At 39.6% G+C, this 144,179-nt stretch overlaps 1 protein-coding gene across 3 annotated transcripts; it reads left to right on the top strand.

Moving 5' to 3' along the window:
- Positions 1–6,364: 6,364 nt before the first annotated feature.
- Positions 6,365–117,646, top strand: LOC103723626 (vacuolar protein sorting-associated protein, putative (DUF1162)). Of its 3 annotated transcripts, none has more exons than XM_088705439.2 (47): positions 6,365–6,704; positions 7,064–7,141; positions 8,642–8,754; positions 8,887–8,980; positions 12,213–12,256; positions 12,395–12,463; positions 21,376–21,449; positions 22,556–22,763; positions 22,946–23,011; positions 23,134–23,213; positions 26,550–26,699; positions 31,016–31,079; positions 32,580–32,681; positions 38,169–38,366; positions 38,435–38,562; positions 40,249–40,399; positions 40,504–40,602; positions 40,727–40,828; positions 43,710–43,768; positions 43,870–43,972; positions 45,107–45,280; positions 45,374–45,487; positions 50,358–50,626; positions 50,722–52,250; positions 52,342–53,546; positions 67,865–67,990; positions 68,059–68,214; positions 68,636–69,256; positions 69,332–69,403; positions 69,730–70,194; positions 70,302–70,491; positions 70,571–71,321; positions 76,969–77,085; positions 94,927–95,209; positions 105,163–105,276; positions 105,361–105,444; positions 105,811–105,861; positions 105,947–106,126; positions 106,252–106,577; positions 106,663–106,995; positions 107,190–107,274; positions 110,416–110,562; positions 111,457–111,561; positions 111,628–111,759; positions 111,840–111,944; positions 116,432–116,501; positions 116,602–117,646. In XM_088705439.2, the coding sequence occupies exons 1-47, from the start codon at positions 6,608–6,610 to the stop codon at positions 117,264–117,266; spliced, it is 10,548 nt and encodes a 3,515-aa protein (XP_088561565.2). In that variant the 5' UTR covers positions 6,365–6,607; the 3' UTR covers positions 117,267–117,646. The 3 variants fall into 3 exon arrangements, with proteins under 3 accessions (XP_088561565.2, XP_038973380.3, XP_008812811.5); XM_039117452.3 differs by having other exon boundaries at positions 111,649–111,759; XM_008814589.6 differs by having other exon boundaries at positions 94,936–95,209; positions 111,649–111,759.
- Positions 117,647–144,179: the final 26,533 nt, after the last annotated feature.

Consider the following 144,179-nt stretch of genomic DNA (forward strand, 5'->3'; position numbering starts at 1 on the left):
CTCTCAGAGCCCGAAAACTGATCCTCTGTCTTTGGAGTTGAACTGCCTCGGAGTCGACTCGGACTTTGCGGGAGTCGACTCGGCTCTCAGTGTCCGAAATTGTCTCTCTGACTTTTTGCCTTGCTTTTCTCTGGGAGTCGACTCTTGCACAATTAGGAGTCGACTCGCCTGACTTCGGAGTCGACTCGTGGTCCTCTGGAGTCGGCTCGGTTGCAGGGTCTAAAATTCTTTGTTCTGTCTTTCCTCTATTACTCTTTTGAGTCGACTCGGAAACGTTGGGAGTCGACTCGGAATTTTCGAGGAGTCGACTCGAATTTTCGAGGAGTCGACTCGAGAACTATTCTTTTGAATTTTTCTTTAGAATTTGCTCCTCCAACTTGAATACTTTAAACTTGAAACTTGGGCCAATAAATTGTAGCTTTCTTCCAACTTTTCTTGAGAGCTTTGGAGGCCTTCTTGTATTCTTCCAACTTGCTATGTTCCCTGCAAAATAAATATCTTTCTCCTTGCAACACAAACATTAGTATTTATACTTCAAGGTTTTGTGATCATCAAAATCAATCTTTAAATCAATCTTTGGGTCATCAGGGCTGCATGCAGGTTTGGTACGATCTTCGTCCTCCCATATTATATTCCTACATAATTCAAATGTTTAAGCAACTTTCAATGCGATAATTGTGAAAAACGGTAAGTTAATATAATTAACTTACCCAAACTCATGTTCTTCAAGGAAGAATTTAATAGCTTCTTCATAGTAAATAGGGAGTATACCTATCCCCTTCCCATGATAGCTACGTTTCAGTGCCACTCTCTCAAGATCGTTAACTTTAATGGACGACACTATATGCTAAGTTGAATAAATGGTGAAGACAAAAATTTTGGTTAGGAAACTTAACTATATAGACTTAGCAAATTTAATATGGATACATAAACACATATGGACGAGACAATATTTCTATACTCCGGGGGGGAGGTTTCCTCCCATGTTGGAGCAGATTTTTGGAGCTCCATTAATGAACTTGTCGGTGGGTTGAATATGTTGGTTGACCGAGCGGGCGAATCCTCAGTTTCAATAGTAATTCCCATACAAACCTCACCTATTTGGGCAACTTTGACCTTTTTTTAGCCCTTTTATAAGTCTTTAGCTGCTGTGATATGGCCTTCGCTTTCTCCGATGGCTTGCGCTTGTGTGCTCCCAGCTTCACATGCTTGCATAAGGAGAACACATATGAGCTCGGAGCTCCAGCTTTCTTCTTAGCTTCAGCATCAGTGGACCAAATAACCTGATAAGAAAATGCATTTGAAGACGATTTATACTACCATTCTAAAAACTGTGAATACTACGTACCAAAAAATTACATACTTCCACCGAATCAGCACTATACTGCATATGATCTTTCTGAAGAGCATCGTCGTGAATAGGTGGAGCAACTGTAGTATGCTCCTTCACGTAACTAAGGAAGATCATATTCAAATCAAGCAAGTCGATTCATACTAGAATTGATAGTTAATTTGTCAGACCTTATGCAGAGGAAGCATGCTTACCTCATCGGGAACTGTAGCCCGCTCCCCAGGTTTGTCATCAACCAGAAGGCCCTTATCTCGTAGGACCTTCTCTATTGTCGACATCCTCTTATCGAGCTGTTCTATGCGGGTATTCTCGACATCCCCAATAGGATGAGGGTCTGGTAAACTAAAGTCATGTTGTAGCAAACATGTCTCAAGCACTGTGATACATGTGTGAAGGCCCCGCAGTGGATGTCGATTACTTTGGCTGGATGACGGAATCTAAAACCACACAATAATGAATGTGGTGTATGAATTGAACAAACTGTAAGCATACAACCATGTGTGCATACTTGAACTATGTGCCGGCAAGTGAAAAGTGCATGCCAAATCAAAAGTGCTTTTAACTGTGTTCGAAAATGCTATGTCACAGTAAGCTGGTAATACCTGAGTTCCGATATGCACGGATTGTTGCTGTTCTAAGTCCGTACGCCTCTCTCTCAACAGGCCGTAGTAATTATGGCCTTCCTTGCGAGAGAAGGTGCTGTTGGGAATTGTGTCCTAAAACCAATCATTCGATGATTGTAATTGTAAATGAATCAATAAAATTAATAAATGTTATTTGGTATTTATTCATTACCAGTACATCTTCTTGAACTCCTGATGTGATGAAGTTCTTAGGACTGCTTTGTGTAATGAAATATGATTTTGTCACACAAGTCCTTAAATGTTCATGACCGTATGATATACTATTAACAGGACGATAGTATACCAGGCGTAGGTCATTGTGTATCATATTTGTTGGTTGTCTTCCAAACCAAAGAGTATAGAGATACTAGTATGGTATACAGGTGAATGGTAGTGTACGTTCACTGAACATGACCAATTGACGGACTCTCTCTTATCAAGAGTTGTTCCGAGTGGATATGGATATATGTATCCTTTAGACCTGAGATTGCAACTGGTGGTTTGCAAGCAACTCACTGTATTTTGGTGCTGGACTACTTGGATTTCTAATCCAGCGACGGAAGGTTTCTGGGTCCAGTCAAGTACTTGTGGTAGTCAGTTGCATATCAAGATGGGATTGACCTCCCTTAGAAATAAGCATGAATGCCTTGTGTTTTCAAATAAGTAGTACCCTGGTCAGGAAAAGTCAAATCACTATCACTTGACTTATTGAATTGAAACACATTTCTGGATGGATAGTTTTAGAGTTGATAGACTCTTAACCCGTCTTGGGCATTTGTGGTCAAGAGGAGGAATTATACGATAACCATTGTCCAAAAGGTTCTAGAATGTTGCTTTGCATCTATTTGGCTTATCCGGTCATCGGGTCCCATTGCTAGATGGTTACTTCGATTAGCGCAGGAAGTGTTCTTGTACTACCGGCTTAGGTTCGAACCTGTGAGGTCACACGCTTAGAAGTTTCTGAATTGATCAAATGGCTGATTGACGATTGAGAATCGTCTAGAGGTAAAATAGTCAATGTGATTGACTGATTGCCCTAAGCAATTGTTGCTTGGAGAAGTTAATTGGTGATTGGATCACTGATTAGACTCAATTTGATTGAGTAATAGAGATTGGGTTGACCAAATTCAAATATGATTTGAAATAGGTAAAACTGTAATTAACACCAAAATTGGTTTAGTGAAAATGTCTAATATGCCCCAACCAAATCAGATTTGGCTTGAGTCAAATTGGATTGAAATCAATTATGATCCTAGTATGACTAGGACTCCCTTTCCTTTGTGGGACCCACATACTGTATGTGGGACCCACGTCCTGCTTAGGTGGGACCTCATACTGTATGTGGGACCCACGTCCTGCATTTATGGGACCCAATACTGTATGTGGGACCCACATCCCGACCGTGAATATGCTTGCATGTGTGATATGTGGCGGGCCTGGACACCTCACACTCCTCCTGATGTCATCCATGACCTCATCTGCCTCATGAGGTCATCCATGACATCGCCCTCCAGGCCACCTCACCCCCTTTGCATGTAAGCCATTTTTTTCATTGCACGACACCTCGCCCCTTGCATGTGTGACATGTGTCCTGGCAGGACACCTCATGGGACACCTTTTCTCTCTCCTTGGCCTATAAATAGGCCACCCCTCTTGCTTATGAAGGATAATAAATCCAATCTAAATTCTAGAGAGAGAAGCTCTGAAGGTGAAAGCCCAAGAAGGAGTTCTTGAGCTATGAAGGTCCATCTTCTTCCTTCTTCTCCCTTACAGCAATCCTTCTGCTTTCCTGCGAGCTAGCACTCCCCGGGAAGCTGATTATTCCGGAACCTCGCGTGGACGAGTCATCGAGGCCGGATGCTTGTGCGGCTGCGAAGCATCCTTGAAGGAACCCCCTTCTAAAGGTAAGAGATCTGATCTCTTTTACGGTTGAGATATGATCTCAATCTTCAAATCACAAGAAGTTGTGATTTATGCATATTTATTTGAATCACACAATCCTCGGGATCTGAGGGCTTTGTGATATTTGGTGTCAAAGCAAAGGATTAGTGGAGACTATCCGATTTCCGGAAACTCTCACGCGTGATCGTGTGACGAAGCATGGCTCTCCACCCGGGGGCTCATGTGATGAGTGCTTTGATAGGCACACGCGGGTATCACCCTATGTATTGGGACTGAGCCCGCGGCCACATGTGATGTGCAGTTGAAGACTGTTTTCGACTGGTACCAGAGTCAAAATATCTAAAATATCAAGCATGTTTTGGGTTAAAATTTTAACCCGTTTTGTCCGCATAAAATTTTCTGAAATTCATGCTTAGCCCTCTGCACGCACACCATCAGGTGCAACTCCTCCTCTCTTGGTTCTAGCTTCTCAATAACCTAAAGTGAGGGAACAGTTAATTTTACGTAAAAGTTAAAATATTTCCAATGTAAGAATTCAACATTCAAACCTCAAATAGTTTTAAATTTTTCATAACATCCGCAATCACGTCCATCTTGCGGGGGAATGGGGTGTTGTTCCAGCATACGAGACGTGGATACATGAATGGTGGCCGGTGCCTTCCGACAATGCTGTTAGCATGCTCAACAGCACATACCTGCCAAAAATGCATTGTAAACATCAAATTACATCTAAATATATATATCGTAACAATGAAATTTAAAAAAAAAACATCTTCTGATGCTTACCACCAGGGCGACCGTGCAGCCATCCATGTATCTACCATATCCTTGGCCTGTGTTGTTCTAGTCTTCACACTATCGGCTAGACTAGGTATTTGCTGCCGAAGAAAAGAGAAAACGGCAAGACCCCAACTATACGAACCTAAGCGGTCTAAATCATCAACATATGAACATAATGTCTTAGGGACATAGTAGCGTACGGTTGGGAAGAGGATAGTCCCAAAAAGATAAATAACTCATAATTTTGTAAAATCCTTCACATCTTGTCGACTGCTCTTACCGACAAGGATTTGTAATCTATTTTTAATTGTATCTCTACTGGCTTTCTGGTGGTCACCATCAAAAATCGAGTTATGAGGTCAGACGTAACCCCCCCTTCCTATGCAGTTGCACCTCATCACCCGTAGCACTCAAACCAAGGATTAGTGCGAAATCAGTCCCTACAAAAGGCACTATAACCTTACCAAACCAAAAACCCTCCTCAACATTATCCCAAAGGGAGAGCAATGTGTCTAAGACAGGCCTACTCTATTTTATATATGGTAGACCTAGCATGTGCCCAAATGAAGTGCCACGTATTCTATCCTTCTGTTCATCAGACATGCACGGGATTAGGGTGATCATAAAATTTACAAAGTGGGTGAAATAACACCTTCCATTAACCATATTACTCGGGCCAACATAGGATTTTTTGCCGGTACTCTGCTTTGGGGCCATCTTAGATTTCTGCATCACAAATATAGTTACAAATTATATTTTAATAATATCAACGGAAAATAAATCATCCTAAAACTAAAACAAATAACACAATTAGCACGGAATAGAAAAATTTTTCCACAACAAATATCTCAAATGTGCTACCACAACCTCTTTGTTCATTAAATATGTGAAATCCTAACCATTCCAACAACTATCTGGAATGCCGTACAATACTACATATCACGTTCGTGTTCAAATAAATTATTCGAGAAAATATGTGGTGACAAACCTGTTGAAGGAATGCAGAGACGTCTCGGGAAAGGTTGTAGAGACCAATGTCCACCTAAGCTTCTGCTACAAACGAACAGGGCGAAGTCGGTTCGAAGGTCAACTCCGAGGCCGGACAGAAAATAGCTCCTTGCTCCTCAGAATCGGGTCGGAAAGGTTCTACTTTTCCAAAAGGCGAACGGCTTAACAGGGGAAAAGAGGAAGATCGAGTACCGTTGGGAAGTGGTTTGCAGTTCTAGGGTTTGAAACCGGGGTGTAAAATCAAGCGGAATCGGGCGATATTTTTATGGAATTTTTTCCATCCGAAGAGAGGATTAGGATACGAACATTGGGGACGAAACGAGGGCTGGAATCGGTGAAGTTTGAATAGGGTTCGTTCAAATGAACACAGAAGCATAGGAGGAACAACGGAAAAGAAAAAAGGTCAGAAATATTTTGGTCATCTTATGACATTTTAAATATTGATGGATGTTTATTAATAGAATAGTCAATAGCGACTATTCATTATAACGAGTCTAACTTTGGACCGCTAAGCAACTACCAAAAAAAAAATTTAACAGAACGTAGGGGTAACACTTTCGTGAGCGCAAGACCATTTGATCGCACTCCCCGCTTCCCTTTGAGAGGCGTGCGGATGGACTCGGTAGACCGGCGGTTCCCGTCGTTTCGACCCCATCCGGACCTTCAATAAAATTAGAACCGGAGCCCCTCTCTCTCTTCCGCGGTTTCTTGGCCCACTGCCGTCTCTCCTCTCCGCTGTTCCGCCGAAGGGATAAAAATCCTTTTGTGGGGCTCCTCACGGCCCTTCGAGGCGCTTCGTAAATAACCGGAAGCCAAAACCTAACTGGGAACGGCAGAGCACTACCCTCTCTCTCGCTCTCTCAAACTCTGCCATGTTAATCTTGTTCTGAAGACCTCTATAGCGAGAGAGGGGCTAGGGTTATACCCTCTTCTTCAGCCAGCCATGTTCGAAGGAGTTGTCAGCCAGGTGCTCGCCGGCTATCTCGGCCGCTACGTGAAAGGCATCCAAAAAGATCAGCTCAAAATCGGCATCTGGAACGGTGAAATCCTTTCTTCCTAGTCTACTACTCTTTCCGACTTTTACAATCTTCTCCTTTTCCGCTCGCTTTGCATCTCCTCCTTCGTTTTAGACTGAATCGTCCAAGTTCTACCACCGTATTGCTCTCGAATCGTCCTTACTTCCTCTCTTCCTCGATGAACAGTCTTGGTGGGACATTATGTACATTGGATTGGTTGTTGTTCCAATAACGATCTTGACAACTTCACAAGATTATCCATCGTATGATTTAAATTTATCCTCTCACAGAATACGACTTTCGGTGACAGTATCAGGATCAGCTCTGATGATTTTTCTGTTTCTTCCTATTGATAAACTTACATTATTTGGGTCATTTTGCAGAACAAATATTATTGGAGAAAGTAGAGCTAATACTTGAAGCCTTTGACTATCTGCAGCTGCCTTTTGCGCTGAAGAATGGTACTATTATCAAGCTGTTTAACTTTGTTAGCTTCTCATACTTGATGATCAGATTAGATATTTGTTAATCGGCCATATTTCTTTTTCTTGTTCTTGTTCTTGCTCTTGTTACATTTGTGTCACTATCCATATTTGTATATTTAGTACCACTACTCATATACATGCTAATCATAATCCAGTCAATCGTTCATTTGTTAACGTTATACAAATTATTCTTATTTTTACAAATTCTTATTTTATTCTATTATGATATGCTTGCATTTATCTGCAATGTTTGATGTACTTCCAAATCCCTCAATTTGCTACTCTATTAAAATTGCCCCTTGTTATACTTCTTTCAATATTAACATTGTGTGCTAGTTCTTAGAGAACCATTGTCTTATCTCATTCTTTGGAAAAAAGGTTTTTAGTGCCATGCTATATTAGTTCTTCCCAGGCATTGGCACATGTTAACACACCTGAACTATCACATGGCTTTCCTTTGTACTAGTAAGGCATTGGGTTATGTGTGTATTCATGCCATCTTACACTGGCAACACTTCAATCCTTGATTAAAAAAGGGTTTTTTTGAAGCTTAGTCCCTTTGGTCCCTTGAAGCAATGCTTCAAGGAAATGGTTAATGCACTGGAGAATGGTTAATGCACTGGAGAGGTTGTTTCTACTTTCTAGTGGGAGGCACATATCTTACACTGAAGTTGCTCATGCAGAAATAACCAATGCCATGCCATTTGAAACATATATTTAGATCTTGCCTACAAGATTACATCATCTAATCATAGGAATGAACAGATAAGCTCAACATGGTATGAGTTTTTTTTTTTTAAATTTTAGAAAAATAAATATGAGCAGACAAAAGAATGGTCAGTGAGTACTTTTCTAATAATTCATGCATGACAAATGTAAGAGCAATTCATGTTTCTGACTTTATCTAAGCCTTGTAGCTTGTGGACCCCTGTATGGTTTGAACAAAAAGTGATCCACCTAGCTAGTCCAACACCATCAGGTACTTTGACTCTGTGTTTCCAGCAGCATTTTCATGTGGCATACTGGAATTCACGGTTTATACATCAATGGAATAAGGGCTCGAATATTAATCCTTTTTCTAGAGATGGCTCGTGTTTATCTTTCTTCCCTTTCTGTCATTCTCTCTATGTACTTTGGAGGGAGTAAGAGTGGTGGCATTCTCTCTTTCTTCCCTTTTTGCCTCCATCTTCGGAACCATGCTAAGTCCCTATTATTGTTTTCGTTTCTGGCATAATTCACTTGCTCATGAAGTATGGAATTACCTTGCTTTGAAAGTCTTATTATTTTTTCTTTAAAACATGAACTAGTGCACCGATCTAGTTCAGATATTGAATACTATTTATTTTTTGGACTTTCAAGATTCCAAAAGTATGGATAAGCTCTTTCATGTACTTTATTTTTTATTTTTTCTCCTAGTTCTTGATAAACTGATACCTATTTTTAAAAGTAGCTAAGTTTCTTTTCCAATTATGACAGGACAAATCGGGAAGTTGAGCATCAAAATTCCTTGGAAAAAGCTGGGATGGGACCCTATTATAGTTGTGTTGGAAGATGTCTACATATGTGCCTGCCAGCGAGATGATAATGAGGTATATTTATGGCATGTACATTATCTATATAATGATCAGATTTTTGTTTATGTGATCTGAAATATTTAAACTGATAACCAAATGATGATTTTGCTTGATTATGATAAGGATTTTTATTACTTTCCCATATAGTGGACTTCAGATTCAGTGGGAAAAAGGGAGTTAGCTGGCAAAATGGCAAAACTTAATGCAGTAGAATTGGGAAAATTTTCAAAGCGAGTATGCGGTGAGTTTATCCAGTCATTTGATTTGTGATTTCTGCTGGTAGTAGAAATGGTGTTATCAAGTTGCAGTATTTGGAAAATGAAATTTTATACTTATTGGATGATACTATTCCATCTTATTTCCCTCCTTGTTTCAATGATTATTATGCAGGTTTGTATTTTAGCACCATTGATTGTTTATCGGTTAAACTTCTTGATTTCTTTGAATAAGTTAAGCAGAGCTATTCTGCAGCCTCAAAATTTCAATTCCAAGTGAAATTTTATACTTATTGGATGATACTATTCCATCTTATTTCCCTCCTTGTTTCAATGATTAGTGTGTAGGTTTTGTATTTTAGCACCATTGATTGTTTATCGGTTAAACTTCTTGATTTCTTTGAATAAGTTAAGCAGAACTATTCTGCAGCCTCAAAATTTCAATTCCAAGCGAGATAAACCCATTAGTAATGGTAAAGAAATATCTGATAATTAGGTGGAAAAAGTGATCTATATGTATGGTTATCACATCATCAAATATTTTTTCTGATGTCTTTCTAAAGTAGACCTCTTATAGTTTGTTTAAGCTTTTAGTTTTTTACCTCTACATATCTATTCTTATGATGTTAGGAGCAACTCTTTTCAGGCATATTGGGTAAAGTAGTTTAGGTCCTAGATGCAAGGGTTGCCGAACCGAGCTGTATCAGCCGGTTCAGCCCGAACCGAGCCGACCCGCTCTTTGACCGGGTCAGTTCTCCAATGGAAAATGGCTCTGGCCTAGGGCCGGAACCTGATTGGATGTGGCCGGAGCTGGCTGGAATCGGTTAGAACCGAACGGTTATGTCCGTTTTGACTCGGATTCGGTGCGAAACGACCGGTTCACATTGGATCTGGGGCCCCACTATGGGGCTGTGGCAGTCATTGCCATAGCGGGTGCTATGGCGTGGCGTTGGCTTTAAAAGCCAAACGCCCTTGAAGGGGAAGGCCCGAGAAGGCCTTCCCAACGACCAGGAGTAGATTCAGGACCTTCTTTTTTTCTTTCCAAAAAATCTACAACACTGATTTAGGCTATCGGAAGGAAGATTCAAGGATAAATAAGGTGTGCTTCTTTTTCGCTATCTTCTTCCTTCCTTTTTTTTGTAGGATCTTGAAAATATAGCTCAAAAATTGCAAAAATAAGAGGAGATCATGCCAAATTTTTCAATTTGGGCTAGAGTTTTTTATATATTGTAGATCTATGGACTATGTATATGTTGACATAAAAAGTTTTAATTTTTGGATTATAGATATTTTTTAGAAACTATAAATATGTTTTCTGTTAAAAAAGATAATTTTTTGAAAAATAAAAACATCTTAAATTAGAAATGTATTTAGGGCTATGCAAGCTACTTTATATAAAAATTTGGTGTCCATTCATTCAAGTTTTGATGCGATTATGCACATAGTAGCATAGGCCTAAATTTGAAAAAAATAAAAAATAAAAACTTTTTATGCATGTTCGAGAGCCTAGAAAAATATATATAGCATTCATTATTGTGTTCTACTTGGGTTTGAGTTGAAATTAATTTTTTAAATTATTAATATTTAGAAATTAGTTTTAAATATAAAAAATAATTTAAAATATATAATTATTATCAAGAAGTATGAAAAATAGTAGTATGTATTACATAATTCAGAAGTAATTTCTGAGGTAGAAATCTTTTTTTTTTCGAATTTATCATATATAAACATTTTTTTAAAATAGAAAATATTAAAAATATAAAAATAAATAAAAGATAAAAAATATAATTATGTATTAGATAAATCAGATGTATTTTTTTGAGGTAATAAAAAATTATCGTCCTCGTATTAATATTTTGTTAATTTTAAATAATTAATAAACTGGTGTACTTGATCGATCCGGAGCCATTAAGAAAAAAGGATCTAGAGTGTGATATTGGCTGGGAGCATGCTACACAGCTCGAGGGCCGGTACCAGTGGTAGTGCACTGGTGCAAAACAGAGTTAAGAGGAGGAGGGATAATCAGGTTGAAGCAACATTTAGCTGGTGGTTACCGCGATGTATCTATATGCCGCCAATGCCGATTGGAGGTTTGGCTGTTGATGGAGAAGCACCTCGCTGATTTCAAAGTAGCGAAGGAGAGAGCTGTCAAGAAGAAAGCGGAGGTGGAACACCTCTAGGGAGTCAGAGGAGGTGTATGCTCCAGATGACGAGGGGGCACAGCATAGGGCTCGATTTGGGCCTTCGTTCTACGAGTCGGGCTCTGATTTTGCGAGCAATAGGGCAGATCTAGAGTTCACGAGGACCTCCTTAGTCAGGAAGGGCGTCAGCAGAGGTGGTGGCCGGATTGCATCTATGCTAGGTGCATTAGGTAGCAAAAATAAGTCATCCAGAGAGATTCTACCAGGAGCAGCAATCCATGATTTAGATTTGCATGCCATTTTCGGCAGAGATTAAAAGCAGCAGAGGGTTGACTCAATGCTGAAGAAGGATATGTGGCGAGCTATTGGATGCTGGTTTCATTTCAGCAACATCCCAGCGAATGTGGCAGACAATACGTACTACAAGTCTGCTATTTCCTCCATACAGGCTGTTGGTTCCGATGTAGACTCTCCAGGCCCAAAAGACATCTACGGTGAGCTTCTTGACAGCAAGGGACCGAAACTGAGTTTTAAAACCCTGCTGCTAGTCCTTTCATATATATATATATATTGCTTATATTTTGTAACAAAAGAAAGTTTTATTGCAGTAGAAGCTTGTACTCATCATAGAAGCTTCATTGTTGTTAGTGGCATGTAATTTGCAGTGAGGGACAAAAGGACCCAAAATCTCAACTTAGATGAATTAGTAAGTAGCACAATCAAAATAGCTGGACATGTCCTTCCTGATGTCTTGTACTTTTCATCTCTGGTATGTATATCCATGAGCATGGCTGCATGTGCATACTTACCATCTTGTACAGAACCTTAACAGAACCTTACGCTTACTTGCTGTATTTGTGTTTTATTCCCATTATTAATCATTGTAATCATGTGTTGATGTCTACTCTTTCTATGTTATTTCGTGGTATACTTCTGTGCCTTTAATAAATTTTGCATTTTTAGATGTTATAGTAGGATGAATGGTTTGTGTAATCTAATGTGGTTGCAGGTGCATCCTTAAATATATTTAAAGTTCTTTATCGAAATAGTGTTCTCTATGTTTTGTGAGTTTTTATTATTTTCTGGCAAACTGTTGACTTGTCATTTTTCTTTCCAGACAATCAGGCTGGCCAGTCATTTATTTCGTATATTTCTGCAAAGGTGCATAAGTTTGACTAGCTAAGTCTCTAAGATTAGCAAATTCTGAATTATGATAAATTAAGTACTTGGTGAAACAAGTTCTGGATTATGATCAAGTAGTTGTAGAAATGCTGCTCTGATTGACATATTTGCATACAGATTCTTGACAGCATCCAAGTTTCAATACAGAATGTTCATATTGTATACATTGATTCTCATAATAATCAGGTACTGATTCTACACTTTCTTATGCAGCTCTTGCATTTGTAATATGTATCTTTTCTCTCCAGGGAATTTTTTCATTGATTCCTTTCTTTTATTCCTATAGTTATTTTTTTGTAACTATGCTCATATATATCTCCTAGAACTTCCAATTGTCAACCTAAGTCTTCTTGTGTGATCGGCAGTATTTCATTCCTTTCAAAAGCTTGGAAATAGAATATGTTATTGATTTCTTAAATCTGCAATATGTATGCTTTTCAGAATACATCCTTTCATAATTCATTGTCAGCTACGATTTAACCCAAGGACATGTCTGCCTTTCTTCCGTTCCCTGTTCTGTGGCCAAGCTGTGAAACAAGTATCTGACATCCTGAGAATTGTGACAACCATAAGCTGAAATTTGCTAAAATTATGTGGAATAGAGTTAAGAAAATCAAAAGGATTCAGATCAAATGTTTACTTTCACATTGGATTAAATGAGATAAATCAGTAGGTGTTAGATAATTCCATTGCCCATTAGCTTGTAATGATGCTGGTCACATCTTCTCAATTATATCTGTTCTCCTTGCTGAAAATTTTGCATTCTTTTATTTGACTGCTATTTATACTAATCTATATGTTAGAAATTCATCCACCATATATTTGCATTTATGAGTTTTATCGTATTTTAGTATTTCTTGGATATATTTCATGGTTTTGTAAGTAGAAAAATATGATTGCAAATAGTGGTTTGGGTCTTTGTGAAACTGAAATTGTAGTCTCAGATGTTCTCAAGTTCTAATTTTAGAAAATTATACTTTGAGTAAATTTCAAATTTACAAAATTAAGAATCTTGTTCTAATCTGGGGGATATGCGAAGGAGACCCAGTTGGCAGGCTAGTTAAACAGGCAGGTCAAATGGAAGAGCTATGCCTATTTCATCACCAATTAAAGACCTTGTTGCCCAGAGGTGCAGCCCAAGAGGGGGGGTGAATTGGGTCTTTTAAAAAATAATGAACTAAATGACTTATGAAACCACTAAAATACTTTGGCAAACTCAGAGATCTAGCAGCGGAATTAAAACAGCACAAATAATGCAGTATGTAAGGTGAGGAAAATAGTTAGAAGAATGCGGTAGAGAGAGAGACAAGCCACACACAAACACAGAGATTTATATTGGTTCGGTGCACTCCAAGCACATACATCCACTCTCCAAGCCAAGCTTGAGACTTCACTATAATCTAGCAGATTACAACCTGAATGTTTTTCGGGCTCACAATCAGAACCCAGTTGGTTTTCCCAGGCAACCAATCGATAATCTATCACCGTTTGTTTTTCGGGCTCACAAACAATTCAGTTGGTTTTTCCAGGCAACCAACCAAGAATCTTTACGCTGTTTTTCGGGCTCACAAACAACCTAGTTGATTTTCAGATAAACCAACCAAAAATTTTTTCTTTGCTGAATTCTCCTGATTCAGCAACTTCCAATTAAGGCTTGGAAGTGCTTTTACAAGTTTTAGATGATGAAACTGTTACAGCAACAAGTAATCCAAATAAATGATTGCTGTAACCAGAAAACTAAAGCTTCAGAAAATATAGAATGAATCAATAGAAGCAATGCTGAAGCCGATGAAGAGGTTGGCTGTTGATGAGAATCCCAATGCTGAGCACTAACTCTTCTTGACGCAATAGATGAGAAGCTTTGACTGATTTTCTCACAGAAGCAAGTTTTTGAAGAATGCCGGTGAGGATGATGAACTTTTTGCTTTTTCCTTCTCTTTTTGATTCTTCTTCTTGTGGAATCTTCTTTGCTTAATTGAATGTATCTCTCCCTTATTCTCTTTCCTTTCTGAGGTTCCCTTGAATTTATAGACAAGTTCTTCAGAGGGATTCAAATTCCTTTCTTGCCGTTCTGATAGGAATCTTTTCTGTTACAGAAAAGGACAAAATTTGTTACAAGGTTTCCACTGTGGTGCCAGCTGTACAGGGGTCGACTCATGTTTATCTTGGGTCGGCACTTCAATATATTGAGACGGCTCTTGCTGCTGTAACTTCAAAGGGTCGACTCTTTAAACTTAAGGGTCGACTCATCTTCTTCATGGGTCGCCTCTTCAAATACAAGGGTCGACTCATCAAATAATCTTTCTGACCAACGTTGGGGTCGACTCTTCAAACATAAGGGTTGACTCATCAACGTTGGGGTCGACTCTTCAAACATAAGGGTTGACTCATCAACGTTGGGGGTCGACTCATTAGAAGCAAGGGAAAGAGTCGACTCATCAATGTCGGGGGTCGACTCATTAGAAGCAAGGATCGACTCATTTAAACAATCATTCTGACCAACGCTGGGACTGAGCTGGGGTCGACTCTTCAAACATAAGAGTCGACTCTTCAATGTTTGGAGTCGACTCATTAGAGGCAAGGGTCAACTCATTAAATCTTGTCTCAGGCGGTAAAAGTTCTCTGTTTAATTTGAACCATGCAAGAGTCAACTCACGTCTTGCGGGGGTCGACTCATTGACTGTGCCACTTGAAGAAAACGTGCCAGAGTTGACTCAAACTTGTCCTTTTTGCTTAGGGGTCGACTCAAGTGTCCCATATAGAGTTCTTTAGACTTTTTCTTTGATCTTCATGGATTAGATTAAGGTCATTTTCCTTTTAGAATATATCCAATAAAGTGTTTTTGAAGGGTTAAGGATAAAAATTTTGTAGTGCTTCATTTCTTCTGATTTTTCTTGACTTATAGATCTTCACAATCAAGCCAACATCATTAGTACGCAACATTAACTCAAGTATGGTCTGCCATACCGGGCCGGTACGTACCGGTCCGGTCTGGGACCGGTACTGGATCAGCGTGGAATCCGGTACCGGTTATTGTTGGAGAACCGGTACGGGACCGGTTCGGGCCGCCACCGGTACGCCGATCGGTACCGGTACGGCGGACCTTGAACTCAAGTGTTTTATAATCATCAAAATTCATCCTTTAGGGTTGACAAACCTTTAAATTCCCTCTTTTGAGTCTAAAAAATTTGATATTATGTTAGAACCAAGACCTAGAAGCAAGCCCACTGACCTTTAAATCAGCTCACTTTCGAAGTTTGTTGGAAAACTCTTACAATTTGCCCAATGCTGTTAGTTGGAAACCTTTATTGGATGTGATGAATATACTTAAGATGATCTAATCAAACAACTGCATCTTTAATTGATTTTTGAGTGGCACACAATTGGAGAAGGTACCAACGTTGCTGATGTTTTCGCTTTCCCCTTAGTTTTTAATGACAAACTAATTACGTATCCCCATGTTGAACTTCAAGGTCAGAGCTACAAATTTATCCTTAGCAGGCCAAAGGAACTGATTTATGAAATAATAATGAATAGGTCATTACCTAGTTATGGTCCTGACAGTCCGAGGTCTTGGGAGAGGTCAACTGGGGAGAGACCATTTTTTTTTACAAAGTGGCTGCCCGAGGACTCGATCTCGTGCCATCGCCCTTGTCAGCCCAAGCCTTTTATTGTTGCACCAAACAATGGCCTCTATTAAAAAAATCTCTGTAGCATTTTATTTTGAAGAAAAAAATGACAATATTTGATAAAAAATATATTTGTTGTACCAGACCGAACTGGTAAATTTTATTCGATTGATTTATTATCATAAAATAATATGCAACAATAGTTTTTCTTTATTATTAAGTCTAAAAGAAATGCACAATTAGGAGCTGCATAAACCAAGGAAAAAAGTATTAATTTTGTAAAGTTAAAACACCTATTTTGAAAAAAGAATGCTAATATTAGTCTATATTTTTCTTATTTCTCACAACATGAACTACTGGTATGGAAACCATATGTCAATGAGCAAAAGTGCATGCTAGCGAGAGGGAGTTGGTGTAAGAAAGACAGAAAAGTATTGATGGAGGCACAATAATACGAAGGAGATGATTTTGGTATGCCATATGTATTTAGATTTTCTTTAGTCATCCGTAATCATATTTCTTTTTTATGTTAATGATTTCCATTTAAAGATATGAAGAAGCGCTTTACTAAACATCCATAATGAATTGTTTCCTTATGGGAATTACAATTAAAAAAGCTTGTAAATGGGAATGGTGTGGGGAAAATGATTAGCAATAGTTTAAAAGAGTGCGGACTTTATTGTTTACATTCACATAGATATCAAAATGGAAGAGAAGGGTTTGGGTTGGGGGGGGGGGTGGAGTTCTTGACAGAGTGACAGATCTTTTGTGCCTCATATTTGCATTTAAGGGTAGATTTAGAATGTTGGGAGGTGAGAGGGGGTTAATGGCTGCTTAGCACCCTATATAGATTTCAAACCTTGGTTTGCCCTAGAGTTTAGAGGATAGGTTTGGTTCTTGAGAAATTGTTCATAAGGTTCATGAGAATGTTTTCATAGAGTTTTGCTGATTAAAGAGAAGATTTGTTGAGGAGAAAAGGGCAAAAGCAAAGGAAATAGAGAGAAGAAGAGAGCAAAAGCAAAGGAAATAGACAGAAGAAGAAAGCAATATTAAGGGGGATGTAGAGAGAGAGAGAGGAGACAAGGCAATGTATATGAAGCCAGCTCCGGCCAAAGAAAACACTTTCTCAGTTAAATGTCATAGAGCTTACTACTTAAGACTATTATGTTGTCTCATATTCAATATATAGTCTACCCCAAGTTACGCTGAATCGGTACCGATAGGCCTACCGGTCCGGTACGAACTGGTCTCCTGCCCCCCCTTTTTTCGGTTCACATCCGCGCGCGGACGCGGTTAGATAAAAGGCCACAAAATGGCATGTCCACGCGCGGACGCGGTTAGATAAAAGGCCAGAGAATGGCATTAAATGCCACTCTATGACATTTATGACCCGCGTGGGGTAGCGTGCGGGCGCGCTGCCCTGCGCGGATGAACTGGCCTGCCCCCCGCGCGGATGAACTGGCCCGCGCCCGCGTGGGGCGGTTCCCAGCATGGGGAATCGCGCTTGCGCGTGGTGGAATCGCGCGCGCCCGTGCGGGGCGCTCTGCCCCGAGGGCGGGCCACGCGCTTTGACACCACAGCGCGCATGCTGTGGTTTAAAATCCACAGCACACGCGCTATGATTAAAAAAAAATTGGTACTGGTACAAACCGGCCGGTTCGCATCGGTACGGGCTAGAACGAGATCGGTATGCAGCCGGTATGCATGCGTACCAATCGGTACTAGCTCGAAAACAGCTAAAACCAGTTTTCACGTTGTCCGGGTATCGGTTCTAGGCCGGATCGGTCCGTCCCGGGCCGAATCGGTTGGTACGGTCCGGATTGGCAGATCATGGTCTACCCTAATTAAAATGATGGGTAGCCAAATAATTTGGTGACCAAGTAATTTATGGATCGAGAAACTTGACGTTTAAGCAACTTAAGACTAACTTAGTGGCCAATTAGCTTATAGCCCATGTTATGTGAGGATCGGGTAAGCTAGTGAAGCTCCAACAAAATTACTAGAGAAATATAACTTAATGCTTAATTCAATATAGATTGTCAAATAGATTTGAAGCCTTTGATGCTCCAAGAGCTCCATTGGCGCTCCTAGTAGGTGGTGGAAGGCTTGAATCATTATGATATAAATTGAGGTCCGCCAAACTGGTACCAGGACACATGGTATGAAATGGCATGCCGGTTCCGAACTAGCATGCCAATTTTTTTTCCAATATTTTTAAAGTTTGAATTATTAGTAATCATTTTTTTTTAATTTTTCAATGGTTGTAAGTACAATTTGATGTTTTTTGATGTTTTTTGATGTTTCTATGATTTTGATACATCCTAAATGATGCCTCTTGATGTTTTAGAGTGATGCAAAACATAAAATGATTAGTGAGATGTTGCATGCTAGAAGAAGTAATATAAAATATCTAAAATCAATTAGTAAAATATAAAATATAAAATGCTATAATCAATTACATATATTTAAAGTACAACATACATACTAATATTTAAAATCTCGTTGAGTGGCGATGTCTCTCATAGATATTAGGTGGTATATCAGCCCATCCCTTTAACCAAGCGGCGGCGTAGTCTTGTATGCTCATCCTATAAGGAGTGTTCTCTGGGTTATAACGAGTTTTGGATCTCTCACTAAAGTTCTGGCTCTAGCTACTTGTTTTAGTGGTTATTGGATCAGAGTTGTCATGTCAATTGTTCAACTTTGTAACTCAACAATAGAATGAAAAACTCATTCATGTTTTAACACTTTCATATTCATTAAATGTGTAATTATTATTGAATATTTTTGAATTGGATGACATGCTTTACGTAAATCATTGGTGAAAACTCTGGAATTCGAAAATCAATGTTAGGGCATCAAAATCGAATATCCACACACTGATCATAATTTTCACTTGGAAAAGCACATATAATTAGAAGAATATATGTTTTGGAGGTATCTGACATACGCATTATATGGATGCAAAAATGGTTGTTTGTCCCTTTACTGGTGTGCTATAATACCTGATAGAGTATTTAAATTGAAAATCCACTTTGTAAGGACTGAATATCAATTGATTTTGGTGCTTAGATCCTAGCAAAACATGGTCTCATACAAGGTCCGCCGTACCGGATCCAGTAGGCGTATCGGTTGCCTACCGGACCGGTACGGTTTTGGTTCATACCGAAATTGGGCGGTACGAACCGGAAAGCTCTTCTCCGTCGGAACCGGGGAAGAAGAGAACGAGGAAGAGCGCGGGGAAGAGAAGGAGGGAGACCACCTATAGCCGCCATCGGAGAGCCGTGGAGAGGCGGCGGAGGCCGGTGGGGGGCGGCGGAGCGTGGCGGAGGCCGGTAGGGGGCGGCGGAGTGCGGCGGAGGACGGGGGAACCTGCGGGGACACGGCGGAGGCCAAGGCCGCGGCCGCGTCCCCTGTTTCTTTCGAAATAGGGGACGCGGTTGCGGCTTTTTAATTTGGGGATTTTAAGTGAAGTCGGTAACCGACATGCTGACTTCACTTAAAACCCCCAAATTAAAAAGCCTCGGCCTCCGCCGCGCCCCCGTGGGTTCCCCCGCCCCCCGCCGGGCTCCGCCCCCCCACCAGCTGCCACCGCTCCTCCGTGGCTCTTCGATGGCGGCCACAGGTGGTCTCCCTCTCTCTCTTCCCTGCGCTCTCTCTTTTTCTCTTCATCTTCTTCGTCTCCGGCACGGAACCGGCCTGTACCGGTTTCCACGGCTCCGGCGTACCGGTAGCTGGCCGGACCGGTTCGGCATACCATGGTCTCATATCAGCAAAACCATTCACTTTGCACCCAAATTATGCATAGGTTAGAGATCAAGAAAACATGGTGGTTTCTAGGGCTTTTCATTGGTGTAGGTCATGATAAACAGTATGGATCTCCAATTTGGATGGTCTATCATTGACATTGAATCATTAACATAAAGTATGTATTTCCTCTCATTTTTTAAATTTTATTTGGTTTAGTTTTATGCTTCGCAATATGATGTTTTGACTTTGTACTTTTTGTATTTATGTTATATAATCACCCACTTTGAGATGACTCAACGAAGCCATGGATCTGCTTGAACTATTAGAAATCTAGGGTGGTAGAATTTTTGACATTTTCAAAATTGACATGAAATAATTACTTTTCCCTTCAAAATATGCCACTCTAGTCATTATTAAAGTCTCTTGCATTTTTAGGTGACAATCAGCTCATCATTCGTCACTTTCAGTTTTTTTCTTCTAGTTTTCTTGTTCCAGTGTCCTGAGAATTACTAAATATATCTTGGCTATGTCCTTGGGTCCTACCACTGTCAGCTTTCTTCTGGCCATGCTACCACAAGATCTCCCAAATGACTTGATGGCCTGCCCTAGCAGCCCCACCACATGCTGGTCTCCCTCCAATGCTCTAACTGCTTTCCTATCCACCAAATTTTCTAGTGCTTATTAGCGGACATTTTTTCCCCCAACACTATGCCCTTACTAAGGAAGCCCCATCAAGTCATTGTCCTCCATTGTTGCCATCACCAGATGTGAGGGGAAAGTGGGAGTAGTTCTCTTCACCCTCACTCCTTGGACCTTGCACCTCTGCGCCATCCCCTATCAACCTCAACTTTGCTATCAGTGTCTCCCATCACACCCTGCCTGATGGCAACTTCAGATGGTCATATTGAAGATCACGAGTATATGCATATGTATATAAGTTTGTGTGCAAGGTATGTTCCGGTCGGTTCAGCTTCAACTTGTACCGAACCGGTGCCGACGTGCACCGGTACGGTACAACGTATAAAAGCGAGTCGAAATCGGTTGGTTCCGTACTTGTACCGGTGCAAACTGGGTCAGATGCGAACCGGCCCGGTTTGCACCGGTACAAGTCGGTTCGCACCGGTGGGAACCAGGCCGGTTCGCACTGGCCCAATTACTTTTTCCTCGCGCGCTCAAGTGCGGGGAAGCGCGCCCCGCGCGCGGGGAGGAGCGCCTATGCGGGCTGGAGCCGGCGTGGGCCACTTAACGCGCGGATGCGGACACGTAGATTTTTTTTTTTGGGAATAGCGCGTGGACGCGCTAGCGGTGTGATTCCCCACGTCGGAACCGCACCCGCGGCCGATTCCCTAGCAGGGAATCGGCCGATGCCACTCTGTGGCACTTAATGCGTTCGCGATGTGTTGTTTTTTTTGTTTTTTACGTCCGCGCGCGCGCGGCTGTGGACGAGCACATCTCCGGTTCGGTACCGGTTCCGAACCGGTGCCGAACCGGTACCATACCGGTACCGGTGTTTACTGGTACGTCGGTACGGTTGGTCTGGCGAACCTTGTTTGTGTGTTTTGATGATGGCCTTGTTTGGGAATAAATAAAGATAACTCCAGCTTCTTCATTACTGTTTTCTTTTCCTTTCATTTAGTTTATTTTTTTTTTTGGCAGCTGAACATGTTACCTATTTTTTTTATCTCTATCAAGTTACTAATTTTGGTGATTCCATTCCAGGAAAATTTTATATTTGGCTTAAGATTTTCGAGTCTTACAGTAATGACAGATACATGGAAGCAGAGTTTTACTGGGTGAGTTTATAACCTTATATGGAAGAAGGATAAGACCTCCTACTTCATTTTACCATCTCCAATGTCTTTACTTGGATGTGACAGAAGTTCTATTGGTTGTCAAATTTGGCTTGACTTCCATGTATTTAGTGCTTCTTATTTTTAGTGGAAGTTTAGCGTGCAGGCGGTTTATTTACCTGTCCTATCACAATACTTAGAAACATTGGCCGTCAGGATTCATCAATTTTCCTTGAGTTAAAGGAAGGCCAACTAAAGAGTGATTGCTTCTGATGGCTGGAGGCTTTTGACTTCTACCTTTAGCTTCTAATCAGTCCGGCAGTTTATTGGTCAAGATACATATGCATCAATTTCACTTCATCATTTTCTTATGCAGCTACTCTTTTATGAACTGTACATATGTTTCTACACATCTGTTTTGATTCAGATCTTGTCTATAAAATGCTAAATCCTATCCTTTTAACTTTTCAAAATTTGAGATCTTAGCCTGATGTAACTGAATTTACTTTGTTTTACATATGGTTGGAGAAACCTATATTTTTTTTATCATGGAAATGTGGGTAGAAAGAGTTGGTAGGACTCCCATTTCTCTTGTTATTAAATGAACTTCAACTTTAAGTCAAGGATACCACTTTAATTGCTAATTTAATAATTTAGAATTTGATAGAATTGTATGGGCGTTTAGAACTAAATTTTATGACTTAATTGCTATATATGTATGTGTGTATGTATGTATTTACATGCGTTGGTATGTATATATGCATGTATGTACGTACATATGTGCATACATACCTAGAAAAGATTTAAGTCCTTTCATTCTTCATTTACTGGAAGTCTAAGAACTTATAGTTGATTGTTTAGTTCATATATAAAGCCTTAAAAGAAGTAGCACACATGCATCTAAGTTCTTGTTTGTATGTATCAATTATCAATTAATGGTTACTCTCTTATTTGTGTTATCAGATTTATGAGTTCCTCTGTAATTGCAGAAAGGATATTTTGCTTTTTCTTTGTTGGAATGCTTTGTAGACGACATGCTTAACTTTCTCCGCATACAGTTAGCTTTGGTCCTCTCTAATTTAGTTATTTATTTACTTTTTTGTTTTCAGGTCCTCAATGGGGAAATCAAGAGGCGGCCAAGTTGACAAGACTGTTGAAATATCAAATGTCATACTTTACTGTAACTTGTTAGAGGAAACCCAAAACTTGCCTGGTATTAATGATCCTACTGACCCGCAGCTATGCGGTATTTTGAAGTTTGAGTCCGAGAGATGTGATTATATAATACATCCATTTGAGGTTAAAGTTTTTCTGCAGGTATGCTAAATTATTAACATTTTGATGTTTCCTTTTTTGCCCTATTACTGTAATATTTGCTTTATCATTTGGTTAGATCTACTTTTCTTCCTTTAATTACAAATTTATAATTTCTTCTTGCATTTTTGAACTTGTCCATACAAGAAATGCTTATATTCAGTATAATGTGCTTGCCTGTATAGGCAAACAAATCTGGAAAGCTTGATGGTGTGCCTCAATATGATGTTACTGCAGAGCTATCTACCTTGGTTTGTTCCTTTTCACATTGCAATAGCCATCTGAAGATTCATCGTTGAATATGCATTTCTTTTTTATTTTTTTTAAAGATAAGTTATATTGGCTCTTCTTGTTATTCTTTTTGTTTTTTTAGGCTGTCTTGTTGAATGAGGTTCAGTTGCAACAGATTTTAAATCTCTGGGATTACTTCTCCATCTGTGCTCTCAGAAAAATGTAGGTCTATTCTATACACTGTTAGCTATTAGATTTGTTTGGTTGTTTGTTGATATGCTTGTCATTTATGAGTATGAACTTTTGCGTAGTTGTGCAAACTCATTGTACTAATTGAATATTTTCCACTGCTTACTTTGTTTGATAACATATGAATTAATAGAAAATTTTGGTGGTTATGTTGTTATCATCATTTTATTTCTGCAACAAACAGTTATCATGCTTATACTACAGTTTTTTCAAGATATATAGTCTTGTTTACTTTTGCTGCCTTCATAGATCCAAACAAAGTTATGTTTGTTTGTTTTTCTGCTATAATTTGTGGAGACATAGGCTTGGTACAGTACTCACCTGAACTATACCTTCTTTGTTAATAACCAACCATTTATGAATATGATGTTTCTGCAAGTCTTTTCTAAGAACTATATATATATATATATATTTGTGATAATTTGACCATACAAGGCTATTTATCATTTTTTTAGGGACTTAGATCTAGGCACCTGCTTTGCTGCCTAGGCATTCCACTAGGTAGTTCAAGGGGTCACCGTGTAGGACCGATAGGCATTTGTCAATCTTGCTCTCATTCTATGGTTGTTGCTCTCATCCTTTGCTTAGGCATTAGGGATAAGATGGGGCACAAGGGTTGAGTTGGTGTTAGAGGTCAGCATGGAGCTTGAGTTTTGATGGAGCATGGGAGAGGACTGTTAGTGTCTGGGACAATGGGTAGTGGATGATTAGGGCATAGATAAGAGTGTGGTGGGAGCAAAAGAAATAAGGTAGGTAATGGTTTGAGGTGGTGACAATGGTGGAGGGATGGTGATGTAAAACGAAAGGGCGGGGAGTAGAAGGGTGTCACCTTCTTGCCTTATTAGTTGGAGCAAAAGATATTTATCACTTTTTGTTGCATGCTGATATGCCTCAGAATTGACCAGGAATTATGCGAAGGGTTGGCCAACCAAAGCTTGCCATGAAGCCTATGGACCACCAATTAGAGCCCACTACATGCCATTTCCAGAAGGGCACAGTTGAATTTGAAGGCACCTTGGCCGAAATCTTGAGCGGCATCTGAGATCACGCTAGCCAAATGGGCAGGATGTGATCTGTGTGCGAAACACCCTCGCCTAATTGTCGGAACGTGCGAAGGTCTGCTAATCTTAGCCGACCCACATATTTGAATTCTAGGCCGATAGGCTCTCGTCTTTGCCTATACAATCCACTTTCTCTGGGATCTTTTAGTTAAGTTCTTAGGTGTCCTAATAGACCTTCGAGAACCTCCTCTGTTCCTGAGTGTCGCCCTAACTTAAGCATTGGAGGGTCCCTTACTGGACACATTTTGGCAAGAAGAATTCTTCGTCTTTGCCGTTTCAGGTCGGAGCACGATCGTGGACCAGGACCCCGGCTACAAGCATCCACCTCGAGGTGCAACCCTGCACAAACCGAGCAGTTGATTGTCGAGCCATCCAACATCCAACACCTCTCCCATTCGGCGCCTGGGATAGGCCGGTCCTCAATGGCAATAGATTGGCGCTAGGAGGGCCACAAATCCCATCATGGGAGGTCTCATCTACAAAAGAAAAATAATATGTAGCCATGAAGTCTTGATGGGCACAACCAGCACCTTCTAATGCCCAGTCAAGTACGTTAGAGAAGTTTGATGGCTCTTTATAGAACCTACAGGCTCCACCCCTTCAGAACCACCTTTCTATCACTTTAAGGAGTCAGAGGAGACGTTCGCTTCAAATGACGAGGAGGCACGGATCCAAATTGCCATGCAGGCGAGCCTGGATGATTAGTGACAACCGGATGAGGTGGCCAGGCATAGAACTCAATTTAGGTCCTCGTACTATGAGTTGGACTTCGGTTCTATGAGTAGCAGGGCAGATTCAGAGTTTAGGAGGACCCCCTTAGTCAAGAAGGCCATCAGTAGAGGCGGTGACGAAATAGCATCTGTGCTAGAGGCTTTTGGTAACAAAAAGAAGTCATCCAGAGAGATTTCACCGGGCGCAAAAATCCATGGTTTGATTCGCATGCCTTCTCCAGCAGAGATTCGAAGTAGCAAAGGATTGACACAATGCTGAAGAAGGATATATGGCAAGCTATTGTATCCTAGTTCCATTTCAGCTACATCCTAGTGAATGTGGCAGATTATATGTACTATAGATCTGCTATTTCCGCTATACAGGCTGCCGGTCCTGGTTTATATTTTTCAGGCCCGAAGGACATCTATGGTGAGCTTTTTGACAGTAATAAGGAGCTAAAAAAAATGGATTGCCTCCTATAAAGGCAAGTGGTCTATATATGGATTGACGGTGATGTGTGATGGTTGGATCGGTCCTGCCAGACGGAGCATTAGCTTATGATTAGGTCCGCGACGCTGCGTACATTCTCAAACTAATGAAGGAGGTGATTGATCAGGTAGAAGAAAAGAATGTCGTGCAGATCATTACTGATAATGGGCCACAATATAAGGCCGCTGCAGAGATTTTGATGAAGCAGCGGCCACATATTTTCTGGACTCTATGTGCCGCATATTGTATCGACTTCATTTAGGTTAACTCGAGATTATAGAAACATCAAAAAAATTCAAAAAATACCAAAAAAATCAAATTAGACTTAAAATTATTGAAAAGTTCAAAAAGAGTGATTACCAATTAAATATTTTTGAAAATTCTGAAAAAATGGGCATGCTGGTATGAAAATGATACGCCCTACCCGTATTGGCCTCGGTACGGTACTGAACCAAGACTAAACCATACCGGCCGCCAACTGGTACGGGTCTTGATACTGGTTTGGCGGACCTTGCTATTGTTTTTTAACATCTCTATCCAAATTGACATTTAAATACATGCAGTATACACTTTCTTACAATTAGTAAGATAAATTAGATTGCTACGGTCGTGCTTATATTGACATTGGTATACAGAACTTCATCATGGAGTTAGGCAAATGTTGGCAAAATTTTGTGAACATGTTGGTTGATTGTATCACAGATTTGGATGCATGCTACTTTTTGCTTGCCTCTGGCAAACTTTAATTACTATGCTTATGTAATGTTCTTATTGCTGTATTATAAATTTGTAATTCCTATATTATTATGCACTAGTATTGTGTGATTGATTATGTTCTGTAATAGCCACATTCTTCTTGAATTTACCATACTGCGCATCCATGGCCTTGATATTGTCTGGAAAAAAGTGATTTATTGTTTCTTTTTCAAAGTTGAAATTCCGATATTTGACCTTGCAAGATTTATCATGCTGGCATCACCCTACATTTAATAAGTTCACTATCCTATCATCCACTTTTAGTAGCTTTAGCTGGCCTTGTTTTTAACAGATATGGACGATACCGTCCCTCTCAGAGCTTGTTATCAAGGAAGCATAAAGGATGGCAGAAAATGTTGTGGCACTACGCACAAGAATCTGTTTTAGCAGATGTTCGTCAAAGATTAAGGAAGACTTCTTGGAGTTATCTTGGTAGACGAATGTGAGTACCTATTCAGAATCATGACTTCTGGTGTATGCTGTTTAATCGTGCCATCTGATGTTTGTTTCTTGATATTATCTTAGTATATTTTATGGTAAGTGTTGAGTTTGAATTTTCATTTATTGTTATTGTAAGAGGAAAAAAATATGATGTTTCTGGAGGTGCCTGGCAAAAAATATGTATCTTTATCTGGATTTTCAGCATCATTTGATCATTATGCTGGCCTTTTTCTTCCTTATCTTGAACCGGATTTCTCTTTCTGAAGTCTTTGTGAAGAAAGTACAACTTCTTGAGGTAGTTGTTTCATGTGCTATCTTTCTTTCTTTTTTTTTGGTGTTGACTAGATGGTTGCTAATGAGAAAACTAAAGATAATACTCCTATTTTCTGATAAACAATTCCTGCCTACATTTTTCAGATACATCATTCTGTTAAATTCCTATAGTGTCTTGGGAAGGCTAGCGAACAGGTCTATTTCTTAGGGAACATTTGGTTTGCAGAAATTGGGAGATAGGAGTGGGTACATGTTTCCCATCCAGCCCATCCCCATGTTTAGTAACTCTTTTACGTATAGGAATTTGGATTCCCATGGGTATTGGATTTCCACAAGCAGGGGTAAAACCATACCCAAGGTAGGGCTTGGGTATCATTTTCCCTAGTGTTGGATATGTGCCTTTGTAAAAATAAAAGGAGGTTTTCTTACATTTTATATTTACTAAAATTAATTATCAATTTAAAATATATTATAACAATATATTATCTCTTATTTGTTGTAATATTGTATATATTATTTAATATGAAATATCTTATGTTAGTATCGCAGATATTATACTCATAATTTCATATTATATATATTGATATTATGTCATCATCATATTATCAATGTTCATATTACTTTACCATATATTATATCAATAACATTTAGTATTTAGCTTGATATTATATTATTAAATTATATTATCAATGAGTTATTATCATGATAATATCATTAACCTTATTATTATAATAATTATCTATATTTATTATAATAATTATAATACATGATATAATTATTATGTTCTTATAATAATCTTATTATACCTTATATTATGTTTATTTATTTTTAAATATATAGTACAATATTATCTATTGGACAATCTAATATTATGTATTATATAGTATATAAATATTATACCTTATATTAAAATTATCATATCGTAACATGTTATTAATATCTTATTAATAATATTATTATCATATCCTAATATGTCTTGTATAAGCTATAATTACATTATTAAATTATTAATAATGTGATTGTTATAATCATTATATCATAATTGATATTATATTTTCCTGATATATAAGTATAACTATTATAAGGTGACAATTATATTATGATATCACATATTATATAATTTTCTATTGCATTAAATTTATAAGAATTATTATAATATCAACTTGGTCATGACAACTACCCAGTGTGCAGTCGCTTTATCAATTGTCCCCCATCTTACTCCGATTTAGATTATTTTTTCCATTGAGTCCAACTGAGTTGAAAAATGCTAATCAGATTGTATCTTAATGTTTTTTATACGTAGATTTTTTTGTGGCTACATATATTATAATTTCAATGCCCAAAGGTCTTTTCATTGCATGCTTTTTATTTTGCTCTTTTCATTTTTTATTGCTACATAGTACATATATTTTAATTTCAATTCTGAAAGGTCTTTTTATTGCATGCTTTTTAGTTTGCTTTTTTATTTTGTGCATCCTTTGAAGTTTGAACAATAATTGATGAGAAAATGGAGCTAATGCATTAACTGCTTTTTCCCACATTGACTTGCGCACACATATACCTATCATAAATGCTCATGTATGATATTTGTGCATAATAACTCTGCATATAAATGTGTATAGATTCACTAAACTTTGTGTGATTCAAATATTTGACTACCCCTTCAAAACTTAGCACAAATTGTAGTCTGTATTGTTTCTTAATGGATTCAGAGAGAGAAAAGTAGAATTAGCCTGTGAAGAAACTCGAGCACTTTTTATACAGTACAAGGGGAAAGGGAACAGTATGCTGGTAGAAGTAGTGGGCAAAGTGGAAACATAGTTTAATGCATTTCATTTGTATGTAAAAACATAATTTTTGGATATATTGCACCATGACCAAGTTAGAAAATGCAATATAGCCAGACAATTTGATTGTGAAATGTACATGATATCAGAGAGAGCAACACAGGAATGCTAAACCTTGCTTTTCGCCTGTCTAAGCATGAGGTATCTTTAGTGAAAATTTGAGCATTAAGATGCTTAAAACAGTTCACGGTAACTAAAGGCATGTGGTTAGGACTGCTGTTAGAACACCAAAAAGTATTTTCTCTGTGCATAACAATATTCTCCGATCATTTATTACATGTTATTTTTATCTGACTCAATATGAATTATGATGAGAAACATTGCCTCCCTAAAAATTCATTTTTCCTTTCTTCCCCAAAAAATTGATCTGTTTTTTTGTCTTTCTCTAGTAATATCCTGATTTAGCATCTTGATGGATATGCGATTTTGCCTTTCCATAATCATTCCAACTTTTCCATTGGTCCTGCCTCCTCACTCTTGATATAGCCAAGGTCAATAATTTATTTTTCCCTGAAATGGCAAATTCCTAGCTATGCATTTTCTGAATTCTGTTGACCCACTCTGTTGTACAGAAATGGCAAATTTATTGTTCCTGCCTCATTCTCGATATAGCTCAGGTCAATAGTTTCTTTTTCCCCAAAATGGTGAATTCATAGTTATACATTTTCTGAATTCGCTTGATCCACTCTATTGTGCAGACGATTGTAAGCTGATTTACCGTTGAAGAGTTTGTTGCATTCTTGTCTTGGCCAATCCTTCATACATTTTTTTCTTTTTTTTTTGTTTTAGTTTTTTAAGCTATTGCCTTTGTTAGTTCACATGCAAATATGAAGTTGCTTGCTCACTTCATTTGTATGGCACATGATCGCGGTCTCAGTACAGGACCCTGTACTACTACCACACTACTAGTGTCGGTGCACTTGGGATGGAGGTTGGTATTGAATTGAGACTCGGTTTGGGAGGGCTGTACTGAGTCTCGGTTCGGTACCAATACGGTACAACACACCTAATATAGGATAGCATGCACTGGTAGGGTGAACCATTTATCAGTAAAAATGTCTTGATATTATTAAATTAAACCTAAAATGGAGCCAACATATTTTCTGGTTATTTTTAAATTTGTGGTCTTCCCTTTTTAATAGCTTGTGTGTTATACAATAAAACCTCACTTTCTTTCTCTTATATAGTTTTAGTCCCTTCTCCACATTTCCTTTGCAACTGTAATTACTATCTGTGCAATATAAGATGATTCACATCATGGTTTGACGAACCGGCCCGTACCGGCCTGTAATCAGTCCGCCGAGCAGTAGAAACCGGTACGGGCTGAATCTAGCCGGAGTCGGAGAAGGAGATAGAGCGGGGAAGAGCGGGGAAGAGAAGAAGGGAGGAGAGGCCTCCGCCGCCTGCGGGGGGCCGGCGGAGCCGAGGGGGGTGACGGGGCCTGCGGGAGGGGGGGAGCCCGCGGGGGCATGATAGAGGCCGAGGCCGGGTCCCTGTTTCGAAAGAAACAGGGGATGTGGCTGCAGAAAAAAATTTAGGGATTTGTAAGTGAAATTTTCGAAACAGGGGACGCGGCTGTGGAAAAAAATTTAGGGATTTGTAAGTGCAATCGGCAAATTGGTTGCCGACTTCACTTAAAAATCCCCATTTTTTTAAAAAATCCTCAAATTAAAAACCACGGCCGTGTCCTCGGTCTCCACCGCGCCCCTGCGGGCTCCCCCGCCCCCCCTGCGGGCTCCGCCCCCTGGCCTCCACCACCCCCCTGCGGCCCTCCGCGTGCGGCCTCTCCTCTCCTTTCTCCCTCCCTCGCTCGCTCTCTCGTTTTCTTCTTCTTCCCCGGCTCCGGCGGAGAAAAGTGTTCCGGTTCGGTACTGGTTTAAATCGGTCCGAATCGGAACTATGCCGGTCCCGTAGGCGACCGGTATGCCTACCGGTACCGGTACGACGAACTTTGATTCACATTGTGCTGTGAAGGCTATGTGCATTTTATTTGTGTGGTTTTTTTGATTTCTCTTATGGTGCCCGATATTTCTTGACAACCATGCGAAAGATAAACAGTAAGTTGAAGAAAACTAGGATAGTTGGTCTTGTTTTCACACCTGAAGTTGCAAAGTCCTTTATCTGCAATGTATTATGCAACTCTATGACTGATTCTCTTAATTTAATCAACCTTTCTATTATTTATCATGGTTAACAGAAACTACCGCCGGAAATACGTCAATCTGTACAAAAGAAAGCTGGAATTACTCCAACAAGAGCAGGTGAACAAGGCACCATTTTATTTAATTAGCTCATCTTATCCTATTTTTATTGTTTTAAGCTCTAACTTTTGGATCTGCATACTCGACTGTTTGATGTTCTTTCATTTATTGAGACATTATTTTCATTGCTATTTTCTTTTTATTTGGTGAGTAGAAACTCTACAATTTCTAGAAACTGTATTGTCCACATAAACTGACCATGATTCATTATATACTTGCTGTTTTCCCCAATTCTATCTTTGAATGATTTAAGTTTCTGCTCCAGTCCTAAGAGCACTATGTTTGCAATTTTTGCCATCATCCTTTGGGACAACATTGCATCTGTGTTTTGATTTAATCTACTATGGTCGGTTGGTAGGAGAGAAGATTCATTGTTAGATTACCTTTGAAATTTGCTGCTGCACCTTCATATGCTAGCCAATGCTATTGGTTGATGTTCTTTAGATTCTACATTTTGTGGCAATCAGATTTGACTTGATAATCTCTTGAAGAACTTTTTTTTTGATTCTTTATGCAGGGCTTAGGATGTATCTTGACATTCTCCTCTTAGTTTGTTGTGCTCCATTTTTCTACCAAGCTTTTGATGACTTTGTTCCATTTTCTAGAGAATTCTTTTCACCATTTGAACTCTTTAAAAATTAAAGATGGCCTTCTGTCTTTGGAGTGTAAATAAAATTCTTTGTTGCGTAGTTTGCAAAATATGCTTGATGCCAATTGGAAAATCCTAGGATGTTGAGTTAGGAAGAACAAGAATATTCATTGTAGAATATGAGCCTGTGCATACATCACATTATTGTATTTTATTGTTATCTCAGATGTAAATTTTTGAATATATCATAAAATGTTCTACATTAAGGGTGTGCTTGGTTTAAAGATAAAATGGAATCAACCAGAATAAACCCACTTTTTTCTGGTTTCTACCGCTTTGTCCTGCTAAACATCCATATTAGCGCCATTGTTCCCAAGAGCAAAAAGAAATTTTAGAAAATTTTTTTAAGGCACTCTTCCTCAAAACCTGAATAAAGTTGTTCTACTAAAATGGCAGAATATTATTTTTCTACATTAAGCCACCTTATTACTATCAAGTTATTACCCATGCCCATACTGTTACAGAAAAGCTATTCCCATTACTAAACAGGGGCTAAAGTTGAATAAGGAACAGTCCTGTCATTGAACCTGATGGATTATCTAAACTTCAATAGTTCAATTATTATAAAGTGTGTGCCTGTGTGTAATTTATGTATCTATGTGTATATATGTATTTTATATTATATTATGGTAGTCCATAATAAATGATATTTGACTTGCAATACCAAATATCTAGTTGATAACAGTTAATTTTGTTAATTTACTTGCTGAGTTGTGACAACTATTATGTGCTACTCTTTGCATCTAGTTTGTTTAAGATTATTTTGTTGAATTTTTAATATTGAAGCCTCATATCAAGTGGTGTACTTGAAAGTGTTTATAAAACATCTGTACTCAAACTGGTTGGTATAGCTTGTCGGTGAAGATATTTTACAAGAGCTAGAAAAGATGGATAAAGAGTGTGATATTGATGATATCCTGAGCTACAGGTCTATGGCAGAGCAGCAATTGCAGGTATGTTTTGTATTATGATTTTGCCAGGTACCATTTTTGCTGTTGGAGGAAATTAGTGTACATTATAATTCTGAATCTATTGATTTACCTTTTTGATATTGTTCACATTCTTTTATGATTTGATCTCTTTAAAATATTGAACGAAGAATTCATTTATATATGCTTTTGGTTAAAAGGAGTAAATATCATCGTCACCTTTTTGATTACCTCTATGTGATATCTTTCATTTGATTGTCTGTCTCAATAGTTTCTTCTTCCCTCTTGCGCTCTATGATGTAGGTTTAAACTGCACTTTTGTTTTGGCTGTTGGTTGCTAGTAATTTGCTTATAGCTTATGTTTTTGCAGGTGGACATCAATTTGAAATTTAGCCTGAAATGATCCAAAACTTATACTCTTATATTTGAAAAGAATATATATGCTCGATTAAATTTAGGGCTGGAATTATGTTGGCATAGGTCAGATTTCTATGCTGCTTAGTCCCGGCCTGAAAAATTTTGGGCTTCTAGTAGGCTGAGTTTTGATTGTTTTTATTTCCAAAATTTTGGCTTGAATCTAACTTGTGCTTGAACCTGAGCTTGAAGCTCAATTCTATTGGCTTGGAGAGGGGAGAGAGATGTGGGAAAGAGGAAAGGTGGAGAGAGATCAGGGAGGGGGGATAGGGGGAGTGTCATGTCCAGAATCTAGAGCGTAACAGACACCGCATACTTGTAGGGTGGACCATATAAGCATGCAAGGCTACCGATCAAATCATAATAATTTCAAAGTAGTAATAGTAATAATTCTTCGACCTCAAAAATTAATTTAATCAAGATCCAATTAAATCATACTCATAAGCAAATATCCCAAAATAACATGAGGTATAATGTTCGAAGTACTTCAAACTATGGTACGCCATACCGTACTGAACTTAGCATTACAAGGCGTACCGTACCATACTTGTTCAATAACAGTACAAGGGTGTACCAACCTCATGCTAAGCGTATCGACATAATGACAGGGTGGCACCGGTATGGGCTCCAATATCGAGACGACATATCTTGATTCTAATTAATTATTATCATTCAAACTGAATAAAATATTCAAACTAAACTGAACTAATCTAAATTAAACTAAGCTAGAAGTCCAGATGATTCAAATATCTCCGAGCAATTTAGCGAACTCCCCTAAGTTTCGCGCAATCACGATTTCAGATTTGAAAATAGAAGAAAGAATAATGAGCCACACTAGGCCACTAAGCAACATAATATATCTAAGTGGGGTCCACGGAAGCCAAAGAAATAAATAAACAAATAGCATAATATTGACAAAAAAAATTGAATCTCGAATAATACACATATTTCTTTTCAAAAGTTATTTTTCGTAAATTGATACTAGACCTAACATCAGACTATGGTCACGTAACCTAGTGGCGTGGGTCAAATAGCAGATACAGGGTGAACAAAGTGCCAGATAACAGATACTATTCTAATCACTAGTGGCTCGGTGTCAAAACTAGTTTCTCAGATTACAAGTTGACAAGAACAACGTATAATCTCTATTAACAAAGCCCGATTATACCTGTGCTGAGAATATATATATATATATATATATATAAATTATCCAATCAAATTTTCAAAATTCATCTCACAAGAGTATTAAAATATATAACATATCTTAGAACAATTATGTTGGTAATAATAGTATGCTCGATCCATTTAATCAAACATAAAATAGAGATCATAATCAAATTTAATAAACTAATTATAATTTTCTAAAAGTTATTTAAAAAGCATACTTTGAAGCATTAGGTTACTTACCTCATTTTGTTTTAAAATTCTACTTTAGTTAGATAAGTCAACTTCACCTATTCAAAGCCATAAAAATCCAACATCAACAATTTCGAAATTCAAGATAACCGAGAATGGATTAAAATTAGGAAAAAAATGATCCAATTTAGGGCACTGCAGGATGTATGGGTTCGTACTCGAACTAAGGTAGAGAAAGGATAAGGTTGTCTAGGCGGCGATGAATGAACTCTTAGGTCGGTCTGAATAAGGTGAAGTCAACTTGTAAAGATCAGCTATGATTAGGTGATTGAACAAGGGTCATTGGTGACTGAATTCCAGAGGTATCGGACAAGGGCTGATGCCGCCCGGGTATCAAGGCATTCAAGGCCTTGTTATTGGGGTCAACTTGGATCGGAACAAAAGAAAGACAGGACATTGAACTAGGATCCCGAGGTCTGCTTAGAGAGAGAGAAGAGAGAAACAAAAGATAGAAATAGGAGGGAAGCTTTGCTGTCTCTCTTAGAATAGGAAGGGGAGGCTGACATCACCAGGGATCATGCCTGAGGGCAGAGGTGGAGGAATGTTGGCTGCGGTGACTGACCGACGAGAAATCAAAAGTGTCGAAAAATAGGAAAATTAAAGTGTTTTCAAGTTTTTGTCCATTGGCCGTTCACTGGGGGTTTGACGTCAAGAGGCAGCGGCGCATATGACTAGAAAAAGGGGAAAAGAGAGAAAAAATAGAGGAAGTGGCCATAGAGCTTTCTCGATCAATTTAAGGCCAATTATTCAGCGAAATCCGACCGACAAGAGATCCTACTACCGAGGAAAAGGAAGAGGAAGGGGAATCAGGGCTTATGTCGGGCTTCGGCGAGCTCTCCGGCTTCGACACCAGGCTAGTTGATGGGTCGGCTTCTTTGGTCCAGGCCGGCCAATGGGGCAGGTCGGGCCTCATAGGGAGGGGAGAGCGGAGAGAGTGGAGAGGGGAGAGAGAGGGTGGAGAGGAGAGAGAGTAGAGGGGAGAGAGGTCGGGTGGGAGAGATATCGGATCTGAGAGAGGAGAGGAGGGAGAGAGAAGTCAAGAGTGAGGGAGAGGAGAGAGGAGAGAAAACAAGGAGGGGAAGAGAGATCAAGTGGGAGAGAGGAGAGGGGATATAGAGATCGGGTGCGAACAATATGCTAGTTTTCTAATGATTCAACATTAACACTAATTTTTCTTTTTTATTTCCAATAACCTCGACTGACTTGGACATATTTATAGTAGTGAGTAAATGATTGAACTAGTGAACTATAGAATCGAACATCATAAATGAAAGCAAAGGTGTACGGATCATATAATAATACAAAAGTAATAAAGAATGGCGACAAAAGAAAGTGAAAATGAACATGACATAACTCATGGAACTCAACCACTCCGATTAACCAGAAGGGTCACTCCGATTATCCAGAAGGGTCATTTGCATTTGCATGAGGATGCCAAGGTTTAAAACCTCCCACATCTTCCCCTTATTGTTCACATAGTGGTATGGGGCGAGATGTTGCTTGCCCACCATATGCACTCATCGTTTGGCATATTGGCTGATAACCCAATGTTAATAAAGCATGTGATATGGGGTCCAAGTGTTATGGTATTGTTGAGATTTCATACCTTGCTGGATATAGATTTATTTTTTTCCTTTCTCTATGGTTGCTTGGGGGAGGTTTGGCAGGTGTAGATTGGGACCCTTATTTGACAAGACATTTGAAACTCAACATCAGAGGATTATTATTATCTTGTTGCTTTTGGAGAGAGAATTTGGTAAAATCCAACCAAGTATAGTTTTATCAAATTTTGTGTTGACTAATTCAAAGAAAGTAGTGATTTGATTGATTATTTAATAAAGGTTTACCGTACCAAACTATACTACCCAGTTTGGGCATGCAGTACTCAACTTCAAAGTACTGATATGGCACAAGGGCTCAATACAGTATTATACTGACATGCTACAACCACTATCTTGTCTCTACCAGTGTACTATATGTCATTAGGGGTTGTACCATACTGAACTGACCTATGCTACTAAAATGGAGTCCAATACCAAGATTGATCATCCTTGAGTTGTAATTTTTGCAGAAGTCATGGTTTTCAGTTTGAATTGGTTCATAATTTTACCCTCTCGCTCACTCTTTAAAAGTTGTTATTGTTATTCTCTTATTTGTTTTGCCATTATATGTTTGGAGTTTGGACCAATTTCATCGCCCGCCCTAAATAGGATTACTTGGCAAGGTTCTATAAAGCCAATAACATAGTCTGGAAAAGGCTGGATTATTATGGCTATGGTATGGCTATCTTTTTATTTTGTTGCCTATTGCTTGTCAATACCTGTTTGCTAGCCTTGTTTCTGTCTATGTAAAATTCTCTTGTTGTGATGTTTTGGTTTGAGCAAACGATACCGAGAGGGTTGTTGCCTCTTAAGTCTTGACCATTGTTTTTGGGGCAGCCTGTGGCTTGACCTGGTTCTGGCCTGATTAGACTTGGCCCCATCCGTATTTGAAGAGCCATGGGGTGGGTTAGGTTCAAAATTTGGACCAGTCTAATTTCCAGCTGCAATTTGCGTCTTGTACTTTTCAACTCGACTTGACTTGACCTTACTCGAAGATTATCTGGGTGTAATTTGGGTCAACACAAAAGAGGGCCCAACTATGGTATGCTGTACCGGTCGGTACCGGGCGTACCATACCCATACCGATGGATACCGGTATCGGTATGCCAGTGTCGGTACGCCTAGCGTACCGTGTACCGTACCGTACCGACATTCGGTACGCTTATGCTAGTGCGGCACCGGTACGGGATTCGGTACCAGTACGGCGAACCGCCCAACCCAATTCGAACTTGATCCGACCAACCCAATTCGAACTTGACTTGATCTTACTCGACCGGTACCGGACCGACCGGAACCGGTACGGCGATCCTTGAAAACCATTAGTGACCATTTTAGAACTTTACTATTGTTTAGTAGTACAAATTATCTGTGAAAACATTACAAATAGAATTTGAAACAATTTTCTATGTTATTTTTTACAGTTAGTGATTTAATAACAAATAAACAGGATATATAGTTTTATAAGTGTGGTATGAAAACTCCCGCTATTAATTTTGATCCAGGTCAATATGACATTCCTTATCAGTTCTAGTTGTAGTTTTAGTTATTGACATCTGAAGCTTCTTAAATATTAATATGATCCATAAAGAAAGACCAAAAATCATGAGAAAGAAATTTATCAGGAAAATATTTCCTTGATTATAATTAAGGCATCTGAGAGGTGTGGTGTCTTAATGTGTACTCACAGTTTATGAACTATCATGTAAAAAAGGTAGAGCTACTATGAGTTTTGAACAATTCACTTGAAATTTGAAATATCCTTATTTTTCTATTTTAGAAAGTAATGATGATTTTATTTGACAATGCGTGAGAATTGTCATATGTTAATTTTGGTCAATCTGTAGTTTCATTAATAACCTAGGATTGAGGAAACCCCAGCCTTTTGGTTTCACTTGTTGATCACAGTTATTGATTGAAATCTGATATATCCTTTTGTTGGTATCAGAATGGGACAAATAATTTACAGTGTTAAATTTCTTCTGCAGGCAATCTTTTTTTAGATTTTTTAATATTTTCAGCTGTTAATTTCGTTCTTAATAATAAATTTTGTTTGTGTTAAAATATTGTTATTGAATTGCAGGATTTTTTATTGAAGTCAAAGTCTCGTATTATAGCTACAGGTGATTCTAAATCTGCTGATGAGAAGTACCAAAATGGTGAACAATCTTCAAGTAGAGCATGTGGATGGTTAAATTGGTTGTCCCTTGGCATGCTTGGAGCTGGTGGAACCGCTGAGACCAGTTCATTTGCTGGCGTTGTTTCAGATGAAATTATCAAGGTGATATCGATTTTGTCATTGTCATGTGGCTGCTTATTTTCGGCTCTTATTTATCTTGTCTTATGCAGGATATTTATGAGGCAACTGAGTTTCATCCGGTGGCTGCTTCTAATGGGCATCTTCCAATTAAGAATAAATTTTGTTCATCTTCCATCAAACTCAACATTAGCCAAATTATTGCTTCAATCAGCATAAAGTACTGATTCCTTTTATGCACACCTCCAGCATTATCATTGTCCATGCTTATTATAATCACAATTGTTTCATTTGCAAAATAAAACGTAAATAATTGTCGGAAAACTGAAAATATTATTGCTGATCCTCAAATTCATACTGATGTGATTTATGATAATAAATTTTGTGGTCTATATATATATATATATATATATATTTGAGTATCAAAGTGCCTAATGAAATTTTCTCTTCGGTAACTATTGCTTGATAGTTGGTGCGTGTGGAGTGGTGACCTTCTATGAAATTATGGGCATAAAAGTAGATTATTTGTGCCACAACATATTCAACAGAATGGCTGTTTAGCTTACTTAATCTTATCGTATTATCAATGGTAAAATGATATAACTTGAGGTATAGCATGGCTCTCAGATGCTGAGGAAAGTTAGATCTTCAAAATATATTTTTAATTTTGATAAGGTAAGATTGTTTTTGAAGAAAATTAGGCACATCATGTGAAACCTTGAAAAGGTATTAGAGGTTCCTCATCCTCTTGTTTCTATAGTAGAGAGAGATGCAGGATAAACTAGGGGAACAAGTTCTTACAAAATTGGTGCAGGAAAGGAAGTATGGGTTTCTGGAATTATCTGAAACTTGAGTTTAAGTGTACTATAATGCCGAGCTTCTAAGGAGACCTACAGAGTTATTTAGAAATATGTGTCTACAAGTTTATAAAATTATTAGAGCATAAATACTAGAGCTGTTACCACCTTGTAAGGCCTATGCTTGTTAGTTAGGTTGATAAATTCTCATTTTGAACCTTGCGACTGCATCCAAGGAGAAGAAGATGCAAGCACTCTCTAGTTGATTGAAATTCCAATATGGTTTTTTAGTGGACTAACTATAATAGGCCTGCCATGTTGTATGGTCAGAGTGTTGGGCAATAAAGAAAATTGATGAAAACAAGTTGAATATAGCAGAAGCAAGAATATTAAGATGCATGCATGGTAAAAGTCGAAAAGAAAAATATGAAATGAATATATTAGAGGAGTTGCACGGGTTGCACAAATTAAGGATTTATCCAATAGAGATGGTTATGGATATATCCAATAGAGATTTGAGGAGGCTTCAGTAAGGAGAGGTATTTTGGTTTGTATTGAAGGTGGTAAGAAAAAGAGGGGAAGACCTAAAGTAACATGGACGGAAGTTGTGAGGAAGGATAGGAGAAATTTGGAATAACATCAAAGATGACCTTAAATCGGAATGCTTGTTGAATAAGGATCCATAAAGCCAAGCCCAAATTATCAGGAAAAGACTAGATGGTTATGGTTATGGTAACTATAATAGGCTGTTAGTGGGCTTGAAACTTTACCCACAAAGGAAATTCTATATTATCCTTCTAAAGCAACAAGGGCTTGCAAATGAAGGATATAATTGATTTTCCAAGTACATATGTAATACTCATTTCTATTTTATCGTGTTTTTTCATGGCTGTACTTAATTGACGGTCATACTGCAATGCTGTTTAAAATGTTAATAAGAGACTGATGCAAGTCAAAACTTTTCATTCTTCATTGTGTTAGAAAATGCGAAAACTTCCATTTTAATGCCATCGTCAGTTCTTTCATGATTGCGGTTGATATTAATTTGGCATTTCATTTTTCGTCTTCCTATGACTTGTTTATTTCTCACTGCGAATGTAATGTTTCAGGGCATATGATAGGAATATTGTTAAAGCAATATTCAGTGGAACCAGTGTTGATTGTGAATTTTGGGAAGAATCAGCTGCCATTCTTGCATCGATAAATTCTTTAGAGATTGTTAACCCATGCAACGAGGAGATCCTGCTAATGGCTAAAAAGGTTTCTTTTCTTTGTATATATTCTTTGTATTTAATTACTTACACCTATAAGTTGGTAATCTCTTTCATGCAATGGCATCTTTTAATAATTCTTCTGTTTTGTAGACTATCCTTCCAGAGATATCAACAGAGCACACACTGCCCTTTGTTAATGTGCAAATTAACATGCCACATTCCAACCAAAACTTTGCAGTTTCAATAAAGGTGCTTCAAGTTATTCTAATAATTGTGCTCGTAGTGTAAACTGTGAAATCTACACCTGTTATAACTTTTACAAGCTTTTGCATTCATATCTAAATTGTGATCCGTTGACTTGTTGTATGGTTAGGCTGTGATCCAACCGTTTGAAGCTACTTACGAATCAGAATTCTTTCTTTACCTGGTGCATTTTTATCATGTTATAACTTCCTTTGACTTCCAGCACAATAGGGTAATATTCAGTTGAAACTTTGATCTTCTTTATTGTCTAAAATTTTATTGATATATCTATGTCGGATAAGATCCTGTTTTCTCCAATTGTTGCAATGAAAGTCTTTTATACTGCATGCTGCTATGTCTAAAGTTTCCATTTTGAGACTACATTTTATTATAGCCATTTTGAGACTACATCTTATTATAGATTAATTTTATGTTACTTCTATCTGGAAGTTGCATAGTGTCTTTCATGCATTTAGTTTTAGCCTTTTAGGTATGCTATCACCTTAACGTGTTTCGGGCCTTCAGGCACTCAGCCTTTTAGGCGTGCACACACATTCACTATTCCCTGCAGTTTGGTGGATATTAGATGCTTATAATAAATATATGGAACCATGAGGAACTAGTGTAGCCAAGGTCCGCAATCTCGGTATCAAGTACCGTATCGGTACCTTATATATATGGTACGGTACACCCTTGTACCGAAATAAATTTCTAACAATTTTTTTAAATTTTTATTTCGATACGTCTCGATACATGTCAGTATGCCTCGGTACACCTAGATACGCCGAGTATGGGGTGCTACGGGGCTTGAATCGACTTGAAGTTTTGTACTCGTTTTCTCTTGGTACGGTACGGTATGCACGATATCGGATGGTACAGGGCGGTACGACAGACTATGAGTGCAACACTAGTATAACAATTTAGGCCATGGTTTGCCGTACCGTCCCGTATCGTCCAGTACGGACCGTATCGTACCGTACTGGTTGGAAACCGGTATGAAATTTAATTTCGAGTTTGTATAAGTGATACCGGGCGTATCGTACTATATCGGTAGAAAATTAATATGAAACTCAACTCTAAGTCGGTACAAGCCCCGTACTGTCCTGTACCGGGGCATGCCGCCCCATACCGAGATGCAAACTGACCTGTATCGAGGCGTAGGGAGAAAATTGAGCAAAATGGTTAGAAAGCTATTTTGGTATAGAGTGCATTTTGTACCGTACTGCACTGTACCGAATCGATAAGGTACTGATACGGTACCCAATATTGAAATTAAGGACCTTGATTTAGGCATTTATCTAATGTATATTTTATTTTATTTCACACTGTAGTGATTTTTATTGGAGGTAGTACAGTGTTATGACTCTCTTGTGATTTAACTTTTCTCTTTCTTGATGATAGCGTGAAAAAATTGTGCAGTTCCTTTTCCTCTGAAGCATCAATTGTCTATTATATTCCAATTTGTGCATCATTTTTATGTATATATTGATTTGAAGTTGATATATATATTTGGAGTTTGCCTACCTTTGGCTAAGCTGCATGTCAATGCAACAGTGGTAATCTAATATGCATATCTATCAGCCTAGACTTACTGTCTTTCATGTATTGTCTCCCACAGTGGGAAGGTGAATAGATGTTTGGAGGGTTAATTGGAATCTTTAGATCCCACAATCCCAACAATTTTGAGATATTGTAGATCAACTTTTTAGGACTTTCTTATTCTAGGAAGTAGGAACCTTGGTGTATTACTTCTGGTTCTGTTCACTCCATTATTTACCAACTCTCCCCTGCATGGGAGGTACCCCAAAATGGGCTCCTTATATCAGCTGATCTAAGTTTGAATTGTGGCTAGATGGAAACTCTGTGAGAAATAATCATGCTCAGTAAGGAATGCAGAACCACCCCAAATTGCCCGGTTCGGGGTGTACCGAATTGTATCGTTGGTGGAGTAGGATAGTTCTGGCAACGAAATTGCGAAACCGGTGAGGGAGGGGGAGAGGGTATTAAATCACATATATCTAAATATAGGTGCACAAGTCTAGGGTTCATGTATGAGATACAAAACATAAATAGACACAAATCACATATATCTACATTGGTTGAACACTTGGACTACAAGTTCCCACTAAATCATTGACGATGGAGTTAATACTACTCTGGCCATTGATGCGTCAGTATTGGTGACGTTTAGGTGGTATGATGTTTGCAGAGGGGCAGGCTACAAACCATGAAGTTGTTGGCCAATGCAGGCATGATTTGTCATGCAAATTTATGGTGAAAATTTTTAACTACTCTATCAAACTTTTGTTTCATGACAAGAATTGTATAGTATGACTCTCCCACTTTATCCAGAAAGTTTTGGAACTGTTATAATTTCTTAGGACTGTTTAATAGCCTTTGAAGATCCTTCTGTTCTACATTTTTGTACTCATAAACTGCTGCATGAAGTTTATCCATGGATTGTTGGTTTGTTGTCTTGGGCTTTATGTGCTATTTTATGCTGTTGTATTCTACTATATCTAATACTGTTATTCTATATATATTGAGTATTGTGTTTCAAGTGTCTCCGGCATACGACTTTGCTTAAAAAATGTATGTGGCTATCTGTGTAGACCTTTCTTTCCTCTTATTTTTGGCGTTTTCTTTTCTGGAAAAAACTTTATCAAGGTCCAGATGAAGGTGAAAGAAAGTTTTCTAACTTTCCTATTAGATGTTTAAGGTTTCATGGTCGGAACCTCTCTAGCCTCAAGTTTCCATATCTAGGTATTTGAAAGAAACTGAGGGTCAAGGACAAGTGAAGAACTGGTTAAACACCATTCTTAAAGTCTTAAAATATCACACACTAATCCATGAGGCTGACCTCATATAAATTTAAGCGGCTTATTGATTAAGGAATCATGGATGAACAAGAATATTGTCTTCGAACTTACATGTTTTGTAGGTACGGTGTATTCTTTGCCCTTGTGTGAATATCGTGCATTTGTTATGGTGCATTATGTATAAATTATGGATGACAAGCCTTATTCTTAATTCTTAATCAATTATTTAAAACAGTGTTCATGATATATTAGTTTTAAGTTTAATGTCTCTTATTCAATTTCTCTTAATAACAGGTATTGTCTTCTCTTAATGGCTTCAAAAATTTTAAGGCTAGATTGCTGTCAAAAGCTAAGTAAGTTCGGCATTGGTGAAATGCTTCCCCGGGCTCTCTTAAACTAGTATATAGTTTTTTTAGTTAATAGTATATCCTTATGTTTCTGCTTCAAATTGCAGCTACTCTGCTTATAACCAGAAGAAGTTGTTCTGGGATGTTACTTTCCACAACATTATCCTAAAATTTCCATTGAAGAATGAAGATTTAGAATTCCTTGTTATGGTAAGATTTGGTATCTGATGACTATATATCATGTTCATAGTTTTTCCCCATAATTTTTTTTTTGTTTTATGTTAAGATACTATTCCTTTTTTGTGGGTGTTATCATAATTCTTGTTTTGGCCTATTTATATCTGTGTATGTATGTAAGTTCTATCACAAAGAGTAAACTGTGGCATAATGTAAGCTCTGTTAAGATTATATACTGTTTTATCGTTTCCTTATCATTGTCTTAGCATATAAGCTTTGACATCCACATCCAAAGTGGGCAAAAAGACAATTTTTTTTCTTTATGTGCTCTGCTGATTGTTAGTTGGAGACTTGGAGGTCTTGCATTTATAACATTAAATTGACTCTGCATATTAAATCTGTGTTTGACTGATCTCACAGTTCACTTTTTCTTCACCGCTACTCTTGCTTACATTCTTCGATACAGTAGTCTTATTGGCTTACTTCCTTTAATCATAGTATTTTTTCTTTGTTTTTCTAATTATTTGTGTCATGCTGGTTGAAATCGATAACATATACATCTGTGTAAGTCCTGGTCTTCATCTTCCTCCATTTATTTGTGTCAAAGAAGAGCAAAAAGCAAGTAATCTAGTATGACAAAATGAGAAAATCCCTAACTTTGGCACCCATTTCTTACCTAAATTAGGGTTAACAAAAGGAAACAAACAAAACAATGATTTATTCAATCAGTCCTAAGATTCCTGTGAAAGCTTCCAAATTATCTTCTGAAGAGTCATCCAGACTAGCAAATACTCTTGTTGGACGTAGGATCAAAGATCCGTAATATGATTTGTTCCTGATGCTGATATTCCTGTTTAATTAAGCATCCTCCTAGCCGAGCTCATCCTGCTTGATCATTTGCTGGTTCTCCAAAGCTTGTGATGTTTTTTTTGGAAGTATTTGCATTATTCCTTAATTCCGAACTTAGGCCTTGGAGGCTTTTCATCTATAAAAATTGCATCAGATATCATATAACATATAGTTACATAATGCATCCTGCTATATAAGATAAATTTATTTGAACCTTGATGATTCATTTATGTTATATTTTTTCTTTTATTTGTGATTTCTTGTTTATTATAAATTGGTATATGTGCTCTGAAACATATTGAAGGTCACATGTGGCAGGTTTGGGAATTAGATGCATTATTCTTTAGATCCAGGTTGCAGACTGATAATGGTTCTTCATTATTGGATTATATGTCGAAATTCTGTGTGGTAGAATTTGCAGATGATACGCCACGAAACTTTCAAGTTGAAGACTTCTATGATAGTTTTGAGTTTGGACTGACTGGTTTTGAGGTCAGATTTCACATCAAGTCATTCTTGTTATCTTTTAATTTGCATGCACTGACATTTGTAACTTTTCACTTCATCTTAAATGGAATCCTGCAGATCTACGAGTTGATGCCTAATATTTCCAAAGTTTCTATTATTGAAAAATTTAATGCTTCTGTTATATTGTGGCTTTGCATTTTCTCAGATGAACCATTGCTGAAACAGTTTGAGGTAATTCAAATTTTGTGGATTCGATTGTTATTTGTTCAAGAGCTGAATTCCTTTTTTCTTTTTTTGGCATTCCATTGCTTAGTAGTGAACAAGTTATTAATACAACCACTTCTGCTTTTTATATGCTCCTTGACTGTAAGACACATGTTTTGCGTACTGATCAGTGTTTTGCATTTTATTCATTGTTAATTTGGATGAGAAATATCTGCTTATTCCTTATCTATCCACCTACAAGACATTCCATCATCAAAGTATTTGATGTTGTAGAATGTCTTCTTCTTTCGTTAACTTCTATTTGGATAATGTATTATTCTAAATATCTAATATTATTTGGTTGATTTGGTTGGGTGGCCATGGTACACCAAAATTTGGAGGCTGTAGGTGTGTGCCCAGAGGTCAAGCGCTGGGAGAAAAATGACAAAGTTGAGACTATATAAATTTAAGTTCATGGTTTTGAGTTCCAGATGGCACATATGATGGGTTGCTAGTAGTTGCACCCAGCATTAGGTCAGCATTGCACCTAACCTTTTCATATATATATATATATATTTTAAATTAAGAAAGAACTCATAGTCCTTTGTTTTTTTTTCTTTTTTCTAAGCATAGCATGGCATGCTTCATGCTTGTGGAAATTCAAATTGTTGCCTTGAAAATTAAATAATTGAATAAATGTATTAAATGCCATAAGTCAGCATGTTGTACGAATATTTCAACATCCGTCTTTTAATTATAAGTTTGTTATCATATATCAATTGATCAAAATTATTGCTTCTTTTACAATGCTGAGTGACATAGACTAGTCAGATCAGTAAAATCTTATTTTTCTTCTTTGGTATCCAATAAAGTTCAATAAATCAAAATGCAACTGTATCCGAAATATCAAAGTTGTATTATGTGGTTTGTTAGCACTTCACACTTTGAAACATTAAACATTATGCTAACTAAAATCGACCAACAAATTAATGACATCTAATATCATTTTAATATGATTTTTTTTTTCCTGTTTTGCCGCCTTCTCATTACTCTTTTCCCAACTCAACTACACATGTTACCCAATACACATGAGACTCTTCTCCACACTCTGAAATTTTGAGTACCTATGTCACCGCATAACTCTTAAATCTTCTACAAACTATTTCACCTTACCCACTTTTTTAATATTATCGCAAGTTAAATTTGCAAAATGAAAACAACTCTTCCTTTAACCGCTTAACAAGCAGCATTTGTCATCCTTTTGACAAAAGAAAAGTATCTCTTTGAAACACGCATGGTTGGAATCCAACCTTATGTTGGTTCAAGTAGTTGGTGATATTCGGTGTCAGGCTAAACCAGTTTTGATGAACCAATCTGTATCTGGTTTGCATAAGGGTTGGGTCCAGGTCAGCATATATCGAACCTGGATATGTTTAGCGTCGTTTTATGCCTGGTGGACAAGTTCAAGTCAAGTAGACAATATTACAGGGTTAGGTTGGGGAAACCGGAACTAAATGCCAGTGTGGTCCATTTTCATTTTTATGTTCAGTTTCAGTGGCTTGCGCTCTTTGTTGTTGAAGTTAATGTTAATACGATCATAGCTCGTCTAATGTTTGGTTGTGTGAAAATGTTGGGGTTGCATCAGCCTTGAAGTCATGGAGATAGTCTTAGCCATTTGACAATAATCTACAATTGGCCAGTCTAAGTTGACTACGTATATGTTGCAGCTAAATAGAATGTATTCGGACAACCTTTGTGTTGTACATTGGTAGCCAAAATGGACCATAGTTGACAAAATCAAATTACACTAGTAATTTTTGATTTTCTATGGACATTTTAACAGTACTGAATCTTTTTTTTTTCTTGGCTAACAAAGTTAAAGCGCAAGTAACCAAATGAGCAAACAGAATAGAGCTACAATCCTGTCTAGATAAAACTAACAGTGGACAAGCAAAGTTAGAAAGTCCACTGAAAGGTCCTATCAAGAGTCTTTAGAGATCAGTCAGTAGGCTGGTTGGACTCTTGGTACAATCAGTATACACAGTATCAAAATTTCAAAGAAGGATAGCAATTTATTGTAGCAGGGGATCATCAAGTTCAGTCCTTGAACCACTGGTATATCTTCAACCAGTCAATTACAACCTTGGAGTCGCATTCCACATATCTCTTGTTGCGAATCATGTTTAACCATATTCAACTTATAGATAATGCCAAAGCCTGTTGCTAATCATGTTTAACCATATTCAACTTATAGATAATGCCAAAGCCTGTAGCTCGTTCAGCTGTGGTTAAGCAAGTAGCATAATACTTGTTAGGTACATGCATTGCATGGATTAAGTGCCAGCCAGCACTGTCGAGATGGCATAGTAACTACTGTGTTCTGACTTATGATTTACTGGCATGGTACCAAGGCATTTTAGTGCTTCATGTTCTGTGGTTCCAATGCCTGCAAAGCATTAGCACAGTATGACATGGCACATCATGTGATAATTTATGATCCGTGTGCAGCCAAGTTTGCTCAATGACCTGGTGAATCATGCCTTTTTTGTTTTAAGCAGGTATAGTACACACACGATACCATTTTATGTTTGACACTTGGCATACATGTGTCTAGAGAAGATAGTGAGACTGCTGACATATATGAAGCTGACTGATCCAGATAATTTAGAATCTTTTTTTTTCTTCTCATGAGCTCTTTTTATTTGCTTTTTCGGGGAAGCAACTTGTTAATAAAGACTCTTTCTTATAGGAATTTAAACAGAATAACATGTAAAATAAGCTCAAAGTTTGTATACTTTTCTAAGAAATACAAGAAACTGTGCCACCATTCACTAAATCTCTAAAATAAAGATTCAATCCTTGGGCTGAGGGAAAGATAGGATGTTCATTTTGCAAAAAAAAACATAGGCTGTAATAAATCTGAAACTAAAATAGAAGCATTGCCAAAGATTCCTTCCACCATTCCTATACCATGTCCTTCACTCAAAAGAATATTCCCAAAAATGACACAGAAAGGTGAATGGGTGGGTTAGATTGGAAAGAAAAAAAAGTAGAGGTGAGGGGGAGAGATTGAATGCAGTTCAGAGATCAGTGGTTCTCTTCCGAAAAATTTTAGAGATCAGTGGAGGAGGGGGGTAAAGGGAAAACAAATTGAAAAAGTGAGGGTGGAAGAGAGGTATAGAGAGACATCTGTTACTATACTGGGATGAGAAAGGAATTCTCAAGACAAACTGGCCAGAAGACCTTCCCATCGGTCACTTATAATAAAGGAATGGGCGACCGAGGTGAGGCAGATAAGAAAGCGAGAAGGAAGCAGATGGCAAAGGTTTCAAGACAAGGAAGAAAGGCCGAGAAGGATAAGGATACATATCAAATGTGTATATAGGATCGGTTGAGGGTGTTTTTGGCATCTGATAAATAATGGGCAATGGGGTTAGCTATTAAATGGACTGAAAATACGTCTTTTTCTAGTCTGCCAAATTAGATGATTTGAGTTTTATTTTTTATGAAAAAAGGGGACTATCTTGGATTCTTGGTATTCCACTCGAAATAATGGATTATCATGCCAAAATCTCTTTGTAAAAAGGTGCATGCATATAGCTTGATATGCAACAGTACAGGTTGGCACAGATGGATGAGGTACACACCATTGTGTTCTTCGACTGAGATGATACTTAAACTAGATTCTTTCTAAATTTAGTACAATTACTTAAAATGGTAAACACTTCGGTTATTGCTGTTGTTGTCAAATGTGGCCAAGCCTTCTAAAGAATACAACACCGTAGCATGAACACATCATGCAGCATCAACTTCTAGAAAGCATAGATTGCTGAGAGAGGGGTTGGACCAAACTGCAACTCTGTTTGGTCTTGAACAGTGAACAACCAGTCAGTAAGCCACTTGGTTCTTTCTTTCGATACCTATGCAACATGCTGTAATTTCGTGTCTGTATGTACACATGCAAACATATATTGCTTCTAGGTGCAAATATAAATTGCAGTTCACTTATCAAAGTTCTCATAGCACCCATATAGTTTACTTTGTTGTCCGTACAGCTTATTACAATTGCTCTTTTCTGCACTATCCAGCTCCACCTTAAAAAAATACCCATACGAGGATACTGTGGGCATCAAGGACTCAAATCTTGGCGTGACGTCCCACGGGACACCATGGTGGGGTACCATCCTAAGTATCTGGACACGACCATCTCGCCATTGTCCCAGCTTCCTGATCGGCGTGTCTTGGGACATCCGTTGTCCCAAGTGTTAGGGCGGGGAAGAATGGAGGCGCATGCCTGGGAAAATTGGGACGCCTCTGTCCCACAATATTTAAAATCTTGATGGGCAAACCAACATTTGGTCAGAATTAAACCTACTAATGTTTGTCAATTGATGAACAGATCTTTTTAGTCCTATTTTTTCTTGTTTGCGCATGGCACATCCTGTGTATAGCTTAACACGCTCCATGCCAAAAGCACATCTGTTCACACGATAAACATGAGGATGATAACCTATTCTAGCACAAACAAATTGCAGCATATTAATTGACTTATATGGTTATTAGTTACAGCTTGTTCACCTTTTGTGGGTTTGAAACTTAATGGGCTGTCTGACTCGAAATTCCAATTGTTCATCTTGATCCAAAAATCATGATTTTAGGGATGTAATATATGTACATTAAGTTGTTACAGAATTCATAACTTTTCAATTACATCAAATTATTAATGCTTAACCATGTGCTGGAAGTGTTCATTCAATTTCATCTCAGTCCAGTTTTGTTTCTTGATGCCTATATCCTATTGAATGTTTTGGATTATCCATTTAATTTCATGTGTTTATAATCCTTGGGGTAGAAATAATCCTTTTATTTATTTTCTCCCGGCCTCTTTGCTTTCTAGGCTGAATGCACCATACCATCAATTGGTATGCACTTCTCCCAGGCAATTTATAGTACTCTTGTTGGAGCAAATGAATTGCTCTTAGAAAGAAAATTTACAGTGGCAAGGGATGTTCCACATACTGCTGAGATTGATAATCCAGATGATCCCTATTTTCTTCAGTTCTCTGTGACTGTCAAGTTGGACAAGTTGAATTTCCATGTTGACCTTGAAGATGATGCAGGCAGTAGTTCGATTGTCTCGATTATTGGAGGTGATATAGACATCAGGTATGTTATTTAACCATACATTCACATATGACATTTAATTAACTACTTTATTTAACATTTTAAAATGTGTGTAACATTGTTTATTCTAATGGCAGGTTTGCTCTACAAGAGTCTATCGAATTTTGGATCCTTATGAAGATGTTGAAAGCTGATACCTTTAACATAAAGAATGAATCTGACACAAATGCATTATTTTCTTCAAGAAATGTTTCTGGTAGCAAACTGCCAGGAGATGCATGGAGTGACACTTCTGCAAAGGGTTGCTTGCAGTTGCATTATCAAACTAGACGAGATGAATGCATAGTTCACCATGAATGCAGTCTGTGTGTCAATGATATAGATCTTCATATCAGTCCTAGAATTACTGGTTTGTTGCACAAGTTTTTTGAAAGACTTAATTTGCAATCTTCTTCTGCTAGTGATATTGAGAGATCCTTTAGACAGAACCAAAAACATAACAATATTAACATGGTCGAAGTTGAGCTTTCTAAGTTTGGCTTCTCTAACTATTATGATACTGAACGATCTGCTGGCATTCCTATGGACCAATTTCCTTTTGTATCTCTCAGAAGTTCAAGCTTCCTAAACAGCATTGAAGGATCACTCATGCATGATATATCTGAGTTGAGGTGTTTGTATGTGAAGGAAAGAGAATCTCCCAGAGGACTAAAATTAAATGTCAGGAAGAGGTCAATCATGAAAGTAAGAAGTAGTAACACTGCTATTTCTTCTGAGAATTGTCACTATGATAATTTAATTATTCTGGATTGGAGTCTAAATGGAGTTCGAGCACACTTTCATGATTCTTCCTGCATCTTAGGAACAGTTACCGTGCCTGCATCTGTATCTTCCTTAACATTTCAAGGCACTGACTACTGGGAGTTACTAGTTTCTATTCAGGGGTTAATACTTTCATCATCTTGGTCTTCCATTAGCAACCATGAGCTACTTTGGGGGCCATCTTCGCCAAGTAGTACTCCTGTACTGAATATTCGAGCAAGAAGAGAAAAAAGGGACATATTGCTTCCCTCGATTGAAATTAGTTTTGGTATTCAGCATGTTTGCTGCGTATTACCATCTGAATTTCTGGCTTTAGTGATTGGTTACTTTTCTTTGCCTGAATGGACTGCTAAAGGAAATGAGCATTGCACTACTGGAAGTGAGGACTTAGAAAATGCTCAAAGTGCACATACCAATCTCATATACAAATTTGAGATACTTGATTCCACTCTGATCTTACCTTTGGAAAGCCATAGTGATTACTGTCTACAACTTGGATTTCCACAGTTAATCAGCAGTTTCATTCCGATGAGGAATTCAGCAGATGCTGCTCGGGACATTCCTTTTGATTGCATGATTCTGGATTGTACAGTTGTTGACAAAACTGATGTCATCAATATATTTGGAAGAAGTGCATATTTATCTCTGGTATTGCTCGAGAATCATACAAATTTCCCATTAAAGATTGATGAATATACATCCAAGAGAAATATCCCTCTTATTGCACAGTTGGATGCTGATATGTGGATTTGGATGCCTTGTAAAACAAAGTATTCTTCCCAAAAATTTGCTTTGCCCACTCTGATCATGATGAGAGCAGGCCTTTGTAAGTTGATTGCTGAAGGTATGATGAAATCATGAATGCTTCTTACCAAGAATCTTCTTGAACTAGACATGATTCTGAACTGTCTTTGACATAATTCTGTCTTATGCAGATGACAACTTTTTATGTGGACTTAAAGCAGCCACTGGTGTTTTTGATCAGTTTTCATCCGTTGGCAAAGAATCTGAAATGTACAATTTTGATGTCTTGCAGTTTTTGAAACTCAAGAAATCTCTTAAAGAGGATGATGCTGTTTTTCTTGACATTTCAAATGAATCAATTGTTAACATGAAATTTTGTGTTAAGGCACTGTCAGTATTGTTCTCGTGCTTGAAGATAGAAGATCCTAGTTCCTCAGAGATCATTGCAAAAACAGACATGCAACTTAATTTATCTGCCATATTTAGAAATGACATTCCACATTGTATTGATGTTGATATCCCATGTCTAGTTCTTCATTCTGTCCGCAGCTATGTTCCATTAGTATCATTTGTCTCTGACAGTTCTAATTCTTCGAATCTTTGCATCAGTTTCTCTAGTTCTGGCGGGGGAGAAGCGGCACTTGTGGTTGCTGTACCTTCTCTTGATATTTGGTTAGATTTGTCAGATTGGAGTACTATCATTGATCTTTTCTGTTCTTATACAAGGCACTCTGGCAGTACATCATGGTCATCTGATGCAAATAGGCAATCTGAATCTCATATACTTCCAGACCCTTTTGTTTCACCTGGCTCTGCATCTAAACGAAGCATGCAAGAGGATGTTAATTTGACTATCAGGTCTGAGAATATTACAATTGCACTGTATTTACCTATCTGGGACAACGAGGAAGACTTTGTAAAATCTGAAAGGAATCGAGTACAGGGACTTTGTTTTCGGGAGTTCTCATGCCATAAATTGGCAGAGAGTGTACTGTCGTCTAAATCAAACCACTGCAAGCATGTAAAACTTACATTTCAGAGTAAAAATTCTGAATTGGCCTTAGGTAAGAGCTATGTGATGTTGACATGTAATTTGGAAAAGGTGAAGGTGATGCTGGAGATAGTTCAAAACCATAAAGCTATTTCCATTCCATTTATACATATACCCCAGGTTAAAGTTGGGGCTAGTTTATCTGGAAAGCATAAAGAATCACTGCAGACCTTTATTGAAGTTCAAGTTGAATCCTTAGATGTGGGATTTTCACATCAAATTTTCAATTTCTGGAGTTGCAGTCATTTTAAAATTCCTGAAACAACATCTTCCCGTATTTCGCACCATTATGTTGCTTTTAAACTATGCTTATGGAAGGGCTCTCTGCTGTTAAGTGATGGAAGGGTATGTCATCTAACTAAAAAACTACTTGGATATGCTGCTTTTCGTAGAGTTTCAAAGTAGATGTTATATGAAATTTCACACCTGTAACATGAAATTCTTATATTTTCTTGATATTGTGATCTATATTCTTTATATGCACTTATTGTGATATGATCATTTTTGACCGAGGCTGTAATTTTGGGGATGTTGTCCAGATTAACTGTAGCTGACAGCAGTCCAACAAGTCAACATGAATGATTTAATTATGTAATTTGTTTTGAACTCAAGATAAGAAATATGATTCATTTGTCATATATTATTCTTCAGTTGAAAAGACTAAAATATACTTCATCTGCATAATTGATGAGCAGCTCAGATCATTTTCAGCTCTATCTTGGGCTAAGGTAATTTTAGCACATTATTGAAAATGGCATGCCTTAAAAGACTGCATTAGGCATCCAAAATATCAAATCCACTTATTGGGTGTTTGTATAAGTCAATGTAATTTAATTCAATGACCTTATTTATAAATTGTAATCCATGGATTTTGTTTTTTATGGTTTTCTTAATAGAATACAATAAAAGAAAGGTTAAAACCATGTCAGCTCAAGTTTCTTTTGATTCCGTTCAACCCCCTTCTTTCTATTGATTCACATTGTGTCTCTAATTTCTAGTTTATTTAATGATAGCATCGCACTATATGGCATGTTTTACATTTATTACTTTGGAAGGTATCCTCACTGCCCTCTCCATCTTGTTATTAAGTAAGTACCAATGCAAGCAAAAGTAAATATACTGTTGCCCAAGGTGACAAGCCAAGAGGGGGGGTGAATTGGTTTTTCTTGATTTTCGATTTCTTAATTATGTTAATTGATGAGTGAGTGATTTAGTTAATATAGATTAAGTGCAAGTAGTAAAGTTAGAACAATACACAATACAAACAATAAGAAGTATAGTGGTTCAGTGCTCTCCTATGCACCTACGTCCACTCCTCAAGCGACCCCTTAGGAATTTACTATAATCCCGCGGATTATAGTTGTATTGTTTTTCGGGCTCACAATCCAAAAACGTTCACACTTTGGTTTTTCCGGGATCACCAAAAACCTATGTTGGTTTTACGGGCTTACCAACAAACCTTCACCGTTGGTTTTACGGGTTCATTAACAAACCTACACCGTTGGTTTTACGGGCTCACCAACAAACCTTACAAGATTGTTAAGAATAAGAAGGTTGAAACTCCTAGATGAGCAGATATAACAAATATAAGTTACAAAGAACAGTTAGAATATAGTTATCGCTTTGATAAGGCTCTTCTCTTCTTTGTCAAGGAATGCTTCACTCTTCAAGGATTGGTGGAGCTCTTAATGCCTCTTTTGATCTGCTCAACCACTTCCTTTTGACTCTTGAATGAAGCACCTCGATGAAGAATACTAGGGCTTTGTTTTTCTTGAGTAAGCTTTGATTTTCATGCAAAGGATTACTTGTTCTGATGAATAGTGTCATTATAAATACTTTTCCACATGTTTAGGTTACTCCTCATTGGTTAGATTTGAAAAACTATCCGTTATTAACCGTTGGAAGGTCAAAAAGTACTTCTGCAGCACTAACCGTTATGCTTCTGCCCGTGCTGGGGTCGACCCAAACTTTCCTGGGGTCGACTCAAACCACTGTTCATCATACTTGGGATCAACTCAACTTCCACTGGGGTCGACCCAACTTTCACTGGGGTCGACTCCTGCTACAGCGGGGTCGGCCCTCTCAGGAATCACAGAACCTTGTATTTCAGCTGTTTTTCACTGGGGTCGACTCAACTCTTTTTGGGGTCGACTCAAGCTATATTCAGGGATTCCAGAAAGACAGTTTTGAACGACATAGCCTTGGGGTTGACTCATGTTCAGTTGGGGTCGACTCCATTGGGGTCGACTCAGGCATTCCTGGGGTCGGCTCTATCTGGGGTCGGCTCAAGGAAAGTTGGGGTTGCCCTCTCAGTAAATTCCAGAGACTTGTTTTCTTGAGGCTTGAAGCTGGGGTCGACTCAAGGTTCTTTGGGGTTGGCTCCGCTCCTGGGGTCGACTCTACTACTGTTCATCCGTGCCATTTTCGCAGAGGTGTGCCTGATGGCTCCATGATGTGCCAGGGTCGACTCCACCTATGTTGGGATCGACTCATTCCACACTTTACTGCATCTTAAGGTTAGATTCATCCATACAATCAATGAAATATATTTCAAGCAATTTTGAATGTATGCCATGGTAGTGCCACATACTCTTAGCAATGAAAATTACTATTTTGCCCTTAAGAGTACATTTCACTTGAAACTTTGCTGAATTAGAATTTAGAATTCTCTATCCCTTTTCTATTACAAATTTTCTCATTATTAATCATTGAAAGACATCTTGATCTCATTCTTCTAATGTATCGAGAGTGTCGAACTTAGTAGTGATGTATCACGTTAATTTGTAGTACTTAATTAGATATTTCCTCAATGGTTGTGTTAATCATCAAAATAACACTATCATTCTCAATCTTCCTCTTTTTGATGATTACAAAATATTGAGTATGAGCAGATTGATACTTATCATAAAATTAGAAGATTTGTTTTAGAAGAACTCAGGTCGCTGAATTTCAGCTTTTCAAATTTGAAAGTGATGACTCCCCCTCTTTCATCCAAATATTGTCAATTAGAACTTTTGATTTTCTCCCCCTTTCTTTTGTATTTGGTTAAGGATGAAACTTCAAAAATTTGAGATAAAGCAAGAGTTTCAGATTATGTATCGAGGCAAGAGAAGTATGTGCCAAATTCAGAAATTTCATTGTTACATATTACTCCCCCCTAAATAAATATTATCTTATTTTCAAACTTATTTGTCCCTTTATGTTGCAACTTCTTTCTTTTCTTACTTCTCCCCTTTTTTGTTATCATCAAACAAGTGTATAGCAATAGATAAGTAGAAGCAGTAAATAATAAACATTCAAATTTCATTGATCAAAATGGAACATTGTAGTACATTAATACAATGTTCTTCAATCAAAGTGCAAAGTACATCAATAAAGCAAAATATATATGAGAGCTAGATAAATCCTAGGCACTAATCATTATGCTAACATCAGCCTAGGGGGTATCTAAGGGTTGTGATCTAGTCCTCATCCTCTTAGCATAAGTGGCGAGGGGAGGTCGAGCCTGATAGGACCGAGTCTAGCGTGGACCTCGCTGAGCTGGATGACTCTGTGCCGAAACCTCCGACTCAGCTGCTCGGGGCACAGATGGACCATGAGCCTCTCTCTCTCTGTAATGCTCCCACCTGCTCTCTGAGGTCTCTAATCTCAGCAGTCATAATGTCCATCCTGCTCGTCAATCCGTCAGAGAGAGTCCTCACCTGAGCTGACACAAGCTCAGTCATCCTACTCCAAAACTCCTCTGTGCACCCCATAGGTACGGATGACGACGGTCCAGCCTCTGAAGGTGCCGTAGGATGATCCTCAGGTACCTCAGCCTCAGGGATGGGGTCTCCAACCTCTGGTGCATCACCCTCCGGTGCATGTATCCCTGCTCCTCCATGCACCCACTGCCCGTTCACCTTCTCATAACCCATGCGAATTAGGGATCGTGCAGTATAAGTGTCAGTGAATAATAGATGCCTGGAGATCTCTCCCTCCACAGATATGTCATGCTGTCGGAAGGCCAGGATGAGTATCATACCATAGGGCAGGGAAACTCTCGATTTGCATATAGCCTCTCTTATCTGCCTGATCATCATAGCTTGAAGGTTCAGGGGAATGCCCTGAATGACGTGCTCCATAATGACCAAATCTCGCTCAGATATGTGATCAAATCTTCTACTCTTCGGAAATAAAAATCCGACCTATGAAGTTGTGCAACAACCTCATCTCAGCTGATAGAGAGCTAGCTATCACATTTTCGGAGTAGTCAAAATCATCTCTCTCAAAGATCAACTGTAGAGCTCTCAACTTGCTTTCCGGTCTTTCTGGAGTTGCACCTTCGCAGGGGAGATGAAGCAACTTACTCAAACTTTCTTTTGAGACCCTAACCCTTACTCCTCGGACCTCAGACACAAGCCCTCCCGGTCCAACTTTTAGGAAGGCGTAGAACTCACGAACCAAGGCCGGGTAGGTCACCAAATCTAGGGAGCAAAGATACTCCCATCCTTGCCTTTGGATCCAATTCCCCAAAAGAACCCTTCTTGATCCAAAAATTCGGAGTGGATCCTTCTCCCCGTGGTAACCGGTCTCCCCGCATATTTTGCAAGTTGAGCTGAAGGGGAGGGAGGAGGAGGCTCTACACGTGTCTCACCTTGTGGGGGCACTGTAGAAGAATCTCTAGCATGTCTATCTACAAGGGTTGGCCGTGAAACTCTTCCGGATCTCTTAGCAACGGCTCGCTTGGGTCCCATTTTCACCAAATGCTTCCTTAGGTCTTGATCCAATGGCTTAGGGAAGCAATCTTCTACTGTTTGGAGATGATTGGAAGAGATTGGAGAGTGGAAAATAGGATTTTAGGAAGAGGACAAGATGAAACAGTGCCCTAGAATAGCTCACGTGTCTCCTTTTAAAAGTGGGGTCCCGTCGTTGGGTCGACCCCAGTTTCAGCTAGGGTCGACTCAATGTGGGGTCGACCCCATTCTGGCTCGGGTCGGCCCCAGTTCAGCCCAAATTTTTTTTTTTTTAATTCTTCCTTTCTTCCAATCCTTGCTAATCTTTGTGGGACATTGATATGTGAGTAAGGAATCTATAAATGAATAATTTTACTCATGTTTCATGGGATTTTTAAAATAAGAGAGGAGTATCATAAGGCAACTTGTTCCTTCCATTTCCTTTCAATCAAAGGGATCACATATGCTTAATTCTCTCCTAAGCATGCAAAATATATCTTCACTTAAAGGTTTCGTGAATATGTCAGCTAATTGTTTCTCGGTACATACATGCTCAATACATATGTTCCCATTTTGCACATGATCTCTAATGAAATGATACCTTATTTCAATGTGCTTGGCTTTAGAGTGTTGAACTGGATTTTTGGTAAGGTTAATGGCACTAGTGTTATCACACTTTATAGGAATGTTGTCTAATTTAATTCCATAGTTCTCTCGTTGTTGCTTGAGGCATAGTACTTGAGCACAGCAACTCCCGGCAGCTATATACTGGGCCTCAGCCGTTGACAATGCTACTGAATTCTGCTTTTTGCTAAACCATGATACTAAGTTATTTCCTAAGAATTGACATGTTCCACTAGTGCTCTTCCTATCTAATTTGCATACAGCAAAATCTGCATCAGAATATGCAAGCAAATCAATACAGGAGTCTCTAGAGTACCATAATTCTATGTTTGTGGTTCCTCTCAAATATCTAAGGATTCTTTTGACAGCACTTAAATGTGATTTCTTAGGATTTGATTGGTATCTAGCATATATTCCCACACTAAATACTATGTTTGGCCTACTGGTAGTTAGGTAAAGCAAAGATCCAATTAATCCTCTATAGAGCTTCATATCTATACTTTTTCTTTTTCATCTTTGTCTAGTTTACTAGTGGGGTTCATAGGAGTGCCTATCCCCTTGTGATTTTCATTTCCAAACTTTTTTAGTATTTCCTTTGTGTACTTAGTTTGATGAATAAAGATGCCTTCCTTAGTTTGCTTGATTTGTAATCCAAGAAAGAAATTTAGTTCTTCCATCATACTCATCTCGAATTCTCCTTGCATTAATTTAGCAAACTCTTTGCAAAGATTATCATTAGTGGCACCAAAGATTATGTCATCTACATATATTTGTACTACTAGCAAATTTTTGTTTTTTCTTTTGAGAAAAAGTGTTTTATCTACATTTTCTCTACTGAAATTATTATTTAGCAGAAATTTACTTAATCGATCATACCAAGCCCTAGGTGCTTGTTTCAATCCATATAATGCCTTATGTAATCTAAACACATGATTTGGTAATTCATGATTCTCAAAACCAGGAGGTTGCTCTACATATACTTCTTCCTCTATATAACCATTTAAAAAGGCACTTTTTACATCCATTTGATACAATTTGAAATCTATGAAGCATGCAAAAGCTAGAAGTATTCTAATAGCTTCTAATCTGGCTACAGGAGCAAATATTTTCTCAAAATCTATCCATTCTTCTTGATTGTATCCTTTAGCTATAAGTCTAGCTTTATTTATTATAACTACCCCATTTTCATCTAATTTATTTCTAAAGATCCATTTTGTTCCAATTACAGAATTATGCTTTGGTTTCTCAGTTAATGTCCATATATTGCTTCTTTTGAATTGATTTAATTCTTCTTGCATAGCATTTATCCAATTTATGTCTTTTTCAGCTTCTTCATAATTCTTAGGTTCTATTTGTGAAACAAAAGCAAGATAGTCATTTATATTTCTAAGAGAGGATCGAGTTCTTACCTCTTGAGATGGATCACCAATGATTAAGTCTTTTGGATGCCCATGTGCGTACCTCCATCCCTTTTGCAAGTCTTGAGATTGTGGTGGCACATGATGATCTTCCTTTTCTTGATTTGGTACGTCATTAAGATTCAATTTTTCGAACTCAAAAATTCCTGCATCATCATCAGAAGTATTTTCTCTCCTAGGAGACTCACTATCAAACTCATCAAAAATGATATTAATTGACTCTTCAACTATAAGAGTTCTTTTGTTGAATACTCTGTATACCCTGCTAGATGTAGAGTATCCTAAAAAGATACCTTCATCTGACTTGGCATCAAATTTACTTAGATCCTCCTTGCCATTGTTTAAAATGAAACATCTACATCCAAATACTCTAAGATATTTAGCAGTTGGCTTCCTATTCTTCCAAAGTTCATAAGGAGTTTTTTTGGTTATAGGTCATATTAAAACACGATTTAAAATATGGCAAGCAGTACTTACAGTTTCAGCCCAAAAGTACTTTAGAAGATTTGACTCACACAACATCGTGCGTGCCATCTCTGCCAAGGTCCTATTTTTTCTTTCAACAACCTCATTTTGTTGAGGCGTTCTAGGTGCTGAAAATTGATGCGAGATACCATTTTCATTATAAAATTCTTCAAAGTGTTGATTTTCAAATTTAGTTCCATGATCACTTCGAATTGCAATTAAGGTGAGCTTCTTTTCAGTTATGATTTTTTAAATAATATTTCAAGAATGCTGAAAATGCTTCATTCTTATGTGCAAGAAATGAAACCCATGTATATCTTGAGAAATCATCTCCTATGACTAGTCCATACTTTTTTCCTCCTAGACTTGCAATTCTAGTAGGCCTAAATAGATCCATGTGTATGAGTTCAAAGGGCCTAGTGGTTGATACTATATTCTTTGATTTGAAGGATGATTTTGTTTGCTTTCCCAATGAGCATGGTCCACAGGTTTTGTCTTTTTCAAAGATTAATTTTGGCACATCTTTTATCAGATTCTTCTTGACTAGTTTTGATATTAAGTCCATACTAGCATGTCCTAGTCTACGGTGCCAAAGCCAACTTGTTTCACTTTTCCTTTCTTCATTAGTAATTAAGCATAATTCATTTTTCTTGCCTAAATCATGAAGATCTACTATATAAATATTTCCATGCCTATGTCCCATAAGTACAATGCTATTATCTTTTGGATTTGTAATTACGCATACTGAAGCTTCAAATGTGACTTTAAGACCTTTATCACAAAATTGACTTATGCTAAGCAAGTTATGTTTCAGACCATTAACTAATAAAACATTTTCTATAAATGTGGATGGAGTAATATAGATTTTACCCTTTCCAATGATAAGTCTTTTTCCATTGTCTCCATAGGTTACCACTCCACCCTCCTTAAATTTCAAGGTGACAAATTGTTCTATGTCACCTGTCATGTGTCTTGAACAGCCGCTATCTAGATACTATCGTTTATCTCTCTTATTAGCTGTAAGACACTCCTGAAATCAAAGTCAAGAATGTGCTTTAGGTACCCAAACCATGTTGGGTCTTTTAAGGTTAGTACTTGATGTTCCTTTTGGAACCCAAATTTTCTTGGACTTTAGCTTACTCTTATCACTCAATTTGTTATAGCTAGGCTTTCTAAAATTGCATTCATATGCTTTGTGTCCTACTTTATTGCAGCAATGACAAGTTATATTTTCAGTTTTGGCTTTCATAAATATATTCTTTAAGTATTTTTGCTTCCTATTTATTTTATATCACAAACCAGCCTTATCATATATAGCTTTTTGACTATCAAGAATCATATTTAATTTAGTTGAACTAAGTGTAAACTTGTCCATTAAGGATTTGTATTTTTCTGCATCTTCTTTTAGCTTGACATTTTCAGCAATTAGATTTTTGGTTTCATTTGTGAACCTCCTACTTAATGTTTCATAGTCATTAGATAGTTTCAGCTTATCTTTGATAAGAGATTGATTTTCATCTTTTAGAACTTTATTTTTATTGATTAGCTTCTTGTGTTCTTCCATCAGTTCTAAAAATGCATCATGTAACTCTTCTAGTGAAAAATCACATTCAAGTTCAGAATCTACCTCATCGTCATTGGCCATGTAGCAGATTTGGGTTGTCTCTTGTTGATTTTCCTCTTCCGAACTTGACTCCTCACTTTCACTCCATTCAGCCATGAGGTTCCTTTTTTTTAAGTTTTCTTACCATCCATTTCAATTCCGGGCAATCTATCTTGAAGTGCTCGGGCTTGTTACACTCATAGCATATTGGCACTTCTTTTTTTTTTTTTTCTTTTTCCTTTTCCCGGCTTGAACTACCTCTTACGAAAGGTTTTCTTTTATGGAATTTCTTTTTACCTTTCATGAATTTTTTGAATTTTCTTGCAAGTATTGCCATTTCTTCTTCATCATATTCCTCCTCATCATCGGACTCCTCTGATTCAGTTTCCTGCTTTGAAGTTGTAGACTTCAAGTCAATGGTCTTCCTTTTTTTAACCTCCTCTTCTGAGTTTTGTTTCATGGTCAGCTCATAGGTCATGAGTGATCCTAGAAGTTCTTCCAATTGCAGTGTATTGAGATCCTTTGCTTCTTGAATTGTAGTTATTTTGGCCTCCTAAACTCTTGGTAGAGATCTGAGAATTTTTCGCACTAGTTTAGAGTTAGCATAAGACTTTCCTAAACTCTTTAGTCCATTTATGATTTCAGTGAATCGAGTGAACATTTCAGTTATGGACTCAGTGGATTCCATTTTAAATAATTCATACTTATGTACTAATATATTTATTTTTGACTCTTTGACTTGATTAGTTCCTTCATGTGTGACCTCTAGTTTATCCAAAATTTCTTTCGCGGAGATGCATATGGATATTCTATTAAATTCACTTACATCTAGTGAGCAGTAAAGTACATTAACTGCTTTAGCATTTAATTGTGCAAGTCTTCTATCACTCTCATTCCAATCCATTTCAGGCTTAGGAATGATTGTGCCCTCTATACTAACTGTGGGTGTGTGTGGCCCCCTAGTTATGATGTTCCACAAGTCATAGTCTCGTGCTTGAATGAATATCCTCATCCTAGCTTTCCAATAAGTATAATTAGTGCCATTAAACAAGGGTGGTTTATTTGTGGATTGTCCCTCGCTAATAGAACATCTTACTTGGGTTGTCATGATCTTTGACTCTTGATCGTAAGATCAACAAATACTATGAGAACACCTTGCTCTGATACCACTCGTTGCCCAAGGTGACAAGCCAAGAGGGGGGGGGGGTGAATTGGTTTTTTTTGATTTTCGATTCCTTAATTATGTTAATTGATGAGTGAGTGATTTAGTTAATATAGATTAAGTGCAAGTAGTGAAATTAGAACAATACACAATACAAACCATAAGAAGTATAATGGTTCGGTGTTCTACTATGCACCTACGTCCACTCCTCAAGCGATCCCTTGGGAGTTCACTATAATCCCGCGGATTACAGTTGGATTGTTTCCGGGCTCACAATCCAAAAACCTTTACACTTTGGTTTTCCCGGGATCACCAAAAACCTATGTTGGTTTTATGGGCTTACTAACAAACCTTCACCGTTGGTTTTACGGGTTCACCAACAAACTTACACCGTTGGTTTTACGGGCTCATCAACAAACCTTACAAGATTGTTAAGAATAAGAAGGTTGAAACTCCTAGATGAGCAGATATAACAATTATAAGCTACAAAGAAGAGTTAGAATATAGTTATCGCTTTGATAAGGCTCTTCTCTTCTTTGTCAAGGAATGCTTCACTCTTCAAGGGTTGGTGGAGCTCTTAATGCCTCTTTTGATCTGCTCAACCACTTTCTTTTGACTCTTGAATGAAGCACCTCGATGAAGAATACTAGGGCTTTGTCTTTCTTGAGTAAGCTTTGATTTTCATGCAAAGGATTACTTATTCTGATGAATAGTATCATTATAAATACTTTCCTACATGTTTAGGTTACTCCCCATTGGTTAGATTTGAAAAACTATCCGTTACTAGCCGTTGGAAGGTCAAAAAGTACTTCTGCAGAACTAGTCGTTATGCTTCTGCCCTTGCTGGGTCAACCCAAACTTTCCTAGGGTCGACTCAAACCACTGTTCATCATACTTGGAGTCGACTCAACTTCCACTGGGGTCGACCCAACTTTCACTAGGGTCGACTCCTGCTACAGCGGGGTCGGCCTTCTCAGGAATCACAGAACCTTTTATTTCAGCTGTTTTTCACTGGGGTCGACTCAATTCTTTTTGGGGTCGACTCAAGCTACAGTGGGGTCGACTCAAGTTCCATTGGGGTCGACCCTCTCAGGGATTTCAGAGACACAGTTTTGAACGACATAGCCTTGAGGTCGACTCATGTTCAGTTGGGGTCGACTCAGGCATTCCTGGGGTCGGCTCTATTTGGGGTTGGCTCAAGAAAAGTTGGGGTCGGCCCTCTCAGTAAATTTCAGAGACTTATTTTCTTGAGGCTTGAAGCTAGGGTCGACTCAAGGTTCTTTGGGGTCGGCTCCGCTCCTGGGGTCGCCTCAAGCATACTTGGGGTCGACTCCACTACTGTTCATCCGTGCCATTTTCGCAGAGGTGTGCCTGATGGTTCCATGATGTGCCAGGGTCGACTCCACCTATGTTGGGGTCGACTTTTTCCACACTTTGCTGCATCTTAAGGTTAGATTCATCCATACAATCAATGAAATATATTTCAAGCAATTTTGAATGTATGCCATGGTAGTGCTACATACTCTTAACAATGAAAATTACTATTTTACCCTTAAGTGTACATTTCACTTGAAATTTTGCAGAATTAGAATTTAGAATTCTCTATCCCTTTTCTATTACAAATTTTATCTCATTATTAATCATTGAAAGACATCTTGATCTCATTCTTCTAATGTATCGAGAGTGTCGAACTTAGTAGTGATGTATCACGTTAACTTGTAATACTTAATTAGATATTTCCTCAATGGTTGTGTTAATCATCAAAATAACACTATCATCCTCATATACATATTAAAGCTTTATTATTGATTGGTAGGCAATTAGTTGCCCTATGTGAAAAAAGTCATCTTTGACATCAATTCAATTCTTAATCACCTATATATCCTCGATTGAAAATACCATATATTAATATGAAGTGTTCATGCTGTATATAATACAAACATCCTTGCATGGTTCAGCTTTTGCATGTGAGGCTGGGAGACATACTTTGATTGATACATATTCCTTTTTACCCTCACCCTGGATATGTAATAAGCTGATAATGTTTAAAGGGTATGGAACAACAGATATACATCAAACAAAACTGAGTGTCCGGTCATCAATTAACCAATGAAAAGAAATCATGATCAAATTGTTTAGATATGTATTTTACTGCATGATGAGTGTGGAGTCTTAATAAGATTGTGAGAACTTCTATAGGCCCTTTAAATTACTAATGCTTCAACATTTTGTGTGGATATTTTATCCTTTATAATAAAATCCACAATCTGTTTGGTTCCTGTTTGACATATCCAACTTAAATATTTGTTCAGACGGTTCATTTCTTGGCAGCTGTTGTGTTGCAGTGCATAGTACCTTAAAAAAATTGAATTGGGCAACACCTTGTTTGTCCATAGTCCAAATTAACTCATCACATTGTTTGCGAGCATTATAAATTGTGGTGATACAACTTGGTGCCTTTTCTTTTCCAGTTTGATGTAAATCCTAAAGCTGGTTTAGAAAAAAAGGATTAGGGTTTTCTACATCTCTCTGTTTGAAGTCAGATTTGATCAGGAAACTTATGGAAATCATAGGTAGATGTAACACTGATTGGTACATGTTATGGTTTGAGCGTGCAAGAAATATGGGGTTTAGACTGGTGATTTTTTGTGGAACAGTAAAAATGAAAGAACAAGATAAATTTATTTTTTTTAATTTAGACTCAAATTCTTAATAGCTTCAGATCTGTTATGTTCGACAGTTGATTGTATCTATATTATATTAAAAAACATTAAAATCAAAAGTTTAGGATTTGGAGAAGGTTGCGTTCTGATTCTCTGTCATTTGTTCTACTGAAAATGCCCTTTCACTTTACCTATAGTACATAACTTGTTCCTATTTAAAATTCTAATTCCTATTTAAATAATTACAGCTGCTTAAATTTCACTAATTTACAGAGGGGAAAAAACCAAATTTTGACTCTTAGAAAAAGGAAAGAGAAAACAGCTGGATTCTAATCCCTGTTTTTGGTAAGCAAGTTGCTGGAACCTTTTATTCCTCTCTAATTCAATCCCGAATTGAATCTGATCCCTCTTTTCAAGGGTGAGAACATTAGGAAAAAATATAAGTTAAATCCTTCTATTCTCTTTTGTATTTACATAAAATATAATTTAAATATAATCTAATTTGCATGTGTGTGGTTAGCTAGTAGGAACCAAAGAAAGTGGTAATAATATTGAAGAACAAGAGAAAAGCAAAAGTGAGAATATGAAAAATAGTGCTGGAATAAGAGGAGTGAAAACAGGGAAAGTTAATTGAGAAGAATAATTTGTAAGGAGAATGTGGAGGGAACATGAAAGATTGACTCCACTGCAGATCAGCAGTACTTGAACATGTCCTGACCTGAGAAAGCTAAAACTAAAGAATAATCTTGGTGGAGATATGTGCCCATGCGACATGCATCAGAAACATAAGATATTCGTGGAATGTGTTAATAATTTGGGTCCTTTCACCTATGAGTTTGTTAACATATTGCCAAATTATTGCACTTGGCTAAATATTAAAAGGAAAGAAGAGGAAGAGGCTGAGAGGGAAAGGGCAGGAGTTGGGGTTGGATTCTCCCACTTGTCAAAAGCAGGAAGGAGAACGAGAAAGGTGGATGGAGTGAAATGATACTGCAATGGTGGCATTGGTGAGAATGAAGTAATGAAAATAGGAGAGTCCTTTATCATTGACTTCACCTTTTCTTTCCTCACCGTGTTTCTTTGTTTCCTTGCGCATGATTATAGTAGCTTGGATCGTACATTGTATTGGCTTGTGCCAGTGCCTAGTTGATATGGGCATACTTAGAGCTAGTAGGATGTGCTAGTGCAGTACGTAGTGTCAGTACAGGGGGTCTACCAAGTACAGGTTCCCAATTGGTTCGGTCAAGTGCTCTACTTAAGCTGAACTAGAATTTAACTGAAATTGTTTGATGCTAAAGTATGAAGCAAATTAGCAACTCAAAGAGGGAATTTTGTTACCGGAAGCTAGAAGCATAGTTTTCTTTGTTATTGTGTGCCCCTGGTGCTAAAAAGCTTTCTTGGTTATACATGTGGTAGGCTATATAATATGGTGGCATGTTTAAAATGGGTTTATACAACATAGAATAATTTAACCAGAAGTTCCTCTAGTTTTCATTTCCATTCACTTCAAAGTATAATGGTATTTTTTTTTTTTTTTATATTTTCATTTCCATTCACTTCAAAGTATAATGGTATTTTTTTTATTTTTATATCTAGTTGCTGCATTGAATGTTTCATCACTACCGTATGTTTGACTTTTGGTTAGTATAAGATAACCATGCATCCGTCTCAAGTTAATTTATTTATACTTGTCTGTGTACATCTTTTCTATGTTTGTTATTAACTAGGTAATGCATCCTGTACAATTTTTTGTTCTTGGATCGCTCATACAGGTGAAAATCTTGATCTTGTCCTTGTGGTCTGGAATACCAATGGACTGTATGAAGTTAAGAGCTTGGAACGGTTATGTGGCAATAAGCTTTTGATATGCAGAATGCAGATACTGCAAAGCCTTTATGTTCGATATATTAGATATGTTTGCCATGATGATATCTATGGATTATGCACAAATGCACTTGCTAAATAGTAGTGTCTTCAGCTTTTGAACTAAGCTACTCATTTCTTGTTCTACAGTGCTGTCATGGACCAATCCTAGAGACTTTGATGAAGAACATACTAGTTGAATTCACAAGAACAGAAGATGTCTTGGAAGGTTTAGCTGATGCAGATCTCTTAGTTAACTACAATAACATCGACAAGGTATATTGTGAGTTATGCTAAAGTTTCACTCTTTTTCTGCACTCTTGACAAAAACTCAATATTTGCAGGTTATGTGGGAACCTTTTATAGAGCCATGGAGCTTTCAAGTAAAATTAATAAGAAAACATGCAGGGCATGCCCTCCTGGATGCATCTACAACTACAGATGTATATCTGAAATCAACAGATCAGCTTAATTTGAACATAACAGAACCTCTGATTGAGGTATAATTTTGTGACTCTTTCAAACTATTCATTTTTGCTTTTGATTACTTCATAAAAGCTTGAGACGTACATGCTATTGATTCTCAAGTGGTTGTTTATTATTGACGGATGTGAAGCACAAACTTTCTGAAATGTGTAGTTCTACATAAAAAATAGAGAAACATCTCTGTAATTTTTATGAACTGACAGTGCATTACTGCAAAACTTTATCTTATCCAAAAGGCCATGAAATGTATAGTGCTGTACTGCAATACATTTTGTTCCTGTTATGGCACGGATACCTAGGATCTCCGAGAAGAATTTGCCATGACATGTTTCTTTCTTGCCTTGTGGTTGGAACCTACAACTAAGTAACCACAGCTAAAGTATTTATCTCTCTGTTCTTGTTCATCTTTTTTACTAATTTTCTATCTTCTTGCAGGCCATTTTCAGATTAAATCAAATGATCAAGAATGCTTTGAATCAGAATGAACCAGATGAGTTTCAAGGAAATCAGGAAATCAATGGATTTAAAAACACTGATGAAATACATACCAGAAGATATGCCCCTTACATTCTCTGCAATGATACGTCCTTGCCATTAACATTCGAGTTGTTCCGAGGTCCTGTTAATGCAGGAAATGCTGGAGGCTTCTCAAATAAAGACAGAAATACTGTTCAACCAGGTTTTTCACTTCCAATTTATGTTGAACCAACTCTTGATGAACATTTTTTTCAACATAGGACTTATTCCTCCGAAAGACTTATCGAAAAAAAGATGAGTGCTGTGGCACATCATATGATCTCCATTCAATTTGATGGAACTTCTGGTCCTTCCAAACCAATGTCGATGGACCTTGTGGGCATTAGCTACTTCGAGGTAAATTTCTCTAAAAGTAAGCAGCCTGCATTTACAGAAGTAGACAGAGATAGTGATATCCCAGAACATGGTCGAAAAAATGACGAACGATATAGAAGTGATCAGAACAATGGATTAGTTGTTCCTGTGGTCTTTGAGGTTTCTATGCAGCATTATAGCAAGATGATACGATTGTATTCCACTGTAAGTATTTGATTTTTGAAGCATGTTATTTGTTATCAGTATTCCTGACAGAGCCCTCATGCCTGTTTTTAACAGGTTGTACTTTTCAATGCAACATCAGTGCCCCTAGAGCTACGATTTGATATCCCATTTGGTGTTTCCTCAGAGGTATACATGTGATTTTGTAACCTTTCAGATAATACTAGGCTTGGTTATCAAGAGATATTGTTCTTCATATTTCTTTTGTGACCATTCTTAAAAATATCAAAACAATTTAATGGAGAGGTAGCTGTTATTCTTATGCCGTACATTTTGAGCAGTTCTCTGAACATTTTTATGTCTTCTTAACTTAGTGACTTCTCCACTTAAATCTGTGATTTTAGATAATTGTATTGGAATTTCTATTTCCAACTTTTCCCTGCTTCCAGAGCCTGTTAAGGAAAAATATTATTTTCTCCCAATCTTCAGCTTATTTTTCTTCTTGGATGGTTCAGATCCTTGGACCGATACTTCCAGGCCAAGAGATTCCATTGCCACTGCATTTGGCTGAGGCAGGTCATATTAGGTGGCATCCAGTTGGCATTCCTTATTTGTGGAGTGAAGCACATTCACTATCAAATATACTTTCACAGGAAAATAGGCTTGGGTTCATGAGATCATTTGTGTGCTATCCTTCACATCCTAGCAGTGATCCATTTCGTTGTTGCATTTCAATTCAAGATTATAGCTTGTCTCCATCGGGTGCTGCAAGAAAATGCTCGTCACTTAATGTTCGTGGGACTGAGCAACCAACTGTAAAAGATAATGGTCAAAGAGTATTTGAGTCAAATTTTACAAAGAAACGTTTTATACGCCGTGTGAGGTTGACAACTCCTTTGTTGGTGAAAAGCTATCTTCCCACATGCTTATCATTGACGGTGGATAGCGGTGGAAATACACATTCCATTTCCCTTTCAGAGGTTTGCTCTCGGCTCATTGCTAAATAATTTTAACAACTACTTTGGTTCCAGAAGCTTGTGAATTTTATTTTTGATGTCTAATTCTTGATTTATCGTGCAATTTTCAGGTAGATACTGCTTCTGTTTTCCTTGTTGATTCAGCACATGATCTGGGAATCACATTTTCTATACTAGGATTCAGGCCTATCAGCTCCAAATTTCCTCGTGCAGAGTCATTTTCTGCTATGACCAAGTTAAATGGCTCCAAATTCTGTGTGTCTGAGACTCTGACCTTCTATTCTAATAATACTTGTAGCGGTAAGCTTCTCCACATGTTGTTTAAGTTCATAGAATTCAACGTTTATAAGAAGGGCTAACATCTTGTTTATCATTTTAGGTCCTACATCTGTGACACTAGACAAGTCTATGGATGCATTCTGTGGTGCACGGGAGATGTGCCTATCTGTTCCATATTTGCTGTATAATTGTACGGGTTTGTTGCTTACAGTTGTAGATAGTATCCATGAAAGAAATGGAGGTGCCTCTGTTATTCCTTCAAATTACCATGTGGTTGGGCATAGACAACTTTCATCTGAGGAGCATGGCCTTGCCCTTCTATCTTCTGAGATGGAATCATCTTCTGCTCGTGTGGATATTAATAAATCTGTAGACTCATCAAAAAACTTTGCTATATCTGCACAAGAGAATTACAAGATGCACTCATATAGGCCTTTAAACAGTCATTTCCCATCTAAACTTTCTTATGGGAATTCTACAGATGCTACAGGAGCTTCTCACTACAGTTTGACTGACAATGGAATTTATTCATCAAGAAAGATTGAAGATGGTGCTGCCTATGTGCAAAATGTAGAGAACAGAAGGGCAAAGGCATATATGTATGCTCCTTGTGGTCATATTCCTGCTACTGAACTTTCAGTTAAATTGAGTGCATCTTTACCTCAGAGCAAACCTGAAAATAGCAATAGACCAGTTTGGTCAAATTCATTCCCTCTTGTCCCAGCAAGTGGTTCAACTAATGTGACTATCCCTCGACCAGATGCCTCTGGTGCGTTCCTAATTTCTTCTATATCAATACCAGTTGCTGGAGAACTATCAGGGAGGACGAGGGCTATTACTTTCCAACCAAGGTAATTTTTGAAGTAATATTTAGGACAATTGATAATGCTGAGATGACAATAATTTTGATAAATTTTTACTTGTATACAATTTTTTTTATCTCTCAAATTAAATGGTTGCTTCGATATTCTTAGAAGATGTTCTATTAAGCTAAACATGGTTCAAAATATCAAGTAACTTAAGAGTTGCTGTGCTATCATAATTACAGAAATAGATGAATAGAATCTAATGGATGTTGGTGGGCAACTTGGAGTGAAGAGAAATATAAATCTCAAATTCCTAAAGCTTCAAATTTTCATTGTCTTTTCTTTTCGTTCTTATATTTCATGAAGGAGTTAGTGGTATTTTAATGCTGGAGGGCTGTTGAGATGTTTCTCGGGCACATTGCGAGAGGTGAGGTTGGATGGAGAAAATCTGTATCCAGACTGTTTGAGGCATAAAGACATAATAATATGTGGATCTATATTAGGATTACTTTTGTGATTGAAATACCAGCACAAAAGACCATTGGTGTTTCCTTCTTTTTTCTTTCCCACTAAGATTTTTCCCTCCTTTTCCAATTCATTTCTTCCTTTCATCACCAACCTAAAGACTTAGAGTACTAGTTCCACTACTTGCCGTTGCCGTGCACATAGAGGTGATGGTTGCGAGCTGAAGGGTCATTATATATTCAAGGTTGCCAATGCTGGTAGCTCCTTACATAGGGAGGCATCAGGAGCTCTATGTTCACGGATAAGCACCTTGATCCATTGCTGGTCATTTTACTTTTTCATGTACTTTGTTTTAATTTCTTCATGCCATTCTAAATCAAACTCTTTTTTCTTGGCTATTGAATATTTCTAGTTCATTTCTAATGCCTGTTTTGACCAAATGTGGGTACGATACATGCTGTATCACAAATCATATCAGCAGATGGTATTGATCAATTTACTTTGACATGATTTACGCACCGCTGGTATGGCCTGATTTGGCCTTTGAAATTGGGCCCGTTCCATTTTTGGGGTCGAGTCTGGATTTTCTAATTTCGGACCCGACCTGACCCGACCCAATCCATTTAAAATTTGGACAATTTTGAATTTTCCAAACCTACGACCCGACTGGACCCGAACCCACTAAATTATTTTGGGCCTGCGGGTTGCAGGGGCATAGGCCAGCCGCCGCGCTGGTTACTTGCAACATGGAATGCAGCGATACATGCTACTACACTCTTAAAATCATTATCAACCAGGCATATGTTGACTTCCATTGCTTGGAGCTAAAATTTAGGAGAAAATAGCTAACAACATATAACTGAGAAGATGTTTTAACAATGGGAGCCTATTTTTTTCAAAAGGAGTACGATCTTTAGGAGTTAGCAGCATCACGATGCTATCCCGCTTATTTAAATTGAACCAAATTGGAATTTGCTTACTCTAAGAAGAAAATGTATACAAATCGATAGTTAGAATTGTTAGAATCGTAAACCTAGCTGGTTGACATCTCCACTCCTTTGAATGGCATAGATCATTGCATTTCCTCTCTATTTCTCTACTTTAAAAAAAATGATCTTAAAATTATAGTGAACTCTCTAGTTTTCAGTAGCCTATCCATGGTATTTCCCATCTCATATTGTCGAAGCAATTTTCCTGTTAATACAACTATTAACTCTATGACATCATTGATGCCTCCATGTTTTCATGTCGGCAACTAATAATTCTAAGCACCAACTAGATTAGATTCCTTTTCATACCGTTTTCTGATGCCTATTTCCCAAGGGAGAAATTATATTCTCCTAGTTATGGGTTTGAAAACCATCGAAGATCACCACGAAAACGGAAACACTAAACATATGAGGTCACATCACAAAAGAATGATAACTCACTCGTAGAAGGGATGGAGGGACCTGGTCGTGGATGATCATCACATTTGATGCTGAAATAAGGGATAAGAGAAAGGGTGCTAAAGCGTCAAGAAGAGTTAAGATGATGAGCAAGCCTAAATTAAGGTGGATGGAGGAAGAACGCTCAATAAAACAAAGCATATGAAAGATGGCTGCGATAAAGGTCGGAGAAACCGATATCGGGCACCGTACCGGTTCTCCGGTGGGATATGTCGGTACGGGCTACTTCAGGCTTGTACCGGCAGAGTCAATTGTACCATGGAAGAGAGGAAGAGAGAGAATGGGGAGAAAGGGAGGCTGGCGGACGCCGATGGAGGGTCGGCGGATGCCGTGGGGGGCCGGTGGAGGCCGCGGTAGGCAAGGCCGTGCTGCGGTCATTCAAAATAGGGGCGGCCTCGCCTGCCGTGGCTTCTGCCGGCCCCCCCGCGGCCTCCGTTGGGCTTCGCGGGCACTCCGCCGGCGTTCGCTATCCTTCCCTCCCTTCCTCTCCCGCTCGCTCTCTGTCCTTCTCTGACTCTGGTAACAGGTCTCATTTACATTGTCGGAACTATATCGGTGAGCCACCATTATGGCTCGGAACGGCCGGAACCGTCCGGTTCGAGATGGTGCCGCCGACACAGCCTGTGATTCCATCTCAAAAGAGAAAGGAGGCGCCTAAAGCTGTAAACAACTTGGAAGGGAATAGGACCAAGCTACTGATTTCAGCAAAATAAATATTTGCGGTGTAAGTAAAGTCATTAGAGTATTGGCTTTTATCCTTATCCGGACCCGAATCCAAACCAGACCCGACATGGATCCGACTCGGATCCAAATTTTATGGGTTGGGACTGGGTTATACAGACCCAATTCGACCTGAATGATTCATTAGGTCAAAAATTATGGCCGTGGACCCGACCCGCCTGGACCTAATCTTCTATTGGGTTGGGTCTGGGTCCAAAATTAGGTCCTGAATAAGGAATCAGGTTGGGTCGGGGTCACTCATGATCCAGTCTGACCCGACCTATTTTTACCCTACTTATTGTAGAAAGTCTTCGTATCACAATATGTCAAGAAATTGACGATGCTGCGCTTGGTAGTACCGATCCAACCATTATACATCACTGTTAGTCCATACGTGGACCACTTGCTCTTGTATGAGGCAATTCACTTCTGTAGCTCCTTATTATTGTCAAGAAGCTTACTGTAGTTCTTTGGTTCTGAAGGATCTACACCTGGACCGGCAATATAGAGGCAATGGCAGACCTATAGTATGTATTGTGTGCCGCATTCGCTAGTATATAGTTAAAGCGAAATCAGGATTTAATAGCTCGCCACATATCATTCTTATCCTTCTTTAGTATTATGTCAATCGTCCGCTGCTTCGAATTCTTGCTAGAGAAGGTATGTGGATCTAAATCATGAATGGTGGCTCCTGGTGGAATCTCCTTGGAGGACATCTTTCTGCTATCGACAGTCAATGTAATATGGCTACCACCTTTGCTGACAGCCTCCTTAATTGAGGAGGTTCTCCTGAACTTTGGATCTACCCTGCTGCTTGCAGAACCAGTGCCTGACTCGTAGCATAAGAGCCCAAATAGAGTCTTATGCCTGGCCACCTCATCTTATTGCCATTGATTATCTAGGCTCGCCTAATTGAAAATCTGAATTTGTGCCTCGTCATCTAGACCGGATGCCTTTGACTCTCTATAGTAATAGAAAGGTGGCTCTGCTGCTCGGCGGTCCACATCCACCTTTTTGGCAAACCTTTCCTTCATTGCTTTGAAATTAGTGAAGTGCCTTTTATCTGCTGTCGAACCTTCTGTGGGCATTTCCAGCACATAAATATGTTAGGATAACCACTAGCTAAGTGCTGCTTCAATCTCGTTACCCCTTCTCTCTTGAACTTTGTGGTGCATTAATTGCTCTTCCAGTGTTGACCTGAGAGCATTTGCCTATGAATCTAACCAATGTCACGCTCTGGCTCCTTTTTCTTTTATGATTTCATTGCTGCAGGTTTTGTCAAGTATGCTCGTTTATCAATTATATAAAAATAACAAAATTTCATTGTGATTAAGATAATATTTTTTAAAAATACATCTGATTTATCTAATACATAGTTACTAATTTTATTTATATATTTATATATTTTTAATATTTTCTAAATTAAAAAATATGTTTGAATACCATAAATTTAGAAAAATATATTTTTTACTTTAGAAAATACTTCTGAAATATGTATTACGTACTACTAATTTTTCATAATTTTTTATATTAATTATATATTTTTAATCATTTTCTAAATTAAATGATAGTTTTTAAATATAAATTTTAAAAATTTGAGCTCAGTTCCTTGTAGGATCCTACCATAGTTGTTACATATATCTTTTTAGGCTCTCGGGCATGCATCAAAGGCTACTTATCTCAATTTTTTTAAAGTTTAGGCCTAGGCCACTATGCGAATGCTCGCATCAAAACTTGAATAAATGGATATCAAATTTAACTGGAGAGTAGCTTGCATGCCCATAAATATACTTCTAATTTTACAGTTTTTTTTGAATTTTATTTTATTTTTTATTTTTTAATCCAACAATGTATTTTTAAATTTTAAAAATTATTTATTATCCAAAAATTAAAAATTTTTATGTGATGCTGTGGATCATCCATAGATCTACAACTTGTCATGAAATTATGCCAAAATCAAAAATTCTGGTATGATCTTCTATTATTTTTCAAATTTCAAGATATTTTTTGGTGTCCAAAAAAGAGAGAGGAAGTAAGATAGGGGAGAGAGCATATCTTATTTAGGGTTGAAATCAGCATATTTTTTGCTGTGGGGAGTGCTGTTAGGATCGGTTGGGTTCTCAAGCCTTCCAAACTTATGTTTAAAATGAAAGGAAAAGTGGGGAGGGGGACCTGTTTTGACCGGTCCGATTCGGTGCGAGCCAGACAGTTTGCACCTGTTCTGCACGGACCCGGATGGTTCGGACCGAGTCCGTGCGATTTGTGACTGGTTCCTTTTTGTTTCGGCCGATTCCGATCGGTTCAGAGCTGGTTCCTGCCAGTTTAGAGCCGGTTTCAAAAAAACTAGGTGAACCGACCTGGTCCTCCATCTGGGCGGCTCACCCGGTTCGACAAACCTTGATTGAAATATTGTTTTGAGCATGAATTTGGGGATCAAAGATTGTGAAATCCATCAACATTATAAAGCCCCCTAACTTTTCTAATTTTAACACTAGTTTATTTTTTAATTTTCTAAGAAATTAAAATGGGTTGGAGAGGTCATTACTTTGCTGGAATGCCATTCTAGATCAAAAACTTGATGATTCTTGCTTGAATCTCATAGGAAATGAATTTTGATAGCTCCCTGCTTCTCCCTTAGCTTGGTCTGGTCTTGAAATGGTGTAGGACAAGCTAAAAGAACAATTAAGTGATCGTCCTGGTGACATTGGCATGGGTCATATTGGTCTGGTTGGTGGGCGATACATGTTCAATGGTCCAAATTCAACCCATTATAGGTTGTTGGGCTTGGTTCTGCTCTTTCAGGGGCATAAAGGCCTTTCTCATACTGGCCTTCATGTGGTACAATACTTACCAGCTGGTACTTTGCAACATTTAAGTCCTTAGTTTAGACTAGCTTAACAAACATCTGTTAACATAGACTTTTTTTCTTCTGCAGATAGGTTGTTTGTAACGTGTTTGGACTAGGTTAGGATTTTTCATCTTCTGCTGATATGTCGTTTGTAATGCATTTATACTAGCTTAACATGCATCTATTAACATGGATTTTTCATCTTTTGCAGATATATTATTTGTAATGCATGCAACAAGGATTTGTACTATAGACAGAAAGGAACTAAAATGCTTCATCATTTGGGTGTTGGACAACATTCTCATCTTCACTGGTCTGACACAACAAGGTTATTATCTATTTCTCTCTAGTAGAACATAATCTATTTTCTGTTGGATATTTCTTTTCAATACGGTAAACAAGATTTTTCATACTTTAGTTGTTCATGGATGTCTTTGGTAGAGGGTTTTTGGTTCCTTTTCTTTTCATTTTTGTAAATTTCTTGAGTATAGTATACTTGTTTATGCTAATGTTTTCCCAACATTTGAATATTAGTTTCTATCAGGTTTAAGCTTACACCGGGAAATGAGGTGCCTTTTAGTATCAGCAGAAGCATGTTATGAAGTTGCTACTAAAACAAAAATAGTGAACTCTTGAAAATTGGACAATCTTAATAGTGCTACAAATTTTTATTTTTGTTCATCTATGATTAATTATCATTGCTGTTGCTGCCGATCCTAGGACACCATTGTGGACCTTCTCCATGGACCTGCAAGGTAATAGACTAGGGTCAAAGAGCTCGCTGGATTGGCTCTAGCTGGGCCCTCCAATACTTAAGTTAGAGAGGATTTCCTAATGGGAAGCAAGGAAGAATAAGAAAAAGGATAATAATGCCGGTACTAGAGTAGTAGAGCATTCACTTTCTATGGAGGATCTTTTGGGCCTTTTTATAACTAGGATCCCTCATTTTCAGCGGATCGTATCACAACAAACTTGGAGTTGTGTCGTAACAAACTGTTGACATAGTGTGACAACATAGGGACGTGCCGCAACCCCTTAACACGTGATGGAATTGCTGAAGCCACGTGTGGCTAAGTGAAAGGACCAGGTTACCTTTATTGCGAAGTTTTGTTCGGTTTGGGTTGGTAGCCGGATTTAGCTGAGAGACTTCATCTCTGTAGGTCGGCTGCTTTCAATCTATTCATCCTTGTTGCCAAGTTATCTTGGGAGGCCCGACTAAGAATGCTTTTTATTTCTGAGGGCATTTGGGCCGCCACATGAATGATGAACAAGATGAATTGGATTGTGCCACATCATATTGATCATTTATTGCCACATCATTTATTGGTTCAGGCGAAGGAAGTAACCACCTTGCCAGACTTTGCTGCTTTAAAGAGGATAATAACTCGGTTGATGCTCCTCCGAAGGATGAGTCCTAACGCTCTACCTGTTAGATTAATGCCCTAGAAGCCAATCCTGACACATTAATTCTGGGACATAGTTTTGTACTTGACTTTATTATTATTGAATAATAAATGTGCAACTTTTTCATTCATATTATGTATGTCTTTGAATCGTCCAAGGAATTAATAAGATGCATATTCTCAAGAGTTGAGAATTTGAGCTATGTGTCATTGGTGATTAATTTCTAAATGCTTCTAATCGATAGATCATCACGAGGACGGTGATTCATCCAATGAGATCAGTGCATAGATCGCTTTTCACATGGATGGACGAGACTCGAGTCCACAGTGTAGGAACACTGAAGTGATAGTACAGGTGCTTGTTAGAGAATAAGGGTACTGAGCGTGACCAAAATAAAAAGTCACTTGGATGTCTATCCACTCGTCAGTGACTTGCTTGATATTGCAGTAGTATGACTGGTCCTTTGACCTGCAGTGCTTCGGCTATTCACAGTGAGGTTACTGTAGTTTGACTGCACGATATATGGTCTCTAGACATTTGGGTCCTTGTGGTGAGATTGATTGCAGTAGGTTCACTATAGGAGTAGGGTATGCACCAATAAAAAATCTATCGACCTTGGTAGATAAAGGGTGATCCCATGTGATTTATCAGACTGTGTTCATAAGACCTCGGCTTGGACAGTACGTACAGTGGAGAAAGAGTTTTCCACTTTTGAACTTAAGTCGAATAAATTTTGATATATGACATACGATGGGGTTTGACGAGTTATCCATGACCTCCGTCCTGTAGGGATCCACGATAGAAGGACTGTATTATACGATAATTGCACCTAGAGGTTCATCATTTTCTTCTGCTGGGTTGCCACTACATGCTGCTAGGTGTCACTGGTGGATGGTGAGACTCACAGGGACCATCTTGATGATCGATGATCCCTGGTGAGTTGAGTTGGAATTGTTTCAACCCATTGAAAGAAGTTTTCAATAATATTGTGATAGAGATCACAATATATATCTCACTACCAGACAGAATAGAATCTATGGGGTCACACACATTACAGGTATTGACCGATCTGATAGTTGAATTGTGATTTGAAATCACAAATAATTCATAATTATCGATTTGATTGATAATTGGTCTAACCCACTAATAGTTAGTGAGTTGAAGAAGGAATAATTGCAATTAGATTGTAATTTAATTGAATCAATTGAACTTAATTAATTAGGCTTGATCATATTAAATACGAGTCCTACTTGGAGTAGGATTCCTAGAGTCTTACTTGGAGTAGGATTCCTAGAGTCCTAATTGGATTGGGACTTTAAATTAAATTAGAGTCCTACTTAGAATAGGATTTCTAAAGTTCTAATTAGATTAGGACTAAAATTATATGAATCCTAATTGGGTTAGGATTCCTTAAGTCGTAATTAATTTTGATCCAATAAATAAGATGACTCCTAATTGAATTAGGATTAAAGAGTTCAATCGAGTCATAATCTTAATGGGTCCTAATTAGATTAGAATGCTTATAATTAGGTCCACCTAATCCTCTTTAGAAGAGGATAAACCACCCAAAATTAAATGAGCCCATGCCTCCTAGGGTGAGCTAGGATTTTTTTGGATGGAATGATCCCTTGAGGTCGTTAGCTTCCATGGATTGATACGACCTATGGTTATTTGGTGTCCTAGGGAGAAATTAAAACTCAACTCTTTCAATGATTAGTAGTAAGAAATACAAACATTCAGAATTATGATTCTTCTTGATTTTGAACCTAGCCATTGCTAGGGGATGAGCTTCTTGTGTTCGGTTGCTCAGCATGGATGCTCCCAGCTCGACAAAGTTCGACCATCGCTGCCTTCATATTGAAGGGACTGAACTGCGAACAACAAGTCCTTCGGAGATAGCAGTAATCACCCCAACGAGCGGCTGATTATTGTTTGCCTTTTAGGGGTTTGCCTATCTTGACTTAAGCTTCATTGATCACCCACATATCGACCAGGATATCCGCATCAGATGAGGCTTTCAATCTCATCTTTTAATTGAAAGCATTCATCTGTGTCGTGCCCTTGATCTCTGTGGAATTCGCAATACTTGCTAATGTCCCTCTTCTTAGCAAAGGTTCGTAGTTTCTAAGGCCGGTGCAGGCAGTCTTGGTTTTGAATCTCCAAAAAAATTTGAATCCTCAAAGCACTAAGAGGAGTATAACCCTCAAACCATGGTCTACTGTATCGGCCCGTACCAGTACGGGCCGGTACGTACCGGTCCAGCCTGGGACCAGTATCGGATCAGCATGGAATCCGGTATCGGTAACTTATCGTTGGAGAAATGGTATGAGACCGGTTTTGACCGGTATGTACCGGTCCGGGCCGCCACCGGTACAGCAGACTTTGTCGCAAACCTTCGAGGTGGACTCCAAGGTCGTACAATACTCCATTCTTCTCGACTACGTTTCTCCTTAGGTCATCTTTCGCACAGTTGCATTTATTGTCTTATTTTCTTGTTGCTTTCCAACCAGCAGACAGTGGAGACAACCCAAACCATTAGCAAATATATTTATAATCACATATGGGTCCTTTCACTGATGAGGAGGTATACAGAGGAAGAGATCTTGAGATTAGGAGTCACATGGTTTGCTACTAACTATTTTGTACTTGATAGCTTTCTTGAGATTAAAACAGCCCTTCGTCAGATATTTGTCAGTCCTGAGTGGCAGAAAAGTAGATTTGCGAGGGCTAGCTCTGAAGGGAGCATTGTTAAAAATTTGGTGACGAGGTAGATATTTTGGTAGTGGGTCGAGAAGATAATGAAGGCTATGAAGCAATTGTATAAAGTGCTTTCGGTCGTGGACAACGAGAGGTGCACCCAAATGGGTTTCTTGTATCATATGATGGAAAGGGCAAAGATTCAGATTAGGAAGGTAGATCCGACGTATGCTAATAGTACATCGACTTCTTTGAGCAGCAGTGGGACTATCAGATGGATAGGAACTTGCATCTAGCAGGTAAGTAAGAATATTGAAAATTAGTCTGCTCCTATATTTGTACAATTTTACTAAGACAATAAACTCTATCTGCAGCATACTACTTGAACTTGAAATTTCAGTACACTGGAGCTGGAATCAATATGGATGACGAACTTTTGGCCACTGTGTAATGCGATTTACACGATGGATCCTGATGTAGAAGTTGCGACCCTATATCTAATAGAGGTAAGTTAACTTAAGTGGCATGTAAGTTAACTGGTATCTTCCATTATTAACATGTTACAACACGATTTTGTTTTACGAACCAAAAATTTAGAGGGCATTGACAGCTTGGAGTCTCGACAGCGGTCGTAAGTTAAGTATGAATCCAGGTATATAACACATCAGGACATTTATCTAGCGTTAGATGGTTACTAATATAATGCTATCCTATAGGTAATTTTCTTCAATTTTTTTTTTGTAGCTGAATGGTGTATTTATTTTGGTTTGTTTGCAAAAAATTTTAAGCGGCTAGCTATCTGGACCTCTTCAAACGGTCTCCTCGAATGGCTGTGAGCGCAACTGGTTCATCTTCGTCCTCATTCACAGCAAGCAGAGGAACCGTCTGATATAGAAGCACCTCAACTACCTTGTATATGTTCGATATAATATGAAGTTAAGGCTGAAGTACATTCAGGAGGAAGTGGAGTTAAAGTACACAGATTGGATCCATAGTGCTTTCATTGATGATGAGGATGATCCTATAATCGGGGACTAGGGTCGATGCAGGGCAATGGAGATATTTTTTCCATACATACTTTCAGCTAATCAGCCACAACCGCAGGCGTTCTTGGAGTGTTGGTCATCACATGACTTCTTGTTCGAGACATCCTTTCAGAGATATGATCGAGAGATGCTTAGACAAGGCCATTACGCTACTTGGTCGACTCGGTCGGGAGGGCGACATCCATCCTCTCAACATAGCCACGCAAAGAGGGGCATGAAGAGTAGGTAGGCAGAGGGGCAAATGGTAAGCAGACAAAGAAGGGCACGAAGGGTAAGCAGGCAGTTGCTCAGCAGATCAAAAGAAATAAAAGGCACCTACAGGCCCCATGAAAAGTGTGAAGGAGCCGGTTCACTTAGATTTAGAGATCAGGAGCATAGTTTTGGTGGTCATAGATCTGCTAGCCAAAAAGGAGTGGAAGACATGAGACCATCGTTTATTAGACAATTACAGGGTGGTCTTCGATTCACGGGAGTCCTAGTTTACGCATATTGTATAGGATGGAAACCACGGTGCATGATTTAGTAGAGTCCGTGAAGATGCAATTGTATATATGAGATGGGCTCCTCGAAGTCATTCAGAAGGACACGATGCAGTTGTAGATGATCTCGCATATAGAGTAGGATCTATAAACGTATTATGTTTCGGGCTGTATACTGAATTCTATTATCTGTAACACGCTGCTTATGATCCATACGGATACTGATATGGATATGATGTGTCTGAGGCATCGTCTTTCGGTGGCTGCTACACTATGCAATCTGGAGCATCTTATATGCCAAATTTTGCTGCTGGCTTATTCGAATGGGCCCTTTCACTGTCGTTTTATCAACCAAAGGCATCTCTTAGAGCCAGTACTTCAGCGAGAGATCTGAAAGTGCTTATAACTCAGAGCGCGTTCCTTATAGGATGACTATAGAAGACTACATAGCCGTTTCGTTAGAAGGATGGGCTGATGTGCCTCCTAACTATATTAATGATCTGGATATCTACAAGAGACATCACCACTCGACGAGATTTTATATGTTGGTATGTATGTTGTACTTTAAATATATATAATTGATTGTATTATTTTATATTTTTTTACCTTACTAGTTGATTTTAGGATATTTCATATTGCTTCTTGTAAAATGTAACATTTCATTAATCATTTTATATTTTGTAACACTTTAAAACAATAAGATGCATCATTGAGGTTAAATCGAGATCATAGAAATATCAAAAAATATCAAAAACATAAAAAACATCACAAAAACATCAAATTAGACTTAAATCATTGAAAAAGTTGAAAAGATTGATTACCAATTAATTAAACTTGAAAAACTTAAAAAACATTGGGCGTGCCGGTTCCAAACGGGCACGCCCAAGCATACCGTATGTTGGTTCGGTACCAAACTAGTATTGTATCGATCCGTTCGGTGATTGATACGGGTCTTGGTATCGGTTTGACGGATCTTGCTCCTTAGCGTTAATGTACTTGTCTGCTTCAGTTGAAAGCTTGGCCAAGTTCTTTGGAGGTTTTTTCTCTAAGGTGAAGCTGAAGTATGTGTTCGTCAACCCGTTCATCACTACAACAATCATGATGGTGTGATCCAACTTGCACATCTCCGGTGCCTTGGTGTTGAGCTGGCCGATGTAGTTTTGGAGGGGCTCATCTTTTCCCTATTTTACGGCAATCAAGCTGGTCGAAGCTTTTCTTTATCATCCGTTACTGATAAAGTGATTGATGAACTAATGACCAAGCTGATCGAAAATGAATTGAGCTCGGTCGAAGGCTCAAATACAATAGTTGCCTTTCTAAGTGTGGCTAGAAAAGCCTGGCATATCATGGCTTCCGAAGCTTCTTGCTGTGGCATGAGAGCTTTGAAGCTCTTGAGATAGTCCATCCAGTCTGTGGTAGCATTATAGGGGTTAATTTGAGATATTTTGATCTCCTTCAGTAGGGGCTCCTCCAAGATATGCTGTATTGGTACCGGTAGGCATACCGGTCGCTTACCAGACCGGTACGGTTTCGGTTCAGACTGATTTGAACCGGCCAACAAAGCGTGGCGCGTACGCGGAAAAAAGTCCGCGGAAGTGCGCGCGAGCGTGCGCGGGCGCGTGTGTGCTGCGTTAAATGCCACTATGTGGCATTAAATGCCCTGCACCGGCGCGCTGCCTAGTGCGGGGAACCGTGCGCGGGCGCGGTTCCCAGCCTGTGCCCACGCGGGTGCGGTTCCCAACCTGCGCCCACGCCGGCACGCTGCTCAGCTCGGGGAAGCGTGCATGGGCGCGCATGCCGATTTAAATCGGTCCAGTTCACACTGATATCAGGCTTGTACCGCTCTGTTTTCTATGCTTGAACTGGACCAGTCAGGGACTGGATCGGTGCGGGTCAGTTCAACATACCCTGGGTTCCTTCATATTTGCCTTGGTGAAGGGATTTCATTTATCATCTCAGAACCGTCTTCCTACTTCGACCTGCTCTTGCAGGGTCTTGTTTTGGTTGCTCGTCTCCTTTATCATACGGTCGACATCAGTCTCCTGCATGGAGACTTCCCATTTGATGCGGAGAGAAATCATCATACCTGGAGCAGGCTCTAAAGGAATGGGAACAACCTCGCTTCCCCTGCCCCCCACCCGGCAAAAAAAGACCTTTAAGATGAAGATGGCTACTGCCTTAGGCCAGACCGTCTTGATGTTCCGGCTGACTTCTAAAGGAGGGGTGATCTATTGTTGCAGGTCTTGTATCATCTGTTAGGATACCTCGCACGCATCAGAAAAATTCTGAACGCAGCGGAAGGGCATGCGCGAGATCTCGTTCGTCGCATGAACATATTTTAAAACCGATGTTCGTAGATAGATTAGGATTAAAATTTTTTTACATAATTAGGAAGATCAGATCTTTACCTTGTGCGGGTAGATCACCGCAAACTGATGATCGTAGTTTTGTTGAAGGTTCGCTCGAAGCCGCACACGCGTTCGGCCTCTATGGGTATCCACACAAGGCAGAGGATAGATCAAAGCTCTCAAATCTCTCCGAGGTGCTAGCTCCCTTGCAGAGATGTCTTTTGATGGCGGAAAACCTTCCTTTGAATCAACTCTTGATTGCCTTTGGGAGGAGGAAGAAGAAGGATGGATGAAGGAAGAAGAACAAGAGCCCCTTGCAGCCTTTTCATTTACTTTGCGTTGGAACCCAAGAGAAGGGAGGAGGGCCACCAAGGCTTTCTTTTCTTTTCTTTTGCTTGCGGTTGAGAACCAAGGAGAAAGGAGCGCTCACGGCTGGAAGAGAGGAGAACCAATGCCCTAGGTGCCGCCCCCTTCATCTCCTTTTAAAGGCATGTGGAGCTTCTAAAAAATAGGAGCTCCATCCTTATCTCCAAGAGGGGTGCCGACCCCTCTTTGCATGCCGCACCAAAAGACCCAAAGAGAGGAGGGGCGTAAACCTAATGGCCGCTTATGATCGAGTTCTAACCTAATTAGGCTTCAACCAAGATATGAACCAATTTGGATTTTTCCATGCAAGTCCTAATCTAATTAGGACGCAATTGAATTATGACTCAATTGAATTTTTCAATCCTAATCCAATTAGGAGTCATCGTAATTTATTAGATTACAAATTAATTAGGACTTAAGAAATCGTAATCCAATTAGGACTTACACAATTTTAGTCCTAATCCAATTAGGACTTTAGAAATCCTACTCCAAGTAGGACTCTAATTTAATTTGAACAAGTCCAATTAATTAAATCCAATTGATTCAATTAAATTGCAATCCAATTGCAATTATTCCTTCTTCAACTCACTAACTCTTAGTGGGTTACACCAATTATCAATCAAATTAATAATTACAAAGTATTTGTGATTCCTAATCACGATTCAACCATCGGATCGGTCAATACTTTTAATGTGTGTGACCCCATAGGTTCTATTGTCTGATGGTGAGATATATATTGCGATCTTTATCACAATATCAGTGAAAATTTCTTTCAATGGGTTGGAACAATTCCAACTCAACTCACCAGGGATCATCGATTATCATGATGGTCCCTATGAGTCTCACCATCCATCAGTGACAGCTAGCAGCATGTAGTGGCAACCCAGCAGAATGAACCTCTAGGTGCAGTTATCGTATGATACAGTCCTATCGTGGATCCCTACAGGACGAAGGTCATGGATAACTCGTCAAACCCCATCGTCTGTCATATGTCAAGATTTATTCGACTTTAGTTCGAGTGGAAAACTTTTTCTCCACTGTACGTACTGCCCGAGCCGAGGTCTTACGAACTCAGTCTTATAAATCACATGGGATTACTCTTTATCTACCATGGTCGATAGATTTCTTGTAGGTGCATACCCTACTCCTATAGTGAACCTACTGCAGCCAATCTACACTACAAGGACCCATATGTCTAGAGACCATGTATACGTGCAGTCAAACTACAGTAACTTCACTGTGAATAGCCGAAGCATCGCAGTTCAAAGGACCAGTCATACTACTGCAACATCAAACAAGTCATTGACAAGTGGATAGACATCCAAGTGACTTCTTGTTTTGGTCACGCTCAGTACCCTTGTTCTCTAACAAGTACCTGCACTATCACTTCAGTGTCCCTACACTGTGGACTCGAGTCTTGTCCATCCATATGGAAAGCGATCTATGCACTGATCTCATTGGATCAATCACCGTCCTCGTGATGATCCATTGATCAGGAGCATTTAAAAATTAATCACCAATGACACATGACTCAAATTCTCAACTCTTGAGAATATGCATCATCTTATTAATTCCTTGGACGATTCATAGACACATACATAATATGAATGAAAAAGATGCTCATTTATTATTCAATAATAATAATGTCAAGTACAAAATTATGTTCCAGAATTAAGAATATGTCAGCGTGATTGGCTTCTAGGGCATATATCTAAGAATCTCCCACTTGCACTAAAGCCAATCAGTCATATATATAAATCCCATCTTCTCAAGGTGGGCTTCAGTCTTCTGCTGACTTAGCTTCTTAGTGAACAGGTCTGCCACATTGTCCGTGGAGTCTACTCTCTGCACCTCGACATATTTCTTCTCTAGGTAGTCGCGTATGAGGTGAAAACGCCGCTCTATGTGCTTGGACTTCTGATAAGATCTTGGCTCCTTAGCTTTAGCTATGGCGCCATTATTATTGCAGCAGTGTGTTATGGCATCTGATTGCATTACATCTAGCTCTGCAATAAATTTCTTGAACCAGAAGGCTTCCTTTGCAGCTTCAGAGGCGGCGATATACTCAGCTTTCATGGTAGAATCAGCAATGATCAGTTGTTTGGAACTCTTCCAATTTATCGAACCACCATTGCACGAGAACACATATTCTGATGTGAACTTTCTATCATCAATATTAGTCATGAAGTCTGAATTTGTGTATCTTTCTACCTTTAACTTTGATCCTCCTCCAAAGACCAAGAACAAATCTTTAGTTCTTCTTAAGTACTTAAGAATATTCTTCATAGCTATCCAGTGCTGTTCGCCTGGATTCGACTGATATCTGCTAGTGACACTCACAGCAAGAGTTATATCAGGTCGTGTACACAGCATGGCATACATGAGGCTCCCTATTGCCGAAGCATAAGGGATTTTGCTCATGCGTTGAATCTTTTCAGATGTGTTGGGGCACATCTTCTTGGAGAGATGAATTCCATGCCTAAGGGGTAGAAGACCTCTTTTGGAGTTTTCCATGCTGAACCATTTCAGCACCTCCTCTATGTACATCTTTTGTGATAGGCCAAGCATCCTTTTAGATCTATCTCTATAGTCCGTAATCCCCAAAATATAGGATGCTTCCCCAAGGTTTTTAATGGAGAATTCTTTAGACAACCAGACCTTGACCGTGGTTAGCATGGGAATATCATTCTCTATCAAGAGGATGTCGTCCACGTACAATACGAGAAACACGACAACACTCCCACTAACCTTCTTATAAACATATGGTTCTTCTTCGTTCTTGATGAAATCAAACGATTTGATTGCATCATTGAAACGAGTGTTCCAACTTCGAGATGCTTGCTTTAGTTCATAAATGAACCTTTGCAGCTTGCAGACCTTGTGATCTTCATCACTGGAAGTGAAACCTAAAGGCTGCTTCATATAGATATCTTCATCAAGATATCCATTTAGGAAAGCAGTTTTCACATCCATCTGCTAGATTTCATAATCATGAAATGCTGCAATGGCAAGCAATGTTCGAATGAATTTCAGCATGGCTACAGGTGAAAAGGTCTCCTGATAGTCAATGCCTTTGCGCTGACTATACCATTTCGCCACTAGCCTTGCCTTATAGGTCTCCACCTTTTCATTCGAACCATCTTCCTTTTGTAAATCCATTTACATCCAATAGGTACTATACCTTATGGTGGATTTACTAAGGTCCAGACTTGGTTGAACTAGAAGTAGAAGAAACCGTAAGATTAGTTTCAATTACGAGCAAGTCTAACATACCTTCTGAAGGTGTGTCTGCCTTTTTGTTCTTCAGGCTCTCAAGATATGAAGGATAGTTCCTCTTTTAGTGGTCGTCGACATTGCAGTGGAAACATTTTCGTTTGTCATTAGCCTTTTTCTTTTGAACTTCCTTTTTTGGCTTCTTGTCTTTCTTCTGCTTCTTTGCAAACTTCTTCTTCCAAGTAGACTTTCTTTTGGAAGTAGAAGTCAACTCAGTAGCAAGAACAGTGCTCTTTGAACCTTTCAAGGCCCCCTCAGTAGTTACCAACATATTCAATAGTTCAGTCTTAGTGTATTCAATCTTATTCATATGGTAGTTTACTATATAAACTGTCTAAATGAATCAGGAAGGGATTGCAGGATCAAATCCACTTGCAATTCCTTGTGCATGGTCATACCGAGCTTCTCAAGCTCCTCTAGGTCTTTGATCATAGTCAGACCGTGATCATGGACAGACTGCCCCTCGTGCATCTTTGCCTTGAAGAGCCTCTTGGACACTTCAAAGCGTGCTGTGCAACTCTGTTCACCATACAACTCTTGCAGGTGTGCCAATATCTTCCTAGCAGTCTTCATATTCTCATGCTAGCATTGGAGTTCATTGGACATGGATGCCATGTTGTAGCACTTGACCCTAATGTCATCATCTGTCCATTTTTCATGTGTTTCACACTGATCATCGGTCGGACGTGTTGGTAATCTAGGGATATCGTTGTCGAGTATATAGCCTATTTTCTCGCAGCTCAGAACGATTTTCAAGTTTTTAGCTAGCTTTGTAATTGTTTCTTGTCAGTCGGTTGGTCTCAAGAATTCGGGTCAGAGGGTTCGAAGCTGACATTGTGATCTGTAGAGAGTAAAGATTCTAATTAGATTTTTTGTACTTGAACTTTATTTGTTTTAGAGACTTTTAAAACAAATGCACCTCCCACTATTTTCTCGAATCCCTCAAACTTCTCTAGTAGAGAAATGGAAACCCTACGCAACTAGAATTTCTAGTGGGTACTGCGGTCCCATCGATTTACATGCCATCTCACCTAATAGTTATTGGCGACACATAAAAGGATGAGTGTACAACTCTTTTACAATGCTTCTCAAGCAAATTGCAGCGCTACTCGGTCTCTAAGCCATGAAAACCTCACCTAATAGTTATTGGCTCCATTTCTTAGTTAAATAGACCCACCATATAACCGCAGAAATAAAGTTGTCATTGGGTCCTCACCTAACAGTTATTTGCGCCCAACCCTACCTTTACCCCTACAACATCTCATGTCAATAGAGAGGTCCAGTCTCCCGATGCAACTTGCCCACTATGTCCAACCGAGACAAATCAACACCGGAAAGACCTTAGCAACTCTACTATGGTGGAAGACCTATGGACTTAATATTGGGTAATCTAGTCTTAGTGATTGCAATCTTTAGCTCTTCATAGGAGGTAATCGATCAATTGGCCAGGTAAGCAGGTGGAAGGCTCCCCTTACTCGGAGAGTAAGGTCCTAATTAAGTAACCACCTTTAATGTTTTTCTAGATACCAATTAGATCAATTAATCAAGTATGACTAGCTCAATGTCTGGTTCACTCTTGACTGATTGAGGAGGTTTTAATTTAGGTCTCTTTCGTTTGACTATCTACATCTCATGCAAATAATTATCTACCCACTATGCATAAACATAAACATAAACAATAAGGCATAATCACAAAATAACTAGTGATCATGAATCCAGGATGGGGTCATAGTACAAGCACATGCACGTCAATTGGTTAGATCGTCCTCAACTCTTGATTCGATCTTGAGCACCCTAGGTCCAATTGTGATCAACTCTTTGATCCATTTTCAATCAACCTTTGATCTTGATCTGCGCAAGTCGTGCTTGTAGAGGCATGCACTGATCAACCATCAACGTGCAAACACATCACAGATTACTTCTTGAATAACTTTAAAAATAAAATAATAATTACAACCTTTTTTCGTGAGACACGCAGGTCTCTAATACATCAATTTAAGATGCACGCAGGCATCTGAAATCTGATTTACATGCCATCACATAACATCACAGACATCGCAGTACATTTTAGCACATGTAAAAGATCCATCCATGATCATCACCATATGCATCTCATGCATTAAATATAATTTAACTGATTATGTCATCTCATGAGTTGCTGATCATGCAAGATATGATTCTAAATATTTGTAATCACATTAACGAAACAATGGAATCATTAATCTAAGCTTATAAAAATCAGCATGCAGAAAAATCAGCAACCTGAAAATTCTGCATGCAGAAAAATCCAGCAAGCATAATCTTTAAATTTTCAGATCTAGTATGCCTTTAATGATTAATCCTAATCTTAATCTACGCAACTATGGCTCTGATACCACTGTTAGGATCCCTCGCACGCATCAGAAAAATTCTGAACGCAGCTGAAGGTCATGCGCGAGATCCCATTCATCGCATGAACATATTTTAAAACCGATGTTCGTAAATAGATTAGGATTAAAAACTTTTTACATTATTAGGAAGATCAGTTCTTCTCCTTGTGCGGGTAGATGATCATCGCAAATTGATGATCGTGGTTTTTGTTGAAAGTTCGCTTGAAGCCGCATATGCGTTCGGCCTCTATGGGTATCCACACGAGGCAGAAGATCGATCAAAGCTCTCAAATCTCCCCGGGGTGCTAGCTCCCTTGCAGAGATGTCTTTTGATGGCTAAAAACCTCCTTTTGAATCAACTCTTGATTGCCTTTGGGAGGAGGAAGAAGGATGGATGAAGAAAGAAGAATAAGAGCCCCTTGCAGCCTTTTCCTTTACTTTGCGTTGGAAACCAAGAGGAGAAGGGAGGAGGGCCGCCAAGGCTTTCTTTTCTTTTCTTTTGCTTGCGGCTAAGAACCAAGGAGAAAGGAGGGCTCACGGCTGGAAGAGAGGAGAACCAATGCCCTAGGTGCCGCCCCATTCATCTCCTTTTAAAGGCATGTGGAGCTCCTAAAAAATAGGAGCTCCATCCTTATCTCCAAGAGGGGAGCCGGCCCCTCTTTGCATGCCGCACCAAAAGACCCAAATAGAGGAGGGGCCCCTTACGAGTCCTAATCTAATTAGGCTTCAATCAAGATATGAACCAATTTGGGTTTTTCCATGCAAGTCCTAATCCAATTAGGACCTAATTGAATTATGACTCAGTTGAACTCTTCAATCTTAATCCAATTAGAAGTCATCTTAATTTATTTGATTACAAATTAATTAGGACTTAAGAAATCGTAATCCAATTAGGACTTACACAATTTTAGTCTTAATCCAATTAGGACTTTAGAAATCCTACTCCAAGTAGGATTCTAATTTAATTTGAACAAGTCCAATTAATTAAATCCAATTGATTCAATTAAATTGCAATCCAATTGCAATTATTCCTTCTTCAACTCACTATCTCTTAGTGGGTTACACCAATTATCAATCAAATCGATAATTATGAATTATTTGTGATTCCAAATCACAATTCAATTATTGGATCGGTCAATACCTCTAATGTGTGTGACCTCATAAGTTCTATTCTGTCTGGTAGTGAGATATATATTGCGATCTCTATCACAATATTATTGAAAACTCCTTTCAATGGGTTGGAACAATTCCAACTCAACTCACCAGGGATTATCGATCATCAAGATGGTCCCTGTGAGTCTCACCATCCTCTAATGACACCTAGCAGCATGTAATGGCAATCCAGCAGAATGGAATGATGAACCTCTAGGTGCAGTTATCGTGTGATACAGTCCTTTTATCGTGGATCCCTACAAGACGGAGGTCATGGCTAACTCGTCAAACCCCATTGTATGTCATATGTCAAGATTTATTCGACTTAAGTTCGAGAGTGGAAAACTCTTTCTCCACTGTACGTATTGCCCCGGCCGAGGTCTTACGAACTCAGTCTCATAAATCACATGGGATCACTCCTTATCTACCAAGGTCGATAGATTCCTTGTAGGTGCATACCTTACTCCTATAGTGAACCTACTGCAGCCAATCTACACTGCAAGGATCCATATATCTAGAAACCATGTATACGTGCAGTCAAACTACAGTAACCTCACTGTGAATAGCCGAAGCACCACAAGTCAAAAGACCAGTCATACTACTGCAACATCAAGCAAGTCACTAACGAGTGGATAGACATCCAAGTGATTTTTTGTTTTGGTCACGCTCAGTACCCTTGTTCTCTAACAAGCTCTTGCACTATCACCTCAGTGTCCCTACACTGTGGACTCGAGTCTCATCCATCCATATGGAAAGCGATCTTTGCACTAATCTCATTGGATCAATCACCATCCTCGTGATGATCCATCGATTAGGAGTATTTAGAAATTAATCACCAATGACAAATGGCTTAAATTCTCAACTCTTGAGAATATGCATCATCATCTTATTAATTCATTGGACGATTCATAGACACATACATAATATGAATGAAAAAGATGCCCATTTATTATTCAATAATAATAAAATTAAGTTTAAAACTATGTTCCAGAATTAATAATGTGTTAGCCTGATTGGCTTATAGGGCATATATCTAACATTATCGTCATGAGAGCTTGTACCTGCTGGACAAAAAGGACAAGCTATTCGTCATCGGCATTTTCCATAACTGGTCGAGGAGGCGGAGACTTTGGGGAATTGTACACAAAGCCATTGGACTCCAGCTAGATAGCCCCTTGGTGGTTGTTTCTTCAAAGCTTCATGGCTTTCCTTTCATTCCTACAAACGATGCCTATATGTTGCCGCCGATCTCGGGATGCTGATGTGGATTGTCTCCATGGACTTGCAAGGCAACATGCTAGGCCCTCTGATACTTAAGTCAGAGAGTTTCCTAGTGGGAAGGAAGAAGAAAAAGGGATAATAATGCTGATATTATATAGTAGTGGAGCATTCATCTTTTATGGAGGACCTTTCGAGTCTTTTTATAGCTGGGATCCCACATGTTCAGCAGATTCTATCCCCAAAACTCGAGGTTGTGCCATAACAAACCACTAATATGGCATAGCAACCTAGGGATGTACTGTAACCGCTTAACATGTGATGAATTGCCGAAGTCACGTGCATGCCTAGGTGAAAGGATCGGGTTACCTCTACCACGAAGTAGTTTTGCTCGGCTCGAATTGGTCGCCGGCTGACCTGAGAGACTTCGGCGCTTAACATGGCATAATAAACCACTAATATGGCATAGCAACCTAGGGATGTACTGTAACCGCTTAACATGTGATGAATTGCCGAATTCACGTGCGTGCCTAGGTGAAAGGATCGGGTTACCTCTGCCACGAAGTAGTTTTGTTCGGCTCGAATTGGTCGCCGAGCTGACTTGGGAGACTTCGGCGCTGTTGGTTGTCTACTTCTGGTCCGGTCTGCTTGTCCCAGTTGCTAGGTCGGCTTAGGGGGCCCAGTCGGAATGCCTTAGAGAATTTCTATGGCGTCTGGGTTGCCCCACGAAGGATGACCTGGACGAATTGGATCGCACATCACATTGGTCATTTGTTGCCCCAGCAATTACTAACGAAGCCTTTCAATGGCAAAGAACATGATGTTTGATATATTATTCTGCTGGGTTATAATATTCGGCATTATATGTTGACCATGATGTTTGGAGTTCGATTTTATGAGATTTACTATTTAAACTATACTGCTTTCTTGATAAGCAGTCATAAGATGCTGCACAAGATTGCTTTCATGAATCAAGTAATCTGAATTGCAATTTATGTGAAGGTAATAGATCCTGTGTTATCATAATATTTTCTCTTGATCCGTCTGTCTTTAGTAGCATTATTTATTGCAATTAACATCTCGTGAAGGTCATTACCCTTAGTACCTTGTCATTTAAGAATTTGTTTTGATGATGTCCCTTACCCTCCATAAATAAGCAACTGAGCCTCCATTGCGCTGGAATATTTGGTAAGGGCTCATATTTAGCTTAAATTGTATTTGATATTTTTGATTTCCTTGACATTTGCAAGGGTCATCCATTTTTTCTTGAACAAAGTTGCTTGAATTTCATCCTTATCTGGGTCAACATTACGTGCAAGGCCTCAGTTGCTGTACTTCAAACCTTGCCTCAAGGTTTCTTAATTTAAATATCTACAAGATTCAAGCAAATATGAAATTGCATAAGCATTATTTACTCTTCATGATTGTGCTGTTATGTCACAAATGAACTTTCTTTCATCTTTCACTGTTTAGAGAACTACATCTGAGCTCAAAGTTTCCATGGTGGATTCAATTTTGAAATTGCACGTACATTATTTACTCTTCATGATTGTGCTAATATGTCGCTAATGATTTTTTTTTTAATCTTTCACTGTTTAAAGAACTGTGTCAGAGGTCATCGTTTCCCTGGTAACATAAATTTCCTCTCCCATATTTATAAATGTTGCCTGCATATTCTTGAATTTAATTTTGCTTACATTTTTAGATTAAGACAAATTTGTTTGGATTTTGGTCTCAAATTTCAGCTTTCAGATTGTCTGTACCTCGTACCAGAATATTTATATTCTTCAATCATTTTTGTATTCACTTGCATAAAGTTGTTGCAGAGAATTGCTTGTTTCCATTCGGTTTGGTGAACCTGGATGGCAATGGTCAGGCAGCTTCCTTCCTGATTGCCTTGGAGATGCTCAAGTGAAAATGCGAAATTATGTTTCTGGTGCATCAAACATGGTTCGAGTTGAAGTACAAAATGCTGATTTGGCCATCAGTGATGAAAATCTCATCAAGAACTCTAATAGAAATAATGGGACCCAGCTGATTCTTTTATCTGATGACAAGACTGGCTTTATGCCATACAGGATAGACAATTTCTCGATGGAGGTAATTAACTTTCAAGTCATCTTTTCATACTGAAATTTGTTATAATTTATTTTTCTAATTGTTAAAAAATGTTCCGTTCCTCTCATTGTATGAAAGGTTCTTACCAAGGTTCGCCGTACCAGTATCGGTAGGCGTACCGGTTGCCTACCGGACTGGTACGGTTTCGGTTCGTACCGGAACCGGTTGGTACGAACTAGTCAGCTCTTTCCTGCCGGAGCCGGAGAAGAAGAGAACGAGAGAGCGCGGGAAAGAGAGGGAGGGAGGAAACCTGTGGCCGCCATCGGAGAGCCGCGGAGGGGCGGCGGAGGTCGAGGGGGGTCGGGGGAACCCGCGGGGGCGCGGCAGAGGCCAAGGCTGCGGCCGCATCCCCTGTTTCTTTCGAAACAGGGGATGCGGCTTTTTAATTTGGAGATTTTAAGTGAAGTCGGCAAATCAGGTGCTGACTTCACTTAAAAATCTCCGAATTAAAAAAAATTGGATTAAAAATCAAAAGAAACAGCGGACGCGGCCCCAACCTCGGCCTCCGCTGCGCCCCTGCGGGCTCCACCGCCCCCCGCGGCTCCTCTTTCTCTTCGTCTTCTTCGTCTATTTAACATCAATGAAATATCAGCTGATTGTCATGTCTCCTTTCACTTATTATTCTACTTTGGTCTCTTTTAGCTGGGGTATGAGTTGAACACTCCAAGTATAACGAATTATCAAACGGTAATTGCTAGAAGAAGGTTGCTAGAGAAGTTCCTAGGAAATCTGCAGTTGTATGACATTTAAATTGACAATTATGATGGTCCGGTAAGCCTGAAGCTAGTTAATACAAAGATATCTTGCTTCATGGAATAGCCAAAAAAGTAAGAAGACGAAGAAGGAAAATTTGATGGACTTGTAAGATTTGTATTTTGAAACTAATGATATTTTGAGTTAAAAAAGAAGTAAAGCTAAATGTGCACCCTACAAGGATTTAGATAATATCTTGGTCTTAAATGATTAGGAACAACTCTACATCAAGGTTAGTATCGAGCATACCAACTGTACTATACTTTACAAGTACCGAATCTGGAAGTGGTACGAGGGGCATACCGACATTCGGTACGCTAAACTGAGTACCATACTGGACGTACTGACACTGTAATAGGATGGTACGCAAAGTTCACCGTCTTGGTATCAGACTTCGTACAAGTGCCACACTGGCACTATTGGTACAGTACAGTATAGAATCTTTTCGGCATACCAATTATGGTACGCTTTCTGTACCGAGTTCCGGTACCGAACCGATATGGTATGGTACGGCCCGTACCGCCTGATTCGGGCCGATATGGTGAAATATGATGGTATCGGTACTGAGTATGGTATCGAGATGGTGAACTTTGGTTTACATGTTAGCTATAGGATGAGAAAAGGGTGGCAATAATGAGATATTGGTGCAAAATAAAGAGATTACATATGGATAAATTGCTTATTACTAGAAACTAGGAAATGTACTTCAAATCACATTTCATTTCTATATCAAATACACATTGGATATCAATACTTCTTGGATACTTCTCAAATATGTGTTCAATACTTGTGTTGAGTGCCCTACTTTTTAGAAATTAACAAACTCCAGATCAAGATTTGCTGTATAGTCGGTATCGTACTGTACTGGCATATAGTCTTGTACCGTACCGACATTTGATACGTCTCGCCATCTTGTACCGCATACCAACACTATAATGGGATGCTACCGGTCTTGGTCTGGTACCAAGATGGCGAATCTTGCTTCAAATGTCAGATATATTGGTATGTTTTTCTGATATCTTTAATAATAAGGGAAAGGACATTTTCTTTCCTTTTTTAATGTGGATCTTTTGATATTGAATGGTCTATTTTGGACTGTATGATGTTAAATATTGAAATATGATATATGAATTGAGGTTTATAGATTTTAATGATGACTAGATGATGAGCTTCAAGATTATCATATAAGCAAGGTTCGCCGTCTCGGTATCGGATCTTGTATCGGCACTATCCTATTACAGTGTCGGCATGCGGTACCATAGGACATGGAAAAGCATACCGAGTGTTTGTATGGTATGAGACTGCATACCAGTTTGGTATAGATATGGTACAGTATGCTCGGTATGGTACCGTATGAACTGATACAGCTCACCTTGATATAAAGTGTGGATTATATTATTTTAATATTCTGTTGTGTTTTATGGCTTCTTTTTTACATGCAAGCATATGTATATATAAAGTATGGATTATATTGTTTTACATTTTTTGTATTGATATCCATATCTCATATCTTGGGTCCATGCTTCGTGGGTTATAGAAACAGAAATGGCTCAGGAGAGCATTGTCCACATAGATAGGACAGCGGAGATGGTGAATATTGTTGGAAGAAGAAAAAGCATAGCATGAGGAATAGACCTTGGGTTCCCTACACATCAGCGCCTCTTTTTCATTTGAGTGTTGAATTACCAAACAAGGATGAAGGTGAGGATACTCTGCAGGTTTTGTTCTGTGATTGAGCAAGGGAAGTTGCAAAGGTTAGGGGTGCACATGCTTCACAGGAATAATCTCAAAGGAAAAGTAAAATGAATGATAGCTTGTTTCGTCTAAGAATTGAATTTTACACCATAATGCCTGACCAACCAATGAGAGCATTGTACCTTTTCTATGTCACACATTGACTGTTGGGAAGATTGCATGATATGTCAACTAGTGGAAGAACACTAAAGATTGTGTACAAATGTAAATGCAATTCATAGGCCTTATTGTACAGGATGTGAAGCATTTAAACAACTTTTTAGCATAAGGATATATAACAATTTGGCTAATGTAACTACTTGTGAGGGAAAATGAATGCAGCTTAGTTAGTAGGTGGCCGTTTTTTGTTGTAATACCAATTGCTCAATAAAGAAAAATGGTTAGTCTGTGAACTGGCAAGGCTTGCCAACTGAAGTAATGTCAGCATCCCATTCTATGTCACCCAACCTGTACCAATTAATTAGTCCTACAGTATAACTCAAGCCACCTAGCAGTGCCATTGAGTCTAAACTATCAAATATCTAGGAACAACAAGGACATGGCATCTTTATCACACTAAAAAAAAAATTCTTTGTACACGTTTGTTGGATGCAAATAGACCCATTAAAACGTAGCATAGAGCTCTCACGCTTGCTCACTTTTCACATTGGTTTATAGTCACATCTGATTGGAAAGGATCTGATCTAGATAGGAAAGGCTAGCTGGAACATGTTATTGGGTTTCTTAGCCCTGAATAAGTATCCAAGATGAACCTAGGGATGATTAAGTTCATTCACAACCTCTCCCAAGATCTACCCAATATCCAAGGTTTATTGAAGATCATAGAGGCTCCCCTTGTTGGTGTCCTGGGGTTCTGAGGGACAAAATTCATTTAAATCCATTCATAAGTACTATAAATTCAATCATAAACACCACCTTGTGATTAGCCTAAATAGGCTTGTGTTGCAGTATGCCCTAATCCATATTACCAATGGATGTGGTTTGCTCTCGTTTGGAACAAGGACCTCATCTAGAATGGCTAGCTTGGGTTCCTTGGTCCTATGTAAGTACCCAAGATCAACCTAGTGCATAGTTCTTGTGAGATTAAACATAGCTTCCCCTATTTAAGCCTTAGTACCCTCATCAGAATAAGGGATTAAATTCATTCAAATCTATTCAGGTGTACCACAAATCCAATCTCAAACACCATGATTGACACATGATTAGCCCAAATAGGCCAATATTGGAACGCCCCCTACTTCACATCAATCATAGATCGAGTCTACTTAGATACTATTTGGAACATGACCTCACTGAGAACTAGTTGTAAGGTGTTAAGGTTCCTTGATCCTGTATAACTATACAAGATCTACCCAGTGCATGGCTGATATGGGATTAAATATATGCCTCCACGGTTCAGGTATATTCAATCAAAAAGAAAAGAAGCAATTCTTTGAATCCCTTCAACTCGGATCTCTAAAAGAAAATAATAAAATAGTAAGAATCCAAGTAGCATCATTTTCCTGACCAACTCTTTGAAGATGCTTCTCATCTTCAGGATGCATCATTTCCTTGATCGACTCGCTGGATAGCTCGGGAGACTCGAGGATTGAATCGGTGGTTTTAAGCAACCATGCTGGCTGGTAAATCTCCAGCTCGAGAACTGGAGATGAAGACGGAAGCGATTGGGAAGTTGATGGTCCTACTGCCTAAGGAATGGGGGTTAGAGTCTGCACCCGTGCGGGGTACTGATTCGAGAACAGAAACAACCTCATTAATTGCCGCTAGTGTTTGAGCAAGCTCGGTGGCAATGGCAGGATCCAAGGTCAGATCCACAGAGACTTCCGGAATAGCAACTAGAACCTCCTCGGAGGCCCCTTTAGGAACTACCTCCCGAGAACCCTCAGAAATAGATGGACGAGTGAGGACAAAGGCGGTCACCTCCACCTCGGGTTACACTACTTCAGCGGATCGACCCTTGGCTTGAGCGGAATTAGCTGAACTTGGGGCCGTGGGAAGCTCAGCAAGGGGTGTAGCAACTACCTTCATCTTCTTCTTCCTCGAGGGGCCAATCTCACTCCCACCAAGCTTTCTCTTGTGAGAAGTGCCCTTGGCGATCTCAAACATCAGCTCCCTGAGGTCAAATTTTATCCCTACGAAATAAGCAGTGAGTCGGTACAACACATGGAGTTTTTTCGGCGTATTAAGTGTCGGTATGTCTCCTATATCGGGTGCTGGTACCGAACCGGTATGGTATAGTATGCACCGTATCGCCCGGTTTGGGCCGATATGGCAAACTATGATGGTACCGGTATAAAGTATGGTACCGAGATGGTGAACCTTGGTTTACATGTTAGCTATAGAACAAGAAAGGCTTGGCTATAATTAGATATTGGTGCAAAATAGAGAGATTACATATGGATAAATTGCTTATTGCTAGAAACTAGGAAGCAAATGTACTTAAAATCACATGCCATTTCTATGTCAAATACACATTGGATATCTATACTTGTCGAGTACTTCTCAAATATGTGTTCAATACATGTGTTAAGTCTCCTATCTTTTAGAAATTAATAACCTCTAGATCAAGATTTGTCGTTTCATCGGTATTGTACCATATTGGCATGTAGTCTTGTACTATACTGACATTTGATGTCTCGCCATCTTGTACTGTACCACTTACCGACACTAATGGGATGGTACCAATTTGGGTTTGCTACCATGATGGTGAGCCTTGCTCCAAATGTCATAGGTATATTGGTATATTTTCCTGATACCTTTAATAATAAGGGGAAGGGCATTTTCTTTCTTTTTTTAGTGTGGATCTTTTAAAATTGAACGGTCTATTTTGGACTATGATGTTAAATATTGAAATATGATATATGAATTAGGGTTTATAGATTTTAATGATGACTAGATGAGCTCGGAAAAGTTGTTATCATACAAAGCAAAGTTTACCATCTCGATACCGGTCGCTGTATCGGTACCATCCTATTACAATGTCAGTATGTAGTATGATACGAGATGGAGAAGCACGTCGAGTATCGGTACGGTATGAGACTATATATCAGTTTGGTATCGGCATGGTACGGTATGCTTGGTACGGTACGGTATGGACCGATACAGCGAATCTTGATATAATGTTTGGATTATATTATTTTAATAGCCTACTCTATTTTAAGGTTGTTGCCCAACTATGCAAACCAAGAATTAGGTTTTTTTCACAAACTTTAACTAATATTGTAGCAGAATTAAATGCTGAATAGATAAGTATTTAAATCAGCAAGAAAATTTATGCAAAGAATTAAAGCAAGAAAAACAAACTAGGCAAACACAAAAAATTTATATTGGTTCGGTGCCAATCCTATGCCTTCATCCACTCTCCAAAATCTCTTGGGAATTTCACTATAATCTATAACCCAGATTATAGCCCAATTATTTTTTAGGTTCACAACAAAACTCAGTTGATTTTTTTAGGTCAATCAACCCAAATCTTTATTGATTATTTTTCGGGTTTATGATCAACTTAGTTGATTTTCCAAGCTAATCAACCAAAACCTTCTTCGAGCCTATCCCAACCTCAACACAATCCAATTACAAATTTGTCTGGACCATTCCGGCTCAACACAATCCAGTTACGGATTTGGATAGACCTTTTCCAAGTTTCAGTTCCTGAAACTTGTTACAGCAAAAAATAGAAAGAAGTAAATGTTGTTACAATGAATACAACTCCAGAATAGTAAATGCAAAATAATAATTGGAGCTACACTCTGTTGGTTGACTTGATTGCTCTTGAAGGCGTTTCACCAACTCTTAAAAGTTGAAGATGTATCTTTCAGCTTACAATGAAAACTCTTAAATGATTTGCTTGTTGATGCTTTCTCTCTCTTTCTTTCTTGCTCTTAATTTTTTTTGTAGTGCTTGAGCTCTCTCCTTTCCTTTAGTGTTCCTATGCGTTTATACTTTTTGGAGAATGTTGGAACACTTTTCTAGCTGTTAGACAGTTCATAGAGCCGTGGTGAGATAAAAAAAGCCGTTTAGTCTCGTAGGAAAACTAGCTGTTACAGTTGTCAAGTGCAGCGGGGTCGACTTGAGATTTTAAGGAGTCGACTCATGATCTTTAGGGTCGACTCGTGCTATGCTGGAGTTGGCTCGAGTACTTCATCGGTCGCCTCGCTAATGAGATGAATTCCCTAGCTTTTTATCTGTCCTCCGAGACTGTTTTGGGGTTGACTTGTGATCTGTTGGAGTTGGCTCGTGAGGGTGCATTTGTAAGCGACAGTGTTCTGGGGTCGACTTGTTACAGGCTTGAGGTCGACTCTTGAGGTAGCTTGGGATGAAATCTTCTGTGTTTGTATGTGAGCTTCCAAGAAACGTATTCATGATTTTTTGGGGTTTAGCTTCTTTGTTATGGAGCTTCAGATGATGATTTTCTTTTGATAATGACTGAAGGCTTTCTTCTTGCTTTCTAAAATCTATCGCTTAAACTCAAAACAAATATATTAGTCAATTTTTAACTTAACTGTTTTGCATTATCAAAATCAACCTTTTAGGTTCAACAAAGACTTCTTTTCTACAAGCAAGCATTTGTATATATAAAGTATGGATTATGTTGTTTTACATTTTGTATTGATGTATCCTTATCGTGTTGTATCCATATCTTATATATTGGATCCATGTTTCATAGGCTAGAAAGTATCAAATCTGGACTCCGTGCAAGTAATTTTCTTGAAAGGAGCACACATTCAGGGATTTGGTGTGTGTAAACATGCAATTGAAAATGATTCGAAAGGTTAAGACCCTAGTGCCAAATAATATGTATGTCAATACAATATGGAACTTTCAGGAGTAATCAGGTTGTTTTGGTAAACTAACACTTTTCTGGGTGACATTAATGCAAGGTCCGCCGAACCGGTACCGGTTTGTATCGGTGCCCAACCGGTTTGCTGCGCAGCGGGTGCCCGCGCGGTTTCCAGCACGTGCGGGCTTGCATACCGGTGCGAACCAGTCCAGTTTGCATCGGCACAAGCCGATATTGGTAGGTGTGCTCAGTTTGCACCGGTATGCCTCTGTACCACTTAGTTCTAGCCCCTTTGGGGCCGAAACCGTTTTCCACTGCCTTTGGAGCCGGAACCGTTTTCTACCGCCGTACCGTACCGGTCAGGTTCAGCATACCATGCATTAATATTATAGATCATGCTTAGTGTTGACATGTTATGGTGGTCATTGTAAAGTAAAGATTATGTGTAATTGAATGACAATTATCATTGAAGTGAAAGTATGAGCCTTACAATGAGTCACAAAAAAGTAGAGATCTTCTGGGATAATCTGGAGTTGACATTCACCAATAATATCAAAGGATTATGCTTCGAAGGATAACAAATAAACATATGACATTGAGGACATTGTAAGATATGTTTTTTAAATTTGAAAATATACTAAATGCTGAAAGGATGATGAGGTTAAATATGCATGCAGCTGATGGTGATCTAAGTGATACGTGTGCTTAAAAAAATAGGGAGAAAAATTTACAAACTAAAATGGGTGAATGAGAGAAAAACCTGGGATATTGCAACAATCAAGCTAGGTATATTAAGGGCTATAATGATAAGGTTTTGGTTAAAGTAGTGAGATTAAATAAATATAAAGAGTTCATTGCTAGAAATTATCAATTGTGGTTTCTGTTACAGGACTTCCGTTAAAATAACCATATGTAGGGATTTGGTGTATGTAATGTAGAGATACCTCTGAAATCAAATCAAAAGGTCAAGAATGTAGGGCCAAATAAGTATGAAAATTTCCTTTAGAATAAGTGTGAAAACTTTAGGAACAATTAGGTTGTTTTTGGTGAATTAACTTTTCGACGGGATATTGATATTGTGGAACATGCAGGACATTAATATATTGAGGTGGAAGTGTAACTCAGTTTTTTTCTTTCCTGGATGTTTAAATATTTCTTTTTAATTTTTCATTTTTTTAATCTATTTATGAAATTTTCTTTTTTATTGGATGTTTTCTTTTAGTTTTCCACTTGTATGCATCGGCATGTGGACCCCATACTGCATAAGCCCTATGCCTATGAAACATTTTTTTTGGGGTATCCATATAATTAAATTTCTGCCTTCCCTTCTAAACACAAACATTTTACCTTAGCTGCAGAAGCTATCTGATACCACCTTTAGAGGAGTCTTCTATCTTCCATTTTCTCTTACTAGAATGTTTAAGCATAATAAAGGAAAGCAGGAAGAGGACTCTTGAGGGATTAAATTATGCAAGCTGTAGTCAACAAATAGCATAGGTTTTCATTGATGTTCATTAATTACATGGTGGAATCCAGAAACATTTTGCTCACCAGGTGATGCTAGTAGATATGTTGAAAAGTTCACCACATTATAGTACACTTGCTAATGTTAATGATTATAGGATTCAGGTTAGGAAGGTATTTCATTGATTAGTGCCACTTGATGGAATGTTTCAGAATACAATAGTTATTTAAATTATTCAAATTTTGCTAATTAGTTGGCTTCTAATTACCTTGTGCCTGATGAAGGTTTTGTATGCATAACTGCTAAGTGTATTAAGCTGAAGTTGGTCATGTCTCTTCATTGGTCCAATCCTCAGGAATTGCTTGTTTTAGTACATGCTTGCTTAAATTTGTTTTTCCTTCTTGGATGCCTTCATTCTCTGTACTCTTGCTTATTCAGTATAGCTTACTTACTGGGGCCTGTGCACAAGTAGGCCTGCAACCTGGCCTGGTCTAGACTGGGGCATGCATGACCTGGATGCAACCCAGTTCTTTTTCAGGTCATGATTTTAGACCTAAACCCAACAATTGACTGACCAGGTTGGGTCCATTGAAATTTTCTTAGACCAATGGGTCATTTGGGCTGGGCGACTGGGCTGTCTCAAGCATAACCCAAGATCAACCCAGTGCATTTGTGTTCAGGTCGAGTCTGGTCTAGGTTCAGGTCCAACACAAGATAAAAGGAAACTATACTATTCATTATATGTTTGAAAAAAAAAGTTACTAATGGATTTCGAAGACATGGGTTTCTGACTTTCTGGATTTTTGGATGAGGTCGAGCTAGGTTGAATGAGGCCATCTAATGTTTGAGTTGTTTTCGGCACATTAGTACCCAAGTCTAACTAGATCCAAGTTGGGTAGGAGAACAAGATGAACCAAATCAGGGTTTTCAAACCAGTCATTTTTAGAACCCGACCTGACCTATGGGTCTAAAGGCCTAGTCAGACTGGGCCTCTATGGGTTGGAAACTCAGGACCAGGTTAAGTCATGAGTTGACCTGACTCATTTTCTGCCCTATACCTGAAGCAGAGTTTAGGGTATGCATGTTCACTTGAAATCATGATCCTTCCTCTATCAGTGCCATTGATGTACTTAATTCACATTTTACGTAATTTCTGATTGATTTCTCCCTTTTCCCTCCCAGAGGTTACGAATCTATCAACAAAGGTGCGAATCCTTTGAAACCATTGTGCATTCTTATACATCTTGCCAATATGCTTGGGATGAACCATGCTTCTCTCATCGTCTTGTTGTTGAGGTATGCATAATTACCTGCTCACTCACTCCAATGCTTCTATTCACATAGTTATGCATGCTAATATTCATATATATTGGTTGTTAGGTGCCTGGAGAGCGAATTTTGGGAACATATAGTCTTGATGATGTAAAAGAATATGTGCCTGTGTACTTACCTCCAACATCCGAGGTATGGATTCTTTGTTAGTGATGTTAAATTGGTAATGCCATATATAATTAAGAAGTGGTTTTTGTTAAACTTTTAGTATTTTTCCTATTTAGCATTTTTTTTCTCAGCAGAGAGTATCTAGTTTATGTCTTTCGGCAATGCTTTTGCGAAACTGGTTTTTCTCTAACAGTGTTCTTGAATAGAAAATTCCTCTTAGTAATATTATCATGATAGTATAGTATTATACTATTATCTTTGAATGCTATTGTATTTTATGCTGGACCATCTGCTTTCTTTTCCAATGTTCCTTCACTGGATGTTGTTGGTCTTGGAGACTTGACTAATGCACGCTGGTTTCTTGACATTCAACTTCATTCTGTGTTGCAGAAACCAGAAAGAAGACTTTATATCTCTGTACATGCTGAAGGAGCAATTAAGGTTATTTACGGGTGCTTCAATTTCATAGGATTGAATAGAGTACTCTTGAATTGTATTTTTCATTGTTTTATTCTATGATTCACAGGTTCTCAGTATTGTCGATTCAGGTTATCATATCGTGAAAGATATGAAAGAGACTAGCTTTTTTGGATTTAAAGAAAAAAAGAACGTTGATCAAAAACAGGATTGTTATTCTAATTTCACTGAAATGGTTACATTACATCTGCCATTTCTTGGGATCTCCTTAATCAACTCTTCTCCACAGGTCAAAAATATGAGCTTCTTTATGATACAATGTGATTTTTGCACTATTGTATATTCCTTTTTTTCGCATTGCACATTGTTGGTATCAAGCGCCATGATTATTAAGAATTGATGTTTTCTCTTCAGGAATTGGTTTTTGCATGCGTAAAGGAAATCACAGTTGTTTTAATGCAAAGTTTGGATCAGCAGAAGATTTCATTCAAAATCTTATCCCTGCAAATTGATAATCAGTTGCCTGATACTCCATATCCTATTATGCTATCTTTTGATAATGAACATAGAGGGCGATCAATGAATTTCTTGAAAAACAAAGAAAATAGGTTAAGGTTCCAGCATGAGAATATCAGTGCTTCTTCATTTGACAGTTCCCTTGAACCAATCTTTTACTTAGCTGCAGCCAAGTGGAGGAATACAGATACATCATTGGTGTCCTTTCAATATATAAATTTAGGGTACCTTTCAATTCTTGCTTAAATGTTATCTTCTTTTATGCATAGATCCTGGCTTTTAGTAATTCTTTACTATACTAAATTGCAGTTTGGCCCCTCTTTGTATCGAGCTTGAAGAGCAAGTTCTCTTGAGTTTGTTCGAATATTTTAGAACTGTGTCTTCTAGATTGCAGAGCAGAAGCTTACAGAAAAGTTTTGAACTGCGGACTTTAGACTATGGTATAGATGTTCTAATAGAGAGCCCAGTTCTTGATTACAAGTGTAGAAATTCTGAATTTGTGGAAATCCCGAAAAAGAGTGGACTATTACCCTCTGTTGTTCCAATTGGAGCTCCATGGCAGCAGATTTATCTTTTAGCAAGAAGCAAGAAGAAGATGTATGTGGAAGTGTTTGAATTGGGTCCCATTGTGCTGTCTTTAAGGTGAGTATCTTAAAATTTGTGATTATTTATCAAAAAATGTTTGATATGAAACACATACTAAACAGCACAGCAAGATAGTTAGGAAGTCTATGTATTCCTGCCCCAATCCCAATGATCACTTAAAGTTAATATGCTATACTTTCCACTGGAAAATCATTATTTTGTTCTGCTAACTTGTCCATTTGATGTTATAGTTTTTCAAGCACTCCATGGATGGTTAAGAATGAAGTTCGTGGAGATTTGGAACCTTTTATTCACATCACCAGTACTATGTTTCAGGTGGAAATGATTCTCTAAAATGGTTTCTATTCCAATCATTTTAACCAAGAACAGTTTACTTTCTGTGAAAATTGACGAATTGTATTTTTTTACTCTAACTGCAGCTGTTAAAATATCAATTATCTAAAATTTTTGACAGATGCTCCTGCACTTAATTTCGTATAGTGAGAGACACTGAACCACAATTTGCTTTGTTTTTTATTCTATAGCTCATAATTTGATTCTGATGTAATTCGCTTGTACATTTAAATTTAATGTTGCAAAAGATAAAAACAGCTTCCGTAGTCAATATTTTAGTGCAGCTGTGCATATTGTCACGCCCCTGGATCGGGACTGCGACACGGCCGTGCTACTGCAAGCTACTGCCCGCAATAACACGAAGCCTCATTATTAATAATTCATAAACAAAAGGGTCATTTCATTCATAAAGTATTTCTCCAAAATAGAGCAATATAGAGCTCTAAATTTGTACATCCAAAATGAATTTCCTCACCCAAAAGTCTTCCGGCTCTCTGCTCCTAGCACCCTATATATCTGAAAGAAAAACAACAGAGGGTATATGTGAGCTATGTGGCTCAGTAAGTGACCATGTACTATCTTATCGGATCAAGCATAAGAATTCATACAGTTAGCATCATTTAAAGGAGATAGCAGTTATAGCAAAATACAATATTTCATAAAGGATATATTCAAAAATCCATCATAAAACAATGTATGCTCTGGCCAGGCAAGTTCATAAATGTCACGGCCCGCCTGCGCAGGGCACGTGGCCATCGGGCCCACCTCATGATCATATTCAAATATCATTTTAATGCAATATATCACAATAATAATTCATACCTAATCATGTATTCATGAAGAAATACTATTTAACCAAATTCATAAATCACATGCAATCATATGCTTGATCCTAATTTTGGAAAAATACACCATGTCAAATACTATTTCATCATTCATACTTATAACTTAAACAGTAATTTGCAATCAATAAGATTTGTGCAGGGTCACTTATCTCGGTTCGCTCTCGGAACTTTAATCTTGTCCTGACAAATTCTCTATACCTATTGAACAATTCAAAATATATTTTTCATTATTCATCAATTTAAAACTCCGAAGTAAACTTGAATCGATCTTAAGTCCCAACCGAGTATTTGAACTAAAATCCACTTATTCACTATTTGTTTTATTTTTATTTTTATTTTTCTTTTTCCTTTCTTTTTCTTTTTCTTTTCCTTCTCTTTTCTTTTTCTTCTTTTCTTCTCTTTTCTTTTTCTTCTTTTCTTCTCCTTCCTGAAGCTTCTCCCGACTCCTCTCTTCCTTCCATCATGAAGAGAGAGAGGAGGGTGAGCTCGGGAGGGACCGAGCCAGGGCCGGCCGGCTCCCGCGACCGGCTCCCGCGGCCGTCACCCGCAACCGAAGCCTGCGGCGCCCTCGGCCGCGCTTGCGGCCGACGCTCGACGCCCGCGTCCTCGGCCGGCCTGCGGCCGATGCTCGGGCCGGCGGCGCTCGCGGCCGAAGCCGGTGACCGCCGCACGCGACGACGAACCAGTGAGTTCTCCTTCCTTCTCCATTCTTTCTTCCTTTCTTTCTTTTCTTCTCCTCCCTTTCTTCTCTTCTCCCGATCCCTCTTTTCCTTTCCCCCTTTCTTCTCCCACGAAGGGAGGAAGGCGAGCTCGGGATGAGGGCGACGGAGTTCTCGGGAAGGCTGGCCGAGGCCGGCGGCGCCTACGGCGGCCCTCCCTTCTCCTGCGGAGGAGAGACGCGCCCGGAGAAGCTAGCGGCTCGTGGGATGCCAGCGGCTGAGCCCACGGCCGCTCCCCGCGATGGTCGTGGCGCTCACGGCCGAGCTGCAACGCCGCAGTGCTCGCGGCCGGGGCCAGCGGCGTCGGCAACGCTCGCGGCCGCACGCGGTGAGCCTTCTTTCTTCCCCTTCCTTTCTCTCGTTCTTTCTTTCTTTCTTTGTTATCTCGAATAAATCAAGAGGAGAGAAGAAAACAAGGATTAAGGTCTACCTTACCCTGGGAAGTGGCTGCAACGCCCCCTGCTCTGGTGTCTCCGTTGCCAGTTCAAGGAGTTCCCCCTAAGGAAGAAGGAAGGGCATGGTGAGGTCCTACCAATAGTGCTCTTAAGCGGTGGTAACCGCTCAAGCTGCCAGCAGCTGTCCCTCCCAGCAGCGAGCTATCCCTCCCTTCTATTGACAACAGGACCTCCCCAAAGGAGGTGGCGGTGGCCTCCAAATGGCTGGCTACATTGGGCTGGCCCATAGGCCCAACTGGGTATGGGCTGCTGAATGGGCCAGTCCTCACACATATATAGTGTAGTGTTATTTTCCTTGTTAAAAATTAACTTTGTCCAATCATTTTCTGTATGTCAGAAGGTAAATATTTGGGTAATAAGGATAAGGATGCTAGTGATTATTTTTATGTTTGGGGGGCTAAAAAATGATGGCTTCTCAAAGGATCTTTTTAGTTTTTGTGTATTAGGCCAACCCTAATTTTACAGTATAGGTTTCTTTATCAGTTTGTGTTTTGTTCTGACTGTAGCAAAAATATTATTTGGACTAACATATGTTATTCTAATGTCAAAAGAAAGCATTCGAATCTTCAGTCATTTATTAAAATGCTAGAATTTAGGAATTTAGTTTTGGAAAAGTATTAGTTGACTACAAATATTAGCCTGGTTTTAAGCTCAAAATTTATTATGATCATCTTAGTAATGAGCCAAATTTGATAGTCAAGGGTTAAATTTAGTGCATGTATATGGACTTCAACATTATGTTTAACAAAGTTCATAAATTTAGATTCAAAGATGTGAATTTATGAAGTTGTAAACTTTGGATCTGTGAACAATTAGGAAAATAGCAGAGGTCTATATAAATTCATGTTATTTGTTTCAGATACATGTTGGCAATGACACTGAGTATCAGACACATGTTCCAAAGTAAACTGAATACTTTCAATGAGAACCATAGTGTTTTAAGTGATTTATCATAGGCATTTGAGATATAATATTAGTTTAATACATTGTTCAGGATCAGTTGCTTCTTGTTTATCTGTATATGAAAATGTGAATATCTGCATGCATCCCTTTGTTTGCTTCCGTCAGACTATTTGTTGGTACTAACGTTACCATTGATTGCAGAGAGGTTTGATGGCCCTTGTTGATGTTGAAGGAGTACCTGTTCATCTTAAACAACTAATACTAGGACATCTTATGGCTAGCTGGGAATCAATCCAAGAGATCCTTATTAGACACTATACGAGGCAGTTGCTTCATGAAATGTATAAGGTGGACTTTTAATCTTTCTGACAGATATGGTGGAACTTGTGCTTGTTTCTGTCCCCTATTGTTATGTTTAACTTGCATACAAATGTATGCTAATGCTGCTTCTGATGCAAGTAGTGCAATAACCTTGTCATTCACTAAAGTCACAATTTGATTCAGATGTCTGTAGAGGATAAAGCTATTTACACTGTTTGATAAATTTTGTTCAAGATGTCATAGTGTGTGATAGAACACCATGGGTTTGAATTACTGCTTTTATGTAATAGTAATTTAATAAATAGTGGTATGCATCTAGTAAGGTTTTGGGATGTGGTTGTCATATTAGGCCTCCTTGGTGCAGTTTAATTTACTCCTTTATATCATTTTTTCAGAATCTTGCAGTGCAACTAAAAGTCAATATAGAAAATTAAAATATGAGAAAATATTTTGACTAAATCTTCTTGAGCCATACTAAGCTAGTCATGTTATTCTCATGCAGACCTCAATCTGGACCTACCTTGCTCATGTTCAGCTTGTGTACGGCCCAAAATGTACATAGGTTATTTTTTGTTGACTTTATTATAGAAGAAGATAATTTTCAAAAACCATGCTTTTCTTATATCTCCTATTTATTGATGAAAGCTCAATAATAGATTGTTTTCTTTATTTCTTGCTCGTGTTCAGCTCGTCTATGCTCCAAAATGTACATAGATCATTCTTGTTGATTCTGTTGAGCTAGAATATAATTTTCAAAGATCATGCTGTTCTTACACCTGTTAATTTTTGAAGAGAGCTCAGTTATAGATTTCCAAAGTAGCCATGTCATGATCAAATTTGTTTGTTGGATATAAAGTTCCATACGGGAATCAGATTTTCTTTTTTAATTCATTCTGGGTTGTTTGGCCACTTCAACTGTAGGTTTTTGGTTCTGCTGGTGTTATAGGAAATCCTATTGGCTTTGCAAGGAATGTTGGGCTTGGTATCAGGGACTTTCTATCTGTTTCTGGCAAGGAAATTTTACAGGTATGCAACATTCACTGTTTGGGTCATCTTGTCTGGAGGATGGAAGTTATTTGATCCAAACTTTAGTTTAAGTTGGTGCCTTTGCAGAGCCCTGGTGGACTATTAACTGGTATAGCACATGGTTCAAAGAGTCTTCTTAGTAGCACAGTCTATGCCATAAGCAGTGCTACTACTCAGTTCAGTAAAGCTGCTCATAAGGTATTTTTGATGGTTTCCTTCAATAGATTATTATGAAAGGATCATTCTCGTCTCACATTATCAGGCATTTACTTTTGCAGGGTATTGTTGCTTTTACATTTGATGAACAGGCTGTGTTTGAAATGGATGAACAGCAGAAGCATCCAGATTCACACGGAAAAGGCGTTTTAAATGAATTTTTAGAGGTAAAACTTCTTGTATTAATCCCCTAGATAGATTAGAAATATGAAGCATGGGTGTAAGATGCAACATGAGGTTCTCAAAATGTGAGAGCAAGTATTTTAAAAACAGATGTTATTCTATATGTTCTAATTCTATTAATCAGTGTTTCTATAGGCTACGACAATATGTTAAAGCATTTTCTTATAGAGGGGGGGGGGGGGGGGGGGGGGGGTTTGTGGAAACTAATTGGTGTATATAAAATAAAGGATGATTGGTCAAAACTCTTAAGTCTTTGGAAAATGCTATTTAGAATTGTTTGATATTTTACATGCATGTGTTTAATCTTAAAATGGTAATGGTGATTCTAAGCTAAATAATAGTCCTCCAACAGTCTTTAAATATACTCAACTATGAGTCATTTTATGAATGCTTTGTAATATGATATTATCAAGCTGTTATTAAGGCTTTACTTGGTTACCTAGGAAGTAATATGCATCTTTAGGAGTTTGTCAAGATGGGGTTCACCTAACTCCATATTACAATTAGTTTGTCGAGAATATCACCATACTATCAAGACATATATATAGTCATCAATTGACTTTCTGAATGTGGTTTTTGCTAATTGTCATAAATGATATCATTGTATATAATAATGAGTTATGCCTTCCATTTTTATACTGGCCAACATATGCCCTAAAGTAGTGGCATGACAAATTTTATGGATTATAATTGGCATTGTGGTGCGGACACCAGTTTGATAAAGTAGTAACTCGTCACTCGGGTCTACGTTCGCCACAGGAGGATGGTCCAACCAGTTTGATTTTATTTTGGAGTGATTTTATTTTATTTGGACTTATTAGGGTATTTTGTTATTTGACAGCTTTGAGGGCTTATTTTGGTATTTTGCTATTTTGAGGGTCTTTTGTGAGACTAGTTTCGTTTTAGGAATTTTTTGAATTTTCTAGGTCTTATAAATATGTTGGACCGTACATCGTTTAGGGTTATGCGATGAATAAAATTTTTGAATTCCTTTCTTTAGCTATGGCGTGTGAAACCTTGAGCAAGGCTAAGTGCGAAGCCTAGTTCTTTCTTCCTCCTCCCTTCTCTCTCCTTCTCTATTTCTTCTTCTTCTCTCTCTCTCTCTCTCCTTCCTCTTCTCTCCTCTCTTTCTCTCTTTCTTGTCCTGCTGTCCGGCATCACATTGCTTTCTTTCATTTAATAGCTGAAAATAATGTGGCCATATTATTGTATATGTTCAATGCTGTGCTATTTATGCCATTATATGTGATGTCACATTACTGATATACTCCTAGAAAAGGATTCTACGTAAAGTAATTTATTATGATGACTTGCTCTTGAGCCATAAAATGGATTCTAGTGTCAACCCAACTTTCTGATCGGAAACCCCATGGCTGAACATTCAATGGGTATAAACAAACTAATGGAATGAATAGAATGTGCAGAACTGTAGAGTAGTTCTTTTGATGATCCCTAAATCATCTTTTTTTTTGAACTACAATGGGATTTGCAGAATTTTTGCTCTAAATGAGCCGGAGGTAGGATTTTATGTGAAGTACTTATTTGCAAGGTACCTTTTGAGGACATCATGTAATTTGCAGTAGAGGTCGTTCAATAATTGCTTATGGGGATTTGGGATAAAAGCATAAATTACTCTTCAATCAAGATACCAGCACATCACTTTAAACTGCTACCCTGAGTAGATCTCATGGCAAGCCTCCTGGCATGTGTTTTGCAAAAAATTGACTTGCAAGAGCAAAGTTCAAAAACTTTGGTTTACTAAATTATTTTTGGATGGAAGTTAGTCTACATAAAGCAAAGGTTCAAGCCCAGAAGGCAACTTCACCCATTGCATGGGAAACATCACTTGAGGCTTTTGTGATTTTAATTGTAATTTTAATTTTGATTTTGATTAATTTTAAATTGGGTGGTACTTAAGAAACATAAGACTTTAAGGATCTAAAAATTTCTAAGTAGTTCAATTCGAATATTTTTCCCAACTTCACTTTATTTTTGACTGAGAATTTTAAATCAATTCTAATTTTCAATCTCATGGTTCTTCCGATCTCCTTACCACCAAAAACTGTTTCCTTGCAAAAGTTTCAAACAAGGTTATTTTTGTGAATGGATGCATTTATTCAAAGTACCATTATTATATTTTCAGCTGACCAATTTTTTGGATCTACTCTTTTACAATCTTGTTATGTTTCCGCAAGTTTTGAGCGCTTTGATATAATGTTTGATCGAAATCTCAGAGCAAGCATGGAGCTTTCAATTTTTCCTTCATCTTGTCCCATCTTCTGATCTTCTCTTTTTCTTCTATTCTCTCTTTCATTCTGCCAATTATTCCATAGGAGCTGCTGTTCTTAAATTTGCTCCAACAAGTTGAACCTTCCTCTCTTCTTGTACTTATTACCAAGCAAAGCAACCCAACGTCGTCTACCCAATCTAGAATTTCTCAACCTCCATCTCACTGCCAAATTCTGAAATCTAGACATGCATACTATATTCCTTAATATTTTGTAAAGCATGCACAATACATATTCCTTCAGTGGTGTTCTAACATCTATCTTTCAAGATCTAATTGTCTTCATCAAGTGAACTACTATTTCCCCCATAAATACTGAACTAAAAGCATCTTTAACATTATGCGTTCACTTATCTTTATTCTTGTGACTGTCGAGAACTAGTGAGACTAAGATTCTGAATCTGCTCTTGCAATTTGCGAAACATCTCACTATTCTGTGTCTGCTCTTGCAATTTGTGTAACATCTCAGATTCTCAATGATAACTCCTGCCCCTTTGACCACATCCTTATCGACCTCCTATAGCTACTTATATTCACAACTTAAGCACCAAAAGAAACATAACAATATGACGCCATAAAGAACAAGCTTGCTCTTATACCAATTTGAAGCAAACCAATAACAGCAAAATATAATATAAACTATGCCACTTATATTATAGTGCACTAAACAGTAGGTAGAATAGTATCATTTTACAAATAACAGCTAGCTGTGGATGTCAAACAATCCAAAACAACAAGGAATGAAATTTCCTCACTTATTGAAACTATTACTAATGTTAGTGCTGCACAAGCACCAGGTAGTTTCTTAGATCCAAGAAAATACCTGAAATTTAGAGCTTCATAACTTGGTAAAAGCAAGTACAGATTATTATGGGCCTCTCATGCATGATGTGGCAATGGACAGATTACAAGGTTTTGCAAGGTCATAACCTGAAAATCCTTACTTTCAGCCCTCTAATCAAAACCTCATATTTTTCTTTCCAAGACTTCCTATGAAATAGCTCCTATGACAAATAGGATTAAGGGACCAAGTGACCCAGAATCTGCCCCAAATAGGACCTGACCACAACTGGGAAACTAAATTGGTGAAAATACCTCGAGGCTCACCTGACCATTAGGACATCCCAAAAAACTTTCTGACTCTTCAGATAGTATTACAATTACTTATTTGTTTATAATAGTTGTTTTGTATCATTATCCCTCTTTGTTCAACAAGGTTTGAAAACTCAGTTACAATTTTGTCTTCTGTTGGTCTCTGGAGTTTCACTTCAAGGTTCAAAAGTTTCACTTCGCATTTCAAAGTATCATCCCAAAAACAATAAATTCGAAATATGTTTAGAAAAATAGAAGAAAATAGAAAAGTATTTTATAGGATTTTGCTTTTAGGTTCTTTATTTGTGTAGTTTTAGCAATTCTGGCTTGAAATTAATATTGCATATAAGGGATGTTTTTTTTTTGTGAACATATTTTTTAGTTCTTGAGCTTTATGTAGCAATTTTGAAGCTTTTCGTGTTGAGTGCATTCAAATCTTTTTCATCATTTTCTAGCAGAACTCAAATGTATTGAACAGTCATTTTTTTTAAGGTTAAGTGGCTATTTAATCGAATAAAAGTAGATATAGGATGTTATATTTATTTTACATGAAAATGATATTATTCAGTGCCTTGCATGCTTGGCAAACACTAGCACATCAACATGCCAAGTATCGGCATGTAGCCAGCACCTTGAATGTGTTGCATGTGCAATAAAGTGCTGCCATGGTATGTACAAATGCCATACCATGCATGCCGAACAGCACTTAATCCATGCCTCTAATAGAACAATTACTTTATACTCTTTGTATTTATAAAGAAATTCAGTACATGAATTTGTCACATCCATATATATATATATCAAGATATGGCTCTTGCATTGATGTTTATGGAATGCTTCCTGTTACAGCTTATGATTTATATTGTTATATATTGTACATCAACAACAGTCCATATCATGGCCAATTCGACAAGGACATATCTTATGGAATGCTTGATATGTCCATATGCTTGCAGACTCATGTGCACTCATTTTCTACTTGTCATTTAATTTTTCTTTTTCAAAACAATGGCCCTGCATCTGATATGAGTATTGGGTCATGGATGAATTTAATCTTTCAAGTAATTTTGTCTGAGCTCATGGATGCAACAGGGTCTTACAGGATTACTTCAATCCCCAATCAGAGGTGCTGAAAGGCATGGCCTCCCTGGAGTTCTTTCAGGTTGTTCTATATAAAGATACCCAGACATTGCGTAGGGTGGTTATATATTGATGAGCGCATGTCTGTAGACCTTTGCTAATGCATGTATTTGTTCCTACAGGAATAGCAATGGGAACTGCTGGACTGGTGGCAAGGCCAATGGCTAGCATTCTTGAAGCCACAGGCAAAACAGCACAAAGCATCAGAAATCGTAGCAGCCCCCACCAATCCAGCCGCTTCCGCATCCGGTTCCCAAGGCCTTTAGCTAGAGAACTTCCCTTGTCGCCATACTCATGGGAGGAAGCAATTGGGGTGTCAATGCTTCTACAAGCGGATGGCTCCAGACTAAAGGACGAGATATTTGTTATGTGCAAAATGCTCAAACATGCAGGGAAGTTTGCTATTATCAGTGAGAGGCTTGTTTTGGTTGTTTGGTGCTCTTGTTTAGTGAGCTTGCGCTTGCCAGACTTTTCTGGTGTTCCTCCTGATCCAGGGTGGGTTATAGAAACAGAAATGGCTCTGGAGAGCATTGTCCACATAGATAGGACAGAGGAGATGGTGAATATTGTTGGAAGCAAAGCGGAAACACTATCCAAGCAGAAAAAGCGTAGCATGAGGAATAGACCTTGGGTTCCCCCTACATCAGCGCCTCTTTTTCATTTGAGTGTTGAATTACCAAACAAGGAAGAAGCTGAGGATACTCTGCAGGTTTTGTTGTCTGCAATTGAGCAAGGGAAGTTGCGAAGGTGGGGGGTGCACATGCTTCACCGAAACAATCTCAGATGAAAAGTAAAATGAATGACATCTTGTTTCGTCTAAGAATTGAATTTTACACCTTAATGCCTGACCAACCAATGAGCGCATTGTACCTTTTCTACATCAAACATTGGTGGATAGCAAGTCTGTTGGGTAGATTGCATGATATGCCAACTGTACATAGTTAGAAGTGGCGGAAGAACATTAAGGATTGTGTACAAATGAAAATGCAATTCATAGCCCTTATTGTACAGTATGTAAAGCATTTAAAGAACTTTTTAGCATAAGGATATATAACAATGTGGCTAATGTAACTACTTGTGAGGGAAAATTAATGCTACTTAGTAGGTGGCAGTTTTTTGTTGTAATACCAATTGCTCAATAAAATAAAATGGGTAGCCTGTGAACTAGCATGATGTCACAAAATTATTTATTAACTGAAGCAAGGCTTGCCAACTGAAGTAATGTGAGCATCCCAAAATTAGTTTTTAGTTCTTAATTTTGATGACGTTTTTCATCTTTAGGAAGCATTATTTAAGCATCATTTTCCTGACCAACATGCTTGGGGGACTTGAGGATTGAATGGGTAGTCTTCATCGTCCATGCTGTTCGGTAAATCTCCAGCTCGAGAACTCGAGATGAAGACGGAAGCAATTGGGAAGTTGACAGTCCCACGGCCTGAGGAATGGGGGTTGGAGTCTGCATCCGTGTGGGGTACTGACTCGAGAGCGGTAGCAGCCTCATTAATTGCCGCCGATGTTTGAGTAAGCTCAGTGGCGATCCAAGGTCAGATCCAAAGAAACTTTCGGCATGGCAACTAGAACCTCGGAGGACCCTTTAGAAGCCGCCTCTTGGGAAGCCTTAGAAAAAAAGGACGAGTATGGACGGCGGGGGCGATCACCTCACCTTGGGTTACATCGCTTCGTCGGATCGACCTTTGGCCTGCGCGGTATTACCCAAACTTGAGGCTGTGGGAAGCTCGGCACGGGAAGTAGCAACTACATTTATCTTCTTCCTTGAGCGGCCAGCCTCACTCTTGCCAAGCTCTCCTGTCAGAAGTGCTCTTGGCGACCTCAAAAATCAGCTCCTTGAGGTCAATTTTTTTCCCTACGGAATATGCAGTGTGTTAGAAAAATCGAGCATCAATACTTTGAGTTTAAATTCAACTAAATCGAGCATCAATACTTAGAGTTAAATTTAATTAGACCAAGAAGTTACCCTCAGTAGAGGCTAGACTAAGGCTTGCATTCACCAAAGTTGCCTCAGAAAGCAGTTGGGTTTGCGATGGCACTTGTATATCACGAAAGGTTTTGACCCTTCCAACCATGAATGGAGGAAGGGCTAGATGAAAGAAGGTAGCAAATTTTTCTAGTGAAAAGATACCACCACTTGGGGATGCTCTCTCAATTGGAAGAAAACTCAGAATAACCCCAAAGAAGGACAAAAAACGATTTTGGTCAGGTCAAGCTGAAATTTATACAAAAGCTCAGCAAAAATGTTTGGCATGAGAAGTCTCAAACCTACCTTTAGAGTTTTTCATAAAGGGGGAGTTGATTCTTCTCTGATGATGTCGCCCGGCCAGAACAGGCAACTTTTGGATAAAGTCTCGAGGGATGTGGTATTCGAACCTAATCCTCCCCAGGTCGCCTCCTCTTGAACCTAAAAGGTTGATTTTGACGATGTAAATAGATGAGCTAAAAGTTGACTAATCTATTTGCTTTGAGCTTAAGTGAAATTTAAAAAAGCTAGAAGAAAGCCTTCAGTCACTCTCAAAAGAAGATCATCCATCTAAAGCTCCATATCAAAGAACTTCAACTCCAAAAGGCCATGAATACATTCCTCAGAAGCTCACATACAAGATCAGAAGATTTTATCCCGAGCTCCCTCAAGATTCAACCTCGAGCTTGCAACGAGTTAACCACAGAAAGCTAAGGAATTCATCTTATTGACTAGTCGACCCATAAAGTATCCGAGCCAACTCCAGCGTAGCACGAGTCGACCCTAGATAAAAAGCAAGTTGACCCTAAAATGGCTATAGAAAAAAGTCAAAGAGCTGAGAAAATCACTAGTGAGTTGACCCATGGATTTTACGAGCCGACTCTAGACAAATAGGAGTCGTCCCCAGAAAGAGATGAGTCGACCTCATGTCTAATGACCTCTCCACCATCTACCTCCACATTTCTCTCGAACAAAAAGGAAAGAGAAAGAAGAAAAAGGGGTAGAACGAGGAGAGGACAAGAACGCAGAATCAGAGAGCCCAACCAGAACTATAAATGAAGAAACTCTGATGGAAAAACAAAGGAATAGAAGTTGACGGTAGTGATAAAGTTAACCCTGGTCAAAGAAGAAGTAGGATATCATAAGCGCAATGGTGGTTCACCCTCGGCCGCTCTCAGATGACTAGTTGCAGAAGTTTCGAGGAGAAGAAGAAATACAAATGTAGGTACTATATGAAGCATCGGGTAGTCTAGATCGATGCAACCACTGGAGCCATGGTTTGATCTTAGCCGTGCCAACGAGGCATTCAATTCTTAACCGTCGCTAGGATTACTATCGACAAAGTGTCCAATCATCCCTCAGGAAATCCCACTACTCATGATGCTGCTCCAAAAAAGGCAGGTACCAACATGCCATTATAAATATAGTCTCTCGAAGGCTTTCATAACTAACAAGATAGCCTCGACTAATCAACTTCGCAGCTCATCTTGATTGTTTAGTTTCACCTAAAGAAAGCTACTTCTTTCGCCTAAGTTGAACAAGTCACCTTAGCTTCAAAAGTGGAGGGCAAGTGATACAACCGACCTATGCTAACAAGCTGAACCAACTAATGAAAGCTCGCTACCTAGCCAAGAGCTGATCATTCAAAGCTTTCCACGTAGCCCACCCAAAGAGTGTGCAGAGAGTCTTTTGTATCTTTAACTCTCTCTACAAACAACTTGGCCATATCGCTAGCTATATCCTAACAAATATGGTTTCCAAGCAAATTTCACTATCAAAAAACATGGGAGGGACTCCTGGGCGAGATATGTGGTGTCACCTTATCAACTAACATATCTTCCTCAAACTACTGGATGACAAGTTTTGGCCCTCGCCTATATATTGCGCTCCCAAGCACCCTCCAAGTAAGTTCTCCTTCGACTCTCTTGCACGGCCTTTCTGCTCCTCTCTGGCTTCCTCCAGTTTCTTTAGAGTTGTGTTTGACTTAGGGGTATTGGAGGGTCCTCCATTGGACATGTTCCAGTGTGTGGATTTCGTATTTTTGCTATTTTAGGTCAGAGTCAGAGTGTTGCCTGAAGCTGTTCCACCAGCATCTAACTCCACTAGAGCATTGCCACGGAGGCGTACAGCGATCCTATCAGATCTTTGATCCAGATAGTAGACGAGCCGGAAACTCTAGCAATCACCACCAACTTGGCGCCTTCCCAGTGGCAACAGGATTATTGTATTTAAAAGTTACTTTTTTGCTGACCCTCGGTGATATCTTTCATGGGATGTACTCCTCATATTTTGTTTAGAGAAATGAGAGCCAATAAGCTTGCCCACATCTTTACTAGCTTAGCTATTTCTCATCAACTCTCATGCATCGAATTTTATCTTTTTTTTTGAGAAAGAGTTAGATAGTCCCAACCCAAATTTCATTAGTAGTAATTTTGTAGTATTTACTAAAGATAAGACAGGTGAGGTTAGGTTAAATTAGGATGAGGAGAGCGACTCAAGGAATTAAGTGGTTGGATGGCGTAGCATCGATGACCACGGAGCATGTTGGAACTTGATGTTGGCAATGGAGGCGATGGAAGTCCAGTTCTTATATGTTTGGGAAGATCTTTATCTCCTTCCGAGGCACCTCTCAAGATCAACGTTAGTGGGAACAGGATTCATGCAGAAGAGATGAAAAATAATATAAAATCGAGAGAGGAGAGATAGAGACACCTCAATGAGTGTTGGATACACGGTGGAGAAGAAACCAACTTGGCCTAGTTAGTTTGTCCAAGACTATCAAAGAAGAGATGGAAAATAATATAAAATAGAGAGAGGAGAGAGAAGGTGATGCTTGATTCGTGCGGAATACGCGGTGGAGAAGAAACTAATTTGGGGTTGCTACTGTGCTTTTTTTTTTCTTTTTCAAAAGGTGGGGATTAATCTTACTCATTTCTTGTCAATAGTTATTATTGTTAGAAATATGCCCTAGAAGCCAATTGGCAGATGCATTGTAATTATTCTGGAACATAAAATTTGTACTTGACCTTTTTATTAATTAATAAAATTAAGCATTTTTTGTTCATTCATGTTATTATGTGTTCCATGAATCGTCCTAGAAATTAATAAGATGATAACACATTCTCAAGAGTTGAGAATTTAAGACATGTGTCATTAGGTACTTATTTCTTGGATTGCTCCTGATCGATGGATCATCATGAAGGACGGTGATCGATCCAATAAGATGAGTGCACAAATCACTTTTCTTGATGGACGAGTCTTAAGTCTACAGTGTGGGGACACTGGAGTGATTGTGCAAGTGCTTGTTAGAGAATAAGAGTACTGAGCGTGACCAAAGCAAGAAGTCACTTGGATGTCTATCCAATCGTCAGTGACTTACTTGATGCTGTAGTTGTATGACTGGTACTTAGACCTGCGATGCCTTAGCTAATCATGATGAGGTTGCTGTAGTTTGACGAGCACATAAACATGAGCCCTAAGGGTCCTTGTGGTGCAAATTGGCAGCAGTAGGTTCACTGTTGGATTAGGATTACATCTAGATGGGATCTATCGACCTTGATAGATTATGAGTGATCCTATGTGATTTATGAGACTAAGTTCGAAAAATCTTGGCCAGGGCAGTTTTAGAAAAAAAGTTTTCTAATCTCAAACTTGAGTCAAATAAATTTGACATATGACAGACTATGGAATTTGCCGAGTTATCCATAACCTCCATCTTGTTGGGGTCCATGATAGAGATACTGTATCACACGCTAACTGCACCTAGAGGTTTATCCATTCTGCTTTGCTGGGTTGCCACTATATGCTGCTAGGTGTTACTAGTGAATTGTGGGACTCAAAAGCATTCACTTGATCAATGAACCCTGAAGAGAAGAGTCGAAATTATTTCAATTCATTGAAAAGAGTTTTAATGATATTATGATGGAGATCACAATATATCTCACTACCAGACAGAAAAAAACCTATGGGGTCATACACATAAGAGGTTTTGATTTTTCCGATGGTTAGATTGCGATTTAGAATCGCAATAGATCTTGATTGTCAATTTGATTGACAATTAGTTTAACCCACTAAGAGTTAGTGAGTTAAAAAAGAAGGATTTGTAATTGGATGGCAAGTTTGATTGATTAAATTGGGCTTAATCAATTAGAACTCCTTATTAGATAAGGAACTTAATTCATAAAGTCCAATTTGGATCCTAATTGGATTAGGATTCACATGAATTAAATTGGAAGATACATTGGGTCCTAATTGGATTAGGATTAAATCAAACAAGAGGGATCACATGTTTTTTGATTAAATTAGGAAATCATAGCATGGAAGGAAGGGTTCCTTCATACGTGTGAAAGGAGAAATAAGGGAGGGGCGTGCGCCCCTCCTCTTTCATCCGCACCAAAGAACGCCCCTCCTTTCCTTGTTTGATTCCCCATGCCAGAAGGGAGGGCCATCCGCCCCTCCTCTTTCTCCTCGTTCTCCTTTTGGCTTGCCACACAGTGCAAGAAGAGCCTTTGATTCTCTCCAATCCCTTTTAAGTAAGGGGTGTGAAGAATTAAGTAAAGGATGTGGTAGAATTTAGAGGGATGAATCAAGGAGTGATTTTTCATTAAAATTATTCCTTGTTTAGATAGGCATGAGATGCCTATAAAAGGAGGAGGGGTGGTGTGAGAGCTTAGGAGCATTGGAGATCCCTTGATTCAGCCACCCACCCCCTTCCTCCTTCTCCTTCCAGGCGTGAGCAAGAAAAAGGGAGAAGAAGCAGCGCCGACATCTTCTTCCTCTTCCTCTTTCTTCTCAAAGCAATCAAAGAGTTGATTGAAAGAGAAAGAAAATCAGTTATCAAGAGAAGATCTCTGCAAGGGAGCTAGCACCCCGATGAGAGCAAGATTTTTGGAGCGATCTACCTCATGTGGATACCTGTAGAGGCCGGACGATTGTGCGGCTTCAAGCGAGTCGAATCATCGATCATCAAATAGCAGTAAAAATCTACCCGCTCAAAGGTAAAGATAGGATCTTTACAATTCTGAATTTTGAGATATAAAATTAATCAAGTTAGTAATTTTAATCTTCTCTTAAGATTTCATAATTTTCTAAGTTAGAGAACTCAGAATTTTTTTGAAATCTACGTTTTCTAGGACGTTCATGAGATGAACGACCCCACGCGTGTCTTTCCGCTGCGATCGTCGCAACGCATGCCAGGGTAACCCGACAATTGTTGCCGCTGAATCCAGACCAAGGTTGAAGTGTAGCTCGGTCGACCTTAAGGTCGGCTGGAGGCGAGCTGAGCAGGTTGGTTGACAGGTCGGGTGCTGGGCTCCTCCGGAGATGACCTGCAATAAAGTCTGCTTGTCGAAAAGTTTTCAGTAGAAGACCCTCCGATGTGTAAGTCAGAACAATGAGGCAACATTATGGAAGGGAGAGAGCTTCAATAGAGGGTGGCTCTGTGAATAATATTGCATACCTACCTAAGGTCCCCCAGGTAACAGCCGGTGGTACGACTGCAGTGTGGAAGCTATTCTGCATGGGCGGCAGGCAGCGTTGTTGGGGATCAGGCTGTGGTACTGCCACGGTTGCAGGTTGTTAGAGCTATTGGTTATTAGGACTATCAGTCCTAATTGGCACATGTTGATTGTTCTCCTCGACTGATACTCCTCCTCGATCAAGACTGAAGTAGACCACCTCAGTTGATTGGCTGCTCGGCTGGGCCCGAAGTTGTTTTTCTCAATTTATGTCCGAGGTCAATACGATAGATCTTGACTGAGGTCGAGTTGTCCAATATTTTTCCATCACTTGTCCTGTACTTCCAAGGCTGAACTGCATTTTGGTTCAAGTAATCGAAATCAAGTTGTTATTTTGATCAAAGGCAAGAGTTTTGTCCTGGGCAATAAATGCATCAATCTATCTTCTCAAAGTGTCGCCATATCCAAGTTGTCCCAAGGCATCATCATTGTAGGGTTTTCCTTGAGACGTCATTACTACAACGATTCTGGCGAATCACTGGATTGTGTCATCCCAAGTTGACACATAGCTTGATCTGCTCAAGTAGCAGAATTGGTGATTTGATCATGGCCATTTGCACCTGTATATAAGGGTAGGTCCGCCCCTCAATCTGCATTTCGTGCTTCATCTGCTATTTTGCCCACGTGCACAAGCATCTAGGCCTCTGGTTGGTGCTCCGACAAATCTTCATTTCTCCAACACTAGCATCTTCTGTGCCCCTCCATTCTCTGTTGAGTTTTTACTCCTTGGCTTCCTAGCCATTCTCCTTCATCTTTATTTGTCTTCGCATCTCGTCCTTGACCTTTTCCTTAGTCTTTTCTTTCGTCTTCTTCTTTTCATCATGAGCGGGACTAAGGCCAACGCTTTGGAGGAGAGTCGATTATCTACCCGATCCTCTCGAGGTCGGCAGTTATCGCCTTCGGGCGAGGCTGAGTTTGAGGCCTGGTCAGGCCCAAATTAAAAGGCACCCGTCCTTACCCAAGAGGAAATGCACCACATCCAAGCTCAGTATTTGGTGCCACCCAAGTTTACTTTTGAGCTCGCCGATCCTGGTGATCGGGTGGGCAACCCACGTCCTTCTCGAGACGGTTTGTATGAGAAAACTCTAGGGGCTAGGTTGAGGCTTCATCTCCACCTCTTCTTTGTGCAACTGATGAGGTCTTACGGCCTCATTCCAACCCAACTGATGCCAAACTCCTGGCAGGTCTTAGTTGCTTTCTTTCTCTTTGTTTTCTCTAGGGCATCCAAGCCTCGATTCCCCTCTTTCAGAGGCGTTTTACCTTGAAGAGGCACCCTCAAGATAGCAGCTGGTGGTATTTCTCTCCTCAGAAAGATCACTAGTTGTACCAACTCCTTTTGTTGTGCCGCCACTGTCCAAGTACCAACTCCTTTTATTGTGCTTGGCCGCAAGACACTTCTAGAAGCACACATCAAACAAGTTTAGGTATCCAAGCTTTCTTGGGTCCTTCATGGTTAGTTTAGATACCTTTTGGAACCCAAACTCTTTTTACTTTCTTTTGATTTACTGTTTTTCCGAGGTTAAATTTGTTTGCTTTATGTTCTATTTTGTCACAGCATAAGCATGTAATACTTTCAGTTTGACTACCTTTAGCTTTTACAAAAAAGTTTTTAAGTAATTTTTGTTTGTTTTTAGGTTTGTATCCTAAATCAGCTTTATTAAAAACTGCTCTTTGATTGTTAAGAATCATTTGTAGTTTTTCTGAACTAAAAGTAAATTTTTCAGCAATTGGTTTGTATTTATCAACTTCCTTAATTAAATTTTGATTTTCAGTTTTCAGTATGTTTGTGTCATTAGTTAAGCTATCTTTTAAAGATTGATTAGTTGTTTTTAATTCAGAAACTTCTTTAATTAATTTTTCTTTCTCCTTCGTTAAGGTTTCAGTTTTATATATAAGTAATTGGTTGTTTATTTTTAACTCAGAATTTTCTTTAACTAAGTTTTCTTTATCCTTAGTTAACTTTTCAGTTTTATGCATGATAGACTGATTAGATAACTTTAATTTTTTGTTCTTTAAGGTTAGAGTTCTGCATTTATTTATTAGCTCATTAAATGCATCATATAATTCATCAAAAGTAAAGTCAGGATGGAATTCAGAGCTCACCTCCGTTTCATCAGCCATAAGGCAGTGACTTGCCTTTTCTTGTGGTTCTTCCTCTGATGATGAATCTTTAGTCTCGCTCAAAGATGTGAGAAGTGCCTTCTTCTTCTTCTTTCCAAACTTCTTGACTAATGGGCAGTCGGCTCTAAGATGTCCCAGTATCTTGCATTCATGGTATCTGACTGCCTCTCTTTCTTTTTTCTTACCTTTCTCTCTGTTGAAGGCATGAGGGGTGTACCTCTTGTTGTAGGAAGGCTTTCTTTTATCCATGAACTTCCTGAACTTCTTCACAAGTAGAAATTCTTCCTCATCTTCCTCATCCTCATCCTCACTACTGCTGCTGCAAGCACTTTCTTTGTTAATAGTGGATTTAAGTGCAATTACTTTTCTTCTTTGGCTCTCATCCTCGGTGTATTGCTTCATAGTCAACTTGTGGGTCATCAAGGATCCAAAAAGTTCTTCGAGTAGAAGCATGTTAAGATCCTTGACTTCTTGGATAGCCGTTACTTTTGCCTCCCATGTCCGAGGTAGAGAACGCAACACTTTCTAGCAAGTTCACTATTAGAATATGATTTACCTAGGCTTTTCAGCCCATTAATAATATCAGTGAACCTAGTAAACATACAAGTAATGGTTTCAGTTGATTCCATTTTGAACAGCTTATATTTGTGTATTAACATGTTTATTTTAGATTCTTTAACTTGATTAGTACCCTCATGGGTAACTTCAAGTCTATCCTATATTTCTTTAGCTGAAACACAGGAGGAAATTCTATTAAATTCATTAGGGTCTAAGGCACAATATAAGACATTCATAGCCTTAGCATTTAATTAGGCTTTTCTCCTATCATGATCATCCCAATTTTTCTCAAGCTTGGAAATAGAGATGTTATCTACTGTGTGTGTAGGAATGTGTGGTCCATTTACAATGATGCTTCATACATCATAATCTTGGCTTGAATGAAAATTCTCAATTTAGCCTTCCAATAGGTATAGTTAGTTCCGTTAAACAATGGTGGCCTATTGGTCGACTGTCCCTCTGCAAGGAAAGACTCGAGTTGAGTTGTCATTTAATCTTTTACCCTAGTTTGATTGAAACAACAATCACTATAAGAGCATCTGCTCTGATACCACTTGTTGCCCAGTAGACAACTCAAGAGGAGGGATGAATTGGGTACTAAATAAAACTTAGATTCTTTTCAGATAATCTAGTATGGATTATGAAAGCTTTCTTGATTTTAATCTAAAAAAATTAATCAAACTATAAAGAAAGCAAAAAAGAAGAGATGCTCAAAGAACCACACACAACACAAACACAAGAAATTTTATAGTGGTTCGGAGCCAACCTTGCTCCTACGTCCACTCCCCAAGCCTCATTTGGGAGTTCACTATAGTCCCTCGGATTACACCCGGTTGTTTTATAAGCTCACAACCAAACTTGTTATTTTTACGAGATCCCAATGAACTTGGTTGGTTTTCATAGGTTCACCGACTAGAACCAATCCGATTATTTTTTCGGGCTCATAATAAAATCTAGTTGATTTTTTTCGGCTCACTAACCACAACCAATCGGATTATTTTTTCAAACTCACAATCTAACCCAGTTGATTTTCCTCGGCTTACCAACCACAACCAATTGGATTGTTTCTCTAGGCTCATAATCTAACCCAATTGGTTTTTTCCGGCTTACCAATCACAACCTTACAACGTTGATTTTAACTGGCTCACTAACAAACCTCAATTTTCTTGATTCAAATTTCTGATTCAATCAAGTAACAAAATCAGAGTATAAGTGTTTAAGAGTTACAACTTCTAAAAAGGAAGATTTAACAATATAAGCAATATGAAAAGAAAAAAGCTCTCAAACAGATTTTATGCTGAAGAAATAGGTAGCTTCTCCTTTTCTGAATCCTGTCTTGAATATTCCGGTGGTTGAGGATCAAATGATCGATCCTTGAATGTGAGGAGTACTTCTGAAATCGATGTAGGCATAGTTACTCCTCTTTTCTCTTTGGAAAGGCTCCAATCTATCTTTGGTGGTTGTAAACTTGAATGCCCTTAATCCCCCTCATGTGTTCTTGTCTCTTCTAGGCTTTTATACACTTTTTAGAGCTTTACTCCTCAAAATATAGCCATTAGGAGGAGTAAAAGAGCCATTTTGATATGACTGTGCAGCCTGACAATGTGACCGTTAGGATCGAAGTCGACTCGCGCGACTTGGAGACGGCTCGACTGAAATTGGAGATGACTCACGTTCTTCAAGAGGCGACTCGCTCACGGCATCTTCAAAAGTACAGACCAGGTGCTCTTCTAGGAGACGGCTCATGACATTCTAGAGTCGACTCATCAAAAATAGGAGACTCGCATCCTTCAGGTGTCGACTCAGCCTCAGTGTATCAGAAACTGACTTTCTGTCTTTTCTCATTAGAGTCGACTCGCCCATAATTGGAGTCAACTCGGCCTCAGTGTATCAAAAACTGACTTTTTATCTTTTCTCATTGGAGTCAACTCGCCCACAGTTGGAGTCGACTCAGTCTCAGAAGTTTTGAAAACTCGATCTCTGACTTGGTCCTCGGAGTCGACTCGGCATCAATGGAAATCGACTCGATCTCAGTGCCGTAGAAAATATTTCTCTGTCTTTCTTGTCGGAGTCGACTCGCCCACAGTTGGAGTCGACTCGGTATCAGTTAGCTTGAAAGCGGATCTTTTGTTTTTCACAGGAGTCGACTCGCCCACAGTTGGAGTCGATTCGAGCACTGTATCTCAGAAAATATTTCTGTCTTTGCTCTATGAGTCGACTTGGTCTTAGTCAGGTCGACTCGCGCTCTGCACTCAGAGATTCTGCTCTCTGTCAATCCGTCAGGAGTCGACTCGCCCAAACTGGAAGTCGTCTCGAGGGCATACCAGATGGCAGCCTTTGTGCCAGAGTCAACTCGTGAATCCTTGGAGTCGACTCGAGTGCAGGGCAAAGATTAAAATAGTTCCAAACATTGTAGAAACTAAACTTAAAGTCCTTGAACCATATTCTAAGGCATTTTAACACAATTAACAATATATTTCCTGAAACACTCACTTGAATTCATTAGTATAATATGAAATATACTCACATGTTTTGGGCTCATTAAAATCACATAGGGGAACAACAATCACTCAACATTTTCACTCTGATCTTTAGGGAGTTTGGTGTACCCATTCCTGAAGAAGAACCATTTAGACTCCTTAGGCACATTGACTACTATAGTGATAAAACCTTACTAGGGATGGGCTTTCATAAGGTAGATGGCCAGTGGGTCAAGAAGTCTGACCCATAGAGGAGATCGCACCTACTAGAGCCCCACCTTTTTCTGCTCCTCCTACTGCACACACTACAGATCTACGTCCAGAGCCATCTTCACTACCATCTCCCAGACCTGCTCATCCTACTGTTCAGTCCACTCCACTAGTCCTGACTGACGGCCAGGTGCAAAGGATAGATTCTGCACTAGCTGATGAGATGGCCTTTTTGAGGCCAATCGAGTGGAGTGTGTTGCGAGGAGATGTCTAGACTGACCTCCTCGATCGACGAGTTAACTTACCAACTGCTGACCCTGGAGCGTAGCTTGCCTCGACAGCTTCGACCCTTCGTGGACGAGCTGGCGACGATTTTGGAGCGGCTCTCGGTGGTGGAGGTGTCAGGGCTGGCAGATATATCTACTTTTGCTCGAGAGGCTGCCTCCCTCAGGGGGAGGATTAAGATGACAACAACTCAGCTTCAAAAATCCTTAAATGACTTCTACCAATTCCAAGGACACCACAACCTAAACATCGTATTCTCCCTAGAGCGTATGATTAGGAGGATGGAGCAGTGGCATAGTGGACCTACTCAGTCTTCTGCACAGCCTTCCACATCTAGATCAGTGCCACCTTTAGGTGGCATTGGATCTGCTAGTGACCCTTACACAGTAGCGCTACCATCGGACTCAGATTGAGACTCTGAGCATTTTTGACTTATTTTGATGTATCTTTTTACATATGACTCTGTATATGAGATACTCACTTTTGTACTCACTCTTACAATCACAAATGTAATCAACTTTTTGATGAAATAAAATGAAAGTATTTATCTTTTGTGTATATCTATTGTGTATAACTATCTTATTTTTGCTTAAGTTGAATGAAAATTCCTCCCTTACTATTTAATTAACTCACTTTTTGCTAATGACAAAAAGGGGGAATAGCAAAGTAAACAAGAAGTACTTAAAAATTATTAAAGAAAAGAATATAGCAAAGTAAAAGCAAAACAATTGAACAATAAAAATGGTTGTACAAATTCCAAATGAAATGAAGAGTTTAAAGCTTAAAAAGCTCATTGCGTACACCTTTCATAAATCGAATGTATAAATTTCAGTCATAAACATTTTATCTAATTTTGTTTTTACATCTACGAAATCACACCTAATACTTTGTATGTTCGAATTTGCATGCTCACGAGTCGACTCGATTCCCTCAGAGAAAGACTAAAACATAATTTTAGAAGAACAGTAGACGAGCCGACTCAAACAGTTCATGAGTCGACTCATACAAAGAAAGATAGAAACACAATTTCAGAAGAACAGTAGATGAGCCGACTCAAACAGTTCATGAGTCGACTGACATAAAGAAAGACAGAAACATAGTTTTAGAAAAACAGTTCATGAGTTGACTCCTGCAGTTCATGAGTCGACTCTCACAGAGAAAGATAGAAACATATTTTTAGAAGAACAGTTCATGAGTCGACTCCCGTAGTTCATGAGTCGACTCCCACAAACAAAGACAGAAGAATATTTTCAGAAGAATAGTAGTCGAGTCGACTCCTGCAGTCCACGAGTCGACTTCCGCAGTAAAAGACAGAAACCTAGTTTTGAAGATCCCGAGCTCGAGTCGACTCGTCGCAAGCTCGAGTTGACTCCTGACTCAGCCGAGCCAACTAAAGGTCTGCAAGAGCCGACTCAAATTTTGCTGGAAGCTCAACGGCTAGTTTTGCAGAGTGTAAGAATGGAGCCAAATCATTTCTAACGGCTAATTTTTTTGGAGTCTAACAGCTAGGAGGTTCCCTCGTCCTCAGAAGCCATAACTACAAAGGAACTAACTTGGATTTAAAAGAGAGATTGGAGAAATTGAAAAAATCTCAATAATCACAAATAATCTGAGGATCCTAGTGTGATTTTGATGTTTACAAAACTATTGAGGTCATACGGGAGTACTAATGCTTTCAATTCAATTGATCTAGTACATAAATGGTTAAGGAAGAAAGATATATAATACATTCTTGATACGCTAAACATATACAATTAAAACAACTCTCAAGAACTCATCTAAAGATAAATTTATTGGAATAACTTGAGAAAAAACCTAAATTTCAGTTTAATAGACTTAAGAGTCAAGTTTCCTTAGTTAAAGTACAATTCTATCTTTTTCATATTTAAAGAGATGAAACTTCTATATGCCAAGCATCCTAAATTAATTGCAATGTCTTTTATTTATTTTATGTGCAAACCTAACCTTAAGATGCAAAAAATCAGGATAAGAGTCGATCCTAGAAAGTTTGGAGCCGACTCTGGCACATTTGGCACAACTGGCACTGTAGTGCACTGTAGCTCGAGCCGATCCGAGATCAGCTCGAGCTGACTTGAGAAAACTGGCACTGTAGCTCGAGTCGACCCCAGTTTGAAATGTCAAGAAAACAAGTCTCTGGATTTTCTAAGTCGGCCGACCCATTGTAGCTCGAGTCGACCCCACTGTAGCTCGAGTCGACCCCAGCTTGAAATGTCAAGAAATAAGTCTCTGGATTTCTTGAGAGGGCCGACCCCACTGTAGCTCGAGCCGACCCCAGCCTGTGAGCAGTAACTTGAGCCGACCCCAAAAAAGCTTGAGTCGACCCCAGCACGACTGACAGCATAACGGCTAGTTCTGCAGAAGTACTTTTTAAGCTCCCAACAGCTATAAACGACTAGTTTCTTCAATTCAATAGTTAGTAACTGATATTTGGAGGTTGGCGAATTATTTAAGAGCCACTATTTATCAAGAAAAGGGATCTTGTGAGGATCTAATTGTGCATTCAAGAAAAAAAAGGAAAATCCAAGAAAGTTCAAATTGCTTCAAGTTCAAACCCAAAAGAAGCATGTTGAGCAGAATTTAAGTACCTTGAAGAGCTCAACCAATCCATTGAAGAGTGAAGCAATCTCAGCGAAGAAAAGAAAATTACCTTCAAAGAGATAACATTTTTCTTTTCTTCTCCTTAGTGCATATTTGTTTTATTTGCTTATTAAGGAGCTTTATACTTTGATTCACATATTCATTGTTGTAAGGTTTGTTGGTGAGCTCGTAAAACCAACTAGATAGGTTTATTGGTGAGCCCGTAAAACTAACGGTGTAGGTTTGTTGGTGAGCTCGTAAAACTAATGGTGTAGGTTTGTTGGTGAGCCCGTAAAACTAACGATGTAGGTTGTTGGTGAGCCCGTAAAACCAATTGTAAGAGTTTTTGAATTGTGAGCCCGGAAAAATAATACAACTGTAATCCGAGGGGTTATAGTGAATTTCCAAGGGAACGCTTAGGGAGTGGATGTAGGTACTTTGGGGCGCACCGAACCACTATACTCGATCGTGTTTGCATTGTGTGCATCTTGGTTTATTTTCTTTACTTAAGCAATTGCTCTATCTAAAAGTGACTTAATTACAATTGTTTAGAGCTTCACTACTATTGCTTCCATTGTACCTATATTTATCACATAGGCCAAACCACATTCACTTAAAAAATTAATTTGAGGTCTTAAAATTTAGAAAACCTAATTCACCCCCCCTCTTAGGTTGTCACCTTGGGCAACAAGTGGTATTAAAGCAGATGCTCTCTTGTCATTTATAGTCTTAACCGACTAGAACCAAAGATCATGGCAACCCCACATAATGTATTATTTTTCGAGGGATTTTGCACAAACAGTCCCCCACTGTTTGAAGAAACTAACTATATTCAATAGAAAGCTAGAATAAAAATCTTTGTTCAATCATAAAATTATGAGTAATGGAATATCATAACAAATGGCCTACACACACCCACTAAGTTGATTGAAAATATTCATGAAAACGAATGGAATGTGTTCAACAAGAATTTGGCTGAGCTAAATGCTAAGGCAATGAACATTCTTTATTGTGCACTTAATGAAAATGATTTTAATCAAATTTGCACATACTCATCTGCCAAAGAAATATGGGATTCTCTTGAAGCAACTTATGATATTTTCGAGAAACCCCATATTAGATTACTTGAGCATAATTGCAAAACTAACATTGAGCTTGCAGGAAATACCCTAAAGTCTTCAAATCAGGAAGAAAGCTCAGAAAAAGAAAACATTGAGGATGAAGACATAGACTTATCATCAACTCCTAAAAGATTCAAAAGCTTCATAAAGACAAAGAAGAAGAGGAAGCAAGAAGAAAGGAAGAAAAAAATAAGCAAGAAAGTCTTGACCAAGAAAGAGTCAAGCAAGAAAATGAATGATGAGATCGGCTCCAAAAAACTCCAAGAGATAACTAACTTGTCCTTTATGGCACAAGAAGATAAGGTAAAATCTGAATCTGATTTTACATCAAATGGATTTCAAGAAGAATTCTCTTATGATGAACTATTAAATGCTTTTCATAATTTATATGGTGAATGTAGAAAATTAGCTATGAAAAATAAAAATCTTAAAAAGCTAAATTTGAAAATATTAGAAGAAAGAAATTCTACCACGGAAATGAAAGACAAATTAAATTCTAAGAATGAATGCTTAAGGTTAAATTCAGAAGAATTGATCCAGAAAAATTAGAATTTAATTAAAGAAAATCAAAATTTAAGTGAAGAAGTTAACTAACTGAAATCTTTTATTAACAAATTCATTGTAAGTTCAGAAAGATTAAAAACGATGTTCGAAAGCCAACATGCTGATTTTGATAAATCAAGACTTGGCTGGACTCCTTTGCTTAACAATAAATTCCTAAAAAAAAGGTTATCAATTCACCAAGCAAACCATCAAATAAAATAACTTATTTCAAACATGAAAAGAGTAGGAATAACAACTTTACCTATAGTTCTAATACACATAAATTAAATAGTAAAGTTATTACAATTAAACAGATTTGGGTTCCAAAAGCAACCATATGTCCTAACCCCCAAAGATCCAAGCAAGTTTGGGTACCTAAAATGAATAACTAAGATTATTTTGCAAATGTGTCAAAGCAGCCCTTGAAACTCATGTGAAACTCTTAACTGGGTGTCATGACACGTGACTTATAAATGATTTTATTTCATCATTTGTGAATGTAATTTAAATTGTCATTTCATATCTTGATATGCTTAACCTTGTAAATTCAATTATGCTATTGAATATTTACTAAATGTCTTGTATGTATGATAAATTTTATCTCAACAATCATAGTATGAAATCTTCTAGTGCTTGCATGTTGATAAGAAAATAATGAATAAATATGCATAACTTTCTTCTTTGAGTTTTCAAAATCTAAATTCTCTCTCTAGTATAAATGGTTGATGCCGATTTCATGCCTTCATGCTAAAACTTTATTGAGCATAATTCTTGTTGAGGGAAATACAAGTCCCCCCAAAGCACGTGAACGCGTTGCCAGCACGTGATCAGAAGCACCCCACCTCGGACGCCTGACCAAGCGTCCGACCTCGGCGACCGACTTGACGCCCGACCAGGCGCCCGACCTCAGAAGCTTGACCTCGCCATCCACTCGCCGCGATCACATCCTTCTACGGCTCGACCAGAGACCATCCTCTGCCACTGCCGTCAACAATTAATGCGCATTAGCTTTGCAGACCTCCGGCTTCCTCAACAATTAATGCGCATGGTCCCTGCAGACCTTCGGCTTACTCAACAATTAATGCGCATGGTCTCTGCAGACCTCCGGTTTACTCAACAATTAATGCGCATGGCTCCTGCTGTCTACGGATCTCAAGCCCTCTACGGCAAATTAGCTCGGCTGCCTCTAATCAGCCGTGACAACTTCTTGGCCCCGGCCTAACCTCCTACGGCAAGACATTAATGCACATGATCCTGCATTGTTCAGCCGACATGCTCAATCTATGGTAAACTCCGCCCCGTCACATCACAAGTAATCCAATGCGTCTCTATAAAAGGAGAACCCTCCCACCTTAGAAGGGGCTGGACACTGAAACTCTGGACATATTTTCCTTCATATATCTTTGCCCCCTCTGACTTAGGCATCGGAGTGCCGGCGCTGGAAACCCCGGACACCAGCTTTTTTGCAGGCCTACAGAGGACGCCGCCCGCCGATGGATCGCCGCCCACCAGTTCTCGCTGGAGCTCCACCCTCTCAGCCGACGGCCGCCCCCGGATCCAATTTCAGCAACAGTTGGCGCTAGAGGAAGGGCCCGAGTTGTGGTCATGAAGTTGAGAAGTAAAGGAGCCTCCAATACTTTCTGGCGTCTTCCACCAAGTCCTGAACACTCCGTCCAGAACTTGCCGCCTCCGGCTGACCCAGTTCCCCAAGTCCAGCCGGAATAGTTCAACATCCTGGTGCAGCAGGTCCAGGCTTTGGCCGCCGCCGTCCAAGGCCTACGGCCTGAGGAAGCCTCACCTATGCTACCTTCACAGGCCCAGGTCCAACCAGTGCTTCCTCCAAATGGACCGATCCTCCTAGGGCCAAAATCTTCATGGCTCCTCCAGGGCTAATAATGAAGAACGAGCATCTTCCTGGAGAGAACTACCGAGGAGAAGCTTGGACAGAAGGCCGCATCCTTCGGAGGCTGAGTCAGCTCTGGACCACCACGAACCGGAGCAAACTACTGTGACAATCCCCCGGGTTGGGGAGCTCGACAGAAAGGTCGAGAACCTGGAGCGCCAGATTAAAGCACTTCATAACAGGAAGGCAAGGCGCGAGGGTGACTTTGAGTTCACCACCAAGTTTTCCTTTTTCTGCCAGATCGAGGGTGAGCCGGTCCCACCGAGGTTCAAAATGCTCCAAGTGGAGCCCTACAACGGAACTGTCGACCCCCTCGACCACTTGTTGAGTTACCGAGCCCTCATGGCACTCCAAGGGTCCTCGGAGGCCGTGCTCTGCAAGGCCTTTCCAGCTATCCTTCGGGGAACCGCTCGGCTTTGGTTCTCTGGATTGAAGCCGAGCTCGGTATCCTCTTTTGAGCAGCTCGGCAAGTAGTTCGCCACCAACTTTGCTGCCAGTCGGCGCCAGCGGCGAACATCGGATTCCCTCCTGGACATCAAGCAGAAGGAGGGGGAATCCCTCAGAGAATACCTCGACCGCTTTACCATTGCAACCTGGGAGGTCCGCGAGCTCGACCAGTCAATAGCCATGTCGGCACTGAAGACCGAGGCTCGCTCCTACAGATTTCTCTTCTCCATCGAGAAGAGCTTCCCTGCCGACTTCACCGAAATGCTGGCCCAAGCTCGGAAGTATGCGAGGGCCGAAGAGGCTATCGCCTCTCGGCGGGGCGCGACCGAGCCGACCTCAACGAAGCAAAGGAAGCACCGCGAGGAGCGCGGCTGCCCGAGAAGCCGTTCTCCCCGCCAGGATAGGAACCTGCCTTGGCTGAAGAGCCCGCCTCGACAGCAGGGACGGCTTCGACCAAGGTCCCCGCCTCGACCGAGATCCCCGCCACGGCCTCGAATGCACTCAGGGAGGTACGAGAATTACACTCCCATCAACACACCCCGGGCCGAGATCCTAATGAAGATTGAAGGTCGGGACTTCTTCCGACCCCCGCCTCCGATCCGGGATGTAGGAGTCCTGCGCAACCCTAGAAAGTATTGCCGCTTCCACCGGACCACGACTACGACACGGAGGATTGTTTCCAGCTTCGAGACGAGATCGAGGCGCTTATCCGCCGTGGGGTACTCAATCGGTTTGTGAGAAACCGACGTGAGGAAAGGAGGCCAGTGGAAAACGTCGTGCCGCCCGAAAATCCAAATGACAACAGGCCTATCGCCAGCACCATCAATGTCATTGGAGGAGGAAGCTCGGTTGAAGAGCCGCCGAAGAAGGGGTTCCCCCAAGGCGCCCGTGCACTTTTGAAGCCGTCTCGTTCTCGGACGAGAACTTGGAAGGGGTTGAGACCCCTCACGATGACGCTGTGGTCATCTTTATGATTGTAAATAAATTTGATGTAAAGCGCGTCTTGGTTGATAATGAAAGCTCGGCAAATATTTTGTACTACTATGCCTATCAAAAAATGGGGTTGACAGAAAACCAGCTTCGGAGAATGAACACTCCACTAGTCGGATTTACGGAAACTCAGTCCCGATTGAGGGCGATATCAATTTTTTTGTCACAGTTGGGCTCGCCCCCCGAGAAAGCACTATGAGGACGAACTTTCTTGTAGTTCGCCTGCCTTCAGCCTACAATGCCATTTTGGGAAGATCGGGCCTTAATGCCCTCCGGGCTGTAGTCTCAACCTACCACTTGCTCGTGCGGTTCCCCACTGATCATGGGATAGGTGAAGCTCGTGGAGACCAGACGGTAGCCAAGCGGTGCTACATGGCGACCTACAAAGCAAAACCACCGGCTGAAGCGTCAAGCCAACAGGAGCTACCAGCCGAGGCGCCAACTCAAGCAATGGACAGCATGATGCCCATTGAAACCTTAGACGTGCGGAACGACCTTTGGAAGAAACGGGTAGAGTCTGGTGAGCTTCTTACTCGATTCCCTTTACAAGAAAATTGCCCAGAGCTAACCGTACACGTCAGCTTCGGCTTGAGCTCCTGCGAAAGGGAGCGCCTGGTCGAATTCCTCCGGGCCAACATGGATGTCTTTGCCTGATCACCCACATGCCGGAAATCGACCCCGCGGTCATGGTTCACTGACTCCAGGTGAAACCGACCTGCAGACCCATGAGGCAAAAGAAGCGGGGCTCCGCCCCAGAACGACAGCGAGCAGCGGCCGAGGAAGTAGACAGACTCCTCGAGGCCGGCTTCATCCGAGATGTCTCCTATCAGGATTGGCTCGCCAACGTGGTCCTCGTAAAGAAAGCCAATGAAAAATGGCGTATGTGCGTGGACTACACCGACCTGAACAAGGCCTGCCTAAAGGATAGTTTCCCTCTCTCCAGTATTGACCAGCTCGTCGACTCTACCTCGGGACATCAGCTGCTAACCTTCATGGACGCCTTCTCGGGATACAATCAAATCCGAATGACGCCTGAAGATGAGAAGAAGACGGCTTTCATCACTGACAGGGGCACTTATTGTTATAGAGTGATGCCATTCGGGTTGAAGAATGCAGGAGCTACATACCAAAGATTGGTCAGCCAAATCTTCAAAGATCAGATAGGCCGAAACATGGAGGTCCATGTAGATGACATGCTGGTGAAAAGCCGAACAGCAGAGCACCATGTGGCTGACCTCAATGAAACATTCTCCAAACTCAAGAAGTACCAAATGAAGCTCAATCCTGCAAAGTGCGCGTTCGGAGTCACCTCGGGCAAATTCCTGGGCTTCGACTGATTTATGGATCGGATTTCATTCGACCCATGGTTGGGAACTAATGATTGGTTCGGTCTACAACGAACCCTTCCTCCTCTTACTAATACTACAGAATGTTCTTGTAAATTATGGCCAATACCAGGTATATAAGAGTGATTTCAAATCCAGAGGGCGGAGTCGAAGCTAACCCCGAGAAGATCCGAGCGCTGCAAGAGATGGTACCTCAAAGGACGGTCAAAGAGGTGCAGAGGCTTACCAGGCGGGTCGCAGCCTTGGGGAGGTTTGTCTCTAGGTCGGCCGAGCACTGCCTCCCATTCTTCAAGATCCTTAAACGACCAAAGAACTTCCTATGGTCGGAGGAATACCAGCAAGCTTTTGAAGAGCTTAGGTGCCTTCTCGCCTCCCCTCCGCTATTCACCAAGCCTCAGTAAGGCGAAGTTCTTTATTTGTACCTGGCCGTCTCTCCGGTTGCAGTAAGCTTGGTCATGGTCCGGAAAAAGGATAAGTTTCAGAGGCCTGTCTATTATACCAGCCGGGTCCTCAGAGATGCTGAGACCCGATATTCTAAATTGGAGAAAACAATTTTCGCCCTGATCACCTCAGCTCGGAGGCTCCGACCATACTTCCAGGCCCACACTGTGACCATACTGACCGACCAACCAATGAAGCAGATTCTGCAACAGTCGGATCGTGTCGGGAGGATTGCCAAGTGGGCAGTCGAGCTCAGGGAGTTCGACCTCGAATACCGTCCGAGGCCGGCAATCAAAGTCCAGGCGCTCGCCGATTTCATCGTGGAGTGCACTTTGCCGGATGACCCCGAGCACCCACTCATGAACAAAGGAGACCCCGGGGCAGCCATAGGTCCTATATGTGGACGGCTCCTCGACCTTGGGGGTTAGCGGAGCCGGTCTTATCCTTACAAGCCTAGATGGGGTAGTTGTAGAGCAGGCCCTACGCCTCGAGTTTCCGGCCTCGAACAATGAGGCAGAGTATGAGGCGCTCATCGTCGAGCTCAAATTGGCGAAGGAGCTAAAAGCCGAGGACCTGAAGGTCTTCAGTGACTCCCAACTGGTTGTAAGCCAGATCTTGGGGGACTTTGAAGCAAGAGAGCCATCAATACAGAAATATCTTCCGAAGGTGCGGAACCTCACCTCTACTATGAGCTCCTTCAACATCCAGCATATTCCCAGGACAGAGAACCTGAGAGCAGACGAACTCTCGAAGTTGGCGACCTCCCGCATGAGCGAGCTTCCTAAGGCAACAATGCTCGAATATCTTCAAATGCCTAGCACGGAGGAGCTTGAGCCGACCCTCTGCATCGAAATTGAACCAAGCTGGATGGACGAGCTCGTCAACTATCTACAAAGTGAAGTCCTCCCCAATGATGAACTCGAGGCTCGCCGAATCAGGTGCCTAGCCTTCCGATTCATATTATATGAAGGTAAGCTCTACCGAAAATCCTTCACCTCTCCTCTCCTCAGATGCCTCCGCTCGTCAGAGGCGGACTATGCTATGCGAGAGGTCCATGAAGGAATATGCGGAAGCCATCTGGGAGGCCGAGCGATGGCTCATAAAATCTAACGCCAAGGATACTTTTGGCCCACACTCCAAAAGGATGCAACAGACTTTGTTCGAAGGTGCGATTGATGCCAGCGAAACGCCAATATCTAGCGCCGACCTTCGGCCCTGCTGACTTCGATCAGTGCCCCCTGGCCATTCGTCCAGTGGGGAATCGACATCTTGGAGCCATTTTTCCAGGCAACCGGACAGAGAAAATTTCTGGTTGTCTCCATCGACTACTTCACCAAGTGGGTCGAAGCTGAACCAGTGGCCCGGATCACCGAGCAGAAAATGCGGAACTTTATGTGGAAATCGATCATCTGTAGATTTGGACTCCCTCGCATCCTCAAATCCGACAACGGCCGCCAGTTCGACAACATTCATTTTAGAGAATTTTGCTCCGAACTCGGCATCGACCACCGCTTCACCTCGATCGTCCATCCCCAAACAAATGGAGAAACCGAGGTAACAAATCGCACCATTTTGCAGAGGCTCAAGGCCAGGCTCGATCGGTCCAAGGGACAGTGGGTCGAGGACTTATACAACATTCTCTGGGCCTATCGGACTACGTTCCGACTAACCACTAGTGAAACCCCCTTCAACCTGGCATACGGGACGGAGGCTGTCATCCCATTGGAAATTGGTCTCCCCTCCCCGAGAGTGAAGCATTATGACGCCGGCTCCAATTCTTCTCAGCTCAGGAACAACTTGGACCTCGTTGAAGAGACAAGGGAAGTCGCCCGAGTCTGCATGGCGAGATACCAACAGAAAACGGCCCAGTACTATAACTCCAAAGTCAAGCCCAAGCTTTTCAGAGTGGGGGATCTCGTCCTCAAAAGAGCCGAAGCCTCTCAGCCAACCGAGTAAGGGAAGCTAGCCCTGAATTGGGAAGGACCTTACCGGATCGCATGAATCCAATGGCCCGGAGCATACAAGCTAGAATCCCTCGAAGGAACCCTCATCCCACGAAGCTGGAATTCCGAGAATCTGCTGATGTATTACTAGTAAAACCCTAAGGGGTCCTTGGTGATCGGGAACATGAATCTCGTTTTCTTCTTACAATAATTCATCTACAGTTCTCCTTTAATCATGTTATGTTTCTCCTGATATTGGGACATTTGCGATCCTCAAACTACCCGAATCAGCTCGGATGCCCGAATCAGCTCGGATGCCTGACCAAGTTTGGATGCCCCGGCTAAGCCTGGAACGCCCTGCCACATCGGTATCGAACTCGGTCTCGATCTCCCTCAAAGACCCCGACTAAGTTCGGGATGCCCCGAGTGTCGACAGTGTGTTCCCAAACCCTTCGACCTCAGAAGCGTCGCAGGTCGACAGTGCGTTCCCAGACCCCTCGACCTTGCGCACGATCCCTCGACTAAGATCGAGATGCCCCGCTGAGTCGACAGTGAGCCCAAGCTCCCTCGGCCTCAGGAAGACGGGATAGTACCTTCGTGGCCCTCCGTGGCGCTCGACATCGACAACGGGGTAGTACCTTCATGGCCCTCCGTAGCACCTCCTCGACCAAGGTCGGGATGCCCCGTGTGTCGACCGTAGAGTCCCAAACTCCCTCGACCTCTGAAAGCGTCACCAGGTCGACAGCGAGCCCCAGCTCCCTCGACCTCGTGCTCGATACCTCGACCAAGATCGGGATGCTCCATGTATCGACCGTAGAGTCCCAAACTTCCTCGATCTCAGGAAGCGTCACCAGGTCAACAGCGAGCCCCAGCTCCCTCGACCTCATGCTCGATATCTCGACCAAGGTCGGGATGCCCCGTGTGTCGACCGTAGAGTCTCAAACTTCCTCGACCTCGGAAAACGTCACCAGGCCGACAGCGAGCCCAAGCTCCCTTGACCTCGTGCTCGATCCCTCGACTAAGATCAGGATGCCCCGTGTGTCGACCGTAGAGTCCCAAACTCCCTCGACCTCAAAAAACGTCACTAGTGGGCCCGAGCTCCCTCGACCTCGGAAAGACGGGGTAGTACCTTCGCGGCCCTCCGTGACACTCGATGACGACAACGGGATAACGCCTACATGAATCTCCGACGACGGAGACATCTCCCAATATGCCGGTGTTCCCGAAGCGGATCCCAGACCAAAGAACACCTCCGAAAGCTGGCCAAGGAACGAAGTGGCTTGCTTCAACATAAGGCACCCCACCCCAATGAGGCAAGAGGTACACCCCGCTTAGCACCTGCTCCATTACATCTATTTACTTATATCGCCGACAAGATCCCGATCAAGCTTGGGATTTTCCCCGACCAAGATCGGGATGCTCTTCTGAGCCGACCATGGGCCAGGGGCCCATCAACCCCGTGCACGCTCTTCCCATTTGTGATCTCCATTTTAGCCTATACAGACCCCTCCGAGTGAGGACTCGGCCAAGCCCGAACATCGAAAAGTCGATGCCAGTCTGCATTGACGACCTCGACCATTGGTGCTCTGATCGACCTCGAAAGGGCCAAGGCACTCGCCATAGGTTCCGATTCTATTCGTCGGAACCTCGACCAAGCCCAAGGTCAACAGCCGCGGAGGCCCCAACGGCAACTCGACTTTGGTCCACGGTCTCCTCGGAGACCGACCCCAGAACTTTTTGTAAACCTACGCCCGAAAAAGCCGAGCTCAAAAACTTGACCGAATATTCTAGAAGATGAATCTGAAGGCCTAGCAAAACCCCTTTGGGGTCCGAGGCCTGAGCTTGGTGCCTTAGAAATTCGGGAGCCAGGCTCAATGGCCTGGCAAGCTTCGAATCCGAGCTCGAAGACTTAGTGAACTTTTCTAGAGTCTGAGCTTGGAGCCTTCCCTAGCGAGCATGGTTGAAACCTAAGTAACCAGAATCCAAGTCTACGGAACTTAAGTCTACGATCCTGGCCGAGCTCAAAGACTTAGTGAATTTTCCTAAGGTCTGAGCCCGGCATCTAAAAGTTATCTTTGTCGGACCTAAGCTTGATAATTTAGCAAACATAATCCGAACCTAAGTCCATGAGCTTAGCTGAGCTCGAACACTTAGAGGAATTCGCCGGAAGGGATTCAACTCGAATGATTAAAGTAAAGGCTTATCCATTACGCAAAGAAGAGAAAAGTAGACATGAATTTGTAAAGAAAGTTCTTTCATTAATAAAAGCTCGAAGGCTGAAATACAAAATCAAGGATCGGCCATACAACAGGTTTGGAGGCCGACCTCGCTTACAAAAGAAGAACAAAAGGAAAAAATATCCAGATTGGCTTGCTAACATAGTCCCTGTTACGAAGAAGGATGGCCAGGTGGGTTTTTGGGACAAGGAAAATAACAAGCTTCAGGAGGCTGCGGCCCCATCGGTACCGGGATCGTCGACGATGATTACTTGAGGATCCTCGGCAAGAATCGGCTCGGGATCTTCCGCAGCGGGCTCAGACGAAGCTCCGCCAGCAATCCCGGAAACTCCCCCAGTAACCTCTCCAACGGGAGCTACTGGAGCCGATTGATCGGCCTCGGTCTCGGCAACCTGCCCTCCGACCTCGGTCTCGGCGACTTCTCCCTTGATCTCGGTCTCGGGCAACGAGATTAACTCGGAAGGACGAACTCAGAAAACTTCCGACGAGGAACTAATAGAGCGGCTGGGAAAAAGCTTCCAGCAACAAAAGAGAGAAGAAATTTAGTAAGTAGTAGTAAAAAAAAGTATAGTACGCATTCCCCGCTCCATCAGAAGGACGCTGTATATCTTAGCTACCGTAGCGCACCTACAGAGCGAAGAAGCCAATTGATATCCAAGTTGGAAGCCTTCCGCCTGCCCGCACCGGTGTCGATACCCAAAGAGAAATGAGACTAGCGCGAAGTCATGCAGACGTCATTCAGCAGCAAAGCAGCAGCGCGCTAAGGTGCAGAAAGCAATTCAGCCCCGTCCATAGAAAGTTCTATGGGGGGAGGAACGGAACACACGCGCAGGGGGGCGCTAAAGCTCTTATTAGGCCCATTACCCCACAAAGAGAGGAAGGACCAGGTCCGCGCACGCCTTCTCGAGGGCTACTATACTACCACTACCACAGCTGGCAAAGCCAGCCCGGACATCCAGCAATGAGGTGCCGAGCAGCTTCTCGTT

Source organism: Phoenix dactylifera, chromosome 10 (genome assembly GCF_051530095.1).
Source record: "Phoenix dactylifera cultivar Ajwa chromosome 10, Ajwa_hap1_PhDact_Kaust_v1.1, whole genome shotgun sequence".
Lineage (NCBI taxonomy): Eukaryota > Viridiplantae > Streptophyta > Magnoliopsida > Arecales > Arecaceae > Phoenix > Phoenix dactylifera.

Excerpts from the sequence above, each read along its gene's own strand:
- LOC103723626 (XM_088705439.2), top strand. The coding sequence starts at position 6,608 with ATGTTCGAAGGAGTTGTCAGCCAGGTGCTCGCCGGCTATCTCGGCCGC. Across the intron at positions 45,281-45,373 it reads TTGGACTGACTGGTTTTGAG|ATCTACGAGTTGATGCCTAA; the intron begins GTCAGATTTCAC and ends GGAATCCTGCAG. Across the intron at positions 71,322-76,968 it reads GCTATTACTTTCCAACCAAG|ATATATTATTTGTAATGCAT; the intron begins GTAATTTTTGAA and ends CATCTTTTGCAG.